General features: G+C 37.4%; 11 protein-coding genes across 26 annotated transcripts; 6 read left to right on the top strand and 5 right to left on the bottom strand.

Moving 5' to 3' along the window:
• Positions 1 to 25,874: 25,874 nt before the first annotated feature.
• Positions 25,875 to 54,467, top strand: LOC126366035 (gamma-tubulin complex component 2-like). 2 transcript variants are annotated; one of them, XM_050008920.1, is made up of 16 exons: positions 25,875 to 26,020; positions 26,103 to 26,270; positions 26,545 to 26,689; positions 26,851 to 27,037; positions 27,327 to 27,622; positions 28,298 to 28,426; positions 28,862 to 29,035; positions 30,737 to 30,914; positions 31,414 to 31,702; positions 32,459 to 32,574; positions 33,176 to 33,347; positions 33,762 to 33,930; positions 48,815 to 48,958; positions 50,734 to 50,811; positions 51,980 to 52,143; positions 52,443 to 54,467. In XM_050008920.1, the coding sequence occupies exons 1-16, from the start codon at positions 25,950 to 25,952 to the stop codon at positions 52,534 to 52,536; spliced, it is 2,574 nt and encodes an 857-aa protein (XP_049864877.1). In that variant the 5' UTR covers positions 25,875 to 25,949; the 3' UTR covers positions 52,537 to 54,467. The 2 variants fall into 2 exon arrangements, with proteins under 2 accessions (XP_049864877.1, XP_049864878.1); XM_050008921.1 differs by lacking the exon at positions 50,734 to 50,811.
• LOC126366033 (transient receptor potential cation channel protein painless) lies at positions 35,031 to 47,665 on the bottom strand. The gene is made up of 2 exons (XM_050008917.1): positions 47,506 to 47,665; positions 35,031 to 38,216 (listed from the first exon to the last, which is right to left on the bottom strand). The coding sequence occupies exon 2, from the start codon at positions 38,194 to 38,196 to the stop codon at positions 35,317 to 35,319; it is 2,880 nt and encodes a 959-aa protein (XP_049864874.1). The 5' UTR covers positions 38,197 to 38,216; positions 47,506 to 47,665; the 3' UTR covers positions 35,031 to 35,316.
• Positions 54,468 to 54,525: 58 nt separating the features above from the next.
• LOC126366038 (dynamin-1-like protein) lies at positions 54,526 to 70,221 on the bottom strand. Of its 9 annotated transcripts, none has more exons than XM_050008925.1 (16): positions 69,989 to 70,221; positions 69,423 to 69,567; positions 67,523 to 67,731; positions 66,618 to 66,828; positions 65,416 to 65,525; positions 64,322 to 64,459; positions 63,118 to 63,358; positions 61,856 to 62,001; positions 61,028 to 61,171; positions 60,561 to 60,725; positions 59,780 to 59,854; positions 58,948 to 59,028; positions 57,811 to 57,934; positions 57,325 to 57,414; positions 56,139 to 56,350; positions 54,526 to 55,772 (listed from the first exon to the last, which is right to left on the bottom strand). In XM_050008925.1, the coding sequence occupies exons 1-16, from the start codon at positions 70,088 to 70,090 to the stop codon at positions 55,716 to 55,718; spliced, it is 2,250 nt and encodes a 749-aa protein (XP_049864882.1). In that variant the 5' UTR covers positions 70,091 to 70,221; the 3' UTR covers positions 54,526 to 55,715. The 9 variants fall into 9 exon arrangements, with proteins under 9 accessions (XP_049864882.1, XP_049864881.1, XP_049864885.1 ...); XM_050008924.1 differs by having other exon boundaries at positions 60,543 to 60,725; XM_050008928.1 differs by lacking the exon at positions 59,780 to 59,854.
• Positions 70,222 to 70,552: 331 nt separating this feature from the next.
• On the top strand, positions 70,553 to 72,995 carry LOC126366080 (TIP41-like protein). Its single transcript, XM_050009005.1, has 6 exons — positions 70,553 to 70,691; positions 70,779 to 70,936; positions 71,045 to 71,224; positions 71,413 to 71,626; positions 71,966 to 72,124; positions 72,477 to 72,995. Exons 1-6 carry the CDS (start codon positions 70,674 to 70,676, stop codon positions 72,579 to 72,581), a joined length of 834 nt encoding a protein of 277 aa, XP_049864962.1. The 5' UTR covers positions 70,553 to 70,673; the 3' UTR covers positions 72,582 to 72,995.
• Positions 72,996 to 74,060: 1,065 nt separating this feature from the next.
• LOC126366044 (uncharacterized) lies at positions 74,061 to 83,181 on the top strand. 2 transcript variants are annotated; one of them, XM_050008940.1, is made up of 10 exons: positions 74,061 to 74,187; positions 74,305 to 74,533; positions 75,241 to 75,371; positions 77,016 to 77,270; positions 78,135 to 78,300; positions 79,553 to 79,719; positions 80,032 to 80,206; positions 80,664 to 80,969; positions 81,456 to 81,631; positions 82,737 to 83,181. In XM_050008940.1, exons 1-10 carry the CDS (start codon positions 74,154 to 74,156, stop codon positions 82,982 to 82,984), a joined length of 1,887 nt encoding a protein of 628 aa, XP_049864897.1. In that variant the 5' UTR covers positions 74,061 to 74,153; the 3' UTR covers positions 82,985 to 83,181. The 2 variants fall into 2 exon arrangements, with proteins under 2 accessions (XP_049864897.1, XP_049864898.1); XM_050008941.1 differs by lacking the exon at positions 74,061 to 74,187 and having other exon boundaries at positions 74,366 to 74,549.
• Positions 83,174 to 99,114, bottom strand: LOC126366081 (circadian clock-controlled protein daywake-like). The gene is made up of 5 exons (XM_050009007.1): positions 98,823 to 99,114; positions 90,866 to 91,100; positions 86,723 to 86,859; positions 84,307 to 84,456; positions 83,174 to 83,881 (listed from the first exon to the last, which is right to left on the bottom strand). The coding sequence occupies exons 1-5, from the start codon at positions 98,890 to 98,892 to the stop codon at positions 83,721 to 83,723; spliced, it is 753 nt and encodes a 250-aa protein (XP_049864964.1). The 5' UTR covers positions 98,893 to 99,114; the 3' UTR covers positions 83,174 to 83,720.
• Positions 99,115 to 103,559: 4,445 nt separating this feature from the next.
• LOC126366071 (TWiK family of potassium channels protein 7-like) lies at positions 103,560 to 135,116 on the top strand. Of its 6 annotated transcripts, XM_050008986.1 has the most exons (9): positions 103,566 to 103,806; positions 106,209 to 106,280; positions 106,367 to 106,641; positions 114,478 to 114,651; positions 115,307 to 115,430; positions 115,777 to 115,935; positions 121,612 to 121,812; positions 123,612 to 123,832; positions 134,091 to 135,116. In XM_050008986.1, the coding sequence occupies exons 3-9, from the start codon at positions 106,489 to 106,491 to the stop codon at positions 134,250 to 134,252; spliced, it is 1,194 nt and encodes a 397-aa protein (XP_049864943.1). In that variant the 5' UTR covers positions 103,566 to 103,806; positions 106,209 to 106,280; positions 106,367 to 106,488; the 3' UTR covers positions 134,253 to 135,116. The 6 variants fall into 6 exon arrangements, with proteins under 6 accessions (XP_049864942.1, XP_049864943.1, XP_049864940.1 ...); XM_050008985.1 differs by lacking the exon at positions 106,209 to 106,280 and having other exon boundaries at positions 103,560 to 103,661; XM_050008983.1 differs by lacking the exon at positions 106,209 to 106,280.
• LOC126366096 (cAMP-dependent protein kinase catalytic subunit alpha-like) lies at positions 107,062 to 108,101 on the bottom strand. Its single transcript, XM_050009030.1, has one exon. The coding sequence runs from the start codon at positions 107,977 to 107,979 to the stop codon at positions 107,062 to 107,064; it is 918 nt and encodes a 305-aa protein (XP_049864987.1). The 5' UTR covers positions 107,980 to 108,101.
• LOC126366074 (cAMP-dependent protein kinase catalytic subunit 1-like) lies at positions 109,199 to 110,251 on the top strand. Its single transcript, XM_050008992.1, has one exon. It carries the CDS (start codon positions 109,199 to 109,201, stop codon positions 110,249 to 110,251), a length of 1,053 nt encoding a protein of 350 aa, XP_049864949.1.
• On the top strand, positions 111,241 to 112,664 carry LOC126366072 (cAMP-dependent protein kinase catalytic subunit alpha-like). The gene is made up of 2 exons (XM_050008990.1): positions 111,241 to 111,897; positions 112,051 to 112,664. The coding sequence occupies exons 1-2, from the start codon at positions 111,531 to 111,533 to the stop codon at positions 112,611 to 112,613; spliced, it is 930 nt and encodes a 309-aa protein (XP_049864947.1). The 5' UTR covers positions 111,241 to 111,530; the 3' UTR covers positions 112,614 to 112,664.
• A 4,784-nt stretch (positions 135,117 to 139,900) lies between the features above and the next one.
• On the bottom strand, positions 139,901 to 143,710 carry LOC126366067 (uncharacterized). Its single transcript, XM_050008980.1, has 3 exons — positions 143,318 to 143,710; positions 141,768 to 142,809; positions 139,901 to 139,962 (listed from the first exon to the last, which is right to left on the bottom strand). Exons 1-2 carry the CDS (start codon positions 143,487 to 143,489, stop codon positions 141,773 to 141,775), a joined length of 1,209 nt encoding a protein of 402 aa, XP_049864937.1. The 5' UTR covers positions 143,490 to 143,710; the 3' UTR covers positions 139,901 to 139,962; positions 141,768 to 141,772.
• Positions 143,711 to 144,179: the final 469 nt, after the last annotated feature.

The raw sequence follows: 144,179 nt of genomic DNA on the forward strand, positions 1-144,179 counted from the left end.
CGATCCTACTGTCCGTAAAGTTTCTTTTTTTGACGTGACTTATTGTAGATATGCCGCAGATGGCATTAACTACTTGAAACAGGATTCTATTAAAACGCATAAATGTTTTTGTCATAATTTAAATTATCATAATCCTTTTTTTTATAATTTTTACAAGGCATAACAGTAGGTTAGGGTGCGGCGGGGGTGGCCCTTGGGCCACCCCTACGCCGCCAGTATGTTTATCTTACACACGAAAAGTATACTGAATGATGACCAATGGCATGAAATAGTGTTAAAAAATATGACGACGACTTCAAAGCGAGATGCAGTTACGGCGTATATGTCAACTACATCAACACTCCGTTAATCGAAAATGACTTTTTAATTTTTAATTGACTTTTAAACACTTTTGTACTTTGTACTAGAGTAATACATTATTTCCTACCTTATTTCGCGTTTTTATTACACCACTTATCATGGACACCCTACATTAATGATATGGCCAAACGTGGATGGAAATATCATTAAACGCTGACGTTTAAACGATATGGTCAGTTGAAGTTGGCCATTTCATGAAATACGACCATTTCATGAAATGGTCGATCATTTCATGAAATGGTCAATTCTATGATCTGGCCACGACATATATAAGACTGCTTTTGTACCTAGAAGGGTTAAAGAGGTTTTATACGGTTAAAGAACGTAGGGAAGCGTTCTGTAAAGCTTAAGGTTCTTCAAAGGATTTTTTTACGCCTGTTGTATGACTCGATGTGTTATATAGTTGTGTACCTCTTTAGTAGCGCCTTATAAGTGCTACAGATGAGAATCATTTGGCACCTGTAGGGTAGAAGGTTGTTTAAGCAACATTATTGTGTGTGTATTTAATACAGCCGTGGGGATTATCTTATATCATTGTACCACCTTAGGTGTTATCTGCGGCAAATCTACAATAAGTCACGTCAAAAAAAAAAAAAAAAAAGGTGTTTGAATGGTATTTAGCGCGTTGCCCGCTACAAGTGGGAGTAAACGCTCGTGCTGTACAATAGCTAGTGCTAGATGGCGTAAGTAGTTTCTTAACAAAAGCGGAAAGAAATATTCAAACGTTTTAACGGACCCCTAAAAGTTTTACAAAGGGATATTTTGAAAACTGTCATACAGCCTTGAGATTTTAATCATCATTAGCCCATTAACGTCTCCACTGCTTGGGCACGGGCCTTCCCTATGGATGGATGGATAGGGAGATCGGACCTTAAACCATCACGCGGGCCCAGTGCGAATTGATGGTTATTAACGACTGCTAATGCAGTCGGGACCAACGGCTTAACGTGCCTTCCAAAGCACGGAGGACCTCGAGATGAAAACTTTTTTTTGTGGTCACCCATCCTATGACCGGCCTTTGCGAAAGTTGCTTAACTTCAACAATCGCAGACCGAGCGCGTTTACCGCTGCGCCACCGAGCTCCTCGGCTCTATAACGGTCATTATAACTTGAATCTCCGGCTATTTCGAGTACATTGTAGCGCTATGAGCTGTATAATTTGTGGTCTTTTTGACGCTACAAGAGCTTTATATCCGGACATAGAACCACTATATTACTTACTAATGGAGCTAAAGCCGTTTTGAAAATCCTTTGTCCGGCGACTGTACAATTTGTTATAGCGCTTGTGTGCTAGTTAAGTACTACTAAGTAGCGCAGTTTAATCTCTACATTACCGAGTTCAAGGGTTCCCAAATTTTTAAGATAACGGAACTCTCACCAAACACTTTTATAAAAATATTATACGTATTTTATAGAACCTCATGTCAAATTATTACAAATAAAAGCTTAGGCCCCAGTGGTAGGTAGGCGTGATTTTATGTTTTTGTGTTTAAAAGTAAAAATATAAAAAATCACGTATGCCCAGTAACTTCGCCACGGAACCCCGCAGAAACCAATTTGGGAAACGATGCCTAGTTTATGACGAAAAGCATGGATATATCCTAATCCCACCTATGCATAGGCGCTGCTGGCTAATAGGTATTTAGTTGATGTAGGTAGGTATTATTTTTTATTCCATGTGACTATTGTGGTCGATGGAAAAATAACGTATTTTTCGATGGAGCCTTTATCATATACCTACGTGCGACAGATAGGTACAGATAGCAAATTATAAATATTGTTATATATAGAGATTGAAAGTCGCTTATAATTTTCCTTATGGTGCCGGAATAAAATATTAGCACTTTGGAGGTTTTTCGTAGGTATTATAAAACTGGTTTGATCCAGAAAACTTAAGATATAGTAATATCTACCTTAAGTAGATATTTTATTTTATTTTTCCCGCTTGAGATGAGGATAGCTGATCTAGGCAGCTATTTAGCACTTAACTTCATAAGACTTTATTATAATAATATGACATTATTACTTCCGATGGCATTTCCAAAAGAGAATAACCTATCGTGTCGTAATAATTACATATAGAGCTCTTAAGCCACAAAGTAGTCGTATACAAATTGGTTAATTTAAAACCAGGAGGGTAGGTAGAGCCGCACTAACGATCGTAATCCTTTTTAAAATATGCACCAATTAATCATCGTTCTTGCACTTTGCCTCACACAGATGTCATCGCGTATTATATTGTAACTAGGGGCACGTTTTGTTTGTTTTTTTTTTTCTACAGAAAAATCCGGCTCTGTTATCGAAATGATAAGGTATTTTACATGTCTACACATATCACCTTCAAAACATAAACCACTTACTAATTTAAGTAAATAAACATTGAACAATTAGTGATGTAATCGTGCAATTAATTGAATGGAAGTTTTATTTTAGATTTCAAAGTGCAAAGTACAAATTATAAAAGGAACTTCACCATTTGCGATAAGTTATTGTGAAACTTTCCTTAAGACCAGCCTGGGTAGTGCGTCGGTAGTGAGTCTAAAACCACCAAACAGATAATCGATTGAAAAAAGTTAAAAGCCTCGACAGGCTCTGATTGGAACCACATGACGTCGGTGAGCGACAAAATAAATTAAAAAACAATCACCAGATCATTTGAGTAAACAGAAAAAACTTTTAAGCCTCGCTGCAACCGAGACATTTGCTCCCGAAAACAATCCCGAGACTCTACAAGTAAACGAAACAGATTGAAAGTTAACGTTGACTTTGTAGGGAGAAATCTCATGGAGTGTAACGATAACGGCCACGTTTTTGTTTGAGAGACTCGATGATGCTCAGCGTGGGAAAGCTTATGAAAGGTCAGGTGGCAGCACATGTGGCGCACTCCTGTTTACGGCGTTTAAAAATAATATTCAAAATACAAACGTAGTCGGCGCAGAGATTGTAGCCGGCTTCGCGGGGGAGAGCTGCTACATGACACCACCTCGCCCGGCCTGGTGGTCCTAAACAATAACAAAACATTTATTTTATCTCGGTTATGATGAGCTTGGCTTACGAGTTACGACCGAGCATCGGATTATGCGCCGTGCTCCTAATGAAATAACCGCAGAATAAAACTATCTATTACGTTGCACTTTTCCTAGCAGAGTAGCCGGTATTGTGGCGGGAATTTTATTGCAACACTTTTATAGCCCCTTTACCGTTTATACTTTGGGAAACTCTTACATTTACTGTTCTAGGGAACATTCATCGTACGTAAATAAGTAGTTTTAAATTGTGTTTAATATGGTTTCTTTTTAAATATTACCTAACGTTTTGGTTTTATTTAGCAGATTGGAACTTGGTTGACATACTTACTTACTTATATCAGAAGATTGCATTCACTTGATTTGATGAGAAGAATGCATTTTTGCGCAAAAAGTAAATCTGTGCGAGGGTACCGCCCAGGGAAGGCTTCTGTTGGTCACATGAGCCCGTGGGATTGCTACGATAATGGGCTGGAATCCGCGACGTGGGTGTCCGACTCGCGCGCATTCTGCACACTTTTTATTCCCTCATACCTAGCTCGGTGTATCGGTGCGCGCACGCAGGCTTTGTGAATGGATTTCGCCGTAAACGGACCCAAAAGACTCAATGACGCGAACACTTATTCGCTATTGGTTATTGCGCGTTCTTCTACAGTTCCAATAGTTCCGACTATAATATGACCGGCCTTTTAATGGATCTACACAACATTACTAAATCCGAGGAGTGTGTTGTAAAAAATGATGGAAAATATAATGGCTAACACATGTGTAAGTAAGTCTCACAATAACATCACCGAGAAAAGTTTTTTTGTGTCCGCATGTTTACAAGTTCGATAAATAATTATTAAGTAAACTAGCATTACAGCGCTAATTTGTTTCCGAGATGAAAAAAGAGCGTGACTCGTAATACCTACCTACACGAAATTTAGACGGACGAAGTTGTTTGCATTCATTTGTCATCTCCATCAGTAATTAGCGAGTGGCGGTAGAGTGGGACAGACAGAATATCGTTATTGTATTCACCTGAGCGTAGAACCCTTCGACATGACACGGAAGCTACCCACAACCGCCTACAGATACTTGCGTCACGGACCACTCGAATCTCAGCCGTGGGTTATTGCTTCCTACAGCACACCCAGATAGATACTGTTACCGCACAAACAATACCTTACGCACTAAAACAATATTGCATATTTCGTAACAGATTACGAATCCTTTATAGTCCACACAATCCTTCCTTTTCCTGGTAAGTTCAGTATTCGAAAACAAGTTATAAATCTCAACAAATAGGTGTGTATGTAAATACGATGAGTATCCGTTCTTCCCTGTCTTGGTTTATTTTATCATATGCAAAAGTGAGTTTACCTCGAATGACGGCATATCATGTAATGTACAGTCGGGCTTTACGACGAAAGATAGGAACACTCGATTTGTCGCTTCCCGGTTCAACGTTCGACAATGAGATCGAACGTACGAAACGCCTAGCAACTGCGTACGGGCAAGGTCTTCAACTGGCTATCGCCTAAATTGAAGACATCTGACTGGAGGAACTAGGTAAATACTTACCAACACTTCAACGAATAACTTTTTAAAGGAGTTATCGGTGTTAAATACCGGTTCTTTTAAAAAACAAGATAATAAAAGCAAGTCAGAACTATGCACCCATAGAACATGTCGCTAGGTAGAATGACTTGTATAGAGGAAGTGACAGATACAGTCGCACACGAGTAGCTACCGATTAGTTCATTATTTTTTCCTTCGTTCGTAGAGTAAGTAAAGTGATTTGTGACGTCACAGCCTTGACTCTGACTGCAGCTTGGCTTCCGGAAAATTTCCATACGACAATACAACATTCATACAAAACTATCTGCTTTACAATAATTTACTTTCAAATGTAAATCGTTCCGTAGATACCTAAACACCTATTGTTTGACTTAAAACTTGTATGAAAAAATATATTAGGTTGGTTTCTAAGTTGTATCGTGTTTGTGTTATTTCTATCCACCTAGTATTTATTTTATTGAATCGATTTTCTATTAAGTAATTAACAAGAACTATTAAATGAACATTATGTAAATTGATTTGATCATCGTTATGCCACCCTGTATAACATGTGACCAAGGCCAAACAGCTTAGCAAAGACGTCAAAAGGAATTCCCAAGTGGTAACAGTTTACCATACTTGTTATTATCTACCTACTCGGAAAGCAGGTATGTTTCCTCAAACCAATAAGGCCTTATAACTTCTACCCATAAGATTATGTTGTGTAACTAACCAAGTTATTAACTTCTGTAGGGAATAGTACCCCAAATAGAGTACAGTAGTAGTAGTTCTCCAGTGTAGTGTAGTGAAGTGGTGTTTAGTAGTAGTATTAGTGTCCTATTTTTCCATAAAAAGAAGCGTGAAGTGGTATGCTATACCACGAGAAATAGTAATTAAGTACGTAAAATAAGTATAAAACCTATTTACCACTATGTAATTTACCTAAACTTAATTGGTCTTCTCCAACTGAAAATATTACTTACTGATACATACTTACTTCCCTATATTATATCGCATTGGAAAGAGCGAGACACAAAATTAGAATGGCAATCATTCCGCTCCTTTAAACGTTGTATTTTGGATTAAGTACTTATAGATATCAGGCCAACGTTGTGACGATGCGGAAGTACCTCAGCTGTGACATGATATCAGTTTTTATGGTTTAGGTCAAGACCGACCAGCAATCATCCTTCATTACCACGCCTGCCCACGGAAGGCGGCTGCATAATAGCGCCATAATACAACCATAAAGTAGTTTTTCTACTCCTCTACTTTAATCTGGCATTTAAATAACCAAAAAGTCTAATATAAGTACATACATAATTAAACTCTTTGAAAAAGTGTACGCTCTATGGCCTATAAAAGCATTGTTTACAAAGTGTAACTGTACTATAATGTCGCCAAAAAAGCATTGTTGTTGTTTTTTTTTTTGACCTGGAAACTGGCACCTTTACTTTGTTTGGTGCCATAGATATACTATAAAAAAAAAGTATACATTTGCCGCCATTTTCCCGCGCGTTGGAAAATAAATTGGAAAATTTTTGTGTTTCGTTTCAAAACACTAAAAAGTATAAAATAAAAAGGAAAAATGGATGAAGAACTATTGATTACCATATCACACAATACCATTCAAAATTTACATCTTCATTTTTATAAATAAAATTTTTCTTTGTATAATTTTTGTTTCATTTAAAATTACGTCGTCGTAGAAAAAGTATTGTATGCAACGTTGTATAACTAGGTCAAAAAATGCTCGTGGCGTCTCTTATTGCGATGTTCGCCAAGGCTCACATCGCAACTCACGCCACTCGCATTTTTTGACCCTTCTTATACAACTGTTGCATAATAGTATTTTATGCAACAGTTGTATAAGAAGGGTCAAAAAATGCGAGTGGCGTGAGTTGCGATGTGAGCCTTGGCGAACATCGCAATAAGAGACGCCACGAGCATTTTTTGACCTAGTTATACAACGTTGCATACAATACTTTTTCTACGACGACGTAATTTTAAATGAAACAAAAATTTTCCAATTTATTTTCCAACGCGCGGGAAAATGGCGGCAAATGTATACTTTTTTTTTATAGTATATCTATGGCACCAAACAAAGTAAAGGTGCCAGTTTCCAGGTCAAAAAAAAAAAAAAAACAACAACAATGCTTTTTTGGCGACATTATAGTACAGTTACACTTTGTAAACAATGCTTTTATAGGCCATAGAGCATACACTTTTTCAAAGAGTTTAATTATGTATGTACTTATATTAGACTTTTTGGTTATTTAAATGCCAGATTAAAGTAGAGGAGTAGAAAAAATACTATATATAATCAGAACAAAGTTCATGAACATTCGAGTCCTGAGTGCCGTCACGGACAATCGTAAACTCCATAAGATTTTGAGTCATCAAATCGTGGTAAGTACCCCAGGAAACGAAATGCGAAGTAGGCAACTGTGATCGGGTCGGGCTTTTAATAAATTCCAATTACATCAGATTAGTAATCGTTACCGGAGTGCCACGTAACAGCTCGTAGATCGTGGAGAAAGCACGCGGCCTTGGCAGTGAGGCGCGCGCGCAGCCGGGCGCGTCGTCGTGCAACAACCGCGCCCGCGCCGCCGCCGCCTCCGCCGCGCGCTCCACCGCGCGCTTCTAATTGGCGCGAGTTTTCACGCATGCGCAACACTTTCGTTGTCAATGAACTTGGAAAGCGGGGATGTTCTGTCATTGTCTGTCATTAGATAGCTGAGAATGCACTCTCGCTGTATAACATGCGCTTCGATGATCGCTAGTTGCACGCAAGTGACGCAATCCACGCAACCTGTGGAAGGAAACTGGCCGAGTTGATTTTCCAGTAAGACAACAAAAAATGTAACGAAATTCAACTCTAAGTATAACGCAATGCAACACTGGCAATAGGGTACAACGTGAAACTTTTTTGAATTAAACTGAAACGAAAGTTATTCCCAAGCGAATTCGTTAATGATGTGAATTGTATGATTCAGTAGGTACTGGCAGTCCTGAATCCAAACAGGGTTCAGCTGCCTCTGTCGGTACGCCCATGGATCTGCCCTATATTATCTTTCCTTATTAAGTATATTAGCTTCCAAGAAGGTATAAGCAGAGAGAAGGCAATGGGACATGAAAAGTAAGTACTTAATTGCTTGTAATCATTATGATGTACCTACATAATGTTAAAATCATCTTAGTAGAGTCTAAAAGTCTCTTATTAACTAATTTATCCTACACTTATGCTATGGAACACGATGAGATGAAAACTAATTAGTAAGTAATTTAAGTAATAAGCTTCGGGTGACAGAGTTCGGCTGGGTCGCGGTGGGAAAGCCAAGTGATCGCATTTGGACGCACTTGCCGCTCCACTGACTACGAAAACTGCCTGCTGAAGCCCAAGGAAATGCACGGAGTCGCTACCGGATACAAAACTTTGACAAAGAGAAAATTACATCGAAAATCTATGACGAACAGCGTTTGAGCCGAAATTTTAGTTCCTTTTTTGAGATTATTTGATAAGTTGTTGGTGTTGTCAAGTTCGATAATGATTTGGAACTTAGATGTTAGTTCACTTTGCTTATTAAATAGGATACTAATAATTAATAATAACAAGTTTTATATTACAGGATGTATACAGAAGGAAAATTGTGGGCTCGTTGATGTCTTTTATATGGAGGATACAAATGTATACGATTGGTATACGTAAGTACATTAATTAATATTTCCATATTATCTGACTATTTGGAAAACGTACAACGTGCTTATGTGTTTCATCTAAAAAGCATCATGGTCAAATCATATACACATAGACACGTACAAACAATGCCTTCAGATGTTGTGTATGGCTACAGACAAGAAGAAAATTAATAATAAGGGACTTTCCAGGCTACGTTCTTCAAAAACAATATAGATGGCGATGTTAAGATTTGATGTGATAATTACCTATTTTTTCATTGATCGGGATACATAATTACCTACTTATACAAAAACATAATTTAGTGGCAGAGGAATATCATCATCACCAGCCCATTAACGTCCCCACTGCTGGGGCACGGGCCTTCCCTATGGATGGATAGGGAGATCGGGCCTTAAACCACCACGCGGGCCCAGTGCGGATTGGTGGTTATTAACGACTGCTAATGCAGCCGGGACCAACGGCTTAACGTGCCTTCCGAATCACGGAGGAGCTCGAGATGAAAACTTTTTTTTTGTGGTCACCCATCCTATGACCGGCGTCTGCGAAAGTTGCTTTACTTCAACAATCGCAAACCGAGCGCGTTTACCGCTGCGCCACCGAGCAGAGGAATATATATATAAATAATTGTATTTGAATGAGATACGTATAGAATTATGTTGCTACCTATATTTCTTCTCTTTATTTTGATCAGAATAATAATGGTGGATGTGTTGTGCCTGGGTGTTATAACAAGGGTCATCATTTATACCTAAAACAAAGATAATAGATGCATATTGTCTGTTATCCATGAAATTAGAAGGCTAAAACAAAATTGTACGGCTACAGTTTTTTTGTGGAATGAAGCCTGGAAAGTCCCTCATTGAATCAGCATGAGAAAGGAACGTTATGTTTGATTTAACACGTTCACTGTGTATGAACCACATAATATGAGGCAATACATTTGAAAATCATACGCGAATATCCCATTTGTGGGACACATTTTTTCTTGTGACTATGTACTTTAATTCCAATGTGTTTATCGAAAAATAACCTTGCACGTGAGGGGTTGACACACAGTGAACGTGTTAAAAGGTGGGCCGTATCGATTGTACAATACCTCTCGTTGTGGTAATTTTAACCAGAATAGCAGTATAAACTGAGCTCGTTTCCGTAATGTTATCACTAGAGGTTCGTACAGAATATTTAAAACTTCCGAGTTCCTCATCTCAACGGAAGCGTTAGTAAATAAATAATAAATAAACTTAAATAGGTACAAAATCTTTTATCTACGTTATGAATGAAATTAAATACTTGATGACGTTATTTTGATATTTACTATGTAGGTAGGCATGCATAATTATGTTACTTAAAATAAATAAAGTATTATATTTATAAATACGTCGACCTTGAACATATTTTTAGTCTTCCGTAATGTTGGCTGTAAATATACAATAAATAGGCAAAAGATCTTTGCAGTAAACAAAAAGAATAGGTATGTGAGAATACTTACAATAGTTATTATTTTACATAATTGTAAATATATGAGATCAAACTATTTAATATTTTGATTAACGACTTATTTTTATCGAATAATCTTCGAGATAAAACTATTTTTGGTACTTATATAATATATGTATTTAAACCTATCTAGTTACCAACTTACCTGATAGTCTATCATATTTTTTGTTATTTACCTGAGGCCGCAAAAGGTCGTGAGGAGCGCAAAACTGTTGATCGAGATCTATATCTCAACTGGGAATATTAGGATTAGATGAAGAGAAGAGATGGTTATGCATGGTAACGTAAAAGGTACATAATCACATTTTTATAACAATGTTGTTTTCATTGTGGAAGCGACTCCATAGCATTCTTGTTCTGAAATCAGTGCTGGTAATAAGAAAGGGCCGCAGGAACCGCGCTCCATTGACGTCGTCTGCCACCCTCCGTCCGACTCCGGTCAACTGACGTGTCGCCCGGATTAGATAGTCATCTTGTCATGATAAGTTATAATTAGTTTATAATAGACTCATGGAGATGTCCTTAGAAAAGGTTCAGTACGATCTACCCTGAACCGACGTGCGTGTATGAAACGATTGATGAATGTGGAGGAAGCAAGAGAAGTTCAGGATCAAAGTAAATAGAATACCATAATCTCTGTAGTTTAGTTGTACGTGTAAACATTATCTTTCTTTCTTACTATTCTGTTTCTCAGTAGCGGAATGAACTCCTGAATGTGAAATTATTGAATGGCGTTTGTAAAAGAAGAGTAGTGAGTAAGTGTAGTGCCGTTGAAACCATATCATACGATATGCACCACAGAGTAGGTATATAACCTATGTACCTAGGTAGTTATTTGAAGTATTGTACACACCCTTCTGTGTGATGCTCTGTCGCGGAGCCACCACCTCCAATTCAGTTGAAAACGATATAGATTACTGTACGTACCATGTACATAGTGTACGTGAAAAGATTTTATGTGTACGTGCTATAATTAGAAAGAAAACAACAAATTAAAGTGGCTTCGCTGGAGAGCATACTCCCCAGCGGAGCCACTCAGTTTGCATACTTCGAGATGTTTTCTTCCTGTAAATTGAAGTATAGTTTGATGTACGTACTACGTACATAGTGTACGTGGAAAGATTTTATGTGTACGTGCTATAATTAGAAAGAAAACAACAAATTAAAGTGGCTTCGCTGGAGAGCATACTCCCCAGCGGAGCCACTCAGTTTGCATACTTCGAGATGTTTTCTTCCTGTAAATTGTAGTATAGTTTGATGTACGTACTACGTACACAGTGTACGTGAAAAGATTTTATGTGTACGTGCTATAATTAGAAAGAAAACAACAAATTAAAGTGTATATGACGGCATGAACAAAACGTGAAGCGCTGAAGATTTTAAGAAACAATCTCCTTGCGAGAACTTTTTATCTATGCACAAACTACTAAGAGAACCTATTTCAGACGAACGTCTCTCATACAAAACAAAGAGCCTCAGAATTTAGAGTATGACACTTGATTTGACATATAAAATTATATTGCCACACGCAAAAATAATTGTGGGGTTGCCATAGTAATCTTACACTCATACTGTATGGATATCACAGTTTCCTAGTTGAGAGGCTAACTACGGAATTTATTCAACGCAAATTTCACTCGATCACTTACATTTATAAAACTACAATGAAACAATGATTGATTTTGGTTTTTGTTTGGTTAGGACGCCGGGCGGGCAGCGCTTGCCCTTGTGTCTATGTTTATATCCTAACCTAAGATTGTCCCAAGATGGCGGAAGATCGCAGAGGGGTGAAATGAAGTAGGATAGGGGTGAAGTAGCTGTCATTTTCTAAACTCGGTACATTTGCGCTATGGTACAATTTTTTTGTATGAACATTTCCGGCCGTGTATCTATGACAGATTTGACATAGATTGTCAGTGCCGTACCGATCCGTCACCAAACCTTGTCATCAAAATTTAAAGTAATCTAAATAATTTAAAGCTATCACTACTGCCACGCCGTGCCATATCATTACTATGGCAACCCCACAATTATTTTTGCGTGTGGCAATATAATTTTATATGTCAAATCAAGTGTCATACTCTAAATTCTGAGGCTCTTTGTTTTGTATGAGAGACGTTCGTCTGAAATAGGTTCTCTTAGTAGTTTGTGCATAGATAAAAAGTTCTCGCAAGGAGATTGTTTCTTAAAATCTTCAGCGCTTCACGTTTTGTTCATGCCGTCATATACACTTTAATTTGTTGTTTTCTTTCTAATTATAGCACGTACACATAAACTCTTTCCACGTACACTATGTACGTAGTACATACATCAAACTATACTACAATTTACAGGAAGAAAACATCTCGAAGTATGCAAACTGAGTGGCTCCGCTGGGGAGTATGCTCTCCAGCGAAGCCACTTTAATTTGTTGTTTTCTTTCTAATTATAGCACGTACACATAAAATCTTTCCACGTACACTATGTACGTAGTACGTACATCAAACTATACTTCAATTTACAGGAAGAAAACATCTCGAAGTATGCAAACTGAGTGGCTCCGCTGGGGAGTATGCTCTCCAGCGAAGCCACTTTAATTTGTTGTTTTCTTTCTAATTATAGCACGTACACATAAAATCTTTTCACGTACACTATGTACATGGTACGTACAGTAATCTATATCGTTTTCAACTGAATTGGAGGTGGTGGCTCCGCGACAGAGCATCACACACCCTTCTGTTTCTTCTTCTTCTGCTTAACGTGTTGTACATAGGTGCACTGTATTGTGTTTACCTAAGTTATTGCTTAGGTAAAAACAAATGAGATCGATCTCTGTAAGAACAAGAAGATAAAAAATAATTGGGAAAACTTAGGTAAAAACCTAAAAGTATACCACTACCATTGAATTCGACTTGAATGACTTTTAATTCCTGTTTTTAGATTATAGATTGCAATCACGTGGTTTCCAGAATGTATGGAGGATACCCCCTTTGGGAATACAGATGCTATGTTACTATGTTGTTGTTATAATTTATAACCGGCGTAAGAGGTAATTATTACCGTTTACGGGGCGCGCGGTAATGAGCGGAGGCGGGCGGCAGGTAAAGGAAGTGAGCGGGTGTGACCTTGACATATCCGAGCTCAACCGACACTAGGAAATAGGAACACCGTGCGCTGACGCCGACGTTTAGGGCTACCACTCATATCAATCATATTTTTATAAACAACTTGTGTTTTCAACGTTTCGCAACCTACAGTATGATCTTTCTGCTTACTTATATGCTTGTTTTGTTCAGAGGTCCGCTTTCCTAAGCTGACGACATAGACAGTTTTTTTCCAGAAGCGACTACCTCTCTGACCTTTTAACCCACGAAGAGAAAACCAGCCCAATACACCTGTATTAGGCTGGTTCGCGGGAATGTTTCCGCGCGAAAGCTCATGATACTTACCTAATCATTTATGATCCAAAGGGTTGAAATCCAATGGTTGAAAGCTCAGACAAGTAAAAGAATAAGGAGTAAAAAAATTTCCTCACCTGTCAATGTCCTCAGCTTAGGTAAGCGGATCTCGGAACGAAAAGGCGTAGGTAGGTAAGTGTTAAGGAAGATCACATTGTAGTTGACGAAACGTTGAAAATTATTGGTTTAGGCCTGTGCGGGATTCGAACCTGCGACCTGATAATGAGAGTCAAGCATCCAAATAAGCTACCATGGATCTGCAAGTTTCCAAGAGTTGACTTTGTGTCACTCATAGAAATCAGTCATACTCCCGCTTTTCCACCTGCTACGCACCCATTATTGCTTCTGTGTGCAATCTGACTTGCCATTTACAATCTGTCTTGCCACTTGCAATCTGTCTTGCCACTTGCTCTGTGAAAACGGGATGACGCTAGAGAGATGATGATGACGTGTATACAAAGTCGAAAATTAGGAAAAATCCTGGCGATCGGCGACTTCTGAATTCTATCGTATAATAGTATCTTCCTACTGCATTGAGCTTTAAAGCTCGCTTATCCGTCCTTGGTAGCCCTACTCGCTCGCCTACAGCCTGCAAGCCAGTCTCACGTCGTGTCACTGCCTGATGCCATGCCATGTCCGCCTTCCCAAGGCCGACCATATAACCAACTAGTACACAATTCATTACAATTCCAATCTTATACACTTACATTTAACGCTCATTTAGTTACGGCTGCTTTGTGACGAGAATTCAAGAATATGTGTTCTTTAAAAGATGGTTTTTTTTGTAAAATAAATATTTAAAAGTAAAGAGTGCCTAGAAGTTGATGATCTATCCTCACTTTTAAGTCTATATTTTTTAAGATTACGTAGACAGGAGATTATTTCAAATCATAATTCGCTAGTGCAATACCTAACCTACCTAACTAAACCATGCAATATTCTACTCGTACATATAAATATATACTTAGCAATATGTATCCGGGCATTTATCAAACTATTTGGTGTTTTACGAACTACTTATTAACGGTATATGTAGTCCTATGGTTAAGTGTTGGTCTGGCTTCTGGGTTCGAATCCCAGTAGGGATACTAACAAAAAAAAACTTTATGAGACTATCCCTGGTGTGGTCAGGACATTACAGGCTGCCATTTTCATCGATGATTCCGTACGTCGGAGAGCACGTTATAAAAGCAGTTGGTCCCAGGTACCATGTAAGTAGTCGCCATTATTAAAACATGTCAAGGGTCTTTGTCAGCTCATAAAAACCCGTCAAGGTCGATGAGGTCGGTCATTGACCTCACACCCACACGAGAGAAGAAGACTGACTACTCGGTAAAACTGTCATCGTCGAAAGATTTCTTTATTACGTGCTATTGGCATAATGAATCAGTCGATTGAAACGTAATCCTCAACGATGTCTTAATAAACGAACAAAAAGCCAATAGGTTGTCTCCGCTGGCCCTAAGGAGAGCAATCGAGTGGAACGCAGACAATACGCCCGTAGATGCGCGGGCGCACAGTCCAATAGCACGAGTATCGACGAACCCTTTATGTTTGAACAAGAATTGAACAGATGCACCGTGCACGCCTATTATGGTCTTGGACAAGACTGTGACTGAATAATAATAAATATCTAATTAATGGAGGGATGTAATTTTTAAAACCTATCTCAAATTACTCTTACCTATGTAACCATGTAAACTTTAGCGAAACAAGTCAAGCAATACTAAAACACTACTACTAGAAAATACTTTTAAATAGAGATTTATGTAAGTATCAATGATTGTCATAGTATTCAAATAACAATAGTAAAGTAGGTAGGTATGGAGTTTTAATTTTATTATAGAAACCTGAATTAGGCTGGTATTCCCTTCGCGGGTTGGAAGGTCAGACAGGCAGTCGCTTCTGTAAAAAGCCGGACCTGTCAAATCTTTAGGTCAGATAAGCAGACCCTGTGAAGAACGGGATAACGCTAGGGAGATAAAAAACATAAAAGACGCGTTATTACTAGTAACAGATACTTACGATTATCCAGCTAGACATAAAGTCGGTCTACAGGTTTTATTACTAAGTAAGTAATTCTAGACCGAATTATTACTTACAAGACCAACTGAGCGTGTGAGGATAATAATAAGTAGTAGAGAAGTAAGTACCTAATAATTCAATGGAATATCTAAATTCGGAACTTGAAAGAATAAATGTCGCTGGATGCATATTAACAAGCACTGTGGCGACATTGAGTAGAATAAACAATTGGTGGGTATGGAGACCCTGCCCATGGCGTGGGAACGTCATATTTTCGTCACTAGGTATTGCTAAACATTCTTATAAAAACATAATATCTTTATTTATAATAATATCTTTATCTTTATTTTTTATTTTTTTATTTTGTACTATTAGAGCCTATCATCAATATCGTCATCATCTCCCTAGCGTTATTCCGTTTTCACGGGGTCCGCTAACCTAACCTGAAGATTTAACAGGGCAGGTTTTTTACAGAAGCGATAACCTGACCTTCCAACCCGTGAAGGGAAAATCAAATTAATACAGGTTAGGTCACATACCTCCAAAATGCATTTCTCGGCGATGTGGGTTCGCCGATGAACACGTGATAACTATTTATGATCCAAACATGGATTCAAAAACCACTGATTCCAATTATTGGAAATTGGAAAATCATTGGAATCAGTGAGAGTCAAGCGTTCTTCTAGGATACCATGGCACCTTGTTATAATATCATGACCTAAAACATACACTTCGTAAAATACATATTCGTAATCACGCCCGCCCCTAATATTGGAGTGGGCAGAACCACTTGACTTGATGCTGTGCCTACTTCATATTGGTCACCAATCATATATATATATGATTGGTGACCAAATGATCACAAGTGTTACTCATATTCCTGTAACTGGACTTTTCAGCCCGCATCATCATATAAGTAGGAGGTCGGTATAGGAGGTGGAGGTAAGTAATCAAAAGCCACCCTCAACACTAAAACGCTTAAATTCCAAAATATATTTTAATTATTTTTACGTTTGACACTTAAGCGTTCCTTTTAACAATTTGGTATAAAATCCTAAAAAAATCATCACGCCTTTTATAAACAAGCTTTATAACGACATATGTGTAGCGACATCTAGTGACTGGAGGAAGAACCAAAGAACTGAATTATTTATTATGCGAACCTTAATTAAGAAATTCCTTAAAGTTATTTTATACCATTATTACTAACTGTATTACGAATATATATTATAAAATATTTTTACACATACTGTATGGCGACATTGTGGAAAGACATGCTTAGTACAGTGATTTTAATATTGCCAGCGACTAGCGCCATCTAGAGTCGAGTAGTAAGAAGATAGTTTAAGCGCGGCGCGCGAAAGATAATAATACTTACTTTTTTTTCTTACCTATATGTATTGTATTATATTGAGTATTTATTATATTCGCTTTTGTTTCCTGGTAGTGGTTGCCTGGAAGTACATAATTGCTTTAGAGCAATAGTTCCCCCACCCACGATGTACTGTATTCATGTGTTATGTATGTTTGTTAAAATTAAGTTCTGTGCAATAAAGTGTATTTTATTTGATTGATTTCTTCTTTACAGGAACGTTTATTAGGAACTCTATCTGAATGCCAATTTTCCGTTTCAATATTATGTTATGGCTATGATGCGTGGCTGTGTTTCTTCATGGATGAATCGTTTGTTTCTTGAACCTAAAAGAAAAACGCGAGATTCAAAACAAATGCTACCTAAACACATTGCACATGTTTGTAAGAAAATAAAAGGAAGGAAAAACGAGTGTTTGAATCAAGTTGCTTTTCATACTTCATTTTCTGAGAAGCTATGTGACCGGAAGCAATTATGATAACATTCCAAGAAGAAATACCTATAAAGCGGTTTTCACATGCCATCCAGCGCGTGACGTACCTATTGACAACTGAATAAAGTAATAAATATTTACCACAATAACTGGCAACCGCTTTGACCGCCAAAATGTCGACATTAGTATTCAAACCATGTATGCAGTTACTCCATCGCACCGTAAGTTCCTATAACTTTCAAGTACAATTTTACATAGATGGGCGGTTTAAATACGTATTTTATTAGATAAGTAAGTATATAACATTAACAGCGCAGCATTATACTAGATACCTATATCCCTGTACTGGGCATAAGCCACCCTTCCAATAGGAGGGCATAAGGGATTTGATAAGTACTTCTAGGTAAGTATCTACTTACTTCACTCAGTATAAACACAATTTTTACGGATCTATATGAGTTACTTTCTGTCACCCATGCTAATAATTCAGTTATTTTTGTCATCCAGTTATAAATTAAGAACGCTTTTGTCTATACACCCACAATCATTTATTGAGATTGTTTATTGTATATTATCTGCTTCCATACCTAAATATATATAAGCGAAATGTGCACTTATTTCTTTTTACTCACTATTGTTCTCACTTGTTCAATTTTACGTTACTAGGTAGGTAGATATATCAATACTTAACTTGCAATTCAATTGTGATTATGATATGACTAATCATTGGATTATATCCTGCCCAGTGTCATAGTATGTAAATCAATACCATTAAGTCGATGCATTGTAATATTTTTGTCTTATGTATCATCAAATCTCATCTCTGCTAATTTGTGTTATATAAACATAAAATAAGTAGCTATAGACACTAATTATCCGAGGGGGGAGCCTGGGGTTCTGTACTACAAGCTAACGCTTCTCACAGACCCCAGTCTCTCTCACCAACCACTTTATCATAATCTTGTTTTATTGTTAATTACCAATTATCGTGTTGATGTGAGAGTAATAAACATATTTTTATTATTTATTTTTATTATTTTTTGTCTATCCATTATAACATAATCATATTCAAATAAGCGTTTATTAGGTGTCATTCTAAAACTATTCGCGGTGTCTTGAACTCTAGCTATTGTTTAGTCGGTACCTAAAACCAAACACGGACTGAAAATGTAATGTAAATATTCGGAACGAATTCATTTCAATATTTGAGTGATTTATTGTTTTTGAATACTACATTTTACAATCTAACTGCCTATTTGTGAATCACGTAGGTAGGCAACTAAGTAATAAAAAAAAATGTATTGGTATACATGAGTTTTTATTTATGAGGGTTCAAATGGCGCGGCTTAGCAGTTCGTAAGCTCATGTGAATTTTGAATACTTAGTGATTTTATAAGGTTTTTTTTTATTCTATACTAAAGTCGGTTTGTATATTTTTGGGAATGATCCTGGATAATAACAGTGTTATGGTCACTTCAAAGATGACATACCTTCTTACCTACATCTCGTATTTTAAACACCGCAAACAGCTTAAATCCTACAGCAGGTATCTTATACATATTCATCACACGACGTTTCATTTGGCAAAATAAGTTGTCATAGAGTATTCTGAAACCCTGTAAGGTACTTATTTAATTTACTTACTTTAATAAGTTGTGCTAACGTCAGTAATCTATATCGGTTATTTATCTCCCAAAGCAAGGAATTATTGCAGAATAACCATTTAATTTCCACATTTCGAGTAAACTGCCGTATTTGGCGTGACCACTTCACCAATGATGACGTTTTACATACATAATGCATTGTTTTACTCGGGCCATAAGTATTTTACAACGTTTTTACAAGGAATCACTACCGGATCTGAATACGATTTACTGCGGGTGGGACGATCCATACATAGTTATTATTCACATTTGGCACAGAACAACGCTTTGAATGTCGTGTCAACGTCCTTAAGTACACATCACTGTGAAGTACCTACCTGCTGGGGAAACCCAGCCTTAGGACTTGGCTGACGTTGTTTGACAACGCTATTTGACTAGAGAGCACAATGGTGAATATAAGGAAAAGATCCTAGAGATTATGGAAAAGAAATGATCTTATGATCTTATTGTTACTATGTTGTTTATGTAGGAAGCTTTTGGTACTTGATAGCTTTCTCGCTTGTGTGTTCTATGGGACTAAAAGGTAGATAAGTACTTGGTTACTTTGTCTTTTTAGCTGTCGTTCTTGCCTGGCCTCTCTGGTCCCTGGCCTAATAGGTAGAAAGTCCGAAGTGCGCACATTTTGATGACCTTGTCTATTCTCTCTACTTGTCTTATTTTATTTCTGTAATTAAGTAAGTAATTACATTACGTTAGCACGCGGTAACAGTTTATACTCTAGGCACATCCCTGACACTCAATACAAAAATCTCATTCTTACCGCGTGCTAACGCGTACGTGCGAGTGAGACAACCAGTCTGCGCGCTTCTACTTAGCGGCTTGCGGCCGGTAAGACTAAAGTAAGACCCAGTGGGGGTGAGATTGGCTCCCGGTACGACTTGGTGCGGGACGGAGAATTACCGTACTTCTAATCTAATCTAGCCTACAAGATCCCACTGCTGGGCAAAGGCCTCCCCTTCCTCTTTCCATTTTTCGCGGTCGTATGCGTACTCCGGCCAGTCCCTCAGGCAAGCGTCCAAGTCGTCACGTACTTATTGTTTCTTATTATAATATGTTCTAGGACAGATTAGAAGCAAACCACAAGTCTCCTTAACTAAATGACAATCAAACTTCCCCGGGTTTTTCAATACAAGTGAAACCCATAGAAGACAAGTGGTAAATCCTGTAGCAGAAATGTGGCAAAGGCTTATGTTAAGGGATTTCCCGTACCAACCACTGACGCTAAGTAGGTACTGGTAGGTACAGTAGACAATCCGGTTAGCTTATAAATGTAATTAGCATAGTGGATCCAACGGGGCTAGCAGGAAACTGACTTGCATCCCTGTCGCGTGCTGCCTAATGTACGTACCGTTCTATTAAGCACGCAATATTACCTAATAAGATGAAAGGTTCAGTCAACTTCGGTCTATCTAGTGTGAACCATACAGGTACCCAAATTCAAGTGCGTTTAATGACGTGATAGCGCATTAATAATAATTAATAGCCTATGTAACATATGTATGTTTATAGCTTGTGTAACAGTTAAAAAAAACATTTTTTTTTAATTTACATGGTACCAATTTAGTAAGTACTTAGGTTGGTACCCATTTAAGCCCATTTGTTTGCCAAAAGCTATCAAGATTTTTTATACTGAGCTTTTTATGGTGCTGCAGTGTTTATTTTGAGCGACGTTCCCTGTTACTATCAAGTTACTTACCTAGCAACTTTCATTATCTAGATACTTATGCAACAAGTAGGTTTCGTGGAACGCTAACAACTCATTAATATGGCAATTATTCAATGACAAAAAATACTAGGTATTGTTAACAGGTACTCGAGAGGTGTCAACATGAATAGTTTCGCATCATTCCCTTTTGTTGGGGCGACCAAGTCGGAATACAAAGACAGGCGGTTCCTTATGCAAGGCGACGCATGAGCGGTCAGCGACTCCCGGAGCCCTGCCCCCTCCCCTTACCCGCCGCGCGGCGTCCACGTGCGCCCGCGCACCCACGCATACTTACCGCGAAAATGGTCATTTCCATGAACCCACCGGAACTCCAGTGCGCAGGAGTAATATTTTAGTACGACAGTAATGATAGCACGAACGGCGCCTAAGGTTGACTTACAGGCTAGGTATATAAGTAGGTACGGAGTTTAATAATGCATGTTTAAAAATGTCCATCATTGGTAGACACAGTTAAACGTTACTTACGCAAATACCTAGGAAGCCGGTGGAAAACTTTCATGATGAGCTTTTCACAATTTACCTTCTGCCTCTTAATGGTCTCCTAAATACCTCCCACTACCTACTTACCAATTTCTTTCAGTTATTCGTGTCAGTTAAATGATAATAGATCATTTGAAGGCAAATCATTACTCAGGTCTCACAGAATACCAGCGTCGCGGCTCACGCCGCGGCATAAGCTGAGTGAGGACCTTTTATACGGGACACCATCCACTACACATGGGTAAGCCGACATGACGTCACTTTTTAATTTAGGTATAAGTTTCTGTGTTCGTTTTCCATGTTTCTATATAGAAAATATTTCGTGTGTGCGTTGATTTCTGATGTGATGTCATTATAATGTATACATATATTGTATATGTAATCCGTGTCTGTGGTGTCCTAAATAATAAATGTTTCTTTCTTTCTTTCTTTCTTTCATCTTATCTATCAGTTCGACAGATTTAAGTAGGAACTTAGTTAAAATGTTAACAAATATTACGTTATTCTTTGCCTGTTCGGTACGGTTACCGCATTACGTAGAGTACGCACGTCGCGGCGTCGAAGGGCCGGGGTCGCCGGCGACTGCATTGAGTAACTGCAGCGGGCAGCGACTCGGCTTGATGTAACCGCACCAACCTTTCCGCTGACGCAATATTTTAAGCAGAACACACACCAAACCCGCCGACCCGCTGACTTCTGTCGGCACGGCAACTGTATGTCGGCGAGCTAGTTGGCGGCTTCACTGATTACAAGTCGGAAAACTAAGTAAGTACCTATCACAATACAATACTACACTTACTATACTTACTACTTCTTACTTATTATATTATATATTTATTTTACTTATATATTTATTGCACATAAAAGAAAATAGTTACAAAAGAGACTCAACTAGGTACTGGTAAACGGCCGTCTCATCGTTTATAGCGATTTCTTCCAGACAACCATAAAGCGATAGGAAATATGGAAAAATTAAAAGATTGCGGGTGCAAACTTACGTAAGTACAACCTACCAATGAATATATGTACAATAATAAATAACTATATAATGTATAAATAGTAATAGTATCACCACTGGGCAACTGAGAGCGCGTAGCGATACTACCCTACGTTAGGTATGCCGCCAACATGTCAGGGCGCCTGTTGCCGAAATGATCTTTAACAGAAGGCGGCCGTCCAGTTGGACTAACCACAAAAGAAACAACGGATAATTATCTAATATTACAGAGCAAAGAAGCTACCTATGGAGATGATTACATTCGTAACTATATTTACCCAGCTTTTGCCGGCCTGAATGGCGTGATGTGTATGCGGGTCGGCAGCTCTAGTATGCGTTTCCCTTTATAGTAGTAGCTATCTGTAGGACAGACGTAAAATAATGTCAGTCGATCCAATGCGGAAATAATTACATTACGTCAGGATCAGGTCTAGCTTTGCATTTAACGCAACGCCTAGCTTAAGTAATAGGTATTTTCCCCGGGCGATTTAGTGCTTTTTATTTTGAAAATTACTTACTTAAGTACCTACTACATTTCTTGGACAATTAGTATCGTAAGCAAGAATTAAGTCAAAAAACCCAAACTATCCCACACCCACAGGACATACCGGACCTTACATCAAAACAAAGCAGTATTTAGAATGCTGAAAGCATTACAACGCGCAACGCCCTTTGCAATTCATGCAGCGCGCGCGTTGTTGGATCATTATTTAAAAACAAAACACACTCGTTGACATAATCGCACCTCCATATTGGGCAAAAATACATTGTTTAGTGTGTTCCCGAACAATGGAGTTAACAGTATAACTGCTTCTTATTCCGCTCGGATACGGACACGGAGGGATTGCCCGCCGGCGTATTCAGTGACCGACGAACATTCCTTCACATACACATTTTACCATATCCCATTCCAATTGTAGCTTTTTGTACTGGAAGCTTTCAGTAGTCGTAACGAATATTCGTTCGGCCATGTCTCGAATAGGTCTGTGAAGCCAGTAAATTCCGCGCATTGTAATTCTGATTGGATGTCGAAACGCACGAGTCGGCATGCGGCAATGCGGATGCTTCGATGTTAGGCTTTATTCAATTACCTACCTACTAAGAATCAAACAATGGCCGTACGGGGCCCATTATTTTTAACCTGTACGACTTCTTCCAAAAAAATACGTCGAATTCAAACATTGTGTTTAGAGTTATTTAATTTAAACGATTTACGTCCTTAAGATGAGCTCTATAAAACAGTTTAAAACTGCTTTAAAAGTTGGACTATAAAAAATAAACTGTTCTCCTTTCTTCGTCCGAATATGTCGTTTAGTCGATTCTAGGAAGAGGCGCCGTTAGCATCTTCCGCGTCCCCACCCACTTTATTAATCAGTAAACGTCTCGCAGCCAATAAAAGTGCGGCATTTATAGACTGGCCGTATAAAACACATAAATCTGGACCAAAAGAATGGCCGATCCTGTCCAACATCACACGAGCGGATTTCAAAGGCACACCGTTTTTCATTGGCACCATAAAGTCAGGTGTTTATGGGATATTGTCATTTCCCCGTATTTTACCAACAACCTTTCTTTAGCGCGTTAATTTATTATACCCGCCTATTACTTAATTTCGGAAGATAGGTAAATAAATTGTAAGCCGACCTTATACAAGACACTTGAGGCGAGCATAGAATTCGCATGTGTTTGTAATCGGAACCACGCAAAAAGTTTAAAAAGCGCATGTGATGACGACAACTTTTGTTTGCTAACATAACACATATCATCCTGTAATATTGTTCACAGACTTTTATATCCGTGATTCGACAATCCATACAAGTGCCACATCTTTAGTCTTCATATCAAACAATCAAAACAGAACTCGAGTTTCTTTGTAGCTATACACAAACGGTTGCCGAACTTTTGTCACAGAACTTTTGTGATCCGCCGACGGCAGAAAAAAGTTCACGCTTATGACACGACATGTACCGTGAGAGACCGCTCTTTTTACGCTATTTTGATCCACTTCATACGTAGCTGAACAACGTATTGTCTACTTGAAAATCGGATTACACTTAAAAAATGTCGTTGATCAATTTTATGCCGACTTTGTACACTTTCTACAAAAACGTTTTTGGCCGTTTTAAAGATTTCATTGGACTAGTGCTATGTCATATTGATGTTTTTTGTTATTGACATGTAATGGGGAGGGATGAAAAGCATATTACTTACCTACGAAGAAAGTGATGAGTATAGAGGAAGGAAACGACCCAAGAAAGTGTGGATGGATTTTGTGAAGAAGGATTTCTAGGAGAAAGGTGTGAGTAATGAGATGACGACTGACAGAGATGGATGGTAGTCGAGAAATAGGTACATGTTGTGCTGATCCGTGTAGAGTAAAAAAAAGTACCAATACGATCCCGACGAGCCGATTACTCTAGCCATAGAGGCAGTTCATCAGCCCGCGACATCAAACACTTCAGTACCCAGATACCGACCCCGCCGGCGTGGTCGATGATTTCCCTCAATCAGCGCTTATCGCTATCGACCCACTAGACTAGACGATTAATTAATTCAAATATTTTTGACGTCCTGAGCCGAGGTTCGCGTCCAACTGGGCACTCTCAGTCCTGTTACCTATCTTAAATGTTGTACCGGGTGAGAGACTTCAGCGCTCCCCATTTGTTCGGTCAAGTAGTTAATGCCATCTGCGGCAAATCTACAATAAATCACGCCAAAAAAAAGCGTAGAGTAAAGCCATTCCATCGTCTTTGATCTATAGGAGTGTATATACCCACCTATCGGATCGTCGGAGTAAGTATCCGATGATCAGGTAAGCAAACATCTGACCGTTCTGAAACGCACTCTTAATTTAAAAGAGGAACAATTGCTATCAGCTGACGAATTCTATCATCATAAGCTCACCAATCTTACTTTAGGCAACATGGGTCGATGTAGTATCACGTATTCTACAGCTAGCAACGGACTGCAGCCACGTGAAATAACTATGAATGCCACCTAAAAGGCTTCATAGTCGAACATAAGTACCAAAGATAAGTACCTATTCGGGGAAATTAAATTATTTAGGTATGTATACCTATAGGAAAATTAATTCGTTGAATAATGTAAAGCAAACGATATTATTGTTTTTAATTAATTTACCTATTAGGCTATACTTTTCAGCCTTCATAGGAGTTGTGCTACTCTTCCTTCCTTTCTGACTACTCTGGAAGGGTTAATAAAACGTGAAGACACAAACCTACCGACTTTATGTCTCTTACCAGTAATATTGAAGACTCAAAGCTCACGCTATATTTTATTTATTTTAAATATTTAATACGATCTAATAATATCTTAATACGATAAAAGCAATATTATATTTATTTATTATATTTTTATTTGTGGTTTGGATGTTTATTCAATGGTCCTTGTGTTTATTACAGAATGCAGAAATACAGTCATGTTAATCTTTTACATTGGGTATTGTCGTCTCTGTCTCTCAATAGTAAAATACAATTTATGCTTTCCCTGTCTACAGGCAGTGCTACCACAACAATGAAAATATAGACGTTTGCGTTTGTCGAGTGCATGTGAGCGAAACGGAACGCAATAGCAATATCTGACTAACTTTTTTGAAGAAAAAGCTGTCAACTGTCAAATTATACACAAATGAAGCTATTTCTGTATTTTTTTAACAATTTTTAGCAATAAATGTTTCACAATTGGATTTTACCGAAAGACAAAATGCAAAGCACCATCAAGGAGTTGCTTGACGCTCTAGGGTATGATTTATAACCATTATATACCGATACAAAGTTGATTGTTTTGTAATTGACTTTAATGTGTTTTTCATTGAATTTACAGATGTAATTTAGAGTCAGACACTGTTTTCGACTACATCCAGAACGACCCAAACTATGGGAACACTAATCTGACTCCAAAACAAGTGAATGATTATGCACAGAGGTTGGCGCTAAAAGCTTCAAATGGCAAGGCGTTTCTGAAGAAATATGAAGATCTGAAAAGCCGCAAGTAGGTTTTTAAAACGGTTCTAGTAAGATCACAATAATTCAACTAAAAATTGGTACACACTATTTATTCAAACTAAACAGTCAATACTACATGCATATTCCTATTTGAGTTGTTTCTATGACAAAAACAAACCAACTTGTTACCATGGATAGTAGTGCAGGACTCCACAATAATATTGATCTAGCTGTTTACTTGTCATGTTTATAACATTATTTTAATTTTCTATAAATCATTTATTAGTGTGATAAAAGGATATTTTTGTCATGTTTCTCAGTACGGACAACCTGTCAGATATCATAATTTTATTCTACAAATTGGTCTGCGATGAGAAGAAGTCTAAAACATATAGGCCTAAAGTTGCTCCAAAACCAGTCTTGGGAGACAACAAACACCAAATTACCAAAGAAGATCTTCCACAGGTAAGGGAGATGATGTATTTTAATTGTATATTTAGGGAACATAGATACTTATTGTGATGTTGATATCTACTATATGCCATTCTTTTTACTTTTTATATTGTTAAATTCTCTACCTGGTGCATGGGCAATAAAAGAGATTTTATTATTTCCCAACCCTTTAGATCAAAGATAAGTTATTAAAAGCAGTTGACGAAAGCAAAAAATTAGTCATGAAGTCATTTGAAGAGAAGGAAGCTAAGCTTCGTCCAAACTGGTACAGTAGTCTGGAGCTGCCCAACTGGCAGAAGGATCACCCTGCTATGTCCTGGGATTTTCCTAAAGAATCCTTGCCCATTGTTGCTTCTTTAGGTAAGTGTCTAATTGTCACATTATGTTATTCTTTTCTTAATTTAGTTCCTGCCATAATTTTTAATATATTTTGTTTTTTATTGCAAATACATCCTATCGAAAATTGGTCAGATTTCACTAATCATTAATATAGCTTTGTGCTTCTTATTGTTGCTAATTATTTATTATAATTCTGAATTTGTTTCTCTTTTTAAATTTAAATATCTTTTTTATGTGTGTATTGTTTTTAATTGTTGTGTGAATGAAGAGGCTAATATCACATATGTTTAATATTTATTTTCAATTACAGCTGGTGTGCCTCTAGTATCCCAAGAGAACATCATAATAGATGAGCTTCTTTATGTCTTCTCTGGTATTCCTGGCAATTACATCATTCACCAGCCAGTCAAGGAGATGTATGACCCTCGAACATTCACAGTATCCGATGATGTGGATGATGCTTTGAAGCAGATAGTTCAGCAGATGTTACCGTTAGCTTCAAATTACTCTATTGTGAGGAGGTTCATAGAAAACTGTAACATGTGGTCTGGACAAGTGATGCATGCATTGGTGGCCGCCATTGAGATATTACTCAAAGATTATTATGTAAGTATTAATGAAATATAAGATATATTGTAAGATACATAATGCATCTATATTAAACCTATTAATAAATGATAAATGATGGAATACAGAGTTATGTATTTTGTGTGGTGTATACTCTTTTAGACTTTCCATAGATTTACACTTTCTGCTACATAATGTTTATAGGCTATGTTCTGATTCCATGTATAATGTTATGAAGTTAATAAAATATTAAGAAAATATTAAAGACTAGCTACCAGATGATGATGTATGATGGCCGCCAGATTGTACTGTATCTATCATCATCTGTGTTAATTTGTTTTGTATGTTGTGTGCAATAAAGTATATTTGATTTGATTTGATAAAGATACTTTTGTTAAATAAAAGTTTGAACACTGAGAAAGGTAATATTTTGGAATTTTTCAATTTGATAATAAGTACACAAAACGGATCGGATTTTTGTTCTTATAAATGTCAACTGAACTTGAAATTATTTGTGCCGAAAATTCTTGTTCAATAATAAACCATAAAAGAGTTAATAATTTATTCCGGTGATTGTAGGTCATTATAAGAAATATGCTCCATTGAAATTGATGTTCCAGTTTAATGAACTGTGTAATGATCCGTGACACAATCTATTTTTAATGGCATTTGTAAGAGAAGTGATATGAATATGGTACTATTTCTGTATTTCAGACTATGCTGGCCCAGTTAGAGACAGAGCACACTACTGCCAACCTAACACTGCAAAAATTGTGGTATTTTGTGTTACCCACAATGCATACAATGCAAGTCTTAGCCGCTATCGTAACAAGTATTGGAAAGGTGAGTCAGAGCACTGTTTAGAAACTATAATATTTTTAAATTATGTTTTAATGTACTAAGTAAATCAATCTTTTTAAAGCCATTAAAGTGTAGGTAGGTACATAAACAAATAGGATTATGTGACCTTTGCATGAGGTTGGTGTATATTGTATGAATGAAGAATTTAATTGAATTGAACCTTTTATCATTATCTGGGGTTTGTTTTATTTTTATCTTTTTAAAACATCAATAAGCAATTACTTGCTTATTACTTCTTACTTGTTCTTGCCTGTCAAAAGAAACAACGATTTTGCCAGTAAGAAAGTTATTAATAAATGTACCTATAGTAATATCAACCTGAGGGCTCTCCATTTGATTGAGGGTAGGCCAGTACCCAGCAGTGAGATGTATATAACTTGTTTATTAGTTATAACAACCTGGTTGACATATTTTCAGAGCGAGCTCCGCGGCGGCGCGGTACTAACAGTACTACATGACAAGACAAACACCCTGATGGGCGATGCGCGCGCGCAAGAGATCTCGCTGTTCCTCACCGAGCGCGCCTGCAAGCCCTTCCTCGCCGTGCTCGACCAGTGGATACACAAGGGCAGTATCCTCGACCCCTTCCATGTACGTGGCCTGTTTGTTATATTATCATCTTTATAGAAGGATGTTGAAATTATTCTACTAATTCCGCATTTGTAGCGGCGCAATTTGAACGGAATTTGGACAGATGATTTTAATATAGAGAGAAGATGGGTTAATATCAAACGTCGTACCGAGAGTCTGCGCTAGGTGGTAGGGGTGTCAACTGTAGTAGTAGGGTTGTTACAAAAATGACCTTAAAGATCTAAAACAAAGTGATAATCAAAACCTATTTTGGCTCAAAAAGTACAATTATGTATTGGTCCCTTACCTGAAATTGATTGCGGTTTAGTATTTTTGGTTCTAGAAGTAGTTTCTTTTCGCAGATCATCAATGGAAATGCTTATCAGAACGAAGTTCAACCATTGCAAGTCAGTTACACAGTAATGTCACAGATTTTATTTGAATTGCGCATCAATTTAGTTAGAACTCTAATAATAATTATAAAATGCATTACATAACATGATAAAGTAAATACTTACATATTGTAAACTATATGTAACACACTAAGAATGAGTAATAAACTAAGCCAGCCGCTCATAGAAGCGACGGCGGCCGTCAACACCCGGGCTAACATGCGCATCATGATAAAATTATGTTACGATCATTCTATCGATTCTGACGATATCATTATATCATTTGGTCGATTGGTGCTAATATGTGAACCCCAATAAGTTATGCCATTGTCTAAATACGAACAAAATCACTTAGGCCTCAAACTGGATGACAGCGACAGCGGCGCGGCGGCGATAGCGGCGCGGGCCGCGCGGGGAACGGCGCGGCGGCCGCTGTTCCGTTCTCGATGCCAGCGGGCAGATCGCGCGGTGTTGAGGCGGTATATGTGTGTCAAACGAATGCGATGTTGAAACAGCGACAACGCATTTTCGATTATAGTTCTTTTGTTTCGTACGATTTATTATGGACAAAAGAAGATCTGAATCCTTATAATGAACAAAGGAAACAAAAAGGCGAGTTTCAAACGCAGAGACACCGCTCGACTAGAGCGCACCGCTCGTACCCCGCTCCCCGCGCCGCTGCCATCGAGAACACTTCAATATAAGTCTTAGCATTTGAACGCTCCGCTCCCCGCACCGCCGCCGCCGCCGCGCCGCTGCCGCTGTCATCCAGTTTGAGGCCTTATCGGTCTCGACAACATTAATTGAATCGATCGATAATTTTATCACATTGCGCATGCTGGATTTTGACACTATAGCAGAGCCTTTCCCAACCTTTTTCAAGGGCGGACCCTCAGCACCACTACCACTTTACTTAATATCGGCGAACCCTTAAGAAAATAATCATACTTCTTTTTGCACTACTTTGTTTTTGTCTGACGGCCTCAGGTAGAGCACCTTGCGATATTGATTGAGCAGGAGCTGTTCATAGTTTTCCTCTATTCGGGATTCAGATGCGAGCGCCGGCGTTTTATTTATAAAGTATATTATAAAAAAAGCCTGAACAGAATTAAAATAACCCTACTATGGAGATTTTTTTTGCATGTGTAAGTGAGAATACTGAACATTTTTCATTTGTCTAATCCATATAAGGGCTAAATTACCCCTTTTTATATTTACAATAAGACAAATAACAACAAATCTCCAGGATTTATTAACGGGTTTTATTTCCCTGTTCAGACTTTTCATAGGTACTTCCAATAGATAGATGTATGTAGCTTTCCCTTTTCAGGAGTTCATGATTGAAGACAATGAACTAATAAACAAAGAAGAATTGCCAGTGGACTACTCTGCGGACTACTGGGAGAAGCGATACAGTATCCAGAGGGATAGAGTTCCTAAGTTCCTAGACAAATATACTGATATCATACTCAGGACTGGGAAGTACTTGAATGTTATTAGTCAATGCGGTAAGTTCAGACATCTTATGAAGGCGTCAGAAGGTCTATTTTATTAATTAACATTAAGTTACTCAGGCGTTTGAATAGCTCTTCTCTAAAAACATATAACATAAGCTCACGATTATATCCCAATTGGGGTAGTCAGAGGTTACATCCATCGCGAGATGAACTAAGTACCCACACCTCACCGAGCCTTCTGTTAGACCAATGTGAAAGGTGTTAGTGAATTTATAACTTATTAGTGCAAGTCTGGTACCCCGGTTCGAACTGGCGCTCCCCGATTGAGAAGCAAGCCGGTGTGACACAGCACCAAAAAACAAATATAAACTTTGTATAAGCTGTTCTCGCTTATCAAGTTGACATTTTGCAGTGAATCGCAATAATTTTTATGCTACGTCTCCAGATGTAGTGACTTAGAGGTATTCTGATACCTCATGTCTTGATGATAGCGTCAAATATTCTTATCTATCAGTCATTTAGAATTGTAAGCATGTTTTTTTCATTCCAGGCAAGCCAATGTCAAAAACAACCACAGAAGAAATTAAGTACTCTCTCAGAGAACAAAATTACAGTGCCATAATACAGAAAGCTTATTCGTTTGCGAGCAAATCACTATTAGAGTTGTTGTTAAAGGAGTATGATCTAATGGGCCGTCTGAAGTCGGTGAAGAATTACTTCCTCATGAGTCAAGGGGACTTTATCGTGCAATTCATGGATGCTACAGAACAGGAATTGTCCAAGAAGATAGATGACATCATACCTTCGAAGTTGGAGTCACTCTTGGGACTTTGTTTGAGGTGAGGTTTCTGCTGTGTTTAGCGACAATGTAGCTAATTTAGCTTACAATATATGGTGGATTTTGTGAAAGCATTTATTAATAATAATTCCAGCTGAGTCTATAGATAAACACAATCCACACCAATAAGGCAATGTGACAATTATGAAAACTTGTATGTTTTTAATTATAGATACATAGATATAATTATAGATAGACAGATAAATTGAGGACAATGGACACTCTTGTAGAGATAAGGACAACAGATACAGAAAGGCATATCAGGCGGTCTTATTGCACATACAACAATTATAGTTGCAAAGAAGACATAAGTTTATAGCTAATTGTGACAGAATCGGAATTCTTTGAAAAATGAAATAGTTAACAACAATATAATATTTAGTTAGTCAACTATCCGAAATCAAGGAGTTAGAAAGAAATGGTATCTTATGTCGTGTGGGTTGTGAGCTGGATGACATTCACCTGGTCTCATCTGGTATCCTGGTCAAATCACAAGATGTAATCGACAAATCGATTACTTACCAGATCACCCATGTAGATAGTTTTGATGAACTTCTGTTCCAATTTCTGTTATGTGACACACGTTTTGATGATTGCATGTATAGACTTCCCAACATAGCACCCTCTCGCTTCCCGAGATTGGTCCAATACGCACAACTTCGCTTGATTCATTTCTTTTTCTCTAGATATAGACAATTTACAGCCAATACGATTATATGTTTAGTTGGGTAACATAATTTAAAATGTGGTATTTCAGACTGTCCGCCGCTAGTCACGACCCGTACAATGAAGACATGCGAGTGGAACTATTGCCGTACGACTTGCAGTTCCAGATGTTCAAGATACTCTCCATTGAAACGGAAGATGAGAAAGGTAATATTTTATTTTATTTACTCTTTCACTAACACAGCTGGCTCGACCATTAGTATAGACGGCGATACGGCTCACCACCTAAAACCTCGTTTAGCACAGACACAAAAAAATGACGTTATAGTACTCGCGCATCTGTGTGAGTGACGTCTGAAGAATAAAGTACTAGCGTGAGGGGTAGGGGGCCTCTAGCTCAGCCTCTGGTTGCGGAGAGTTGCCATTCTATATGTAGTGTTATTCTTTATTCCATGATGTCGGTCTAACAGAAACCTTAGTAATCAGTTCATCTTATGATGGATGTACCTCTGACTGGCCCAATCGCGATTACAATCGTGAGCTTTTATTATGTTGTTCCTTTTTAAAAGCAGCTTAACTCTGTCTCGCAAAAATACCTTTCAATCCTTTTTTCTACCATCGGGACCGGCTATTGACACAGTGTTAATAGTTTTTAATCTATGTCTGGAAAATGATTTGGATGTTAACTCAAACGCCACCACGATCCCGCAGTGAACCCCCTCCGGTTGATTAAGGCAAATCCTGCGCCCAGCGGCGCGATGTATATACGACTAAAAGCTTTTTATTTATTTATTGTCCATAATTGCAGATTACAAGCAGAACAAAGACTGTCCTCCGCTGACAGGCATCGAGACATTCTCGTTCGGCATGGAGGTGAAGTGGCCGGTATCACTGGTCCTCAACCACAAGGCCATCGCCTGCTACCAGATGATATTCCGACACCTCTTCTACTGCAAGCATGTGGAGCGGCTGTTGTGCAGGTTAGTACCTCAACGCTTTTTATGGCGGGTTTCCATAAGCAGACAGAGAAGGAGAAGACTGAACAGACGTGTCGATTCAACTAATGACAGCTGAAAGTGCGAGAGAGCTGACCCTCTGTCTTTCTCTCCCTCGCGGTGTTTGATCGATTCCTGCACATCTCCGCTCCGGCTTCTCATAATATTTGTATAAGTCATCGGTAACAAATACATAAAGTCACGCCTGTTTCCCACTGGGATAAGCAGAGACCAATTCCGTCATCTGTTTTATACACGCGCGCCGGTTCAGAGTAGACCGTACTAAATGTTCTGTTATGTACGTCTTTTACGAACTTCCTCTGCCAGCCCTACTAACCATTACCTTATACACCGTTTTCTGTAATAATTATGTGATATTAATGAATTGATTTTACACAGGGTATGGCTATACAACAAGGTTGTGAAGCGGTTTGCTGAGGGCCGCCTTTACGCCGACGCGTTCGCGCTGCGACAACGTATGCTGAGCTGTATTCAGCATCTGCAGTACTACATGTGCGTAGAAGTCATCGAGCCCAGCTGGTGCCAGCTCATACAGAGCCTTGATAAGGTATGTAGTGCATTCATACTAGATAAATGCAGCAACGCATGCTGTGTTGCGTCTATCATACATACATAGATACGTACGACAACGAGAACAGAACTGCATCAGACATCAGTGGTACACCCGACATGTGTGTAGAAGTCATCGAGGCCAGCTCGTGTCAACCCATACAGAGCCTTGAAAAGGTATGTGGTACATTCTTATTTACATACATTCACACACTAATGAAAGGCAGGACCACAATCTCAAATTCAAAAATATCTTTATTCAGTAGGTAACGTAGTTACACTTTGAATCGTCAATTTTTACATAACGAACGTCTCATCCGCCTAAAACTGCTGCAGCTTCTCACAACCTGTATAGCCGGGGGAAAAGAAGCTGCAAGAAAAACCTCGGCACAGGGCCCTTGACGTCCTTTTAAAAAAAATACAATTGAATAATTTAGCTGCCTAATATCAGTTCTCAGACAGTTAATCCCATGCATTCATATCTTCTAAATAATCACTAACTCTATAATGACCTTTTTTGTAAAGTTTTTATTTAACTACTCTCTTAAAACAGTTGAAAGCCAAATTCTGAATGTCAATGGGAATCTTATTGTAAAACGTATCCATTGCCCCTTAAAAGATTTAGTGATCTTATGTAATCGACTGACTTGTAAAGCAAGTTTATTTTTATTCCGGGTATTAACAATGTGCCGATCGCTATTTTTTGCAAATAATCCTATATGTTTTTTTACATATTAAGTTTTCAAAGATATATTGTGATGCCAAAGTTAAAAATGTAAGTAATTAGAGTACTTGCAACTGTTTTTGACGACTAAGGTAGATATAATGAACCCATTAAATGAACTGTAGTAGCCCATGCATCGAGAAACCACATCCACATTGATGTGGTCACAACACCTTTCGACTTTTAATACAAGCCCACAGAATTGTAAATAGTTGAACGCATTTTGTGTTTCGATTTTTACGTCGACAGAAAAGAATTACAAATAAATTTTATTTTCTCTCCCTCTAGAATATACGTACGACACAAACACAAATTAAATGTATTTGATTTATGTAGTTAATAGGGTTTAGATTAAATGAACCAATAATACACAGTTTTTCTTGGATCAATGTTATTTATGTCAATAAAATGTAACATTCTACAATATAATAAAATAATTATTCGTTTAATCTAGTGGAAGGCAGTTTTAAATATTAGCGACAAAACATCGAGGTTAATAAAAACATCTAATAAAAATTACATAATAATTATTTGCGAAGCTGTAACATAAATATGCGATCTCTATTGTACTTTACGTAAAATACTTTTAAAAATATAATGTAAAGCTTATAAAAAAAACATTGTAAATACAACGAAATCTATAAATGCGATTGTAAAGAATTAGTAGTTTCGAGAGGACTGAATAGCCTGCAGCACCTCTTTTAATGTTGTTTCCAAACTTTCGATTTTTGTTTCATACTGATTCAACTTGTCTTTAATTTCGTCAAATACCGTTACATTCGTCTTTTTGCTTATCACAACCTTTGCATTCTTCACAATCTTCCGATCAAGTCTGTAGTTCTGGCAGCGTTCGAAGCAACATCCACCTGTCTCAACATCCTCGTAATCATCACCATATTTTCCCAGCGGTTCCGCATGAGGTATATCGATTTTATTCTCTTGATTCGGCTTGACTATTATCCGGTATTTAGGCAAGAAGTGAGGAAACAAGCTTATGCGCTTGGCGAAAGGTTTTATACACAGCATCTTTGGTGTAATTATATGCATTTCTTGTAAGTACTGTGGTAGCCATGACCAGCACCTCGATGGTTTTGCGTATTCTTTCGCGTTACCAATCAGAACGCTCTCGAAATAAGATATGAGTTTGATTCGTGAAATATGGCCAACGAGTTCGGCGTCTGCCCTAATCTCCTGTGTATCGCTAACGGCCAAACCGTTCAGAAGGTTGAACAACACAATAGGAATCATAAAAACGAAAACAATAAATATAATATGACTGGTCACCGGGAATGTACTGAACTTAATAGATCCGGCATCAAATTCGCCTGTCAACATCACAATAGTCTTGAACAGGGACCGTCCTGGATCTTCGAAAAAGTCTTCTTCCTCATCTTCCTTTTCTTTGCCGGTGTTGTTAGGATTTGGAGGGGTTTGATCGCTGTCCTCTACAACGTTTCTGAAAAGAGTATAGAAACTCAAAGCGAAGGCAATGATCAGGATAAAGTACCAAAGCAAGAACTTGAAGAAATTCCATGATACGGTTTTCAACATCACGATGTATGTCGATAATGTTGGAAATTGACCAATAAGCAGAACGAGTTCCGCTGATGATAACAAAATGGCCACTGCTGATAGTTGTTGTTTTGTAGATTCTTGAGCCGAATCGTAGCAGACTATCCACGCAGTGACGACTATCAACGCGATCTCCATCCAGTTTTCAATACTTTGTAAGTATCTTGTGGGCGAGACCAGCAGTTGAAACAGTTCTCGGACAACAAGAAGAATCAGACCGATTACAGCCCCAATATGTGTTACCACGTTCAATACCTCTATAGCATCGGATTGTTTTTTCTCCACACCATATCCCCATATAATGTAGAGAATCAAACTCAACCATAACAGAGAGTAAAATGTAATGTTCGCATAGAATAAACAACTTAATCTTTGCCATTTTAAGTAGAGAAAACTGGTGATTACGGGATGTTTTAGAAGTGGCCTTAAATCCTCATTTCTTGTCATATATAATAATGCGTCTGTTTCTGGTGCCAAAATGGCATCATATTCCTTGACGTTATTGTTAGAATTATCCATTAGTGGCACTTTGCATACTTCGTTTTCGAGCGAATTGTTTGGATAAACTAGGAAACTATATTTCATGTGTATTTCGTAGTCGTCATCAGTGGGCCGCTCGCCGTTCGTCGTGATACATTCGTCTAGATATGTTTCCAATGTTTTGGCGTTAATATCTGCCAATGGTGGTTCGTTAAACTTGTTGCGTAATCCAATACAAGCTCCATTCCTTAACAATTCCAACACCGTGTCATTATCACCATTTCTAGCAGCGTAGTGCAGAGCTGTATTATCTTTCATGTCAGAATGATTGACATTAATATTGATTTTGGGATGTTTAACTAACATTTCTAAGCACTCTTTGAAGTTTGATTTCGGATTTTTAGCATAAGATCTCATTCCTTTAACAGTAATTTGTAATAATGACTCACTGTTAACGCAGTCGAATAGAGTAGAATCGTTGTCAATAAACATTTTAAGAATTTTAGAATATCCGTTTTGACAAGCATACGCAATCGGACGATTCGTGTTACCAGAGCATGTTGCATTAGGATCAGCTCCAGAGCTCAGTAAAGTTTTAACCACTTTTTCAAATCCTTTCTCTGTTGCTAACTGGAGCATAGTGTTCATCCCATTATTAGCTGCTAATGCAGGTTTGTGATTGTTTTTCTTAACTAGCTTGCCGAAATCACGGACAAAGCTCTCTTCGTCGTGTCTGCTGAGATAGGAGAACAACTTATCCACATCGATAACTTCAGCATTTTGTGTATCCGAGTCGAACTTAGCCTCTAAGTGTGGAAATGCTTCTTTCAAGAAGTGGCGTGCAGTTTTACCTCTTCTATCTTTGTATGTGTCTATATCAACGGGTTCCGTGGCGTAATCTATGATAAAAGTCACAACTCTTTCAAGACCTTGCTTACACGCAGAATACACTGGAGTGACACCTTTAGAATCGGGAGCGTTGGGGTTACAGCCGGCTTTTAGAAGAAGCTCTATAATGTCCTCGTACTTAGCCAAATCTTGTTCACGGTCTCCATCGTCATCTGAATCTTCGATTTTCTTAATTGCCAATAACAGTGCCGTGTTTCCCTTACTTTTGATGTTTACATCTATTCGATCGTCTTCTAACAAAGCCTTGAGGGCTTCAATATTACCGCTGTCGACAGCAAAATGTATTGGAGCGGCGGCATGAGTCTCATTAAGTTTATTGACTTGCACTTCGTGTTGTAGCAGTAACTTTACGAATTCCTGTTTATTCGGTTCGGAGACTGCCATTTCAAGGCACGTTTTGTAGTCGGGATACTGGTAGACGTATTCGAGGTCGACGGCGCCATAGCTGACGAGTTTCTTGAATGTGGGGTAGTCGTTGGTACGGAGCGCGGTTCGAAGCTGCACCTGGGGGTCGGCCCCGAACAGCGAGCTGCCGCGCGACAGCCTGTTGCCGCTCATTTCGTAAGTGTCCCGCGTCATGGCTCACAACACACTGGCATCTGAAAATGAGAACAAAGCTTTTGTTAAAACAGGACAAACAATTTTCTCATTTAGCCCAATTGTTTTTAAAACCATACGTAGTACTACAACTGATCATTGCACTATTATCCAATTGTATTTAATTAAATTTTAACCGACATCTGGAAAAGCTTCCCTTGATTAACGTAACGATGATAAAATACGTATGTTTACTCCTTATGCGATATAAAAGCGTATAACGTCGAAGTTTATACATGCTGCTGATTATGATGTTAATTAAAATTGCTAAACGATTGAATAAACATTCGTGAGAATCGGCCGTGATTGGCGTCTAGTGGGTGCCGTTAGATGCATATAAATCTCTCTATAAACGAGTTAGCGGTGGTGTGGTTGTGCGGAAGAAATATGTAGTTACTTTCAACATGTCACAACTTAGTTTGAAAAATTTGCTGTATAGTGACGTAATGGTACTTTACTCAGCCGGTCATGTCATTAAATGAGCTAGATCAACATTATTGTAAGGAAACGCGGGCATCAGCAACGGTAACGGTAATGAAAGGGCAATTATTCCGAATTTCTCCGGGTGCAATAAAGTTAATTCTACACACGTGCCGAACTCTCTCACCTACAACCAACACAAATTGGACCGATTTGCCTTCTCTATTATGTTATTCATAAGTGTTAAATTAGACCCTTCCACTACATCGAAAAATGTACCATAACCTTAAGTTTTAGCTACGAGATTCGCCTCTCTGTACACTCATTTTGTACACTTTATAGCTCCCAATTTGTGAAGGATTTTATTGCGCTATAATTGTTGTGTGAAGTCGATGAATCGATAAAAGACTGCGTAGTTTGTTTTTGGTTCTTTGTTATTGTACAATTTGCATTTAAATGTTATACCCGCATGAGCCTGCTGGTGCTATATCGATCCACTTTTCACAATAATCGATATAGTCGTCTAATATAAAACTTATCGAAACTAAAGCTTTATAACATTACAAAAGAAGAAACTTGAGGGGAATGCAATTCGATATGAAATTATTTTTATTGATAAGTATTCAAAAATACAGCTGTTTTACCAACTGTGAAACAGTTTTATATTTTTAAAGCAAAGACGTGAGTGTGGATTAGCGTATATGGTAGTTTAATTTGCCTCGCTTGTCGGACTACGTAAGAATATATTTGTCTTCGGATTTGTTCTTAATACATGCGATATGACTAAACTCGCCTTGGTTGGTATTAGTGTAATAGGATTACAAGCGTTTCGAGTTTAATTAATTATTTTGTCAGTAAAATCCACATTGATCTTTACAACTAAATTCTGATTTTGCTTTTGTGGACATTTAGTTGTACATTCATAAGAGACAATATTATCTGCCCCATAATGTTCACATTCAAAATCTTTATTCGCGAAGTAAGATTCTTGAAGGCTTCTCTACGATTTACGAACGGACTATTAGGTATATTTTTACAAAAGCTTACTTTACATCACGTATGCTAAAACTAGTTGGTAAAGTACAACTAAAATAAAGAGGGAATGTACAAAATGTTCAAAGAGGCGTAAAGAGCGGCAAAACAATGGTGCGCGCTCATCGGAACGTAGAGATACTCCACATGTTCAGTCCAGAATACACTCGCCCACAGCTGTGTTGGTTGGGCAGGCTACATTTACTATACAGTCATGAGCAATATAATGTACCCACTTTAGGACTCTGTCGCACTAACATATTTGACATTTAGTGAGACTTACAGTTCAATTTGTCAAAAAAGTTAATGTGACATGGTACCAAAGTGTATACATATTAATGCTCGTGACCGTACGCACAACTCATGTCTGACATGTCTGAGTGACACATCTTCAAGACTTGCAGCTACTTGATTGCGATTTCAGAGATGAATACGTAAACGATCTTCTTCTATCGTGTGGGTTGTGAGGTGGAGTACCAACCTCATCAACCCTGGTGTCAGGGTTACTATTGAGCCGCCAAAGGCCCTTGAAATGGCTCATGTAACGACTACTTACTTACATCAGTAAGTAGTAACCGGGACCAAAGGTTTAACGTGCCTTTTGAAGCACGGTCATCTTACTTTCAGACAATCTGGTGATCAGCCAGTAATGTCCTAACCAAACTAGGGACCACAAAGTAATTATTGTGATATGTCCCCACCGGGAATCGAACCCGGGGCCTCAGGATCGTTAGCCCAATGCTCAACCACTGGACCACGGAGGTCGGTGTAACCGTAAACGATGGAAGGATGACTCGTATCATGACAGGAAACTAGCCAATCGGCTGTACTTGTATCGCTTTTACAGCCATATATCTATTCCATAGTGTACGACATTTTTTTGTTAGAATTATCATTATCGTTGGTCTAACAGAATGCTCAGGTGAAACGTGGGTACTCCGTTCATCTTGCGATGGTACCTCTGACTAGTCCAATTGGGAATATAGTCGTGATTTAGTGAGCTTATATAATGTTGAAATTGTCAAAACATATAAATATATCGCTATCGTTATGATATTATCGCTTGTTGATAAAAAGCTCAATTTACGTCAAAATTAAAAAAAAAAAACTATTATCGATTGATGCAGACTTTTAGAAATTGTGCTTATTTTATTCGTCTGTACATGTCCTGTGTTTATGTTTTTGTGCAATATAGAATTATTGATTGAAGACTTTATATGGAAAAATATAAAAGAGAACTTTAGTGACTTTTTCTAAAACAGACTGTTAAAAATAAAAAACACATAATAACGAGTTCTTACCGCGTTTAAATCAGGGATATGAGACTCCCGATATTTCGACACTGTTGCAAGTGTTGTGTGTTTTCGGGACTGTTGAACTTTCCTACTTGCCTGTACACAAATACGCCTTTCAATCGACGCTTTAGAAAATTGCTATTATACTGGTACTTGTATCACCTGTTATGAAGTGTAGAGCCGAAGCTGAGCGTTTAGTACGCCATTGATTAATTGACGGTCTATTGTGGTCTTCATCTGGTCTAATAATGAAGCTGTTTTCATAATTAGGGACCAAGGTCCGGCAAAAGAAATAAAGTTAGAGCATGAACGCTACAATGTGGTTTATCGAAATAGATTTACGTGCTGATTTTCTTAGTAGAACGAGTCGATTTTCAATGTTACAAATAACTTCGTATTTCTACGCGAATATGTAAGTTGAAAATGATACGCCAATGTTAATGTACTACACTGTTGTGTCCATTGGGCTAATACTGGAATAATCAAATTGCAATGTATATTAACAGATTTAGGTAATCTGAATATTACAAAAACCTATAGACGGTCTAGTAACAACGATGACTTTTTCTATACATTTAAAATAGTGTTCATTTTCCCTTAAAGTGTTATCTCTTCTCTCTTCTATCGTGTGGGTTGTGAGGTGGAGTACCAACCTCATCAACCCTGGTGTCAGGGTTACTATTGTGCCGCCAACGTGTTACCTGTGAACGTGTTATGCGTAAAATAGATCTACTGAAGTATAATTTTGTGTTGGTTTTTGTTTACACCTCTACAAACGTCTTCAAGTATACAGGCATGAGGCAGGCAAGTATAATTTCAGATATAACAGTTTATACATCTTTTACAACAATAAGTACTTAGTGTGAAGTGAAAACACATACATGTTGGATTGCATTATCGCTTTATGATGTAAATATCGTGATTGTATGATAACCTGAAATGTAACTATGTCAATTGAATATTGAAATGACTTTAGCATAATGGAGCATGTTTAACCTATGTAAATCTCCATGGCGTGTGCAACCTTCGCTGAACATTCGCATTCACTCCTCCTTGACATTTTATCGAATTAAAACACCATGAAAATAGTATCAGGTTAGTCATGGGCGCGCCCCATGACTTGCAATGTTGACCCAATTGACCTTTCCAACTGATATCAATCTAAACAAAATAGTCATTTTCATATACGCTACCTTAAACTTCCTAGCCTTGAAACTAAATACTAAATATCTATGAGAATTCTAAGGCCGCATATTCGTATGGTGACACGAACCTTGACTCACAGCAATAATAACTTATTCACATTTATCTCTCAACAGACCCAATAGTATTTGCAAAGTGAGTGTGTTTATGTTAGATGTCAGCACATTTTGATTCATTGTTACCGCAAAGTGTAGCATTTCGAAACATAAACTGTTCTATTTAAAACGTATTATTACTCATTTTTCCTTATCAAACATTTCTCGTCCATTGCCTCTGGCGATACGACTGGGACCATACCATTTAGTTGTGTAAAAAAAGTAATCGTTTTAGCAATTAGCCACTTCCGTTGTTTCTCTGTACCTTTTGAAACTGGACGCACGTCTGGGTCCGGCTATGCACGCTACTGGTTTCTGTACAACGAACCAATGGACGTACCTCTCTCATCATAGCTTCTAAGTAATTTGAACTTTCAGTCCCTTCTATTATAGGCTTGATTATAATTTCGAAATACAGAACTTGTGACTAACTTGGTGGTGCTGTGTATGTCATGGTGAAATTGGTGTATTCCAAACTCGATTATAATTAATCGCTTAGGCGTTTGTGTGATTATTATAATTTGTCTATCACTTACTACTGAACGCTGTGAAAGTGGACTAAGCGTGAATAAGAAACATTCTCTCTCACGTACTCATGATTGCAGTCGTTACTTCAATTGAATCAAAGTCGTGACTCATTATTATTATACTTTGTGGTGTATTGATTCCTGTGGTTTTGTTTAGAAACTATTTCAGGGATATTGCGGAATATGTTATTTATTATTTACGAATTTGTCACTCTAAAACTAATACACATCTTGTAAAGCAACGCTTTTAACAAATACGGAAACATAAGCATGACGCATTAGTTTCGTTGTATTTTACTATGAATGGTGATGGTAATAAATCTATTTCGTCTACTATATGTAATGCTGAATGGAGCCCAACCGTGGCAGACGCTGCGTGGGCGTTCGGGTCAGGTGTGGGCAAATATTATGCAGGCTGAGTCAGATTGCAGTGGCGTCTCGATCACCTTGCACAAGTCATAAACCGGTTTCTTTACAACAGATATTTTTACAAATTAATTTCCTTTCAACGTACGTATTTTGGCTTCTGTTTGGTTTGTTTTGTATTCCTCAGCATCCCTTTTTTTTCTTCTATAAGTATAGGAATTATTCTAGTGTCAGGGTTATTACTGACCCGCCATAGGCTTCTGTTCTCGGTGCTCCGTTAGGAGCTCGGTGGCGCAGCGGTAAACGCGCTCGGTCTGCGATTGTTGAAGTTAAGCAACTTTCGCAAAGGCCGGTTTTAGGATGGGTGACCACAAAAAAAAAGTTTTCATCTCAAGCTCCTCCGTGCTTCGGAAGGCATGTTAAGCCGTTGGTCCCGGCTGCATTAGCAACCACCAATCCGCACTGGGCCCGCGTGGTATACCTAGCTATACCTAGCCGCTGGTGGGGAGCGGAGTTACCGTTCGATAAGTAGTATTATTCAGTATTCTATGTACATAGCTTGCCTAATTTTACCAGACATGGGTGAATATATTTTCCAGCTGGTCCAATTGGAGGTTACATTATAGTTCTAATATATAGACCATTTAAAGTATATTTAAATGCATAAAACCTGATGGCTTTATAAAGTATGAAAGTAAGATTATAAAAGCAAACGGGTTGTGAAATACCAGACTAGCGCACTAACGGTCACCGGCGCTTATGAATTTAAACTAGTTTCATCAGCAACTTGTTTAGGTAATTAAATCCATCATAAATATTATACACGCGCAGATTAAGACAGGAGTGTAAGCAAAGTATCTTCTCAATCGTAATACAAAATTAGAAATCTAAACTTACACTAAAGTACGGACGATAAGGTTCAAGCATCATCGTGATTGCTTATGGAGGGATCGTGACTGATCATAAAAGAGGGATATCTGTATCGTGTATCATAATGGCAATGCAGCTTACATACGGAGTACAGCTACGTGTCTACCATTGCCGAGGTTACCACACATCCGCCTCTTGACCAACTAAATAGTAAAAGCCTTCCGTTCCGCACACGAATCCAATTTCAACATGCGTCTTTCGGCGCTTTTTGTCAACTCTGTGCTTAATTTTCTTCGCCTCAAAATTCGTGACGCGTAGTATCTTCACCCACTTTCTTACTAGCGAGATGAGCTTGGATGGTCATGGAATTATCTACACAAAATCACCCGTTATTCCAAGACGCTCCATATAGTTTTTGATCCTTACTGTTATTCGAATCAAGTGCTTTGTTATACCAAATGCAAGCTCATGTAAGTTTAGATATGCTCGCCAATAAACTATCTAAAGGCAAATGAATCATGAAATCAAATGTTGATATTGAACATACGGGTACCATGAATTTGCTTAGCGATAACAGACGCTTATTTTGGATTTCAGCGTAAGTGCGATTGCGTTTGTATTAATGGGGTTAATTTTATGAACTTTGCATATCAAGTGCTTAATGGCCCATAAAAGCCTGAGCAATATGCCTGATCATTTACGACATCTTAAAGTACGGCTGAGAGCGTTGAAACTCTTTGCGATTCTATTTCGAGTCATTGGAGCGGCGCGGGCGCTGGGTTACGATTAACAGTTTTTACAAAGATCTTTGCTACATTTACAACAGTTTTACACCTTAAGAACTTTACGTTGTTTGTTGCCTCGGCTACTGCTCGGCGCCGTTTTGTATTATTTTCAGACGAGTTGGCTTGATACTCCATAATTTGTTTTGGTTACTTTTTTCTTCAAAAAAAAGATTTCTTCCGGTATTGAGATCACAGTCTCTGAGATTAGTTTGGCTTTTCTTATTATCTTGCATGTATCATTGACATAGTTTGTCAACGTAATAACTAAATAATGAGCTTTTTTTGTAGCATCACGTATTTATTTTCTTTATGCAGCAAGTCTTTATTTTCGTAACAACATGTATATGAACTTTTATATTCTATACAATTTGTCATATAAAAACGTACCTAGTAAGATACAGCAAGTGATATGAAGCACTCAATTTCCGTCACTTTACGAACTTCTAAAATATGTTACCGTAAAAACTTTTATATCTATACTATTTTGTAGCGAGTTCTTAAAATAATAGGTAGTACATTTAATTTGTTTGCTCTGACACAGTAAATTGTCATATGAAGCGCTCAGTTTACCGCACTTTACTAACTTCCAAATAAGGGTTACCGTTTATTGGTTTCTATTAAGGAAGTTGATAATACATTCGTAGGACCGTTCTGGAACGTGTTAGGTTCGACCTCCGAATTTGGTGTCCATTGGGACGAGTGGGCGAAATGTCGTCATTGTCACTCCTCGTCAATAGTTGCAGTAATGTTTGCATTGTGCGATGACCTGAGCTGTCTTAGCTATGTGTCATCGCATCGATGATTTAAATATGCCATTAATAAGGTGTGAGTGTTAATATCTTCTGTTTGTTACAAGACATTCTACATTAGTATTTCTTTCATTTTATATGTATTATTTAATCAAAATTTATTTTTGCAAAATTTATTTCACGAATTTGTAGTTTTAAAAGTAATTTGAAGTTGCCAAGACGAAATCTCATAACCATAACACTTAAAGAAACTATATATAAGCATATCTACTTGCTTGATGACCGAAACCATTTGTCACACATAACTAAATAACTAGCGTTCACACATAATTTTCGAATTAAACTTGACAAACATGGTGAGCGCTTGACCAATTTCCCAGTAAAAGAGTCGGGTAGCTAATCTTGTGAGAAATCTCCACTTGTTCGGACGATTGCACTGAGGCAAATTAATGGATTTCCGATGGAGGCAGAGGCTGCCTAATCGAGAGGTCTTCGTAGGTCATTACGTGTCTGTCAAAGTCATTACTCATCATTCCCATCGGCCTTTTACCACGGTTATTTGATTATGCATCCCAATTTTTTGAATCGTTCGATAGCGCACAAAAGATTTCATTATTCATCAAGATTATTGAATTGCACTCTATGGAATGTCTTGTCAGATGTTTCGCGCACAACATTATCAAATCTCGCTATCATAACTTATTTTTATTTATCAACCTCTCTTTAAAAGATACCAAACTCTTGCGCTATAAATACCAATGCCTGACCTCAGTATTTAACCGCAAAGCATAGAAATACCTTTCGCGTTGCTATACCTAAGTTAAACCTGTCTTGTCTAGACTAACCAGTCGCAAAACCTGAGCTGGCTTACATAAGAATTATGCATTTGCACTTAGATAGTTCATTGTCTGGTATCTTCGAACCTTCGCCGATATATTTGCCCACTTTAGCACTAGTTTTCTCCTTATACATGTGTGTGCTATGAAGTGTTCATTCATTCATGTGCCGGTGTTCGCTGGTATACAAATACGAATGCTCGTCGTATGCGTTGCCACTTTATCAATTACAGCTTCCCGCTACCAAACCAACCCACATGTCCTGCACCATAATACGGTGACGTCATCCTCGTCGGCCTTGTTCGAGGACCGTCACATGTGAAGTCTCTTCTCAATATTTAATGTTTACATCCACCCACATTGAGTGATTGCATCAAATAAAACTTTATTATGAAACTAAAACGCATCCTACTTGGTAAAAATCCGAAATTACCATTGCAATAATTGTCAGGGAAATATTTCGAGTTGTAATAATAGTCCTCTGAATATTTGCTATTGGCTCCAATAGGACAAGTTTCATCCACATTTGGTATTACAGCTAATTTGATGATAACATCGATAGAATAATATGTTTTTTCTTACTTAATATGACTACTGTTTTCGATAGATTCAGCAATAGTTAAGTGATAGAACATTCATAAGAACGCATATCGCCATAGCTGCAAATTTAAAATTGGTCGTTTTGCTATTTAGTAAACATTTCAATTTAAAGCTTAATAGAATACAACATTATAATGAAAATATGTTTGATATGAGTTTAAAGGAACAGCTTCGGTTGCTTGACAGAAACATGGAAATTTACATGAGAAGCAACATTTGGGTAAGCCTTGAACCGAAAACGACTCTAAAATTTTGTACATTGCCCAATGTCTTCCCTTCTTCAGCTATCAAGGATTCGCAATATTCGTATTTAATTGTAATACTATCAGCATTATATTGATCCACGAAACGAAACATCGCCATTAATATAAGTACATAACTAAGTACTTCTAAAAATCAGCAATGGTTTCAAATTGCGACTTACACGGCTGCGAAATTTAGCTCAGGTAACGCTATTCGGTATTTTTCTGGATAATTTTAAACTATTTATGTCTCATAAGGAATCTAACCCACCTGAATGAGGTAATATAGGATCACTTAAACTGCACTGTTCACAAGCACTTGTTCACTGAGTTTGTTCATTGGTTCGCATAGCGAGCGGCCGCGCCACTCGGCTCTGTGGTCAGAGTGAGGCGGCGCGCGCGCTGCCGTGTGGGAGGCGATGATCCTGCGCTACTGACCAAGCAATTACCAACCATACTGCTCCACTAACGATGTTAGATACAACGTTAACGTGAGTTGTCGTATCGAATCGACAACAAATAATGTTGTTTAGGAAAAATTTTGAATGTTTGTGTTTTGAAGTGATGACTAGGTTTGATTGATGATAATAAAATTAATTTTTAGTTTCGCATCGTATAAAATTTTGCAATAGTTTTAATTTGAAAATATGTCTTTGGATATTTTTGGTGCATACAGATAAGTAATTCGGTTTAATTAGATTAAAACTGACATTTGCCAGGTCAGCCATATTGTTGTTTTTGCGAAGCCTTTTTGTTGTGGGCGGAGCAGGTTCTCGATAATTTGTAGGCGGTCCTCTTAGCCAGATTTTACGTCACAAGGTTGCATTACTCATTGCTTTGGTTAGAATACTTTTGTTTGTTTCACTTCGGTATATACACCTGTGGTTACTCAGGGGATGACATTTACTCAGACGATGCTTGTGTATCTCATACATGCAGAACTTTACATATGTATAGATTTTACACCTGAGTATGCTAATATTGCTAATGTAATGTTTATGCTTACATAGTTAATTGTAAGCTTATGCCACTCATAAGTACATGCGGGAATGTCATGAGCATGACATTATGTCAATCCGATTAGCTTGTCTTTCTACTGTAACATTATCATTAGTCATTACATGAGACACGCGCGCAAACGCGATGTTCGTGCCTCACTCAGGTGGGTCCGCAAAATACCAGCAGAATTGTGGCTCGCATCGCGGCTTACGCTGAGAGCTGAGTATGTTTATTGAGGACGTCCACCACCATCAAATGATACATCGGCCAATATCTTTTAGTATTTTGCGTCGCTCTAGATTTTTGTGTACGACCTCGGGATGATAAGCAGCAAGAACAATTTAATCTTTCTCTTTTTAACACTAGAACTTGCGTTGAACAAAGAAATATTATTCTGTCGCGCGGGTTGAAGGGTTGCGGGTTGCGGGAGGGTTATTATAAAACACACATAAAAATAAGCTATACTATATTCCTATAGCTTACTATATGGGTTAGGCTGAAGTACATACATCGTAATCTACTACCCACGCTTCACGTTTCACCGTGCTATCGGGAAGAGTAAAATTTATGCTCTTGTGCAGGTGAACAACGTGGACGAGGTTCTGGAGCGGCACAACGACTTTCTGGAGGCGTGCCTGGGTGACTGCATGCTGACCAGCCCGCAGCTGCTCAAGGCCGTCACCGCGCTCTGCCTTGTCTGTGTCCAGTTCTGCACTTTCATACAGGTGACTATGACGAACTTGTATATTATCAACAAAACATTATAAAATAAACGCGAAAGTAACTCTATCTGTTGCCGTTTCACGCAGAAACCGGTGAACCGATTTAGATGAAATTTGGTATGGAGGTAGTTTGAGATCTAAGAAAGACTATAGGATTGTTTTTAGCCCGGAAATTGCCCCCTAAGGGGCAAATTTTTTCTCCGCTAGATATGACACCATTAGATACCTGTTTGAATACGGAGCCAATGGCTCGGAGCAAATGAAGTGGAATGTGAAAATGCTGATTTTTATTGTAAGAGCCTACATATAGAAGACCTTGTAGAGCAAGGATTTATTTTATATTTATTAATATATATTAAAGTAGTTGGTGAAAATTTAGTAACAACAAAAAGAAGCTAACGAAATTATTGCTGGATATATAGGTACTTATAATTTGTTTCATATTGCGAATTCGATTTAAAGGATTATTCTGTATATTTCGTACTCCTTCATTCCCTTTATCATTATTGTTTTTTACCCCTATACCTGCACTGTTTTGCTTGTTGCAAGGAATGTTTTCCGTGTGTTTATACTTTCATAATTAAATTAGTGTGTTACTCTTTCCATTATGATTACACTTTGCTTCAGAAGCGTGAAGGGCAAGTATTTTTGTAATGAATAAAGATTACTCTAGATGTTTCCAAATTAGAACTAAACACAAGGGACAATTTAGTAGTACAGAGGTAAACACCATCTAATTTTATTTTAAGGTATATCTGTCATTTTATTATCCGCCGAAAAGGAAAGGGACGGGTAATCGACACTCATATGGAACAAATCTCACAAATCATTTTAAGAACAAATCTAAAACAACCCTATTTTTTTGTTTTTAGCATTTGCTAATAACCCGACAGAATTAAGTTGACAGCACACGTCAAACTATTTGCATACCAGCGAGATACCTTTTTGATTCGCCCGGTTTATTCTTTAATTTACTCATTCTTCCTAAAATTAACAGCTGTCAATCACCCGTCCCTTTCCTTTTCGGCGGATAAGAAAATGACAGGTATAACTTAAAGTAAAATTAGGAGGTGTCTTCAGGAATCGGGGCCAGTAACGAAGTAAAAGTGAATCTCTTTATGTTACAAAAGACATAATGCAGAGATTGTAGTAGTTACATTCAATCCAGTAGTTTCTTTCTTGAGATTAGTTCCAAGTTATGTGTCATTTTTAAATTCAATGCAACAAAGCAACCGTTCCTCGATAACAACATCAATACAGTATTAAGAACGTAATCATGAACTGATATGCGTTTTTCCTATATCTAGTTATATGTTAACAACGACTTGTAGTATGGGGAAAGCTTATGTACTTCCTATATTTATTAATATTATTATATATATCGCTTTACAGCAGTAGAACACTAATATTATTTATACACCCCTAATCTAAAAAAATACTTTTTATTTTATTATTATAATATTACTTTATGCGAAGTCTTTCCTAATTTATGTATATTTTATCACTATATATATTGGTGTTGGTTCCCGCAGAGACAAACTTACATTTACATTTAGTTTGACAGTTCTAAAACTAGCGTTGTCTCTGTCTTGCACTCGTCGTAAGTGAGGGACGGCAGTATTTTTAGAGATGTCAGACTAAAATAAAATTCAGTTTTGTCTGCCACAACCGGCACCATTATAATAATACGCTTTATTACAGGATTTCTAATTTTCTATGAATATTAATTTATTTTGTATTTTCTTTTAACGCTACCAAAACTCGTTAATTGGCAAAAGGAGATGCACAAGTACTTCGTGGATGCAGAGCTTAACAGTATGCTTGGATCGACGTATGACAATACTGATTATAGCGAGGTATATACTAGCCACCAGATCAATCACTAGTGCACTAAACGATCAACGCACTAAAATATTTCACATCATTCTCTAATCTTGAACGCAGCCTTACCTGTGCAGTGAAAAGTGTTTGAAACAGTTTCCACCAATCACGAATCGAGCTCGAAGTAATTCCTTTCTTGATTGGTTAAGAATATTTTCCCTCGCTTTTTCTCTACATAGCGTTGCGTTCACATTGTATTGTGCCTGTAGGAAATATTAGAGCTACGTCACGTGTCTTGCTTCCATGTAGTATTTGTGTTAAACAAAATCATTAATGTATTTACTGTTATTTTTTCTTTCATGACTTATCTATTTTAGATTTCGTCGGTAAGTACCATTGATTTCAGTCACTAATTTCATTGTAAACTAAAAATACTGTGGTATATTGATTAAGTGACAGAAATGTTAAATAACCCATTGTAACTTTCATATTCATCTCATTATACAGTCCTAATGGGCTATCATCTAGAACATTTTCTTACCCAGTTTAAACAAAATGTGTCACAAATTTGTCTATATTCTGGATTGTGTAATTTAATAACGTTATTGCATATACAAAATATTTTTTGTTGAATATGGAAATCGTCTTCCATAAACCTATTTAAGAGTGTTCAGGCAAATGTTATCCTTCATTATTTTTATCTGTCATAATGTGGTGGGAATTTCTGTTAAAGGTTTATAAATGAGAATAATTACATTTAGCGTTGTCATATTGATGTGGATTATGGTTTTAAAAACTGTTTTATGATATTTTGTTGTTTTTACTCTGTTTGTAACACTTCGTATGTAATGTGTCACAATTTGTTGAATAAACATTTTCTCTCTCTCTCTCTCAGCATACACTTATTTAGTTTGAGAGTTGTAAAAGTGCAAAATTATTAAGGCAAATGTTCACTGAAGCGGACAAGCGGGGACTTGCGGAATAGACCAATCACAGCGCGCGAGAATAGAAGAGCGTGAGAGAATTCGCTCTGTCGCGCGCGGTGAGTGGTCGATTCTTGCACATCTCTGCTTCTCCCATTTTCTTCTTTCGATAAGCACTATTATTTTTAAAGCTGTCGGAAATAAAATAAAGTTTTGTGTGCTAGATAGAATCTGCACCGTTGTTATTTCTAAGTAATGAGGTTATGATCTGCGATGTCAGAGCACGGGGTGCGCTGGCGGCGCGACGAGCGGCTCGGCAGACTCGTTCGCGCGGTCGGTGTCGCGCTACGGGCTGCGGTTCACGGCCGCACTGCTGTCCGTGCTCGCCATCATCGACCGCATGCCGCGGGACAACAACAACAAGCTGCTCAATATCTCCGCCAGGTAACTAATACTTTAAAGATCATGTATGTCTGTTGTCACTGATGACAACTCAGAATCGTGGTCTAAAACATCCCCTTCAGTATTCGTTACAATGTCAGTAACACCCTGTATATATGCCTAGTTTATAATAAACAATTTCTAACGTTATATATTTTAGTTTTTTTACACTAAGGACGTACGGACCGCTTACTAGTAATCATCTAAAAAGTGTTTGACAGGCAATCTGGATTTTTCCAGTAGATTGCCTGTCAAACAGCTTTGTTGTCAAACAGCTGCTGAGATTCCATTTAAATCCGTAGATTGAAATTCAACACATACTACGAGAAGCAGCTGGAGAAGTTCTGCTCGGATGAGACGCTGCTGGACGCGGAGAGGAGGCCGCCTGCGTCCTAGCGGCGGGCCGCGCGCTCCTGCAGCCGCAGAGTCACCGCCGTGTGACCGCGCCCTAACACTACACGCACGCGCCGAGTGACATGAGGGGTTTGTTCCGCGTCCCGCTGCCACGACCAAAAGAAGGTTAACTCTAATTTTTAAAGCAATTTTTACTTTTAATCGGTCACCGTTTATTTTATTCAGCGGCTCTTCTGGTAACTGTTCATCGTAATTTTATAGGACCAATTATTACCAGTCATCAGTGGTAGCAAATTTAACATTTTTGTAAGCAACTGTTTATATGGTGTGTTACCCGCTGGCAGTGGGACGAATGCCTAAAACGCAATGATGTACCTACTTCTTGCAGCGAACTTAGGGTCTAATATATAATGATCAATTGTAAACGTTCTTTTACTGTAACAAGTACTAACCACGGGCCATATCCTTCATATTGAAGTTGACATCATTGTGCTTTAATATTAAATTGAAGTGAATCAAGTGGATTGGACGGTTAATTGAAATAAAATGAACTACAAAAAGCGTGTGAATACAAGCTCTTGTTAAAATAAGAAAGAACCATTATCATATTTAAAATTAAACGTGGCCCCTCGTTTTGGATGTAGTCGCAATAAGATATGAACGTCGAATAGGGGAAGTCACAAATTGAATTGTTTGCATTTATGTAGAATTTGTAAGTGAGAATTCTGTATCTCCCTCGCAGTGGCGGCCCTAGCAAAATATTTAGGTGGTGCGAGGCCTCAAAGTGGCACCCCTCAGCCCCTTAAAATACAAAATTTTTCGATTAGTTAACGGCCACCGAAATTTACCTATTTAAATGTTTTAAAAATGTTGTTTATGGCAACCCAGGGTGAACCAGTCTTGGTTGTTTTTGGCGACCCCCCCCCCCCATTTTGGCCCAAGGGCCGCCACTGCTCCCTCGAATAGCAATTAGATGTGTATGAAAGTAAGTACAGGTTTATAGCCTGTGTACTAACGTGGAAGACGTTTACGGTAAATTTGCACATGTAAATAATTGGATTTAATATTATTGTAAAAGTACATTTTCAAAAAGCCATTTTGCTATTGAAACCAACGATATTTTAAGACAATTATAAATGAATCAAGTAGGTATATTTGGAGACATAATATGTGAACCGACTGTGTTTATTTAGCAAGTAAATTAAAAAGGTTAACTACAGAATAGAATAATAATCATAGCATCCATCCACAGCTTTAGGTATAGCTAAGTAATCTCACTAAGTACAAATAAATTCCTAACAAATCTGTACTCATATTGATATTACAGTACATATTTACTAAAATATTATATTGGCACAATGTTTTATCTCATTTGGATGTAACAAAGTAAGCACATTACTAAATAAATGCAAGGTATTTTTGATACCAAACATTCAGTGAGTATTAATTAAGTAAAGTAGATCACAAGATTTCTCATTCCTTGCCATAATTTTAGAATTTAAAGCCATGACATTAGTGTAGTATTATTGTTGTGAATGCATTAGGGGTGTTGTGAAATTGAACTTCCATATGTGCTTGATGTAGATCTGATGTCAGTACTAGTTATCACGCTCGAATCTAGTTGAAATTTTACATTTGTTATTATTGGCTGTGTTAATTATTGCCTAAGTTTAGGTACTTTCCTGATTCATTGTCATTTTATACAATTTGTTGTTATGAGAGTGCCATTGTTCTTGTTTACTACTTACTTTGTCAATTAGGATTTTTTTTGATTCATTTCTTATGTAAACCCCGTTTGGGATATTCAAGTTTGTTAAACAGTATCGGTCAATCGTTGATTAGGGAGGTTGTCACGTAAACGGTATATAATACATACTTTTAATTGACTTATAGCGATACTAAAATCTCGGCCACCCGAGATGTAAATACCATCGATAATATTTTTATGCGAATAAACACGATTACTAAACTAACCTCTCTTTTAATTTAATCCTTTACATCTTATTAGGAATTGATGAAATAAAAAACATGTTGACGATGACATAATCTATTTTAATATAACAGACTTTTAAATACGATCTTACTTTTGTGTAACATTAAATTATTGGTTTCGTTCGATACGTAAAGCAAATCACACCTTGAATTGTAACAATAAATACATTGTGTAACATTGGAATACTCGCTACGCTAGATCGATGTTACAAATAAATAAATCACTGCCGCCTGGACATGACACAACATGACTAAACGCAAATGAAGATAACACAGCATGCGGAATTATATCTATCAAAGAACGAGGAACTTATCAATACTTTAAAACAATGCAAAGCCTACAAAGCACTAATGTCTTGAGGAATCACGGACACAAACGTAACTATTATCAATTTAATAAAATATAACCAACCCTGTGTTTAAAAAGTAACAAGTTCAATGTAAGCAAATTTATTCAGTCTAAAGAATTAAATTTTATAGTGAATAAACAGATTGTAAAACTACAGTTCATAAAATGTAATAAAATCTGCCAGCAGTCCATCGTTTGGATAATAACACCAATATAGCAGACGTTACAAGTAATATCACTGAATAACCTCTACGATGAGTACATTTCAAAGTTAACTTACGTTATGTGCATACATTTAAATACATCACTATCAATGAAATGGTAACTGAGAATAACAGCAATACATTTGTGCAATGATAACGTGAATAATTTTGACCAGATTTTCAAAAACAAATTCATTGGCACAAGTCGTACATTCCATTAGTAAGTACCTACTACTTCTTTCATAAAACGATAAACAATGCAAACGGTTTTACCTGCACCATAATAACTTTATAGCATGATGAATGCATGATAAAAATAATAACACTTTTTGCATATTTTCAAGAATGCTTTGATAATAAGTGCCAATACAACATCCCTATTGCTGCTATCATGCATTTGCTTCTACATTTTCTGCTTTGACTCAGATTTTTGGTACCTTCTATAAACAATTTAGACTAAAATCTGACCAAATCAGATTGTCATGAGCAAATTATCTAATTCATATCAACAAGAGAGCAGAAAATTATAAAATCATGGTAAAAGCAAATGTATGTGAACATATTCATAAGTAAAAAAGCCTAATGCACATAATTTACCTACGCTAAAGGAGTATGTACAGAGCTCTGGGCCCAAATTCACTAATTCACAGACTAGAGTCCTCCCAGCCGGGCAGCCATCACCACATGTGCGTTTCCCTGATCTCACTTATTATCTGGCCGGCGCGCTGCAAGGCCTGCAATAAAACGATGAAATTGGTTATAAATACATTAATAATTGGATACGCAGTTGCTTATATACACTTCATGGATAACACATTCGCATCCCTGCCTTGAATTTCGTAGGAACGTACTTCTTCGGTAAATATACCTCGTCATAACGTAGCATGATTAGAGTGACATATCTCTCGTATCTTTCCTACTAGGTTATATACCGTCGTCGAAAAAAAAATACATCGTTTGCGTATTGCAAAGACAACACGAGATTTAAGATAAACGCCGCACGCTCTTGAAGAAACCACTCGAATAGATGTTGCGCGGTTGCATCAAACTTCATACAAAGAATTGTTATCTGGTGTTTAAAATTAATAGCGTTTTGTTACCTTGAGCATGTCAGCGGCCTCCTTTCTGCGCTGCGCGATGTGCTCGGACTCGTTGAGCAGCGTCTCCGCATGGTCGGACTTATACAAATGGGTGACCAGCTCCGACTGCAGGTTGTCCTTGACATAGTTCACCAGGAAATGCATCACCGCCTTCGGAACAGAGTCCTGTATCGACTTGCGCACGATGTAGAAGTATGACTTGATCAGCCGCTCTGTAATTTAAGAAATGTTAATTACAACAAATAGTAATGTAAATTGAACTTGTCGAGGTTGAGCTCCCACCAAAACGGAGAGGAGAGGAGACTAGCGGACCAATCACCGCTAAGAAGAGAGAGAGAGACAGAGAATTTTCTCTCTAGCTCCTCTCCTCTCCACATTGATGGAAACCCACCCTAATGTCCCCTTTACAGTTAAGCGTGGATAGCTGCATTTGTGCTAAACTTTTACCATACCTAAACTTGTATGATTTAGTGCATTAACTTTCCATTACATGTATGATTCATTTACGAAATCACAAAAGTGTCTATCGTAACATTTCGACTCAATAGTCTACACAGAGAAAAGTTAACACTTAAAAATTATTGAGTATATTGTTCTAATAATATGTGAAAATGAAGTGGATTAGTTATCTATAAAGAAGTAAGCGTTACATGCGAGTGCTACGATAGTAATACATCCAGTGCTAAAATGACGTAGTATTTCACACACGTCGTTTCAACATTTTCTCAACAGATTTAGTGACAAGACGACATTCAAAATGTGAACGAAACCGCGAGCCAACGAGCCCGGTGCTTACTCACCCAACATTATCCCTTTCATTTCTACATCCATTATGGCAAGACATGATGAGTGTTTTATATCACGTGATTGTTAATTAGAAAGGAAACTTTATAATACATTGTTAGAAGCTGTACACATCTAAGATACATGGGTAAGTAAAGCGACAAGCATACAGCGAGTACCGTCGTGGAAATTGACTGCTGACCGACTCTAGAACTTTACCTCACTCACGATGAACCCTTGTTGCGCTAGTTGCTCTTACTTATAATCAAAATGGTTACGAGTTATGTTTTCAGCGACAGGGTTCTAGGCGGCCAGGAATAAACTTCCGCGGCTAAACGATGATAGGTGGTCGGAAAGAGACTGTGAATGAGTAAGCTTTGCACGCCGCTAGTAGTATCCTCACCAACTAGGTCACCCATTTGGTTCAATTGCATCATGCTGATGCCTTCAAACTGTGTGTTACTATATTTGGTTGTGTGGTCGCTCCGTCCACCTAACACCATAGAGAACAAAAACGTTTGTTTACTGTGAAGTCACAACCAAACGAATGCCACCACGAATACAATTGGAATACAAAACGGATATTTTAGTACGGACATGGACAGTACAAGCAATTCTCAGTCATAGTAGATATGCCGGTATAAATACCGAGAGTTTCGACCTAAAGACGTAATGATGTTTATCTAAACAAAGGCTGCGTTTATTGGTCGAAGCCCGCGATATGTATCGCGCCGCGCCTACCTACTACGGCTGTTAGGTTAATAAACAAATATAGACAAATGGTATGTAGAAATATGTATAGATGTAATTATATTCGTAGTGATGTTTAGTATTGGCACTTAAGAAATAAAATCTTAGGTATATGTTTAGTGAGGTAAGGTATACACACCGATGACGTCACAGTCGTGTTGTTCGCGTTCAGAGAGCTTGCGTGACGTGTGGCTCGGCACTTCTGGCAGAAGGTTCACTGGCTTCTGTGGAGTCAGCACTTTGTTCTCGGGAGAGCCGTTCATCTGAAATGGGATGATTATCATAAGGTTTAATTTGCGTATGGCTGACGGTAGCCAATCACCATAGTAAATTCTGAAAGCGCCTACTGTTTTCTTATAGCCTGTTGAAATAAATGCAACCACAGTCCTTAAGCATACATAAAATATTGGGTCGCTAAGAAGTCCTAACGTGTTATTTTTCTAATAATGTGTATGTGTGAAAATGATAGGCGAGATAATCTAAACCACGAACTACTTATGTTTCTTACGGTTAATTTATTTATCCATTTAAATATTTCTAATATGAGTGTTTTGTACCCAAAAGTAGTTTGAAAGAAACTGCTGCTACCTTTGAAATAAGTCCGCTTGTTTTTTTTTTTATAAAGTGTTTTGTATGATAATTTGTAAATATATTTTTTGGGGGTTTACGCGGTTATGATCATAATTAAAACGCATAATACCGGGTTCTTACCGCGTTTAAATCAGGGATATGAGCTCCTGATATTTCAACACTGTTGCCAATGATCACGGGATGACTGATGAACTTGGAGTGCAGTAGGTGGATCCATCTATCGCGAGTCTCATATCCCTTATTTTAACGCGGTAAGTAGGTCTAACATGCGCAAAGTGATAAAATTTTGTCACGATCATTTTAACGTTTCGGACGGTTTCATTGTAATTTTGTCGATTGGTGCAAATATGTGAACCCAAATAAGTCATGTCGCTATCAAAATGTTAGGGAAAAAAAAACGAACTTATCGATTTCGATAAACTGTATTGAATCGATCGATAATTTTATCATCATCATCATTGGCCTTATACGTCTGTTTCAGACGATTTATTACGTCATTGCCTCGAAGAAATGCACTTTCTTTCATGGCTGTGCAAGCCCATCCTAGAGCGGCAAACTCGACCGCACACTCTGCAGGAGAAGTCTCCTTAATAATAAGTAATTTTATCACGGCACGCATATTAGCCCTGCTGAACTCGGTCACGGGTTCAGGGACTTGGGATAACAATATTGTCGAAATGTTCACCTGAGGTGTGGATGGAGATTCACTGTTGGCAGAATGGGGCGGAGTTTTGTTCTCGTGGCCGTCTGTGATAGCTGGCACATGCTGGAATACACAATACGTGGTTTAGTACTCTATACTAACGCGGTTTGGGACAAGCTTGATGAAAGTAACGCGAAATAGCCAACATTGCACGCAGTAATTACATGCATTCATAAAAAAATGCTACAAAATTATTTTAAAACAAAACTCCAGTTTTAGGGTGGGTTTACACCAAGAGCAAAGATGTTTCTACTTCCGGCCACGTAGTTGACGCTTATTCAGGCGGGCACAAACTTAACCTCATTTTGGTTAGACAGTTCTTAAATTAGTGCTGTCCTTCGCTTACAATAGGTACAAGAAAGAGATGGAGCTAGTTTTAGATCTGTCAAATTAAGTTTAATTTTGTTGGGAGTTGCCCAAATCCTACAATAAGTCACGTCAAAAAAGGAGAAGACATGAGACGAGCGTGCGAGAGAAAACGCTCTGTTGCTCTCTCTCTCTCTCTCTCGCGATGATTGGTCGATCCCTACCCGCTCCGCTCGTCTCCTCTCCGCTTTAGTGGAAACCCAACCTAATCCATTCACTATCTAGAAAACCACACTGCAAAAACAAGCCGCTGAATCTAACTATAATGATGCTGCTCAACATTAAAATTAGCAAATAATGGATTGAAAGAGAGCCCACGTAGCACTATATTAGAAGCTATGACAATGATTCCCTTTCCTGTGGCTTATTATTATGTGACTAAAATGAATTGTAAGTAGTACAGGACATACAGCACTAGCCCACAATACATCCGCATTGTACAGTTTACCTGGGTATAAGAATCCAATGCATTTGCCAAGAATACTAGGGTGGACCCTCTTTCACCCATTTTCCGTAGAAAGAGCTACAAAAAATCGTCACGAGTTACTCATTCGTTGGTAATATTTACACGTAAAAGATATTAAAAAAGAAAAAATATTTACGTAATTACAATGGGTGTTAGATAATTAGGTAATGAATGTTATTTTATTATGGTGCATGTGATAATGGTTACATAGGAAACATTAAAGCCATCCAAAGAATAATATAGAACTACTATCTCTACTATATACAAGATACCGACAACACAAATCATGCAATAGACGACACAACTAATTAATTAAGTGCTATAACCCAGCACTAATTGTAATGTTGTAGGTAAATGGCCACATTTTCGTGAAATGTTACTATACATCCTACATTTTCTCGCATATCGCCTGTTAACTTACGTCGGCGTGTGAAGCGGACCAAAACATTTCTGGCTGGACCGCTACTTCGATTTACCTACCATCCATTGCGTAGTAACACAAGCGCTAATTGAGGTAGCGTGGTACAAAAGCAGCAATGAATGATGTTGAAAGTTTTATAATACAATCGTTGCCTCACATAAATATGTTCGTTTTGTGCATATTTCGGTCCCACCGGATATGCTCCCGCGGCATCTCTCTATAATAAGATATCTATCTGTGCATGCGACTTTACCTTTACCCTCAGAACCTCCGGTTAGTAACTCGTTAGTCCATGCGAAATACAAAACAGCAAAGCGTATATACTTTGAACATGTTGGATACCGGTGAGGGCGCGGCGCGAGGCGTCTTCTGGCGGTACATGGGGCTGTGCTCCTCCACCAGCCCGTCCGTGCTCTTGAGCAGCCCGGACACCAGAGCTGCCTCGCGGTGGAAGTCAGGGTGCTTCGTGTTGATGTACGCCAGCTCGATCGCCACTAGGTTCTCCACCTGAGAGATAATATTGAATAGATAAATTCACTGCAATGAGGTTTTAAATTAACAGAGGTAACAATGATTAGGTAATTTTCCGAAGCTTACAAATCAATCCAAATATAGGATTTGTCATCTAAAAAAATAGGATCACTTTTGGAATATCGTCGTAGTCAATGTTCTAACGAGAGAAGATTGTTGCTGAAGAAATACGGCATGGTATTTCTGCTGCGCGCTGTGTGAACGCTGTAAAAACTCCGCATCTGATGATGTAAACGCTTGAGATGTAATGTGTACTAGACATAATATCCGTGTGGTACCATGGAGTTGGTGGCGGGCAGGCGCGTGCGCAGAAGCTGCGTGACAACGTCCACGATGCGCTGGTGCAGGCGCGGGAAGCGCAACATCTCCTGCTGCACCTCCGTGCCGCAGTGCTGCACGATGCGCTGCATCTCCTCGTGCACCTGTACATGAACACCCGTTTAATTTCTTGTTACTTGCGGACAAGATGGCGGTTTTGCTTGCATTTTATCAATATCACGTGCTCTGGTATCCGTAAAGTAGTTCGGAACTTGAGTCAGATTTATCGTTCGCTCGTTTGTTAATAATTAAGACTGATGTAGTGTTGAGTTGAGAGAGATGTATACCTTACGGGTTTGCGGGTCGCCAGGGTTATAATTTTTTATAACCCTGGCGAGACAGAAGAGACTTCTGAGTGTTGATCTATATCTGGCCGCACCACATTGCACTTTCATATTCTTCTATCCTTTTTCGCCACTTAGAACCCTCGTTAATTCAGCTGCACGGTCAGATATAGTTCAACCCTTATCATCCCGGGCATGTTGTACCATGCAACCAAGAGACTGTATCCACTTTAACATGATGGATCGTTATTGTGGCCAGCGATGGGAACATCCATCCAAGGATATCGTATCAAAACTGGCTGAACGTTGTCCTATAATCTGTGGCTCTGCCTGTTTTTAATACAACTAGAGACATCTAGTATGCTTAAAAATAACAATTTAGTTATTAACGAGTTACGCTCTCTACTATGGCGATGGATAGCGCTAATGTATATGGGAATATACCCGTTTTAATGCAGCTTGTGGCATGGTTTAGTATTATATTTCGTCAATGGCTATACTAACCAATTCAACACAACGAAGTGAAGGGTCTTCGAGTCTTCTAATCTGACGCTTGACTAGTAGCTCGAAGGACACTTCGGGCACGAAGAGCGCGGGGCGCGGACCCGTCGCGTTGCGGATCGCCGTCAGGATATCCATGCGCGTTAGTCCTGGACATAATAGCATACACATTTAACATAATTGGGTAGTTTCTAGTTATTGTCGAATGCTTATGCGGCCGCTCGAATTGGGTCCTGTACTAGGTCAAAGATAAATGATGAAATTCTGATTACTAAATAATAAAAATAATAATCTAAAGGTGACGAAAAATATTTTCTTTTTTCTATTCAACTTATTTATGAATTTTAATAAAGTAATATGTAATAAGAGCAACATTTTGTCACGTTTTTTATGAAGTGGCAGTGTGTTTTTTTATATAAATTACATAGGTAGTAATTTCGTGTTTTAGCGTTTAGTAAAAAGTAACTGATTTGACTAGTTGGTATTTAGTCCATTCTCAAAGATCAAAATATGTTTCCCAGGTGTCATCAAGGGAATATATCAAGTGAGATTATGGTCAAATGCGTACTCTTCGAATTGAAAACATCCTCCTTTTTTGAAGTCGGTTAGAAAGAGTTTTTGATACATTTCATTTCAGTTTGTTTTATATAACAGCAGTGATATATTACTTCTACGTCCATTCGCTTAATATGCACGACCTTGGTTGATTGAAAATGACATATATATTATATTGTATTGTCGCATGCTTATGCAAACGCTCGAATTAAAATTGCAATGTGCTTATACAAGCATACGACTATACAGTCGTGTGTAGTAGTTACCCTGCAACTTCGACAAAGTTGGTTTCAGTTACAACGGAAAGTACTTTCAAGCCCATCTCTGAAAAGTCCGTCCCTGTGTTTCGCTCTATCATTATGCACTAAATCGGAAGCATGCTTAGAGTGACTTCTCTCGCCTCTGTCGTACTAAGCTGTATACCGTTAGTGCGAAATGTTGTAAAAACTCTTTATTACTAAGGACACTGGCTGTTTTTTGATACGACATATATCTACTTATTTTTTTAAATTGTTCCATTTTTCACTCTTATACTATCTGCCTAATGGCTAGGTAAGAAAGCTCTCTTTATCATAACGTTTTCGTCTTTTTACTGCACCAAAGAGACACATTTCTTACGTCTCTTTCGCTTTAGGCGATCTACTGTATCTCTGTCCTGCTGTCATTTTAATCGTTTTAAGAGGTGTGTTACTTTTGATATGGTGACTTACCAACTAAAGGATGTATAGAATCGAGAGTGCGTCCGAAGGTCTCGTGGAATATATAGCATATCCTAGCGCCACCACACAGCTCAGTGGTCTCGATATTCCTCGCCGTGCCCTCGATGGTCGAACAATACGCGCTGGCGAACTTAGTAATGATTTGTAGTAGAGTCTGAGACTTGTCCGAGACATCCTCGCCGTACGAGTTGAGTAACGATTGGAACTGAGATATCATCACGTTAACGCGCACCTGAAAGGGTAGAGATGATTAGTTTTAGGTCATTGTGCTAACATTAGCCACTTACCCTAACATTGCACTAATAAGACTGTTTACTGACTGGTTGTCTGATATACAGGTTGTGAGAAGCTGCAGTAGTTTTAGGCGGATGAGACGTTCGTTATGTAAAAATTGACGATTCAAAGTGTAACTATGTTACCTACTGAATAAAGATATTTTTGAATTTGAATTTGAATTGAATATTCCAAATCGCCAACAGAAAACCCAAAATAGGTTACTAAAACGTATTTCTCGGGTACGTGGGTTTCTTCACGCTGTTCACGTTTGTTTGAGATATCAAAATATAATTAGATAAAGTTATACGTTATTTTTAATAATTCATATTGCAGTAGATATCATTACATTGCACACCTACAAACAGACAATAACCAGGAAAATCGAAGTAATCGTCATCGATATCAATTGATCAAGTATTGGAGACAATTATCAAGTGTTCACCTTGAGTTCCGGAAGGTTGTCCCATATATGGTGTATGACCAGCCGCAATCTTTCATATTTATGTTTTATGTCGTGTGCCCTCGGTAATCATCGTATTTCATAAACGAATGCTTTTTTCCACATTCATCAAAAGGCTAGTTTCCAACTGGTCAAATCAGTTACTTTATTAAACGTCAAAACATGAAACTACTACAAATTCGTCAGTGTTCTTTTTTTATAAAAAAACACACTTTGACGTCATAAAAAATTCGGATAAAATGTCGGACTTAAATTTCGTAAATAAGTTAAATAGAAAAATAAAGTTTTTCGACAGTTTTAGATCTGTCTTTATTTAGTAAACAGTATTTATAATTTATCTTTGACCTGGGACACTAACCAATTATTTAATTCATAACTTAGTAAGGAAATGCGATGTTTGCCGAGAGACAGAAAGTAGAAGCACTGTATATATTTTGTATGTAATTATCGGGTGTTTACCTTGAGTTCCGGAAGGCAGTCCCGTATATGGTGCATGAGCAGTCTGTTAAGAGTCTTTGCTAAGTACGGCGTGCCATTGCGCGTCGCAATTGTAGGGTACTTCCGTTGCAGGTACGTCGCCTCGTCTTTTAACGCGTCCTGAATAAAGAAAATATTTTAAAGCTCTATTACACTACACGATTTCTCCGGGTGATTTCAGGGTACAGGGCGATATGATGAGAAAGGAGGCAGGGACCCGATCTCCTTATACTGTAATAACGCCGCGCCATGATCCCCCTGTACGTCGCATTTCGGGTCCGAGAAATCATGTAGTGTGATGGTGCTTTTACGCACAGATCGTATAATACTAACGTAAGTAATGGAGGTTTGAAATATAAACGTAAACAGAGATTTTGAATGTGTGTTAATTTACGTAGGTCTGTACTTGTAGAAATACATACATGCATGAATTTACGCCCAGTCTCTAAGGAGGTGGGCAGAGCCACAAGTAATCGGAAGACAACTTGCTGTCACTTTCGAAAATTCAGATGAATCTTATGGGTCATCAGCCCATTGCCCATATAATGGCCCATCATATTAGAGAGGACACATTAATATAGGTAATATCGTTGGAAAGTCTTGCATCTATAGAAAATCCGTTACAAAACAGTGAAATATCGCGCGGGTAATAACTTGTATTTTATAATAGTCTTGAAGATTTTCACTGGCTTTGTGAAAATGCAGGAATATATTTTCTCTTTTGTAATACATTGCACACGAAACGCGACTTTCTCTAACAGTGTTTATATGCATTTATAATTCTCAGTTAGTATCTAAAGGTCCCAATAACTTGCGTTTTCTAGTATTCTTGCAGTTCGTCACCTAAAAGGGTTATTGTGAAACAGTAGGAATATAGTTTCACTTTTGCAATGCATTACATATGAATCTTGACTTTCTGTACGACATGACTATACTTTGCCTAATATGGCTTTAGATTGTTAATAATTATAATAACTGTTATTAGATGTTCATATTAATCAAATTAGGGAGCACAAAAATGTCTAACATTTGTGTATAGTAGTCTAAGAATAATAGTAATGCGTTGGCAAGCTCACCGTAATTGTCTTCTTATCTATAATATCTTGTTGCGATCTGTTGACCACACCAATGATCCCCAGTTTGACGGGAATCACCCGCCCGCACAGGATGTCTATAGCGTCAGTTCCTGGAATAAAACAGTTATTGTAGCCAAGAAATTAGCTCATCACAACATATAAACAGATTATTAGTATTGTTTTATGACAGTGAATCTAAAGATTAATGACTATCTATTCATTGCACAACATACTCCTTATGCACCGCGCGCTGCGACCAATTTACATACGACGGTTATATACGAAGACAGTAATGGTGCATCTTGATCGAAGCCTCTCGTTATTAGGCAGCGTAACTTATGCAGCTTGAGATGAAGGGATTTTAGATGGTACTACTACTTCTATGAAGTTACTATCTGCACCTATTAGTGTATTATATATTCAATAACATTAGTGCATTGTTGACAAAAATACACAATAGTACAGTCACTATTATTATTTTTCAAGGACTATTAATAATAGGCTGTTCCAACCAGTCCTTTTAATATGATAAGTGGTAGTTGTGGCGACGAAAATTTACCATTATAATCATTTGTGTGATGAAAACAATATTATAATACTACAGTTTGAGTGTTGTTATAATAGGATGACGGGGACAATGATAAATATCAATAATGGTAATCTAGAAGTAGAAGCCAGTGTAAGATGATTAAAAATCAATGTAGCTATTTCTTCTTTTTGACTGATTTACGAAATAGAATTAAAAATTACATAACAAAAAGTACCCATGTGTAATTGTTTATGTCTATACGAATTCCCATAATGCCATAGAAAAGTATCTCATTTAGTCAAAAGGTTGTCCTCTAAACTCCGTTTTAAATTCGTAAGCTAATAAAAACAACCCAGTGAAATTTTGTTATATCTTGTGCAAAATAAACTTTGCATCTGACAATATACCTATCGAGTATAAAGTGTTTCCCTTATCAGGAAATTTGATTTAACAGATTATAATACCAATTGGTACTTATAGATAACTGTTTTATTTAAAATGATTGAAATTTTGATTATTTTTATGTAATACTGTTGCCTGTGACTTTTGTCTTAAATACCCTAAATTCCTGGAATTAGACCTACTCATTAGATAGTTTTCATTGAAATGGTTTTGAAGAAATGATTGTTACCTATATATTACAGTTTCACAAAGAAAAATAATGTTCACTTACCGGCATCCATGAGATCAAGTTTGGTGACCACAGCAAGAGTCCTCCTGCCATCGGGGTCTACTTCTTTGGCCATTTTGATAGCCTCACTGGTAGCCATGTCAGTATTTGCAGCTGTTACTGCCAGGATTATAGAGTTCGGGTTGGCAATATGCTTGATTATCAAGTTCCTTATTTGGTTCTCTATGTCTTCTGGCTGGTCACCTATTGGTATCTGATTGACAGAGAATGATGTTCATTAATCTATTTGTTTGTAAATATTTTGAGACAGGTATTCATAATCATAATAATGATCTGAGTCAATGAGAAATAAGCTGTTTCAGATGAGTTTACTCATGTGTTTGTAACAGCCTCCATGGTCTAGTGGTTTGAGCGTTAGGCTCACGATCTGGAGGTCCGGGTTCGACTTCAGATTGGGATATTGTCAAAATCACTGTGAGACTGTCCTTTGTTTGGTAAGGACTGTGCTGGCTTGAATGGTTACCTGAAAAAGTATAATGATTCCTTGTTTCGGAAGGCACGTTAAGCCGTTGGTCCCGAACAGCGTGGTGGAGTATGCCCCATACCCCATCCGGTTGATTGAGGGGCCTGTGCCCAGCAGTGGGATGTATATATGCTGTTTATGTTATGTATATTTTTGTAGTAACACATTTTTAATGTTCTCCAGCCTGTGGTTTAGGATTGACGCACATCAAGCTTTGGCCGTCGTTTTGCATCGAATACTAATACATTTACAAAGTGGTGTATAAATAAAAGATTTTACATAGACTATTTGAATCTGTGAATAATAAACTCGTTCCCTCCCTTCCCTCAGCTCAGTGGAACATGATAAGTATTTGTAAATTATCAACCTACAAACAAACAAAAGGAATTTCTTGCCAGTGACAGTTTACATTTTAATTACTCACCTTGGTGATACCGGGCAGATCTACGAGGGTGAGGTTGACGACCCTGGTGGAGTATATCTTGAGGTTGATGGGCTCGGGGCAGATGCCCTTGTTGTTCCCGGCCATGCGGTCCGTCTCGCGCTCGATCTCGCGCCGGACCTCGTCGAAGTCCGTATAGATCTTGTCCTTCGTATGTAGGAACTTGCCCCATTCTTCTAGGTTTACTGTACCTGTGACAATGCAAAGAGTATTTCAAGTGACGTTTATATTATTATTATTTGAAAAAGGAAAGGGCTCGTACTGATGCGGCCCGAATAGCCACTGGGACCTTTATTGGGACCAAATCCCTAAATTTAAAAACCCTCTTCCAGACTGATCCAATCCATGCGATGTAGAGTCTTTTTGGGAGGCACCATGACGTGACATGACATTCAAATGACGTTACTATTATCTGTGTTGTAAAAGATACAGGAAGTAGTCATTGTAATGTAATGATTCGGAATAGATACAAGGAGTCATGCAAAGTACACTGTGACAGAAAAGTTCTGGATTGTTTTGATACAGTGACGCAACTGTTAGTGATACAGTAAAGTTGCCAAACAATGTCCATTGACCAGGGGGGTTATAAAGGCTACCTGAAGCATTTCACCTCAAGAAAAAGCAATAGTGCTATTTAACATTTGTTTACATTACGCACTTACATGCGCAAATGTTGTTTTTAGATGAATTGCTTTGATGTGGCCTTTTAGACCCTCAGGATGGATGCTGAAATAACTTATGGTTTCATTTATTTCAGAAATTATATTATATAAAGCTACTTTATAATTATATATCTGAAGTGACAAAGTAAAAAACTATAGGAATAGTTTTTAGGCATATTGTTTTGTATTGATATTTGAATATCAAAGTACTGTATTAAAATCCTCCAGTTTAAAAAAAATAAAAATATAAGCTGATACAATAGGTATAAAACTGGGAAACATAATAAATACAGACAGACACAATAACTTAGTAATAAGTACAAACCTGCTGCAAATATTGATTGGGAAAGTTGTGCTATTGGATTCCATGATGCTGACTTAGTGCTCTGGTGGCTTACAACTAATGTAGCAAAGTAAAACAAACTTATTACTATATAAAGTAAGAACATCTACAGGGTAGGTAATTAAAGATATATATATTTACTGAACAATAAACATAGTACATAATAATGTATTAAAATAATGACATCCTCTATAGTGACAGTTCCTAACAATAGAATTGACCGGGACAGGAAAACACCTATTTATCTATATGCAATCTAACTAATACTATCAGACCATATAGTGTGATAGAGAATAGATGAATAGTTGATTGATCTTATACACAATAGCGCGAGACGATCGCATTTTTATTCTACTACATTCAGAATGCATGCGCGCGCAACAAAGGCTTGCGTGTTATTGCGAAAAAATGTAAACATTAGTGTCTGTAAGCACAAATGAACTGGCAAAGAAACTTAATAACCAGGTCGAGTTATGGCAATGAACATGAACTTTATTCATATAAAGGAAACCAATGTTGATAGCAATGTTACTGCAACCTTGACCTACAGGTTAATATTAATAGAAATAATAATTGGATTTTCTTATCTTATCAAACGCATTACAAAGTCCTAGATTTCTTTGTTCTTATTAGAAAATGAAACACAAAAGAACTACTACCAATATGTAGATAATTAATGTTCAATGGACTGATGACTTATCTACATCAGCAAGTTCTTACTGAAATATTTTCGTTAGGAACTGATAAAAATATAGACAATATTTTATTATCTACATAGTGTATGTATTATGTGAACAAAATGTAGAATGACAAATAAATAATAATAATTAATACACATACAATGGGTTAAAGTTACCAACAAACAATGAATACAAACCTTCTTCTGCCGAGCGATGCTCTTTGCTGTCCTTAGGGCTGTATACCAGTTGCAGGATGAGAGGCCGTCGAGTCACAATCCCTGGCCCCCTGGGTAGAAATGAGCGCCCTACTAAACTCTCGATCACTGAACTCTTACCGGAACTCTGTTACAACAAAATAAATGTAAATTATTTTCTAACACGATTATTATATACCACACTAATAGTACTTATACTGACTTTACAATAAGACTGCTACTGAAAATAAGCGGTTATTGCAAGTTTATGGTACACAAATCTGCTATCTAATTTAAATTCTAATAAGATGAAAAGGCAGGTTTGAGTTTACATATGAAGGCAAAAAATACATAGGAAAAAATAGACATGCAATTGAAATAATTAGGACATTAGAACGGTCAATGACAGAGTAGTCCATTTACCTCACTGAAATGGGGACAAAGAACCCTATCTTGACATCTTTACATAACCATTTTATGGGAATAGGAAACGTGTATGGACATTAAACAATATGTCAATGACTGAAACACTAATCAAAATATTATATAATAACAAGAAACACATGTACCTGAGTTCCTAAAACGACTATTTGAGGTAATTGAATGGCATCAGCTCCCACTGTATTAAAAACGTCTTGCAATTTATTGATAACTGGTATAAGAGCTTCCATAATTAGTAATAATATCTAACGAACACCGAAAATAATATCAGAATGATTCACAGCTTCTATAAGTTTAAGAAAGTACTCTTTTTCGTTAATTTTTTATCAAATTATCAAAACAGACAAACCAACCGGTAAAAGTCGGCCATATTGATTTGTTCCCTCATTAGTGGTGTATGATTACAAGAAAATTCTGATTCTAAATCGATCGATTATAATACGTATATTGACTCGAAACTTCTAAAGCAAAGAAAAATAATACAAAAACGCATTCATTTATTTTTCATTCACAAGTATAATGACGATGTTACATACAGACTATAGATGATGAAAAATAGAGAATTGTTTTTTTAATATATACGAAATCTGAAACTTGTACTGTAAAGAACTTACAGTGCAGTGTTGCCAGCTAATTCAGTAGGTAGAATTTGGTAGATTTTTGCCAGCATCAGCTAATCAACAACAATCAGTGTCAACTGTCAATTTCGTTTCAGGTCAATCAAATCGAAGGAAATTGTAACAAATATTTTGTTGCGGTATTCCTCCTATTTTTCCAATCAAAATATATCTGTCAATTTCAAAATAAATTCCAATGATGTATATGGCCGAGGTAATTTTCTTACAGTTTTGATTTTTATGAGAACCCGCTTGAATTATTGATTTACCATCGTTACACTTCCATCAAAACATTTTGCAGGAAAGCCGGGTGGATTCGGGGCGTTACACCACAAATTCGCAGTCTATACAGTTCGGACCATGGTTCATTTCGTACGACGTGAGTTGTATCCTTCCCAGCGTCTGTTCTACAAAGCTTGTTTGTGAAAGAGACGATGATCAATTTTGTCAGTTCTGTATGTAAGTAGATTTAGTTTTGTACCTAAACAACTCAACCTCATTTTTCCCGCCGGGCCTCCCTCGCATTTCGTATGAATAATAATTAATAATAATAAACAAATGTTTCAGATACTCGAAAGAGCTAAAAATACCGCACTTTCCTGACATGGTGTTTCCTAAGAATGTCCTGTCGCTATCTCACAATAGTGGTGCTAAGATAGTATTTAACCCACTAGATGCCTTGAGGCATGTTGCAAGTACTGTGGAAAACATAGAGGTGTCTTGTGCAGAGGCCTGGCAAGAATCCAGGTAAGGTAAATTCAATGTAATATGAACTCAAATAAATGCCTACCTATAGGTTAATTTCATAATTTATTGATTAAAATGTTTTTCATAGATTTATGTAGCAGAAAAATAATAATGTATAATGTACATAATTGGCTGTTAACTAAATTGCTAAATATTTCAAAAACATAATCATGACCTTTATGTTTAAGACCAGATGCAACTAAATTGAAGAAAGCCTTTGATTGGACATTCTCAACGGATTACAAAGGGACCCTTACTGACAATATTGTTATTGAAGCAACAAATGAAAGTATTGACTTTGAAATATTGAAGAAAAAAGATCAGATTTTGTTTTATCATGATCTCACCTTATTTGAAGACGAACTTCATGATCATGGTGTGTCCAAACTGTCTGTAAAAATAGTAAGTACATAGTTATCTATACTACTACATTTCAACCATGAGACTAGCATAACCACCAAGAGTGGCTCAAGCCTCTATAGAAATTTGAATAAAAGCAAAAGAGCTCATCATCATTTTAATATCTTTTGAAACTACACAAAAATTTCTTCACACACAAAATATTCCCAAAATTGCTTTCACATTACATTACATTGAAATTTCATGAACAGCATATTCCTGAAAATACACTCTAGAAAATTATATTTTGTTTCATACCATTTTATATGACATTTTTTTCTTGATTTTTGACTTGAGATTTGTAAATATATTTCTTAAAATAGCTATTTTTCTTTATTTCAGAGAGTGATGCCATCATATTGGTATGTTCTGCTCAGGTATTTCTTGAGGGTCGACGATGTTTTGGTGCGGTCTTTCGAGACCAGAATGTTCCATATGCTCAACACAAACTATGTACTCAGAGAGTTTACTGCAAAGGAATCAAAAGCTTCAGACCTGAAGGTAAGCAAATAAAGCTCAAACTGCACTTACGTGGCGCCTTGCGGCAAAATATTCTCTAGAGGCTTACTCTGTCACGTCGCGCTGCGCCGCGCTGCTTCGTTTAGTTTGTGTCTGTGTTAATTCATAGAAAAAATCAGAAAGAATATTTTACCGCTTTGCGCCGAGCCACATACTACAGTGTGGTTAATGTAAGATTGTATGTAACATATTTCATTGTCTAGTTAACAAAGAGTGTTGAGTGTTGAAAGTACTTTTTGATTTGCGTTTGTTGATACAAACAGTAAAAGCGAAGCTTGACTAAAGTGTATTTATTATACACAGCCATATTTAAAATTCAAATTGTATTTTCCAGATACCAACAGCACACATGAAAGAAGCAGATGACGTCATTCCCTTGCTACCAGTGAAAGAGAAAACGACGCAGAAATTGGTTGTGAATATCGATCAAACTTCCTAGTACTTACTGATCTCTACAATTATGAATTTAAGCTCGTGGTGTAGGATAAGCAATAAACTTTGATTAGGCCAAAGTCAAGTTTTTTTATTTATTTTGATACTTGTTGGCACTACGAAAAATAATTTAAGTTTTCCATCGCCTTCTATTTAGTCAGTCTTCCTGATAATATCAATTTAATTTTGCGACTTACACGTCTCTAATACAATAAATAAGATTGCCTGAAAACCCAGATTAAGCAATATTGTACTATTTTTGATAATTAGTAATTATAAATTAAATATTGCTGTCGTCAAGCCAAAAATATGTTATATCAACCATCGTTTGATAAGTGGAAATATCATTAATTATTCCTAAGTAGGTACCTACTATAAATAGGTTTTATACCAGTTTGTAGATCTGCTTACTGCCATTAGGCTCTGTTTCATGTCTAAATAAAAAAAATAGTTGATTACATTTTTGATTTTTTTCTATCACAGACTCTTTAGTCATGTCATTGCTTTCCATGACATCTGTTAGGTCCTGAGTGTATTATGTCGATTCGGGCAACCACCAATTTCACCTTAATTTGATAGGACTAAAACTAGCTCCATCTCTTTTTTGCACGTATAGTGAGTGAAGGACGGCACTAATTTAAGGGCTGTCAACTAGGTTTTTTTCACTATTTTTAATTTCTAAACGCAAATGTCATATTACAACTTACATCTTTTTACAAGTAGCAAAACAAATCCTACAGCTAAAATAACAAAAAAGCAGCACTATTAAAAAATAAAGAGAACAGTAAACAAAAAAACTATTCAAACAACCCTCCTCACAAAAGTATCCCCAGTACAAAAGTGTCCATTATGCTGGCCGCATTACCTCGCTGGACGGTCAGTTAGATTCTTTGAATTAAGTACCTAAAAAGGACTCGAACTGGGGATCTCTTTTCTCCCTTATCCTCCGTCCAATATCACATGCGAAACTAATTGCTTCAGAGCCCCACGATTCAGTACCTACTTTGGACAGTAAAAGGAACGAAGTCATACATCGATTCTAGGCCGGAGTATCTCATGTGTTTCTTCTGGGCAGCGGCTTCCACAGCTGCACCGGCAGTCAATGTATGTCAGGCCTATTGCTATCAGATCTGGACAGACCTGGGGACTCTAGCACATATGGTACCTCGGCTGAAATTAAAGCCCGCCTGATGAATTAATTTACCGCGTGATGTCGTGGCCGTCGACTGGCACACCACGTGCAGCTCAGTCCACGGTAACCGTTAGCGTCCCCCAGAATAGGTACCTACCATTGTTACTGGTGTTCCTATGTTTTGTCTACAAAAGTTCCAGACATAAAATGCTATTTGTAAATAATGTAAATATCGGTAATAAGAACTGCTGTCGCTTCTTAATTAGATTATATCTTAGATTAATTAATTCTCGTATTGTGTTTATCTTTGGCTTTATCATTAGCACCGGAACCTTTATAAGTTATTGTTCTCGAGACTCTCCGCATTTTTCACTTTCGCTTAGACTAATAAACAGATGTCTATTTTACCTACAGATTTTTTTAAAATCCTAATAACTATTTGACAAAATGATCTCCAATCAGTTATTTGTTCTCCTTTTCCGTAAGTACCTACGAAAAAAATATTATAAATTAAATACCTACCTATACTATTATCGTTTGCAGGTATAGGAAATGAGCATGAAACTAAAATATCTACAAATTGTTATTTTTTTTATAGTAATGGTAACATGTCATCAAACTTGGGCTCAGCAAATGCCGCTAGTGCATCTCGAAGTCCAAAATCTTATAAAACTGCAGAAAGGTGCGGGTTGGCCTCATGTTCTGGAGGTCACGGAAGGCCACGAGGCACTCTTGAAGCTTCAATCACAGATGGAGAACGTTGCCAGCTGTGTCATCACTACGCCTACCGGATTGCAATTTGATGTTCATTCTCCTCCAAGCAATAGGTAGGAAACCAGGAAGGTAGGACATAAATAACAGTAACATATTGAGTACGGGGGCCGGAATATCCTAATGTTTATTGTCCTAAAGTCTATTGTCCTAACACAACATTGATTGTCGTAATATCCCATAGTCCTAATTACCTACCTATTTATCGTCCTACATTATTCATTGTCACAATGGTGCTTGGTCATAGTGTTGATATTCTTAATATTTTATTGTCTTATAGTGAAAAAACTCAATAATCGATACTTAGGATTAAAAACGTCAGGATAGTGAAAAATAGAATGATACATACATAATCTCCCGACTATTTCCCACCGGGGTAAGCAGAGACTATGGAATTCCATAAATTAAAATAAAAAGTAAAATAATAATAGGACGATAACTTTAGGAATTGCAATAGAAAAGCACAGTGCCTGTAACATATTCATAGGCATTTTGATAATAAATACTTATGCGAAATGAAAGGATTCGTAATTTCGAATAATAATATTGTTTCTGTCGACTTACAAACGCTTACGTTAACAATTTTTTTCTTGCACAAAAACAATATGCGATATAAGTACGTATAGCAAGGCGTCTTGACCCGTAGCGAATATAGAAATAGGAACATTTAAACTTCTCTGATTGTTTAGTGTGACCATGGGATGGGTGTAAATTTATTTTATTTTTATTTGTTTTTATTTTATGTTTTTAAGTGTTGTCATAGGTATGCGAGTTGGGGTGAGGGATGCGGCGTAAGAGTGCAGAATGTGGTGGCGACTGATGAGGGTCGGTGGCGGCTCAACGCCACTAATGGCGACGCGGTCGCAGCGGGCTGGACAGAGGTGCTTGTCACTAGTAAGTTATTTTACCATTTCTATATTTTGAAGTAAGTAGCATAGTGACAAAATTGTTAAACAACATGAAACAAAAAACACGACACATGCAACATTATCGTTTTAACCCGTTTGACCGATGTAATCGTGTATTCATATCGTGTTTTGCGACGGTAAATGTGAAGATTTTCAGTGTGAATGTTAAATTGGTATTATACTAGAACAACGCAATTTCGATAAACATCTCAGTGACTATAAGTCATCGACCGCGTGCGTGTCGTCGTTTCAACGTATGGAAAAAAATATGTTATCGTAATCTTTTAATTAGCAATTCGATTATACCTACTTTGATCTTTATTTTATGTCTGCGTGTCGGCTAGACGACTGACATAATAAACCTTATTTTCTGACTATTAAGTAGGTATTTGGGGGGTTCAAATGGCCACATCGAAGCAATTGTTTGTTTGTTTGAGATCAAAATCTAAGAAAGCAATATTGCAATTTGACATTTGCGCATATAAAAGTAAGTGCGCAATGCAAACAAATGTCAAATAGCAATATTGCTTTCTTAGATGAATTGCTGCGATGTGGCAATTTTAACCCCCCTGATACTATTTGCGTTATTAAACAAGAATACTACGGTTATAAGGCCCTATTACATTACGTGATCTATTAGGTACACAGAATAAAAGAAAGAGGTTGGAAGGGACGAGTCGTGAGCGCTAAAGTGCACTACAAGTATGAGCAAATAGTACATAAGTACTTCAACTTTGCACTTCACTCGTCTGAAATCTTTACAACTCACGGAACTCCACGATAATATATTTAATACTCGTAAAAGGTCTTCTTGGGCATTTTAATCTGCAAAAAAACAAATATCGACAAACACGCAAGGATATCCCCTCCTTATTTTGAAAGCTAAAAACCCTAGTATGATCGGCTATTTATCCAAAAAATACTTTTGTATGCAGTATCTTAATTTAACATACGGATAATGTTATCTACAAACGATTTTGTTGATAAAAACTTATTTATCACGGAAGTGCAACATTGTACCTAATTAATTAAATATGATTTCACAATCGTGTCACGTGAAGACAGCTTTATTAACCTACCTCCTCTACCTATCTCCCTAATAAATCGAATTACCTAACTACTTTTTATCCAATATCATATCCGTTTTAGAACTACGTATCAAAAGTAGCTGCAAGTTGATTACTAATTAGGTAGATTACTTGTGGCTCTGCGCACCCCATTAAGGATTACGGGTGTGAGTTTATGTATGTAGTTAATACCCAATGATCGCATTCGCAGATTGTTCTATATATTACGGGAAATGGATTTTGTACAATGAACATCTCGATGAAATAACTATAATTTCCACGCTATTATTTCTTCTTTGACCCTGGTGGTAATAGGCGTCACTTTATGTTCCTATGTAGTGCAATTTGCACTAACACAATGGCTCAACCATTATAGACGGCGACCACTTATCACAATGGTCTAAAAGAAAGCTCGGTGAGGTGTGGGTAGGCACTCAGTTCATCTTGCGATGGGTATACCTCTAATTCTAGCTCAACTGGGCATATACTCGTCAACTTATGTAAGTACCTATTCAATACCCTAGTTTCCACGCATACAATACCTGAATTTACCTTATCCACAGAAGCGACTCCAACATATTCTGCACCGCAGATATCTTTACTGGATGGACAGACCAACACTGAAGTGGAACTAACTTCCCTGGACAACTCGTACTGCGTGGTCGCGCAGCCCTTTTCCGAGAGTTCGCTGGTCCCAGGGCATTGTCGTGTGACCCTGGACAGGACATCAAGGGCAGTCCAGGGCAACTGGGATGTGCTGCTCGGCTTGCCAGGGAGAGTGTCCGAACTCCATGTCCAGAGACAAGTTGCTGTAGAAGGTACGTCGAATTTTGTACTAATATTTACTTAACTATTTATCAGACAATTCAGTCGGCCTTCGTGGTTGAGCGTTGGGCTCAAGATCCGGAGGTCCCGGATTTGAATTCCGGTGGGGCATGCCACAAAAATCTCTTTGTGATCCCTAGTTTGGTAAAGACATTACAGGCTGATCACCCGAATGTCCGAAAGTAAAATGATCCGTGCTTCAGAAGGCACGTTAAGCCGTTGGTTGGTTATTATTTACTCATGTAAGTACGTAGTCGTTACATGAGCCATGTCAGGAGCCTTAACAACCCTGACACCAGAATTGACGAAATTGGTCATCCACCTCACAACCCACACTATAGAAGAGGACAATTCAGACAGGCAGACGATTCTGTAAAAAAACCGGAGCTATAATTTTTTCGGGTTAGGTAAAGCTGACTGCGATAAATGGGATAACGCTAGCAAACTATTTTAAGCCTAAGGGAATCATGTAGCTAGGCAGCTATGTAGCTACATGATTCTATTAGCTTTATCATCATCATCAACCCATTAACGTCCCCACTGCTGGGGCACGGGCCTTCCCTATGGATGGATAGGGAGATCGGGCCTTAAACCATCACGCGGGTCCAGTGCAGATTGATGGCTATTAACGACTGCTAATGCAGCCGGGACCAACGGCTTAACGTGCCTTCCAAAGCACGGAGGAGCTCGTGATGAAAACTTTTTTTTTGTGGTCACCCTTTAGCTTTAAGTCAATCATTTTTGTTCGCCGAAGCAATGTTTTACCCAAAGCAAATGAATTTTGTCGAGGCCCTTAGGTCCTTATTGATTGATATAATTCTAAGAAAGAAGAATCTAAAAAATATATCAATTTCCAGTGGAACGCCTGGACATGGGCTACATTCGGGACACGAACACCAACAAACTCCACTTGTATTGCAACATACTGCATACGACGAAGAACATCACTTTCTGCCGGTTCCAAAAGACTTCAAGTTCTTCTGGCTACAACGTCGTGGACGGACTTAGTGATGGAACTCACAGGTAGACATAGCATAGAAAAAAATGTTCCTGAAGGGTGACAGAGCCAGAACAGGAAGAGCTAGTGATGTGTGCCTTGAAAAGATGATGATTAAGAGCCTGTGGGAACAGGATAACGCTAGGGAGACTAGTTTTTTCGAAGATTTGTACAGTCCTCAAGATTCGGCAGGACAGGTCCGGTTTTTACAGAGGTGACTGCCTGACCTCCCAACCCGCGAAGGGAAAGCCAGCCCGATAGGTCACAACCTCTGAAACCCGCCGCCGAACTCATTTATGATTCGAAAACGAATTAGAAAATCATTGGTTTAGGCCCGTGCTGAGATTCAAACCTGCGATCTGACAGTAAGAATCAAGCGTTCCTCCAACTGGGTCATTGCTCACCAACTCATTCACGACTCATAATGAAGTTCTTGATCTAATTCTGGATATCTCATAGTGGTCGCAAGGCTCGATTAAATTCTTAATTACATAAACTGCAGCCTTAAGCAGAGTCACAAAATAATGATTTTTCAATTTTCCTGAATATGTACTAAAATTGAGTTATGCTTGTTTGTATTGCAAAAGTGAGCGATGATGTCTAGGATAGCAGTATTGTAACAGATTACCATCGCCTTTGGGCATTTCTCTTTGTTATCGCGTAAAGGTGAAAGTAAAGTTGAATTCGGTAATGAATATTTCTGATAATATTGTAATCGATTGATCTGTATCAGTTTTTGTTTTGTTACAAACGAATGTGCAATGTGGATGATAATTAAAATGTTGTCGTAGGTTGAGTGCAGGTTAAAGATAAATTACTTACGTATTAATGACGAAATAAAATCTTAAAATGAGGAGCGGCGACGCGAGTACTTTCTAATACGAAAAGTTTGCTTTATTGGATATATCTACTATTTTCATCAAGTGCAATCATCTCCTGCTGTCATAACAATGATACAGACCTACCTACGCGAATTGTAATAAAGTAAATTTGTCTGTGTTATCAGAAACTGTTCGCCTTGCCACTCTTGATCTTTGCTGATCCAAGCATCGTCCCGTTTACATACCTGACGGTGTTAGAAAGTGGAACGGCCGAAGACGGGACGTGGTTCAGTTACATGTGCCATGTTTCTGTCCCGCCCGTGCATCCGTACGTTTGATTTTTAGTATAGCTTTTTTATGGAATAATATTTTCGAAATTTCCTGTCTCGTTCCATCCGGATAAAAATACTGCATATGTACCAATTTTTGTTAAGTAAGTATGTTTTATTTCCCAAAGTTACTATGGCAACGGGTTCCTGTACCGCGAGTGCGGCATGACGATCGAGAACCCGTCAGCGCAAGATGAAGGCACGTGGCGGTGTTCTGTGGGCGTCCAACAGTGGGTCGGCACTCAGGTACAGACGCAGACGCCGCTGCAGGCGCTTATAAGTGTTTCTCCCACTGGTGAGTAATGATTTAGGTACGGGTATTTTTTATATCGAGCGGTGTGGAACTAAAATATTTTAAGGTTCATAAATAGTTTACATTTGTATCGAACATTTATGCAACAAATTAAAAGAGACTGTTTGCTTTATTCGTTTTATATTTTATGACTATTGCTAATAACTGTCAGATCGTACCCAGAACGTACGTCAGATACTTAGATGTTTAATGCATGCATTCCGTCGATCTATCCAGCTCCGAACCTCCTTCTTGTACCCCTTTCCATTCAGTACATAACACTTCAAAAACATAATGGTACTTCTCATTTACCAGGGCGAAGTACGACCAATATTCAGTCAGAAGAAATTTCCACGGTGTTCGTGCAAGAACACGATTCGTTCAGGGTGATGTGTCGAGCTGATGTGTCTCTGTCGTACTGCTGGTTCCAGCACCCTAATGGCACTCAGTTCACGCCAGTGCCCTTAGTTCATCAGGAGCAAGCTTTTTGGTGAGTTATGAAGACACACGTGTCCGATCTCCTTGCGTTTTCAGAGCGAAATTTATTGTAGAGTTCTCTTAACAATCTTGGCGTGACGCAATTTTACTAATCTGCCTGATCCGGAGTACCGTTTCTGTTTGTCGAGACCTTAATTAATTGGTATATTTCTACTGTACCTTTTTGTTAATCCTTATTTTAACATCGGAAGGTCCAAATTTCCAGACACTTAAATGAACTTTTGCCTTACGAATTTTATTACATAGCTCGGTAAGGTGTGGGAACTTAGTTCATCTTGCGATGGATGTATCTTTGCCTACCCCAATGGGATATAGGTAGTCGTGAGAGTGTATTGTTATGTTATGTTCAGATTACCTCGCTTTCCCGACTCTGTGCCACAAGCATTACAAATGAAAAAGAGTATGTATTTCTAGACGTATTACAAATAAAATAAGTATTATAATTACAGGTATACAGGCGAGAGTCTCAAAACTGGCGATTGTGGTATAATATTTTCGCATGCGACGAAAGAAGAAGCGGGTATATGGACTTGTCACATGGGCCCAAATGATGCCAGCCTTGAAATAACTGATAAAGTAGAAGTCAGAGTAACTGGGCCTCTTGCTGCGAATAAAAAACAAATCGTCACGACCATTGGTAGTACGATTACCCTATACTGCCACAGTTCCAATGGAAACAGACCGTTGAATTATTGTAGATTTTTGACACCGTATGATTTGGGTTTCCGATTAGATTCCACTGTTACTGAAGAGAAGTAAGTTGGCTTTTCTTAATATTTTGTAGTCAAATCGCTACTCAGTAGATAATAGGATGGGGTCTTCTTCTTTGAAGGAGAAGGAAGAAATACGGCGAAACTGGTAATTAAATTTTAAAGCAGTGCAATTTTGATAAAGATTTTTTTTGAAATGACGACAAAATGTCTGGCTATTATATGGTAAAAAATAATAATTTAAAAGCCATAAAAAAATAAAACAAAAATAATATATTTTTAATTGTCGCTAAAGGCTTCCGAAAATATTTTTTGAGGTATTTCTGCCAGTATTTTTTAGCTTTTAGAGTTTAGTTTAATCTCTTTGGGTTGTAAACTCTTTGGTTATTCCGATGAAAAATGTTCAAATATTGTTCTTCGAATAGACCTTTTGACTTTCGAATCCTGCCGGACGAGTCCTTCGGCGGGAAAATAGAAATATTAATGCTTTTTTCAGTTCACATTTTTGAAGGGTGTTTTTTTATATTACAGTGCGCTTTTCGATCGCTATTATTTCACGCCTGGTAGAGATTTGGACTATGGAGATTGTTCTTTGACTATAAAAACCGTGCAGGACGAAGATATTGGCGAGTGGACGTGCGCTGCATTAATCGATCAGGATTCAGAGGAAGCTCGGGATGTTGTTACTGTTTTACTGAACATAGATGGTAAGTGTCTCAGTAGTACCGCTTAGTACAATAGGTTGACCAGTAAGGGACTCCAACAAAGTGCCTATCTGGCTCCAGCCAAACCTTTATTTTATTTTAGTTTGACAGCAATATTTTTGGCCGACACATACAATAAATAAATGAAAGAGACTTCTTTCTCACTTCTCTAGTAGTAGTATAGAAGCCTCTCTCCATCCACATCCCAGACACTCAATAAGTACAAATATCTATCCTTTGGTCGTAAGTGCGAGCGAGACAGACAGTCCGTGTGTTGCCTGCCCCTTACTCCTAGAGGAGGTGAGTTCGGCGCCCGATACGAATATGGTGTGGGGCGAAGAGTTGTCGCTGTTTCGTATTTTTACCCGACTGTTTATTCTAAAAACTTGAGTCCATAGTAACTTGTTTCCGCACTTATAACTCCGTATTTCTTCGCATTATGTATTATGGTTATATGTATACATTAAGATTGAGTATGACCATCCTTGACCATGATCATGTGAATAAGTAATGTAATAATGATTACTGACAATTAGACAATGTAATGTAGAGAGATCACTCAGGTTAAAGATTCTATAAAAGGTGTAACACGTGATTATTTCATAGTCGACATTTTCATAATGATCGGTTTTATGATCTATCATTGAACATATATTTACGTGTTTCATAATAGACCATTATTGTTTTTCTGATCAATTTAATAAAGTTGCTAGTTGTATGTATAGATTGTATAGTTGTATAGTAAATGATCACATGTGTGTATGAAACTTTATTGAAATTTAAATATGGTCTATAAACATTTGGTAAATAACGGTAGGTACACAAACACATAACATGAAAAGCTTTTATACACCCCACTGCTGGGCATAGGCCTCCCCTCAATCAACCGCAGAGGGTATGGGGCAAACTCCACCACGCTGCTCCACTGCGGATTGGTGGTACACATATAATCCCCATTAACGTGGAGTAACTAATAGAAACGTTAAGTGTACCTATCAATTTAATGATATATCAATTCGATAAAATCTTTCGTAAGCGCCATACGGAAAATATGATGTCGTGTGAACGTGACCTTAGTCGTTACTAACGTTCTGATTTTCATTTCCAGAGTCACGAGCCCCTCTTTCTCAAGCCGGTATCGTGGGTATGGCGGTGGGTCTGTCTACCCTAGTGGTACTATTGGCAGGAGTAGCAGCATACAAGACGGGATGGCCAGCAAAACTGTGGCGCAGGAATATTCCACCTCCTAGTCATACAGATGCATTCTCTCTAGATACCGTGTCTGCTAATTCTAGAAACAGTCAGAGTAGCGCAGATAGTGACTATCACGTAACCGTTAATACTCAAAGGAATTAGATAAGTACGTTGTAGTTTGAAAAAATATTATGTATAGGTATGGCATATTTGTAGAATATTTTATTATTCTCTACCCATGCGCATTTCAGTTGTGTGTATGATAGTTGACTTGAAGAATGGATAAAGCGGGATATGAACGGACTGTGATGTGTAAATATTATCTCTATATTTGAAATAAAACGATTATAATTTGTTTATCAATTTCTTTTATTACATAATATATAAATAGTCCCTAATCCTTATACATTGAAGAGCTAATATTTACAAAAAAATATTCATATATTGAACGTTTTATAAGAACTTCCTTGTAGAAGCATTTTTATTTAGGAGTATATTTTGTTTTAAAATAAGACAAAATAACAAATTCGAAGTTTAAATTGAGTTACAAATAAGGAACACTGTTTTTTTAACTAAGTACCTACCTACTTAAAACATCAGTGCGTCTGTTATTTTAGTATTTACTTGATTGACCTTATTGGCACTGTTATCATTTCAAGTTCACTGTACAATTTATGTTGTGGTTGTTATGAATTAACTATATTTGAACTCACTGGCAATTTGGTGCTGTCTTTCCGGCCTAGAAGCAGCTTGATCTATTCTGAGTGAGGTGATCTGTTTTGGACGCACACCTACTTATGAAATTCGATTCGTTGCCATCTAATAACACAGAAGATTTATCTAAAGCTGTACCTACTCTAAAAGGTAATTGGTTCTTAAAGGTAATTGGTATCACAGTTTAGTTATTGTATCCTTTGACTATTTGTGGAATGGTGACATTGGAGAAGAACTTGTTGATAGCTTTCACGCAGGTCTTGACAATCTGCTTGATGACAGGCGGCGAGAGATCGTCCATAAGTTGTTTCCAGTTCTCGTTTGCAAACTGGTGGGTGGCGTCCGCTGAAATATTAAAAAAATAAGTTGTAAGTAAGTGAGCAGCCTTGGGGCGGCTTGAAAACTTTCGCGAAAGGAACGTGGTGGCTCCACAACCCCTCCGGTTGATTGAGATCTGCACCCAACATTGAAACGTCTAGGTATAAACTATATAATATATGTTATGTAGAAAAGTAAACATTGTTGACCTTACAAATTATGTAGTAAAATTTTATCTGTATCCTATATTTCAATTTAAAAAATGATTATAGATGTAAAACCGGTCCTATTAGTATTTTTAATATGGTCTGGTTTGCAAATTGTATGCGTGTGTTTATAAGGTCGAAACCACATACCGTAAAATAAAAAGACCGGATTAAAATTGATCAGATTAATCAGTTTTTTTATTCAGAGCCGGTCTTATCCTTTGCCAGTTCTAAAAAAAAACTTACACAGCTGCTTGTTGCCATTGAACAAGTTTTGGAACTCGAATTTGGTGCTCTGGATGTTGTACTTGTAACTCGGGGTAACCAGCTTGAAGTGGATGCCTTTAGCGTCCTTCACGTGGGTCAGTTTGCTGTCAATTTGCACCTCGATGTTATCTGCGTACAAATGAGAAATTACGTTTATTTTTTGAACCTTTACTTAGTACTTATTTAAAAACAAGTTTTTGACTTAAGTTGGCTTGGGAGTTGACAAAAGGTGATTAGCAGATAAAAAAGGATTTAACAGTCTGGTTCGCAATTTGCTACGTTACCTTGTTTTTATTCAATTATAATTTTGAATGTATGAAATGATTAAAATAAGTTAGACTGATGTTGTAATTATCGAGCTGTATTTCTATTAGAATCTAGTGCTTCTAAGGTTATAGCTAAGGTTAGCAGACTTTTATCATTAAGTATACGGAAAGAATAATTTTCAGTTCATAATTTTTGTATAAAATAACAAGTACACATTTAATGAGATTTAGTCCATAGGTGTCAAATATCAATCTAAAATCAAGAGCAGCGCTTACTGGTATTAGGCATAAGAAAGCGGGATAGATAACGGATAATCATACATCTCAGATTGTTATCAAATGTAATGGTACAAATGCTAATATATTGGTGCTATTTTAATAATGATTAGGTACATAGATATGTACCAATTCTGTACCTATAAATATTATGAAATGCACCACGGAGTTCTTAACATCCTCGAATCTTTGGGACTAAGACTCAAAACTCCATCTTCACTGCACTTCATGAGGCTGCACCTCAAGGGGGTATAAGGCTGAGTGTATTCACTGTCAGTGATTCGTACTATTGCTACTCTAGCACACCTATCTTGGCCAATTGGCCTAACTCCTAAAAGCCACGCTTAGTGTCAGTTTCCACCACGTTTCCACCAATACAACATCGCTTACTTACCTTTAAATCTCAGTCCCTTCCCTTGTCCTTCTGTATGAGCATCCCCAAGTACTCATTCCTTAAACGTTCCCGCCCCCCTCAGCTTATACAGGATGTTATATCTTCTGTTCTATACTCATATACATATAGGTAAATAGAATATATAAGTATTTTCGTTAAAATATGGCTTGCGGATATTGCATACCTAAAAATATTATTTAAAGCACTTATTTCAAACCAAGTTCAAGAAGCCTCAGAGGTCAGGTTCGGCACAAACTCGTGTGTTTGCGTTATTGACTTCCTATTTAATCTGTTATTAGCATTTTTCCCTTTTCAAGGTTTAAATTCGAAGACGTTCAAGAAACCGGAATTCGCATGGAACTTGTTTAGAAAAGGGTAAATATTAGGTATCTACCTGTTTAGTATTTACTCAATTAATTTAGGTAAATAAGTTATTCTAAACTGCTTTTCAAATAATATAGTTATTGACGTCAATCATTAGGTATTCAGTTAGAAAATATTTTATGAGCGCTTCTAATTTTGAAGACCATACAGTTTTCTTGATGGATAAGGATATATTTTTTGTTTAAGTAAACAATTAAAATAGACTCACGATTATTTTAGCTTCCGTCATATTATTGTGTCATGTATTGTGTTAAAGCAAACAATGACATAGGTACCTAACTTTAGGAAGCATATTATAATGATTTTATACAGACGTATTGCTAATTATGTTTTTCCTCGTATAATATGGTGTGATGATCTCAATGCCTATCAGAGTCATTGGCCGGGGAAAAATGAAACTGGGGAGTATCAAAGAGAAGCTTTTTGCCACTGACCTCACGATCAGTTTGGCCAAATAAGATAAGAAATCTAGTCTTCACTTATATTATAAATGGGAAAGTGTGTGCATGTTTGTCTGTTTGTTGGTCCGTCTTTCATAGGAAAACGGAGCGACGATTAAAACTAAAATGGGGGGTGGAAGTTTATGGAGCATTCCGCAATTTTCAAGGTAGAAAGATAAAAAATGGTATACGGGGCTATTTGTGACTAACAAAAAAATTTATCATGTTTTTTTGGAATTTTGCCCCCAACCCCTTCGAAGAGAGGGTGAAATTTTATTTGTGACTTTTCGCAGTTCTCAATGTAGGAAGCTAAAAATTGGCACATTAGGAGAGGGGAACCATATTACCCCGAATTTAAAGCGAGCGGAGCCGCGGGCAAAAGCTTGTATTTCATAATTGGGTACCTACACTTATACAAAGAAAGAAAAACTTATTATAGTCAGCAGTCCTGGGGGGGTTAAAAAGGCCACATTGAAGCAAATCATCTAAAAAAGCAATATTGCTGTTTGACATTTGTTCACATTGCGCCCTTATTTTTATATGCTCAAATGTCAAATAGCTGCTTGCTAATGATTTTTAGATGAAATGGCCTTAGGGGTGGGGAGTAATGAATTAAATAAAGAAGAATTACTCACGGCAGTTGACCTTGGCGTCGCCCTTGCCCTGGATAGGCAGGATCAAGATGCGACCGTCCACCACGTATTTGGCCGACACGCTCATATTGCCCTTGAACGACAGGGAAAACGTCTCGACGTCCTTGCCGATGTCCAATCTAAAACCAATGTTAGAAGGCATGATGACTTGCACATTTCATGGAGAATATTACATCCTAGAGGAAGTTCATTTACGAGAAGATTATTCATAAAATAAGAGTATTTTTGGAAATTTTTCCGTATTATAATTATATTTTATATTATTGAATGAATATGCAATTTATTAAATCTGTTAGGTATATTATTTTTATTTATGTCCCTATACTATCCCGCCTGGTAGGGTACGCCTTGCTTGTCCTATCTAACCTAATTGCTTGATGATGAAAAAAATAAATAGATAAATTTTTAGTAAGTAGGTAAGTAAATAAGCGAATTATTACGTGGTGATAATAATCATATATGCTAATGAGGGACTTTCCAGGCTATTGTGGACGGTGGTCGGGACCGCCGTCTACAACATAGGTCCCGCGCTGTCCAAGTGTTCCGGGCAGCCCTCGGCGGAGGGGGAGGCGCTTGACGCACTCCCATGGGCGCTTGGCCCCAAAGGGCATCCGCCGGCGGGGTCGCGGTTGTGTGCAATTGCGTTCCCGTATCCCCGCTACACGGCGACAAGGAGGAACACCGTTGGGTTTTAGTGGGTATACCGGGTGGCGACACCCGGGGAGTCCCACATAACCATGTCGACCCCTGGGGGCGTGGTATGCGTAACGCATTTCCCAACGTAAAAAAAAGGCTATGTTCTCCAAAAAAAAAAAATATAGTAATTCTATTTGTCGTAGTAGTACGTTAGTTTAACAACCTATTTACATCACGCTACATTTTTACCTGCCTAGATAGTAATCAGGACTAAAGTCTGACAAATAAAAAAGTACTTACGTTTTTATACTACCTATTCTGCATTAATTAATTACCTAGCTAGGGCTGGTATCTACTTGATATAAATTAAAGGCTACTCTATTCTTATTTACATCGCATTTGTTCTTAATGCTCGATATTGCAAAATGAATGATTGACCATCATTAACACACAATGTTAAACGTTTTTATAGATCTTAATTTCTGAAGTGTTATTATTGCTTCAGTCGCTGTAAAGTATTATTAATATAAGGATTGATTCTCCTTAAGTACAGTGTTCTTGAACTCGTTTGACCTCGCCTTGACAGGTACCGAAATTCACGGTTAAATTATTATTGCAAAATACAAAGCCCAATTCCAATTATATTTAAGTTTGCGAATTTGTTAAATAAAACTATTTTGAATTAGTAGAAGTGTGAAGGATTTTTGCTTTTATAGCACCCACGCTGGGAAACACATAAAGAGAAAATTAAATCGAAAAAGTCTGATTGATTGTCTAACGGATTTTATACAGGTAATTGTGGATAATATGAGTAGGTAGAAGATACTTAATATGCTATGTAGGTGTAAGTACGTAAATAAAAATGAATTAAGTACTGCAAAACTAAGCATCACTTGCGGACGGACGAACAGATTTGGCATTTTTATAAAGAATTGTCGTCATGTTTGTTAGGTTTTAGAAAAAGGGGTAAGGGTAAAAACATGGAAATTTTTCATGAAAAATTACAAAGATCGGGAATAACGAAAAGTACTTTTTTTCTGAATTGAATAGGTATTTGAAACAATGTTTTATCCACATATTATGTAAGGATTTATTGTATCGACCAATTACATAATCTAATTAAGGAAATGAGGTTTTCGCACCATTTTTATCGTCAGAGATGGAATTTACATAGACAATTTAATCGGAACAAACGTTACTTAATAACTACATCACGATTCATTGCAAACGTGTAGAGTTTTACTATTTTTCCTCACGAGATGCAATTGATTCTTTAAATGAAGTTTGTTGTAGGTACTTACTTAAAGGAAAAAAAAACAATGAAGTCAAGGCTATGAGATAGAGGTTTACGAATAAAAAAGGTCAATATACAACAAATATACAACCTAAGCTTTGAATTGTATTATGTTTGAATAATTATTTAAATTAAATAATATAAAAATGAAAAACTTCGCGATTATTCGCGATTAAAATCGACCTCTATATCCATTTTATTCTGATTACCTACTTACACTTACATCGTTGCCATGACATTTGCAATGATTTTGCTGCTAAGCCAGTTTATTATCAAGGTAAACCAATATTTTATTTTTATTTTTGTATAATTACAATCTGGTTGTTAAATATTCGTAAATATTTTTATTTATTATGGTTACTCTATTATGGTATAATGAGTCTTTGCTGATTTTGAAAGTAGAGGGGCAAATAATCACGTTTTGATAGATTAAAACCATTTTGAAACACGTATGAAAACGTGTAGGAAAAGTGGCTGCAAGTTGTTCTGTTCCACCCCATCGTAAGCTAATTTATTATATTTATGTTAATACGGTCAGTATCTGACTATCTCTACTTAATCAGCTGGTCACGTCCTCAAACGACGCGACGACGTTCAATGACGATACAGTCATACGTCACTGATTGAATACTGTTTAGTTTAGTGCGACCAAGGAACGTGAGGTCATGTAAATATTAACTAGCTACCCGCCCGCGATTTCGTCCGCATAAATGTATATGTAGGGAATGTAATCCCGATCTCGCGGGATTCCGATCTAGCGAGATCTCGTCTAATTTTTGGGATCAATCCCAAAGCATAATATGACGAGATTTCATTCGAGGTTGACGGGATTGGGCGAATCTCCTTGAGTTATACTTTTGCTTTTGATTATGCTGATTTCCAAAGAAAACTTAATTATTTAGTTAATAGTAATATTGAAGAATAAAGGCTTTTGTTTTCTTTCAAAAAATATTTTGTTTTACTTAATTAACCTCACTATCGCAAACAAGCAGTTTTGATCGTTTTCAGCCATCCTAACTTTCTCGAGATTTCGAGATCTTGATATTTCCAATCCCGCGGGATCTCGAATTTGCAATCTCGAGTCGGGATTGCATTCCTTATGTATATGATACTAAGCACTCTAATTCCATTCTTGGAAACTACCTGTGTCCATCCTTTAGTCCGTCTCTGTTTTAATCTATCTAGTGCTTTATCCAAATAGATGTATAGATCCAGTGGTTTGTTCGTGAAGTGAAGAGGTGATAGACAACCATATTGAACACTTTCGTATTTGTAGTATAATATTAGTGATTATTAGTATTGACTGAACATTCTGACTGACGACAGTGCGGTGTTGCTAATAAGGTGGCTTCGAAATGTTCTCTAATATAAGTTATGTGTTTATTTATTGAAATGCCGTATGATGTGAATACGTGTACATAATGTAGATACCTTATGCACATCGCATGTTAGTGTGGTTTTAAAAACTAATTCACATGTAGCTAATCTTAAGGAAAATGACGTTTAATTTTACTAGTCGTACAATTAAGGGTCGTAAAATTAACAATATGTGATGAAATTACAATACAATTTATGTAACAATGGACCTATTAATAGGAATCAAAAGAGTACCTATAGTTTAGAAATTATTCTTGTTTAGAAATTACCTAGTTGACCTATTTCCTAGTTGTTTTTTTTAAATAACGTAAGTATGCGAGGAGGGCCGAACATTTGGTCAGTGAAATATATGTGACCAGTAAGTAGTATGTGCTGTATTAGTACTTGATAGAATCATCCTGATATATGATATGTTATAGTGTTCTGGGTGTTGGTCATACGAGCTTAACGCACTGCACTATAAAGCTTTTCGATATTAAACAAAACTCGTCCATACTACTTATCAACTGCAACTTTAATGTGGTTTGACATTTTGCGACGACGGCTTGTTGAGTTTAATATCAGTACAAAGTTTCATATAAGCTTTTTGCTGACTGACATTATGGCAAAGTTTTACACGAACGTTCTTGCGAGCAAAGGAGAATGTTGACTTTTGATATTACTCGGCCTAAACTTTGGGGTAGGTATCTGTTAAAACTGATCGATGAACCTTTCGGGAAAACGGGATAAGCAGACCGGGGTGCAAATTTTGCATGATGCAAGTCAGCTCGCTTGTCTCGCTTTCTCGGCTCTGTGTGTATCAAGATTAAAGCGCTTACTTGAGCTGAGAGAGTTTGCTGTCGCTAAGTCCATGCATGGCAGCGTGGGTGAAGGTGAGCTTCAGGCCATTTCCATCGATGTGTATATCATCCAACGCCACGGGGTCTAGAGAGGGCACTCCAAGCTCCTCAATACCCTTTGTGAAGTGGGGTAACGTGGCTTCGATCTGCTCCTTCACGCAGTCCACGAACTCTGTCGATGGCTTGGCCAGGTCACATGGATTGATATATGATGCTGAAACAATGGAAATAAATGTGAAAACATATACTTATTATTATTCAACTTATTTGTTCCGTTTGTTACGTTGTTCGGGCACAGATTACTAAATAGTGTTTTGATCTCTACTGAGCACTGTCTAGATACTCTATATGCACTAGAGTCGTCCCGGAAATGGAATAAATTATGCTCCATACATGGTCAGCGACGAATTAAAAATTAATATTATGAGCAGTGCCAGATTTTATGAAAGGCACCTAGGTGTTTTATTCCACACATAAAACACGTATACCTTGCCTAGATACCTAGAGTACCTAATTCATAAAACGTCACTATGCAATATAAGCGACATAAAACGTTTACGCGAAGGAATAAAATGTGAAGTGACAGTCATCTTGTTATAAATTTATGAAGATTGTACTTTTCGCCAGTTTCTGACATCATTAGCACTTGTAAAATTTTAAGACCCCAACGAAATTATTTGGAATTTCGGACACTGACATTCAAAGACGAGTCAGTACGAATTAGTAGGTTTGCGTTATTATGATGATCGACTGCGATATTCATCTAAGTAGGTTAGATTTAATCTTAATTTTCTAATTAAAATACTTAGTCATGACACTTAATTAGTAGATAGTTAGTTTGCCTTATGCCTGTGCAGGGTCGGGTTTTTTTAACAAACACTTATTCTAAAAATATAAAGAGCCGTGGTAGCCCAGTTGGTAGAACGCTTGACACTCACTTTGAGGTCGCAGGTTCGAATCCCAGCATAGACCTAAACGAATGATTTTAGAATTTGTTTTCGAATTCATATTTGAATCATTAAATGATTATCACGTGATGAGCGATGAAATAAATCATCGTGAGGAAACCTACATTCCCGAGAAATGCATTTCAAAGGTATGTGACCTAACCTGTATTGGGTTTTCCCTTCGTGGGTTGAAAGGTCAATTTTCAGGTCAGGTCAGCGGATTTTGTGAAAAACGGGATAGCGCTAGATGACGATGACTTTTTAAAAAAATATGGAACACACAGAAAAATACGTGGTTTGTGTAGAACTATAGGTCGAGTAGCAGAAGAGTTTTACTCCTCTGCAATCTCGACACCTCTGAATTTGTTTTTGGATTTATTGACTGTTGTTATATTATCTCTTTCCAGTGAGAAAATGATTAGTATTTAAGTAGTCTAGCAACATCTTTAACCTCGTAAGCATGTGGCGACTAATTTAACAAAGGTAACAAACACTTCCTTTTTTATTTTATCACTCAATCTTAACCGGTGGACATTATTACAGGTAATTTGTGAAAATTACTGACACAGGCAAGCGATTATAAATACAAGGAAATTAAAGAGCTAAGTATGATACGTTTCTTGTTTTGTACTAAAGAAGTATATCCTGGATGATTTTCTTTGCAATTAATCATTTATTGCTTTTTGAGATAATAAAATAAATTATAGAATTAAAGATAATTTTATATAAAATACTACTGCCTTTTTGTACTTATATATTTTTATAGGCTATTTGACACCTTGGACAAATGAGATACTTCTTACTAATATTCAAAATGAAAATTTTCTATGTAATTTGCATGGAAATACTGGTACCTACATGACGTCATCAGTGAAAACAGTCAAACGTCGTACTTATTGTTAAGTACTTAATTTACAATTAAATTTCGAAAAGAAGTCAAAAAGAAAAATGGGATTATTTTTTGATCATGTTAGACTGGCTTTTAATTCTGGATTAGCATTTTATAATTTATCTTGACCCAGTCAAATACCCTTATGAGTACTAATTGTCACACTGGTCTATAGACATAATTTCCTATTTCTATGCACTGGTCTAACAGAAAACTCGGAGAGACGTGGCGTGGGTATTCAGTTCATCATGCGATGAATGTACTTCGGGAATATTGTCTTCAACTTATATTAGTTAAATAAATAAGTTGTTAAATGGGGATATGAGACTCCCAGGGAGTCCCCATTTAAACGCGGTAAGAACCCGTTATTATGTGTTTTAATTATGATAATGGCCCCGATTCCTGCAGACATCTCTTAATTTTACTTTAAGTTATACCTGTCATTTTCTTATCCGCCGAAAAGGAAAGGGACGGATGATTGACAGCTCTTAATTTTAGGAAGAATGAGTAAATAAATGAATAACCCGGGCGAATTTTTAGACGGTTGTTTTAGATTTGTGCTTAAAATTGACGTGTGTTCCATAAATTTTATGCTTGTCGATTACCCGTCCCTTGCCTTTTCGGCGGATAAGAAAATGACAGATATAACTTAAAATAAAATTAGATGGTGTTTACAGGAATTAGCACCATTAACCGCGTAAACTTAAAACAATGTATAAATAAGTTGTGTTTATATGTGCAATAAAGCGTTTTTGTATTGTATTGTAATAAATAACTCATTATTTTTATGTTTACCTTCATCTAAATAAATAAGTTATGTTTATTAATTTCAATAATACCAGTTATTTATAATTAGACAAACAATAAAAAAATATAATAAAGTTGTGGGAAAAATATTTATATACTGAAATTATAATTACTTATTTCCGTAAAATATATTCAGATATACTTAAGTAAATAAAGGATCAATGTAGATAAGTTGCGTAAGCAGTACACGTAACATACTTTGTACCAGTGCGGTTCAATGGTACATAATTACACAATAGTTGATTGACAATCTTACCACGCGTGGTGATGGTACCAATGCCAAAGACGTACTAGGCATATCGAAAACAATCAGTAATAAATCTATGCAAATGCTAGCTAAGAAATAATAGATTACAGTCTCAATTATTTCCAGTTTCATTGAGTTTTTCTGTTCGAACCAGTTCCGTACGGTGTTATTAAATTTTCTAGTTTATTACAAAATAGCACAAAGGTGACTTCAGGTTCAAACACGTGTAAGTTTTCCTTTTAGAGTGACATAGTTGTGGACATTATTTTATTAAATATACTTAGGTACATTTTTAGCTCGATTGTTAGTTATGAAATAAATTAAAACATGCCTACTTAATACAAGTACCACGCTCACGCTATAAATATCACCATATTTTATTCTTATTTTATTTGAAAATAATCCAATACTTCGCTCAAATGCTCTATAATCTTTTTAATTTTAGGGTTACAGTGAAAGCTATAATTTTGATTTATTAATTATCATTGCCATTCTATTTTACTGTTTTTTGTTTTTATACAAGCTACTTCTATTTACTTATTGTTCTATTTACGTCGTGTTCTTCCTTTGCTCTAAGCCACTGAATGTTAAGTTAGAATTCCTTCAATTAATTATATATATTAATAATATTATTATATCTGATATTCGTATAGTCACTGGAAAACCCGTATTTACTATTGGCACATGATCAATAGAGTATTCCTAAAACGTACGGATATCATTAGTAAATAATAGAGGTAGATTGATTTATACCAGTCCTATTAGTACGCTGTGCGTTACTAGGAAGGCGGTCGATTTAGATCTTGGAAGGGCCAGTACATAAATTAAGTATAGTACTTACAAGAAAAAGTTTAAATTTAAAAGAAAATAGGAGTGAGGAGTTTTAATTTTCAATACACACTTCCTCTCTTTCCTTCAACTTTGCTGTGCCCTACAGAGTCCATGTTATAGTTTCTATGCCTATGTAACACCCCATTGTACTACATGGAATGCAATAAATAATTGAGAATTGAGAAAAATCACAAAAACTTTACAACTATTATTTAAAAAAATAAATAAAAAATAAACAAACAAAGTTTGGGAGGTGCGTGTAATTTGTTACCGGATGCATTTTCGAGTCAAAGTTCAGATGATAAATGTTTAATTTCCTGTGTGGATCGGTTAATCGGTGTGACAATTAGTTTCCAAAATGTTTACAGAAGCTAGGTTGGTGTGTTACCCATATTTAAGTACCATCACATAAACAGCCTACTTATACGTCCCACTGCTGGACAAAAGCCTTCTCTCAATCTACCGGAGGGGAATACCAATAGTAAGCTCCATAGAGCATAATCCACCACCCTGTTCCACTGCGGCTTGATGGATATACTTTATTTTGTCAAATAATAACTAATACAATGTACTAATTTAAAAAATAGATAGATATATATTTAGTCTTAAAATGTGCGAGGGCTAATTAAACGTAGAGCCACGTCAACAAACACTTTACTCAGTACAAAAGGTATACTTATTCGGTCTATATTTTATTTGAAGTCTAAGTTTTTTTCTGACATACTTATTAGGTACAGATTTGCCGCAAATGGCATTAAAATGGCCAGAATTGAAGTCTAAGGTGTATTTTGTCTCTTATAGGTACCATATAAAGCAGTATATAGCCAGATTTTATGATACTAAATAAATATTGTAATGTCTCCATGGTCTCAAATATTGGAGATACTAATTTAATGGAAACACTCATGTAACATTCTGAAGGACGTAATATACGATCCCGACTACCCGATTACTCTAGCCATAGAGACAGCCAATTAGCTCGCGACACCAAACACTTCAGGACCCCGATACCGACCCCGCCGGCGTGGTCGACGAGTTCCCTCAATCAGCGCTTATGCCCACTAGGGTCGATTAATTCTTTCAAATATTTTCCTCTCAAACGACGACTTGAGCCGAGGTTCGCGCCCAGATGGGCACCCTCAGGCCTGTCGTGTTAAACGTTGTACCGGGTGAGAGCCTTCAGCGCTCCCCATTTATGCGGCCAAGTAGTTAATGCCATCTGCGGCAAATCTACGTAACGTAATCTAAGTCACGTCAAAAAAAAACCTCATGTAACACTTACGTCATCAAACGGCTAGCACTGGTGGCTTTTCATAGGATTGAGCGTACCTTGTTTTGTTGTACCATGGTCATACATATAGATAAGTACCATACGAGACAAAAAGCCACGTCATAAAGAGAACAGTTTCCCAAAACCGTGTTTATCATACTGATGATCTTGATCGGAAATATTTAACCAGTTTTAGGTTTTTAATTGGTACGTTGAATACCGTAGGTAAGAAAATAGAAGATGATTTGATTTTAACAAGGATGTGAATGTTCATTTATATGCGAATTTCCATTTTGTAGTGCGTATTATAATTAGGGTTACCCTAAGGGTTAGGCAGAGGTTATAGTATAGTACATCATCATCATCAACCGTACGACGCCCACTGCGAGCATAGGCCTCCCCCAAGGATCTCCACGACGATCCAGTATAGTATATACATCAATACATTTGTTTATGTCCCATTTGATATGGGGCGAACCTATTTTCGTTTAACGGCCACAAATTCGAAACCACGTGAAATCAATTATCTAAATATGAATTCAAACTCATAAAGTCGAATTCAGTGGTTTAGTCCCGAGCCGGGATTCAAACCCGTGACATCAATGACGGATTTATGGATTATAATTAACACACAATTGCTAATATAGCTGATAACAGAAGAACAGAATCAGAATCATTTATTCAACGTAATTATCATAGATAAACTTGTTGAAGGTCAATTTAAAAATTTTGAATCTACGTCATTTCGCAAGGTGTTATGGCAACACACCTTTTAAATCAATGTAGTATACATTACAAGTTATTTAATAACTAGAGAAACATAATTAATACCAGGCATTTTTATCATTCAGGTAATCATTAATCTTATAATAAGCTTTTTTACATAAAGTAAGCTTCACATGAGCTTTAAATTTATTTTCTGACAAATTCAAAATACTGTCTGGTAGTTTATTGTAAAAATGTATACATACATAACCCCAAAAAATATTTAATTAATTTAATTTACTTAGCCTAGAATTTTGGATAGCACAACATGTATAATAATGTGGGCGGGGTTGTATAATGTGGTTTGAAATAAATTATATTTATAGTAGGGGTACGGCAGTGGCCTCACCAAGTTCAAGTTTGTAGTTGTAATTACCGCAATAGTTGCCCAGTGACAATAATAATTACACACTAGAAACCTTTATGTAGCCTTGTTGGGTGTTAAGTTTACTATACACACAGCAAAACAACGTTAAGTGCGGTTAGTTTGTGGATTGGTGACCGTTTTACCTTATTATTGTGCATCCACACCGAAGTTACTTTTTGTTGAGTAACTTTACAAAACATGATATAAGTGTAGGTAACATTTTGATTTTTTTGTGATAAATGGTTGCTGTTTGTTGTATTTTATATTTGTCTAACATGATAAAATCTATAACATTCAATAACTTTTGGTTATTGGGTGAAGCACATCAACATTTGGACATTGCTCAACAAGTTACAAAGCAGCCTTTTTTTGGCATAAGGTTGCCCAGTTGGGAGCGAACCTCGGCTCAGGGCGCTGTCTGAGAAGATTTTATTTGACAGAATTACTTAATAGACCCTAGTGGGTCGATAGCGATAGGCGAATGAAGTAATTCGTCGACTACGTCGGCGGATCGGTATCGGGTGCCTAAAGTTACACTGGTGCAGTGAGGATGTACCAGTGTGATTTCCCTATTGCTTACAGAAAACTCAGGATACTTTAAGAAGAAAATGGGTACTTATTCAAAATTGCTTATTTATACAATGGATCATTAGATACCATTAGGTATAATTTGCGATGGATGTCACGATAGGTAGAGTACGTTATTATAATATTATCCATCTTGGGACTTTGTATCAAACTGACTGCAAATTCTCTTCTGATTACTTGTGGTTCAGCTCACCCCATTAGGTATCACTTATAATACCTATTATAAAAAAATATTATAAAATTTTATAAAGTAAGAATAAAAATAAAATAAATAAGTATTTAAGTAGTTATTTAAATTAATTAATTGTTAAGTAATTTAAATATGGTTTTATTCTTTTGTTTTTATAGATAGGATTTTATGTCTTTGTGTTATTGAGTGTAAATTTTGTTGAGTTTTGTTTGTATGCTTTCGAACATGTAAAAGTATGCCGCTGAGCTGGCTATCAAGCTAGCGTATCAACCACCCACATGTCGTTTTTAATTTGACGTATGGTGGAGCATACTTAGGTTACAACCCCTATGTCATCATCATCTCCCTAGCATTATTCCATTTTCACAGGGCCCGCTTACCTAACCTGATGATTTGAACAGATCCGGCTTTTTACAGAAGCGACTGCCTGTGTGACCTTCCAACCCGCGAAGCAACCCAAACAAAATTAATATCTCAATCGTGGGACCTCTCAGGATGTTTGTTTTTTTGTTATCTGTTCTCCATTGTTTCCCATTATCCTCATTACGTTACAATGATTCAACATTATAATGATAATCGGAAATAAGTATACCTGTCGTTTAATTGTTGTCTTACATTAATCGAGTATTATAAACGTATTAAGATGGTCACGGATTTCACGGTATACAATAGAATTTGTACTTATATCTTGATTATCCCAGAGAGTGAAATTTTTTCCCATAACTTTTTTAATCAATGGCCCTGAATGTAACAAGAACTAGAAATACTACGTAGCAATTGATCTTTAACAAACATATTTCTAGAACTGAAGGCTACCTATACTATGACTTGTTTAGAAACTTGAGATTATTAAAAAAGGAAGAAGAAGAATGTTTTTTTTATATCGAACATTTTCGTTATTAATTTATTTCAAATGTAACGACTAAATGTATAAGCCAAATTCTATAATAATTGATTTAGCAAATTGGAATGAAATCATAAAAATTCAAACTTTGTGGAGCTTAAAGCTAAATAAAGCAGATAAAGTTTACTTACGCAGGTATCCTTCTTTGATTCCATTGCTGACGCTGATTAGGGCGAAAATAACAGCGATCGCGGACAGCATTGTGCTGTGCTCTTTAAATTAATTTTGAATGAAAATAATAATTTTATTTATTTTCGAAATGAAATAAGTACTTAGTAATTTTATTTATTTTCGAAATAAAATAGTAACTTTATTTATTTTTGAAATACAATTGTAATTTTATATATTTTCGAAATAAAACTTTTATTTTTTATTATTTTAGATTAGCCAATGGACGTTCGCCCAGAGCTCAGCACCTACTGTGTCGCGGTGTCGGGCGAGGGACTTATTTATGTAGTTGCGCATCGCGAGCACGTGGGTTCACGGCGATGAGGATTTTTGACCGCCGCAGGCGCCGCCGCCACCTTCCTTCCGCGCAGAAAAAGTACCTTTTTTAAGGAAGTTTTTTTATTAGTAAGTTTAAAAATAAAAACTGATTTATTGTTTTTATAAGAACATTCGAGAAGCAAAGTGTTTGCCCGATAAACACATGTGAATACCTACGATTAGCTTGTGTTACAATGTCTTCTTTAATGGTTTCTGGTTATTCTTAATACAAAGTCTCTTGGGAAATCTTTTATTCTATAATTAAAACTTGATTGGGAACACGTGAGAGTTTTATTTTAAGCTGTTGTCATGACGCTCTGTTTCATGCAAGGTCTAGACCGGAAAGAAAATAATAGTAAGTATCAAGCTGCTTATCATCCAGGGCAGGTCAAACAGTGATTACTTATACATATACGTAGGTATGAGGCCTAAATTTAACCAAAACTTACATATTTTAATTGTCAGTGAGATTTAACTAAAATAATCTGAAACACAAAAATTATATTGACCAAATTGGGAATGTCCTTAAAAAGGTTTAGTACGATCTTCTGTGAACCAACGTGCTTATATGAAACGATTGATGACTTTGGAGGAAGCACAAGAATATGCCTACCTCGGTGGGAAATAGGCGTTGGTTTATGTATATATGCACCAAAAATAGATTAATTTCATGAATTATACCTAAATATTTAAAGAGAGTCATATAAGTAGCACCTAAGTATTGGAGAAGCTTATTATAATCTCCCTAGCGTTTTTCCCAGGGTCCGCTTACCTAACCTATTCGAAAACAAATTCGACAATCATTGGTTTAGGCCTGTGCTGGATTCGAACCTGTGACCTCAAAGTGAGGGTCAAGCGTTCTACCAACTGGGCTACCACGGCTAAAAATGCACAGATAAGAAATAGACATACAAGCTCATTGATGTTACTATTGGACAAGTTTGATACAACCAAATATTGTACCGCGCTCAATCCCCATAAATCCCGACTTGTCGGCAATAAAAGGGCGTATTGAATGCTTAAATGGCAAGGCTAGGCTACCGATTAAATATACAGTTCAAGTGAATTGCTTTCTTTTTCCGCCTTATTGCACTTACAGATGACCTTTATCACTCATCGAATTAACATCCTCGCGTATTTCCTCTTGTACGAAATTCCTTCCTCTCATTTTGCTTTTATCTGTCTTCAACTTTTTTGTTCATGTTTATCCTTAATATTTTTCCACAAAAGGAACAAAGGCGTGATGCAAATAAGCAAATTATTAACTTATGGAAATATCTGATACTCACGTCCGTATAAATTTCTTATATGGTAATATAGATAATAATTACATAACATAAACAGGCCACAGGCCTCCCCTCAATCAACTGGAGGGGTATGGAGCATACTCCACCACGCTGCTCCAAAGCGGGTTGGAGATAATAATTATATAGTCCATACCCATATGGATATTTTGTACATAAATAGGCCTACTTGGGCAAGTTGGAATCAATCACTTTTGGCTTTTGTCACAGTTTACTTACTAGAAGGTTATTTACCGACACAGACAATTCAGAACCCCGATACTGACCCCGCCGGCGTGGTCTACGATTTCCTTCATTCAGCGCTTATCGCTATCGACCCATTAGGGTTGATTAATTCTTTCAAATATTATCCTCTCAGACGACGCCCTGAGTGGAGGTTCGCTCCCAACTGAGCAACCTTAGGCCTGTTGTTTTAAATGTTGTACCGGGTCCATGTTATAGTTCCTATGCCTATGTAACACCCCATTATACTACATGGAATGCAATAAATAATTGAGAATTGGGTGAGAGCCCTCAGCGCTCCCCATTTGTCCGGCCAAGTAGTTGATGCCATTTGCGGCAAATCTACAATAAGTCACGTAAAAAAAAAACATAACGCAAAAACATACCTACTCATTGATGAACCTCTATATATGTTACTATAGTAACCTACTCAACTTCTATCATGAGAAGAATCATCCCCCTCAGTATTCGGTACGGTTTCACTAATACTCTTTATATCCGTGACGATAAACAGCCTGGCGCTATCCGCCTTAGTTGAAAGTGCGTATGTATTATTGATTATATTTACTTATTTATGTGTATAAAACAAAATTCATCCTTATATTTTTTCTTTCAAGGACAATTTGTGGCTGAGAAGTATTCATTTATTTTCGTTGTTAATTTTTTTTGAGTATTAAATTTGTTGATCGCCCAGCGACTGTTGATACCTTGAAACATTGGATGGCTGAACTCTTGCTGATTTATTACTATACTAGTTTTTGCCTGCGATTTTGTCCGCGTGGACTTCGGTTATCGTTGTAATTAAATACACTAAGTTTATCGGTGGAAAGTGGTCTATATCCTTCTCTGGTTTTCGATCTAACTATGCGCCAATTTTTATCCAAAACGATCGAGTGGTTAATATACGACAAAACAACATAATATAAAAAGTTACTTTTGACTTTTTTTATTAACTTCACTCGCATTGTGAGATCAATGACCAACATTAATTAATACGTATAGTGCGAAAATAAAAACCGTTTAAGTTGAGCAGGTATTATTGTTTTTATTACAAACCTGTTACGAATTAAAAGGAAACAAGCATATTTAATTTGTCACAAATAGTCTTTTCTAGTTCTGTGAATTGGATTTGAAAAATAAATTGAACGCAAATAGGTCAGTAGTATAAAAACAAAACATACATACATAAGATCACGCCTATTTCCCGTTGGGGTAAGCAGAGTCCAAGGAATTACACAATAAAAAAAAGTTTATTAACGACTGCTAATGCAGCCGGGACCAACGGCTTAACGTGCCTTCCGAGCAGCACAATTACTTATATGAAACTAAAATCAGACGTCGTCGATACCATCGTCCATGGTTTGTATGCGCCCTTACTTAGATTGAGTTGTTATCCGTCACCGAAAGGTTTCCTAAAAGTTATTTTGTCTGTGTTCTCTTGGGTAAAACCGAAAAGTTGTATTTTTTCGTAATGGCGATCGAATATAAATCTTATAAATCGAACCTCCACGTGTTTATACTTTAAAACGATCCAATATTTTTTTCTTGATTTCCTTTTTTCTTTTTTAATTGACATGCTTCGCGTTAAAATAAATTAACGCATCTATTTTTATTTTTCATTTGAGTTTTCCTTGTTGATTATTGCATAATATATTAGGTAGGTATTTAACATAATATTCGTTTAATAAGCTTATATAATTATTTAGGGGCAGAACAGGTTATGGATATTCTATATCCGCATTTCTGTAGTTACGTAATTACTATTTGATGGTGTCTTGTCTTGAGGGATAAGTTATGGTATTTCATGAAAGAGCGCATCAGGTTAAAGTTAAAAAGGGCTTTGGAAATAGCGTGACGGCGATACCGCTTCTCCACGTTGGTTCAACAGAAAGCTCAGTGAGGTGTGGATACTTGGGAATATAATATAATTATAATAGTCGTGAGTTGATGTTATGAAAATAACGTGTAAAACAACTTCTGTGCCTGAAAATGGGAATAAATTCTAAAAAGTTATATAGACCAGCAATAACAGTTCCTACTGAGAGATTTGTACAAAGTTTCAATAAATTATGGTAATCTGGATTTTTTCTCAGTGTAATTTTTTTGGTGCATAGAATGACAGTCGGAAAAATGTATTTTATCATATACTAAGTGAATATTTTCAATAAAGATTGTTGTAATACTTTTGTATTTGCGAATCTAAATTAAAATAATGTTGAAGGCTGTAAAGGGAAAATTAGTTTGACTAAGTGCCTATTGGTTAGCTCTGAGCAAAGTTTTAATAAGCTTCACATTTATTTTAATCAAAGGAAACGATCAGGCGCGTGCGTGTACTTAATAGCACTCTTTTAGACGTAGGTCTTTACTAGCCTTTGATTTAGAGATATTTTTGTTCAGGGTATCCCCTTCACTATTTTATATTTTAAAGAATTTCTTTAACGTCAGCTGATAGTCTGATCAATTAAGTCGACATTTAAGTAATGAAATTTATAAAAATAGTAGGAATATAGAAAAGGAAATAAGTATGTCCTATGTATTTTTGGGCTAATCTCGAGAACCAGAGAAAGGATCTGCATGTTTTTTTATATATGTATTATGATCTGCAATACTCCAAGAGGTTATAAATAGGTTAAAAATTGTACTCAGGGAAAACCGAATCGAGTAAGTGAGGCACTTCACAGCTTTTCATTTCACCATTTTACTTTCTGTAGGTAAAACCTAGAAAACGCACTCAACTTTACTCCTTTGTGAGTAGTTTTACATAAGAAGCTTGGCTTTCACCAAGTTACTATAAAGCGGGTAAAAGCTGTCTTGTGAGTAGCAATTTGCTCGGCTTTGAAAGCGCGCGGCGAGCAATGCTGAAATCTTTTCAGTCGATCTCGGACCTCCGTACGGCATGGTCGTCCGACGCCGCGTGCCCACCCGCCCATCGAACGAAACTTCGTAACTTTGTTTCATGTCCGTAAATCCGCGGTTATTGGAATTATAAATGAGTTTCTTCTCGTCTTGAACTGTGAATACTGAATTATCCTGTTGATTGCGATGTTGATCGTGTTCAGTCTTCCGAGTTTATAGTTATCTGGCAGATTACTGATGAGTTTAGGTAAAAGTTTATAGTCTACTTTTTGAAATCATACAACAGTTCTGTTTGCTGGCCTACAAAAACTTTTTTTTAACATCAAAATTGCTAAATTATCTATTGAATTTGGTTATCTTCGTAAGGCTCCCCCAATTTTTTATATGTAATCATCTCTCTGACTTACATATATACATTATCTATACATAAACTCACGAGTATTTCCCACCGGAGTATGGAATTCCATTTGCATCAATCCTGACAAACTTCTCTTGCTTCTTCTACATTCATCAATCGTTTCACACATGCAGGCATGCCGTAAGTACTAGCATACCAAACCTTTTCTAAGGACATACCCAATTTCATCTACCTGACTTAATTGATCTTATTCAATTTGTCAAAAGGTGATACGAACGTCAAGAACGGAGTCGAAAAAGGGATTAAATGGATACCGCCCAAACGTCTAGCCTAAATCCAGATCCTAAACATCGTTCAGCGTTCCTTGTTTGCTTATGTAACTCTACGCCATTGCAGACACCATATTTATTTTGATCAATTTCATTCAACAACATTAATTTTGATTGAGTACTTTGTACCTAGATATATTGCATATTGCTTATAGGGTAACAGTTGTAGTACTTCGTATCAACAGTGGCTGGAAGTTGTATTTGATTACTTGTGACTCTGCCTACCCCATTTGGGATTACGGCCGTGAGTTTATGTATACTTTTCATATAATATTTTGTCATGATAGGTATAAACCTATTTTGGTATGGAAAAGAAAGTAGGAATTGCCCATTATTGCATATTTCAATTTTCATTGTGTTGTTGTCTGTAAGTACTTAAAGTGTTTTAAATATCGAACCCAACACTGCACTATTTTCTTAATTATTTTTAAAATATCCAGAATATAATTAGGCTTCATTGGATTGGCCAAAAGCGCCAGCATAGTAAAATACTGCAAAGTTTATAATTGGCTGCGGCAAAACTCTAAAAATTCTGTATTACCTAAGTATTTTATGATTAAAGAATTGTGTTTTAAAATGTCAATTCTGTATCTGTAATATTAAAGTAAAAAGGAAAATGGTGAGGTAAAACAGTAGATATAGTGACTTTAAATATTAGATATCCCTTTCCGTAACCCTTGGTTTCATGTAACTAATGACTTGGTTAGTAACAAGAGTACAAAACTCGGAACTCCGGTTTATACTTTCTTCTTCAGTGAAGAAAGGCGGTATAGGCAATGTTTACACCAAAGACGTTTAATCCAGAGTGAACCCGGTTAATATTACGAAACGGAAAGAAAATACACTATCTATTGTAGTGTATTTAATGTACTTTGGCAATTTCTAGGTCATATATTTCATGGACTTACAATTAAAAACTACATCTTAGGGGATTTAATCATGCCTCAAGCTCTATATTAACCCTGTCACCTGGGTTGATGAGGTCAGTCATTGATCTCACAGCTCATAGGAGAGATGAAGCTTTATCTTCATATTTTTGTTCAATCTTAGTGGAGTCAATGAAGGGTTTCACTTGTAACTTGCCAGGGACAGATCCGATTTTGATGATTTTTTCTTTTGTAGGTGTAGTTTTTTATATCATTTAAAATAAAACAATCTGACCCGTCCCTGGCAAATTAGAAGTTAGTTAGGAAGCTCCGGCTTTATTGACTCCACTATTTTTGTTGGTTTATCGATGGTTTTATTTTTATTAGTAAAATATTTTTTTCACACCGAATTTTAGCTTCTCGTATAGTATATTTCAAATTTTGCCAAGTTGTAATTATAATAGTACAACCACAACATGGATAAAATCAATCAACAAATTTATTTGCTGTTGATTGAACCATAAGCCATCAAATCCATGAGTAACAATAGTCTTCTGTTAATAGACAGATCATCATCATCAATTTAAGAGCCACGCTCTTGTCGGTGCAGCATTTTCCATGCTACTTTTTTTAGGGAAAAATAGTATATTAACTACACATTTATTTATTTATACTTTAGCAAATGGTATCTGAAGTGTTGTATGCAATGAAATCAGCCATCAGTTCACTTTTTAACACGGCTTTTTATTTCTGAAATCTTTTTATATCTAGACCGGCTGGAAAGTACGTGGAGTTTGATATATCTGTTGTTGATAGCGATGTATCGTGGCGTTGAGCAGCTATCGGTCAGATGTCAGCTTGTCGCCACTGTTGGTAGTGATCGAATACTGGCTTATCGCCTATCATAACTTCATCATGTTCGTTGGCTTAGTCAACTTCGATGATAACCTGTATAGAACTTTGTGAATATTATGTTTCCGTTCTTCGGATGCATAGAATAGATAATGTAGCAAGCAAGCAGCAAGTATATACTTAGCTATTATTGGGAGTAAAGACTTTTAAAGTGATTCTTGATGCATATGCCATGTTAAACCAGGTGATAGTAAGTAGCAACTAGCAACAGAAAATCAAACATAATATGAAGTTAACTTATTTGTTACCTAAGTAGGTAGGTATAGCAAATGTATAATAAGATCGCCTTTCGTACAAACATAATTTTACTTACCGTTACTTACTTTACTACTTGTCTTTCAGCGAAAAAGTAAATAAAATCGGACAATAATGAAGTAGTTTAACAGGTTTAACATATCAAAGACAATAAAAGAGACAGTGTAAAATGTGGTTTTACATGAAAGTGGAAAGGACCGCGTGACAAGATGTGCAAGAACGTGAAGACGGTGACATGGGAGTCAGAGGCGCTGATGGGCACCCCTAAGGAGTCGCGCTGGGCCCAGCTGTGCCCTAGGGCTGCGCTGTCGCACGTCGGGTTGTTCGTCGCTCTCATGCTGTACACAGGTGGCGGTGGATTGGTAAGTTTATCTAATTCTATTGTAGCACCTACCTGATTATATTGAGCTACCTGTACCCAAAATCATGAAAATAATAAACATAACATATTGCATAAGAACCAACCGTATATTTAAATTAAGAGGGAATTTATGTCCAATAATTAGAAAACAAAAACTTAAATAAAACCCTTATTATTAGAAATAAACTTTAACTATATATTTTAAGGAGAATAACATCGCTGAACTTAATTAGTATATGTTGTATTTTACTGAAAACCAACCACGAAATAATTAATCAATGTTATTTTCCGGGTAGAAATTAAGTACCAATAATTCTTAAAAAATAAACTTAATATTACATAACTTAATGTCATTATATCCTTACTTTTGGTAGGCAAATAACGAATTACCCATATATTCATAGTAAATGCATATTTTTTGTTAAAAATCTGTGAATTCTTCTTCATACAAGCAGACCGGGCTTTCTTTAACTTTTTCGTCGTCAAACACGTCAAAGTTGGCCGTGTCTCCGGCAGAGCGTACTTTGGGGGTGAAAGGCGGATGTACTCGACTGTTCAGAAGACTATCCCAGTCGATCTCTTTAAACCACTTGTGATTTTTAAAGTCCAAAATTCCATCTTTAAGGTTTCCATACCGTCTCGTCACGTCTACTTGCAAAATATGACCGACCAAGTCCTTAAGTTCATTGGAAAAGTGTCCAGGGCACCTGTATTTTCCGGCCACAATTTTTTCGTAAATTCTCATCGGATCTGAGGCAAAAAATGGAGGATGACCAGCGCTCATTTCAAAAAGCAGCACACCCATAGACCACCAGTCAACTGACATTCCGTAACCTTTGCTGAGTATGATCTCAGGGGCTAGATACTCCGGGGTGCCGCACAAAGTCCAAGTTCTACCCCGAATTAGTTTGCAGAATCCAAAGTCAGTTATTTTTATATAACCAGTTCTATCTATAAGAATATTCTCTGGCTTCAAGTCTCGGTATACTAATTCACAAGCATGCAGATATTCTAGTGCTAAAATAACTTGTGCTCCATAGAATTTGGCAGAGCTTTCTTCGAACTTTCCCATTTTGCGCAAGTGAGAGAACATTTCACCCCCTACGATGAATGGTAATACGTAGTACAAGTAAACATTGTCTTTAAAAAAATATTTCATGTACACAACAAAGGGGAAATTGAGACCACAGAGGATTTTCTTTTCATAGTAACTGTGTTCAATTTGCTTCAGTTTGACAATCTTTTCCTTCTCCAGCATCTTCATTGCGTAATATTTCCCGGTGTCAGCATGTTTCACAAGGTACACGATGCCGAAGGCGCCGGTCCCCAGAACTCTCATACGCTCGAAGTCTTGCAGCTTGGCGTTACTTTCAGATTTCTCGTTCCAGATTTCAATAAAGTCTTGGCGCAACTTCTTCAAGTATTGCGAATATTGGTCTTGCTTCTGCGGGGAGTAACCGCCTTCATCCGCCATGTTACCATGCAAAGTTCTCAAATCACTTAATGAAATATATTTTTGTAATTGAAATGTAAATTAACTAAATTTTCAGTGCTCCAGCAGCTTTAGGACAACAAGATATATAATATGTGATTTGTAAAAGTATGACTTTTCATTTGAATCTTTTTTTTGATATTGAATACTGTTGAATACAAAGAGAATATAAATCCCTACGTTTTAGTTTTTTTACGAATAATAGAAAAAAATATCTACACCACTTATTTTTGAAATATCAGACCAAATAGTTTGGAATACCTCACCTTTCATTATTATCACAGACATTTAGTCAACATTTAGTACTAAGAAGCAGCAGACCAAACGTAATTATATCACACACACATGGATATGTTGTAACAATTGTTGCATCCTCACGATACAGGCTGTAACATAATTATGTTCTTTTCTCCCCCCATATTGCATCCGACAATAACATTTTTATTTAATAATTTAAGTTGTATTATTTAACATTTCTTTCCCTGTTTTATTGTAAAGTATGCAGCTCGGACATTGTAGCTCTCATCAAAAAATATCGACCTTGAGTTCAGTCCATGCTGATGCTATGTCCTGATGTATCTGTATGACGTCTTTGCTGCATGTCTTTTGCCATGATAAGTCCATAATGTATGTTAAGTTTGCTCCTCCTAACCGTATAGTATTAAATGTCTGTGCATATTATACATCAATGCAAGGATGATACAAGTACTAATAGAGGTCAATGTGCAATATATAAAAATATCAGAATGAATTAAAAATCTTCGGTAGGTACTACGTTCTCCTTGCTTAGTTGAGGTCAAATATATAAGGAAAAAAAAATAATTGTATGTAAGTAAATAAGTATGCAATAGAATCTGAAATATTGCGCCTCGTTGGTAAGCGTTGTTTACCTACGTTTGACATTATGATTAGACATAGGGATGACATCAATGTCACAGTTGTCATTTATAACTTGATTTACACGGTAATCGAGATAATGACTATCTAAACAATGATTTTTATACTTTTATTTATATTTCTCAGGTGATTTTATTGTTTGATCACACTTTTTAAATGGGATATTTGAATGGCTAAGAATTCTAACTACACTCAGCAGAATCATCAAGATCACACACGATACTTGGATATGCTAAAAGCAGAATTTCAACAAAAATACAATTGTCCACCAACTTTTGAGAAAAAAGTTGAAGACTACGATCAAATTAAAGGCATTGGGAGCGGAGCCTACGGAGAGGTATTCTTAGTAAGAGATAAAGCGGCGTTCACTTACCACGCTATGAAAGCAGTTGAGAAAGCCGTTGTCGTAGAAAGGAAACACGTTAAACATCTGTTGTTAGAAAAGAAAATTCTTCAGTGTATCCAATTTCCATTCGTTATTACGTTAGATGCAGCCTTTAAAGACAACGTTTACTTATATTTTATATTACCTTTTGTTGCTGGAGGGGAGATGTTTACCTACATACAGAAATATGGAAGTTTTTCAGATTCACTGTCGAAATTTTATGCATCGCAAATATGTTTAGCCTTAGAATATTTGCATCACTGTGAGGTTATTCATAGAGATCTTAAACCAGAAAATATTTTAATAGATAACAAAGGCTATATAAAGTTGGTTGATTACGGTTTTTGTAAGGTAGTAAAAAAGAAAACATGGACATTATGTGGCACTCCCGAGTATTTGGCACCAGAGATCATACTTTCCAAAGGTTATTCGTTTCCTGTGGACTGGTGGGCTTTCGGAGTCTTGATTTACGAAATGCTCGCTGGAACACCCCCATTTTTTGCTTCGGATCCAAATAAATTATATGAAAAGATTTTGTCTGGTCATTATAAATGTCCTGATGGGATTGATAACGATTGTAAGAATCTTATACGAAGTTTATTGCAAGTGGAACCAGCGAAACGGTTAGGCACACGAAAGACTGGCGATTACGACATCAAAAGTCACGCGTGGTTCAATGACGTGCCGTGGCAGGTGATCCTGCACCAGCGGGCCGAGCCCCCCATGAAGCCCGTGGTTCCCTCCCCGGGCGACACGAGCAACTTCCCGGAGGTGGATCAAATTAAGCTAAAAAGAGCTTCGACATGCCTCTATGAGAGCGAGTTTCTTGAATTTTGAATTTATTTTTATTATACTTTTACTTTTAGTATAATTTTATGATTTAAGTCATTGAACACATTAATTGCACCGCGTTTCTGTGCCTAACTTGTAAAGAGGGATAAACTTTATGTTGTATAATGTTTGTTTTCCTTTTTTGTTGCAATAAACGATGATTGTAATAAGTGAATATCGTAAAGTGTACCTAATAAAAGTTTATTTTAATTTATTGTGCTTATGAATCTTAATACAATTATTATTGGGTGAATTTACGCCCCAAGTTTCGGTAACGCAACTACGTTTTTGAGCAGTAATTATATACTGCGCATTATAATTACCTGTTTATAGTTTGTGTCATATTGTCTGTGAGGTCCTTATATATTTACAGCCAACACTTCAACAGCGTAAAGACAACCAATTAAGTAACGTCAATGTTTTCACATTTAACTCAGGCTTAATGCCAGAAATACAAATAAGAAAGCTACAAAACACTATTTTTGTGCTAAAGTGAAATTCACTTAGTAAATTGTTTCATTTCACAACATTAGTCTAAGAACCAGCGGTTGCCAGACCTTCGTCATTTTTTAAAAGCTACTTTGTGTGTGCATTGTTCCCAATTCAGGCAATTTTAGTATGACACCAAAAAATTCTACAACGTATACCAAAGTGAGATTTTAAAATCTAAATAGGTTAATAGTAATAGTAATAGTAATAACATAGCAATGGTTATAGAGTTTTGGTGTCATAGTTAAAAATGTTCAGAGGCATCACCCGATAGTCTCAATTTTTTTCCCGCTGGGTGACTTTTTCACAAATTGTCGTACCTGTTAACTGCCAACACGATAATTTAAATTTCATGCTAAGTAGCTATTGCTCATCTTTGCTGCCTAGGTTGGGGACTATGCGCAGATAATGCTTCACCCAAGTTTCAGCTTTTATAAAATAACTAAGGTCTGGCGACCGCGGAGTTGAAAATGCCATGAATGGCTTCAAGAAGGGTAGGGTGTTTTTGCTCGATTGGTCGGGGGCAGTGCCGTGCCCCCAGATTATATTGTGAAAACTGCAATGAAAACTATTTATAAGAGCAAGAATGTGAATTGGTTGTATGGCCTATGTTTCGTTGCCTGTTTTGTACCGACAAAATAAACAAAAAAAAAACTTTTCTGCACGGATTGTCACGAAAATGACAGACTCAACACAACAGACGTTTTATTTTAATGTTTACTTATTACTATTTTAATGTGCCATTTTTTTATGTATATGATATATTTTAGCGATATGGATTTGATGGAATTTGATTATGACACTTGAAAGTGGAGACGATCATCACAATCGGAAGAAATATAGCCACCAAGCACAACAAACTCATAAGCGCCTGTTAGACTCTTATAAATTCGAATTCTATGAAAAGTATTCTAATGAAGAAGCTTTTAGCACTAGGAAGCAAGTCACAGATTACGATAGAATAAAAACGGTAGGGTTGGGCGCATTCGCTGCCGTGTTTCTAGTTCGGGATAAAGATACGCTGCAGGTGCACGCCATGAAAGCAGTGGACAAGGGAGAAGTTGTGAAAAAAAAGGCCGTTAAACATTTACATAATGAAAAGAAAATACTACAATGTGTCAATTTTCCATTTGTAATGAATTGTGACTCTGTTTGCAAAGATAATGTTTACTTATATTTTATATTACCGTTTATACCAGGCGGGGAGCTTTACACTTTAATAAAAAAATTCGGAGGCTTCTCTGAATATCTGGCACAGTTTTATGCAGCCCAGGTGGTTCTGGGGCTAGAATACCTCCATCACTGTTGTATCATACACAGAGACATCAAACCTGAAAATATATTTATTGATAAAAACGGGTATGTAAAAATCGGTGACTACGGTTTCGCCAAAGTGATCAAGAGCAGGACGTGGACTTTATGCGGGACGCCGCAATATTTGGCTCCGGAGATAATCATGTCGAAAGGATACTCTTATTCTGTGGACTGGTGGTCGTTCGGAGTACTCATCTTCGAGATGGTCTCTGGTTACGCTCCGTTTTGTCACCACGAGCCTGCAAAGCTTTATGATAAGATTTTATTAGGTCGTTTTAAGGCACCTGATACTATGTCCGGTATATGCAAGCAGTTGGTAAAGCGCTTGCTGAATGTGGATCCAACCAAACGGTATGGGTCCTTAAAGTCGGGCGTATATGATATCAAAAGCCATGAATGGTTCGGAGACATCGACTGGGGTAGCATATTTCATCAGAAAATTGAAGCTCCACACGTACCAATAGTGAAAGACCTCGGGGTGGGAGAAGGATTCACTGAACGCGGTGACGTCATGCTTAAAACCTCCCCAGTTTGTGAATATGAAGAGGAATTTAGAAATTTCTAAAGTGTTCATAGAAAATATGTATAATGAGTAATTGTAATTGTATACTTTGAATCAAAGAATGGACGTATATTATTATTAACATTCTTTCAACTTTGTAGTTTCATAAGCAATAAAACATAGATATTTAATTTAACATTATTTTGGGACCATAGAGCAACACGGGCTGTTACCTATATTACAACTGCGGTAAAAGAAGATAAATATTATTTTGTAAATATGTTGTGTTACTTTTATTGTTACACGTATAACGAATAATGCATCGGAATATTTCTAATCTTTTTCCGAAAGTCGTCTTCTATCGCTATGTATAATAAACCACTATTATAACCTGAAACTTAACCTTACATTCTAGTGGGTTATTAAACATCCCTATGCAATGCTTATACATCTATTGTAACGTTAGCCTATGATGTCCTTTTGCTCGGTTTGCCACCATAAGTATTGATTTTTAGGTACCTAAAAATTCTAGTAAAAATCTCATGTCTTCCAAACAGAATTCTTTCAAAATACTATAAATATCTTTACGATTAGTTGGGTACTTAAATGTTTTATGACAGTCCATAACTATTCTTTAATAATAAGAACACGAAACATTAGCAAGGTTATAAAGTAATTTACATTACATGCAGTGAAGAGAAAATGTTAGATCTTCCATGTTTTGGAAAATGCGCGATGTGAGCAGTCTTCTTGATGTCGCTGGTGTATTGTACTTATTTACTGTAGTATAATAGTACAGAAATTAAAATGCTTGGTGTGGTGAAACTTGTTCATAATGTTGAGAATATTTGGAAAAGTTACAGAAAAAAGTTGTCGAGAAAAGACGCGTTAGTGTTTATATATTCTTTGGGCACGTGCAGAAATATGATATGTTTGACATTCGTTCAATAATGAACCAACGCAGGAAAAAAAGAAATATATAAGTACTTACAAAAAAAATATTTATAAACATAACAAAATACGCGTGGGCATGAAACTACGTACCTATACATATAAAGTTTTACAATAAGTGCATGAGCTTAGATAAAAATGACCGTGTGATAAAACGTATAGAATAGGTTCTGGATAATCCGGAAGAGCAGGAGAAGAAAGAGTCAGTGAAACAGTGGTTGTGGATGTCGGTTGAGATGCAAGCACATCTGCTCAACGGTAGGTGCAGGACGGTGTGTACGGTCACGAGCACTAATATGTTTACACTTTGGTACCATGTCACATTAACTTTTTTGACAAATTGAACTGTAAGTCTCACTAAATGTCAAATATGTTAGTGCGACAGAGTGCTAAAGTGGGTACATTATATTGCTCATGGCTGTACGTACAGCAGGCGCTTGCACGACTGAAACTGAATCGCGGCAAGCATCGGAAGATATAAAAGCAGACTTAACCTAAACTGAAAAAACCTAAAATGATATTTTATATAGCATCACGCTTGTAGGCAGAGTTGAATAGTAAGTAATATTAAATTTATTCCTCGCCAGCTATGTTTAACTCCCATGTAATATGGGGCGAGATTAACCGGGCGCAAATCCTGGAAAACACGTCATTATCAATTATTTATCTACTCATAAAGTCGAATTTAGCTCGGTTTTGAGCCCAAACCGGGATTCGAACGCTACGATTAAGTCACGCGTTCTCCGAACAGGGCTATCACGGAGTTATGATAATGTTAATAAAGTTATACTTAATTATTCAATGTTTTCAGAAAGTGTTCGCCTCTTCGATGCTCTTAGTCTGCGCTAACCCTTACGTTTACTCAGAAATTCGTACCTCATACAAACTCTCAAGCAACCAGTGTCTATAGTGTGTAACCTACTTACAACATTATTTCCCTCTTCTACGTGAATTCATGTTGGTTTATTCCATGCAGGTCTTCCAAGCGTTGGAGTACCCTGCAGAGTTGGCGAAGCAAGAGTTTCATCGAGATCGGCTCCTCACCGAGAGATGGAACCTTATCCGCTTCGTCTCCGAGCAAAACGCTAACATCACTGATGAACAAACATTGCAAAAATCACTCAGCGATCACTTAGCTGTTTATGAAAGGGTACGTAGTCTAAACTTTTTTCTTTTATAAGTACTTAAGTAGATATTATTTTCGCCGTCACCAACTCGTTAACTCGCAGTGGAACAGCGTGGTGGAGTATGATACATACACCATGATACATGCTCCGGTTGATTGAGGGGAGGCCTGTGTAGTAGTGGGACGCAAGTTCCTGTTAATGTTATGTTATGTTTGGTATTATTTTCTTAACAGTCAGTATGATAATTATGATCTTTAAAAATAGCTTGTATATTTTCGACGTCGGTTCGTTCCCGAGTATTGGACTTGCACCAATGGAATATTAAGTAATTTATCTTAACTGAAATGTTCACTGACATAGATGACTCAACCATTATAGACGGCGTTACGACTCCGCACCGATCACGTTCGTCTGAATGGAAGCTCGGTGAAATGTGGGAAATAAGTTCATCTTGCTATGTATGTACCTTTAAATGGCCCAATTATGAATATACTCATGAGCTTATGATGTTTATTTTCAACAATGTTGTCGTCTGGTGTCTTGTGGTTTTGCCAATGAATTACAAACGTGTTTTGTATCTGTACCTATCTGTCTGTCTATCTCTTATCTAGCCTTTTCGTGTATTGCAGCATTACTACAGATTTTGATTTGTTATCCTCTATCTTCTTTTTATGACAGGTCCTAGAACAGGCGTCTTCAAGTGGTCTCTCCTTAGAAATAGATTTGAACTTCCCAGCAGCCGAAGAGAAGTGGAGCATACTGCAAGCTGTGTTCTTCTCCTCGACAGTGCTCACCACTATAGGTGTGTAAGGCCATGTAAGCATACTTAGTGCATATTCCACTTGGTCGAAGACAAATCGTTTAGAAACGCATAGTCATGCATATTAATGACGAGTGTTTTAAGTTAAGTGTTAAGGATAGCTGAATAAAAGCAACATCAGCGTTTCAACGATTGAATTATAACTGCGGTTTTATATCTTACAGACATTCTTCCTATTTGCCTCAAATTTCAAGAAAATATACTGAGCGCTCTCCCAGTATTATTATAAATATTACCGCCGGCAATAATGAAAGTTTTTATATTTTTAGAACATCAAGAAAACGCAACAAGAAGTTATGTAAATATTTAACAATAATCTTGTTTTCAGGTTACGGGAACATCGTTCCGGAGACGTTTTGGGGCAGGTTGTTCTGCATCGCCTACGCCTTAGTTGGAATACCCTTAACGCTCACAGTCATAGCAGACCTGGGCAGGGTCTTCGCGACTGTCGTCTCTGTTATTGCCAAGCATTTGCCTGAAATGCCCAGTAAGTTTATATTTTGTGGATTACTTATATAAAATCTAATGACGTAAATAAAAGAAGAAAATGAATTACTGATTAAAAATTGTGATTATCAGTGTCAAGACCGAAGGCGTTAGAACAACATTTTAATGTTGTCATTTTTGAACACAGTTTACTTTTGTAATATAAGCAAGCACTAAGAAGACATGCTAAAATACCAGCCATTTAGATAAACAGGCTGCTCCGGGGAAAAGCTTGAATGTATTTCAGCAAGAAATTAGTCATGTTCATTTTCATAATAAATTACTCTACCAGCTCCTACGGCAAAGGTTTACGCAACGCGCGTAATATGCAGGTTTCGACTAAATTTGTGTACGACGTTCCTTTTATACTTAACTAGCTTTTGCCCGCGACTTCGTCCGCGTGGAATAGTGACTTCCGGCAGATTTTTGGTTTTTCCCACATAGTTCCCGTTCTTGCGGGATTTTCGGAATGGTCGAGTTTCCGCAGAATTTTCAGGATAAAACCTATGTTTTTTTTTCGAGTTCCAAACTATTTATATCTGTACAATTTTTTAAGTAAATTAAATTATTATAGAACTTCTGCATATACTACATTTTTTGTTTTATTGTCTTGTGGCAGAAGAATATATTGATTTTCGCCACAACCTGATCTTGATAAGGCGACGTATAACTGGCCGTGCGAAAAACAGTCTTGGCGTAAATCGATCCCCACGTGTTTGAATGTCTGCCCCTGTGATTTATTTATTGTGACTGCGAAGGATAATTTAATCGGAAATCGTATTCTTTTAAAATTGAAAGGTAAGTCGTTGGGTATCATTGGGATGCGGGGTATGAGGACTGTTTGACCAACTGCTGGACCAGTCAAAACTATTGCAACGATGACGTTATTGCGCAGAAATTTTACTTGAAGTCGGGTCCCGTTGCATAAATTTGGTGGTTTGAGATTTCTTAGTAAAATGATTGGGGCACCTATTTTTAAATTAAGAGAATGTGGGGGAAGGCCGCTTGGGTTCAAGGAATTGAGGAACTCCTGTGGGTAATTAACTACATCTTCTTGATCCATCACGGTATCAATGGATGTGTAGGTTACAATATCTCCTGGGAGTTTACTTAAAATTATATCATTTATTTCGTCAACGTTACTATTTCTTGCCGCCAATATTGCTCTTTGACACATCCATTGGTGGTCCTTGTTTTCTATTTGGCTGATGTCAGGGTATACCTTAGTTATTAATTCCTCGATGTTACCCACTTTTACTCCTAAATCGCAATCAATTTCAATTTTATTATTAGAATGAGGTATTTTCCCGCCTCCTACAGAAAGTAATTTTGACGGGAAAGTTATACTACCTCCCCCCAAATGTGCTCTCATATTTGTAGATAATTTTAAAATATTTACAAATTTCCATAATGGAGAACTTTTAAGGCAAGCCTTCACAATGTCTGCTCTGGTTCCCCTTACTATTACCGGTAAGGTTTGGCGAAAGTCCCCAGCAAACATAACCGTAATCCCACCCATGATTTTATCACAGTTTCTAATATCTCGGAGAGTTCTGTCTAGAGCTTCTACGTGAGCTCTATGTATCATGGTACATTCGTCCCAGATTATTAGACTGACGTCTTGTAAAACTTTTCTCAAAGGTCCACGGAAATTTTGTGACGCTAAACGCTGCGAACGTTCAACGCTTGATTCCCTTGCAAGGTTTTGTTCAGTAATTGCTCGTTGTGTAGCCAACCTGTGCATATTTTCATCCTCAGTTTCATTGCTGCGCAAAACTCGCAGCCGCTCTGCAGTAGCAGTCTGCCGAGAAAGCTGAGTTCTTTTTCTCGGCATTATAGTGATGAAGAAAGAACGTAGAAAATGAAAACTTAACTAAAGCGTAACTCGTAAAAAAAAGAAACGTAAGATTAATAATTAGGAACCTAATTGTTTTTATTTTTAACGATTATGTCAAAAGAAAATCCGTAAAATGAAAATAAGTTAACAAACTTTATACTTAAACTTAGCCCTAATCTAATGAGAATAAATAGGTAGACCACACCTATTTACAGGTTTTACCTAAAGCGAAAAAAAAAATAGAAACTAAATACGTTAAACTAAACCCTAATCTAATAAGAATAATTAAGTAGGCGATACCTATTTAGGTACCTACAGGTATTATGTACCACAAAAAAATATTAGAAACTGAATACTATTTTTAAAACAAACGATACTATACTTTTAAAAAACACATACTTATTAATTAATAATCTACATGAAAACAAAAAAGTGTTATTATTGTGTCACTAAATACTATCCTAAAACAAATAAAGTACCTACTATATAGAAAACAACCTCAAAATGAAACTGTGTTTAAAAAGTAATATTACGATGATAATTATATCGCATAAACAAATTAGCGCTGTATTCAACCGTTCAGTAGGGAGCCGACCGCGCGAGTGAGCCGCGCGGCATGGTATCTCGTAGAGCTGCACCCCCCTCCCGGCTTGCCCGCAAGCACCGCCTCTCTCCCGGCCAGCCACCAGCCGCCATTCGCATTTAGCCGATACGGCACACTGATCGCTTGTCCAACCGCACGCGCACGGAGACCTTAAATTTCTACGTCTACCGACACACTGCTGCCTGACGCAAAGAAGCTGGGGGGGGTGTTTTTATCTCAAAATACCCTCCAGAATCCGCAGGTCCAATAGGTAACACCGTTGTCACTCCTATCCACCCCCGGCCTCCCACCAGCGGGTCTCACCGGGGAGGGAGTGATAGCGTGTGCGCTGCCTAGCGGACCGCTCGGTCTCGCGCAAGTGGACAACGCAACACCACCATCGCGCCCAAACAAACGGGGTGAGCAGGCAAGGATGGCTCCCCCGTCAGCCGGAGTAACGAAGCGCAGGGCGCGCACATTTGTGCGCACTCGCGCCGTCACGACGCCCATCGCCGCCCACGCACCACCGCCTCCACCGCGCCTCACCGGCGCAGACCTACGGCAGTCCCCCTTCCCGCTGCCCCTGCCTCGACTTCCGGGAACAGGAGCCGCGGAAAAGAAGAGGGCAACGACGCCGCCAGAGCGGCCTCCACCGAAACCCAGCGCGAGGACCACGCCGCCCGTCGCACTCTCCATGCCCTCACTGGACATGGAGACATCGCCGCCGCGCACTTTCTCTTTCGCGCCCACCAACCCCCTTTCGCCGCCCTCTATGTCCAGGCCGGACACGGAGACAACACCGCCGCGCTCATACGCGGCGGTGCTAAACACGAATCCGGACTCGCCGCCGCACGCGCCTCCGCGCCCGTCCCTCCGGACGACGCCCACACCGTCGCCGAAGCCCGTCCGCCTTCAGCCGCCGCTCGCCCCAGCGAGCAAGAAGATACCACCCATCGTGGTGGACCAGCTGCCCGACTGGCCGCACCACTTCCGCAAGCTGCGGGAGGTGCTCGGCCATGTCCCGAACGCGCGCCCATACGGGAAGGGCGTCCGTTTTATGGCGAAGACCCACGAAGAGTTCCGGCTTTACCAGCGCTACCTTGCCGGCCTGGAGAAAGCGACGGGACTCTCGTGGTTCGCCTACGCCCCCCCGGCGGAGCGCGCCTTGAAGCTGGCCATCAAGGGCCTGCCTGCTGACACCAACGTCGCCGAACTGGAGGAGGAGCTGCGCAACCGCGGCTTCGACCCCCAGTATATCCGTCCCATCCAAGGCAGGGTGGGCGGTATCTTCTTTGTGGAGATCAGGCGGACACTCGGCTTCCAAGCCATATATGACACCACCGAGCTTCTCTGCATGCCCGGAGTTAAAATTGAAGCATGGAGGGGACGTAAAGGAGCTCCTCAATGTCATCGCTGCCAGCAGTTTCGGCACAGTAGCCACAACTGCCACCGCCCGGCGGCCTGCGTTCGCTGTGGCGAAAGCCACGCAGCGAAGGACTGCCAGCGACCCCGGGAGGTTCCGGCCACGTGCTGCAACTGCGGAGGTGCACACCCTGCCAACAGCCCTTCTTGCCCTGTGAAGTCGCGCGAGTTGCGCAACACAAGGGCAGGCACCGCGCCCTTGACCAGTGCAAGAAGAGCTGCACCTGCGACCTCCATTGTGGACCCGAGCAGCGAACCGACAGCGAGGAGCTCGCTCATGGCCGCGGCGAACGGCCCAAACGGGCCCAAACCGCAAAGGCAGAGGCGCGCCCGTAAAAGGGCTACCCCTGCCCCTACTGCCACCACCACCGCCGAGCCCATCGCCGTGGAACCCGTCCCGCCGCAGCCCTCTATGTCAGAAACAGCAGCCGCCGCCCCTCCCAAGGGGAAGAAGGCGAGGCCCCGAGCGGAGGCACCCCCAGCTCCCTCCAGCGAGAAGCTGGAAGTGCTGGAGCAGACTATACAGCTGCTCCACAACATCCTAGCCGCCATCCGCTCTAGGACTGACCCAGTGCCCATCATCGTGGGAGGCCTGGCTTCACTGCTGGGCCAAATCACCGGTGGGCACTGACCACAACTACCGGACTGGACAGGGGCTGCCCACATCCACTACTCCCCGTCGAGTAGTTAGGATCGTGGCCACCCCCCGGGGGATGAGTTGACGCAGTCCTCTCCCCCCCTCCAGCCGACTCGACACCAGCTGCCCCGGCAACGGAGCAGCTCACCGGACCTGACACCACCGCTAGCTGACGGGCGCTCACTGGGCCTCCCCCAACGGGGAATCACCCGGTGGGCTCGACCTCGCTAGCGGCTCCACGGACTGACACACCATCGGGCTCACGGAGGGGCGATCTCGCCCGCCGTGTCCCACCCCCGTGCCACGCCCGCCTTCGCGGGCGGCGAGTGCGACCACGCCAAGGGGGCATAGCCCCGAGGGCGTCTCCCCGTCGCGGGCTTCGCCCGCGACGTGAAGAAGCAACCAGCCTCTCTCCCGCCGCGCCGGCCAGCGCAGTGAGCGCAGAGAGCGAGTTGGTTTTGTTTCGGAGTTATTTATCATTGTAATCTTTAAAGTTTTTTGTTGAAATTAAGCTATGTCAAAGACAATTTTATTCACAATGAAGTACTCTTAACCAACAACATATTTATATTTATATTTGAATAAAGATTAATATTATTATGTTGATACAACTTAAACAAATTATTTCGACCAAATTTGGTACCATAAAAACGGTCATTGTGACTAAACCTTAAAAGATAGACATATGCCGTCGCGGACTTTTTTTTAGATCATGTATAGAGGAATAATTCTTTCATACATATTTTTTGTGTATCTTGAACCGTTTTCGCAGCGCACGCAAAGAAAGCCTTCAAAAATGAATAATTTTCCCCGTTTTTTACACATTTACCGCTCTGTCTTTCCTCCTATTGGTCATAGCGTAATGTTATTTAGCCTATAGCCTTCCTCGATAAATGGACTATCCAACAAAAAAAGAATTATTCAAATCGCACCAGTAGTTTCGGAGATTAGCGCGTTCAAACAAACAAACAAACAAACAAACTCTTCAGCTTTATAATATTAGTATAGATAACATATTGCATTTATCTACGTAGACAACATTCACTGTGTCTATTGGTTGACTCTGAAGTAGGTTGTCGCAACGCGCGATATTGCATAAACCACGCTGCACGAGCTGATGTCTTTTTTCCAACATTTTGTAAAAAATCTTTTTATTTATCTAAAGAACAAATATATTTATTTTCATGTATTGTTTTAGGGTGCTGTAGTAAAGTAACAGACGCGAATCCCGCCGGGCAGCGATCATTGTATGCCCTTTGGGCTGTGGGGTTCCTATTCCTGTACCTGTCAGCTGGTGCCGGTCTGTTCAAAATGTGGGAAGACGACTGGACCTTCTACGATGGCTTCTACTTCTGCTTCATCACTATGACCACCATTGGGTTCGGTGATCTTGTACCAAGTATGTTATTGAAGTGCGTTAAAGAACTATATATATAATCTTGTAATAATAATAAAACGAAACAATGAGATTTATTCATGACATAAAGTTAAGTCAAAAAATATACCTAGGTACACAGATTTTCGTTCACCAATATATTGTTTAAGGGCACTGTGTCGAAGTTTTTCTTGCAGCTTCTTTTCCTCGGCTATACAGGTAGTGAGAAACTGTAGTAGTTTCAGGCGGATGAGATGTTCGTTATGTAAAAATGACGATTCTGAATACTGAACAAAGATATTTTTGAATTTGAATGTTGATACTTACACAGATTAAAATAAACATAACTTAACCTAAAAAAGTTAAAAAAAGCATACATAAACTGCCTATATACGTCCCACTGCTGGGCACAGGCCTCCCCTCAATCAACCAGAGGGGGTATGGAGCATACTCCACCACGCTGCTCCATTGCGGGTTGGTGGAGGTCTTTTACGGCTAATAGCCGGGACCAACGGCTTAACGTGCCCTCCGAAGCACGGAATCATCTTACTTTTTCGGACAATTAGGTGATTCAAGCCTGAAAAGTCCTTACCAAACAAAGGACAGTCTCACAAAGTGATTTCGACAATGTTCCCATCGGGAATCGAACCCGGACCTCCAGATCGTGAGCCTAACGCTCTAACCACTAGACCACGGAGGCTGTGCTTGTAAAAAAAGCATAATAAAGAAAAACAAAAACATTACTAGTAAAAATATAAACAAATGATTATTTTAAAGATCATAATGATTATACTTTAGAAACAATGAGGGACTTTCCAGGACACGTTTCTCAAGAAAAATATTGTACAATATAATAATGTACAACGTGACCTTCGTTTAATCTTCTAATTTCATGAATAACAGACGTATGCATCTTTTATCGTCGTTGTTGTTATTACACCCAGCTATAACTCCCGGCAAACTTCTTGAGCATCGAGTGTCGTAGTGGGGGAAAGTTCGCGCACGTACACTTCCGTGCAAAAAAAAATGAACTTTTGATTATTTTCTTAACTTATTAAAAAAAACAATTATTATATTATTTAATTATATAAATAAAACTAAACTTATATTAAAACTTATATTAATTATTATTATTATTATTATAAGTTTATTAAAACTTATATTATATTGTTATATTTAATAAAAAAATAATCGTCAGGTAAGTATAATATTCCTTCCATGAGGTTGAAACCAGCAATACCAGAGCTAGTGCTAGGTTTTGGATCTGTAGACATAGACCTCGTGCTAGTAACTAATTCTTAAACTTAAACAAATGAGCAATAACAGAAAAAACTAACAAAAGACCAATAACAAAAACGTGACAGTTTCACTGCACGCAAGTGTATTCGGGAGTCAAAGGGACGAGGACAAGAGTGCGCGGGGGAAGTATCGACTGATCTACCAATAGCCGGTCGATGTGGGACTCACTCGCCCCCGCGCCTCGTACCGCACCACCAAAGAGATCTAAAATTCGGTTGTGCGCAGTCAAGGTCGATGCTCAAGAAGTTTGCCGGGACCTATACAGTGTGGAACGTCCCTCATTACTATGGTGTGAGTCTACTAATATGTAGGGCGTAGTTATTTGGGGATATTTTGGGATAACGTAGCGTAATATCCTTTCGTGCTTATTCAGTTTCTCAGAATGACTAATACTTACAAAAAAATAAATCCGAAACAACATCCATAATTTCTTTACCATTGCAGCATTACAATATTGAAATACTTATGACGTGCACTGCTGATATGCTATTTAAAGTTAATTGCAACAAGCCTTCTCTTTTCAGAAAGACCAAAGTACATGTTGTTGTGTACGTTATACATATTGATCGGGTTAGCTCTGACTTCCACTATCATCGAGCTGGTGCGGCGTCAGTACGCCAGGTCTTGGCAGCAGCTTCGAGCGTTGTCAGGCCCTTTGGCAGACACCTTGAGAAGACTTGGAGACGCCGGTCGAGGGGTTGACGTGTCTGCGCTACACAACGACCTGAGAAAAGTGCTCACTGTGGTAAGTGATTATCATCATTTCTCCTAGCTATCGATGAGCTGGTGTGGCGTTAGTATGCTAGGTTTAGCAGCACCTTCGAGCGTTGTGTGGACTGTTTATTTTTTTCTGGACACTTTGAAAAGACTTGGAGCCATCGTTCGAGGGGTTGACGTGTCTGAGCTACACAGTGACCTGAGAAAAGTGTTCCCAGTGGCAAGTAAAATGCGCACTCTATCTTAGTACTATAGAATGTTCGAGGAGGCACCAGATACCTGCCAACTGAAATGATAATAGGCTCAGAATAGAGATGCCTGAAAAAAAGCGTGTGCCCTGGGGCACAAAATTGGCTATGAAAACAAAAAAAATAATTGTAAAATGTGGTGGAAGCGTAGGTCCAGTCCACGAAGGTTTCAAATTCCTTTTAAAATCTTTGCAAGTGTTAACATTAGAATAGTACTTTAGAAATTATATGTAGTTCCCTAAATGTTGTTCCCCGAATGCATGGAAACGGGGTTGACAATGAATTTTATTAGCAGATTAACCTTAGCTTCATTTTACAACTCCAGACTAAGCGGCGGCATCGTATATCTCCTCTATAGTATAGATAAAATATTTGTTTCTCTAGAAGATGTTGTTGTGTCAGTGTAGTCTCGCATGTTTGTTGTTGCTCTATATACATTAAAAAATAAACTTCAGAATTGTTGATGTGATATTAGTACTTAATCTATAAGAGTGAGTCAGTAATGGTTCCGAGAATACTCCTTGATATCGCTAACGACCTGCATAGGTTCAAAGCGTTTGCACAATCCAAATGCTTCGGCAAGGAAGCATCAGCGTTGCTTGTTGACAGACTTCCGCAGCTGCCATAAACACAAGTCTTGAAGACTGACGTCCGTAAGAGCAGCAGCCATGATTGATGCGTTGTTTATAAACGACGTCTTGGAGATGCGGCAAATGTGTTATAAAATAAGGAGTAATATAAAATATACCCATTCATACATTCATGCGGGTAATCCCGAGAGGGACGGACAAAGCTGCACATTATCATATGACAACTTGCAACCGCTTTGAAGTGAAATCCTAAGATGCATATACTGAACCGTTTTGTAGAGAAGTTCAATACCTGGGATGGTTCATCATGGTTTTGAAAAGGACGCAATGTTGCGGTTTTTACGACAGATTTGGGAAATGTCCCAATTCAACACAAATACAGGCAAATATTTCTTATAAAAAAAGAAGTGCTTGGAATAATTCATGCTGAGTTTATTTACATTGTGGTGTAGTATGTAGATATCACAATCAGTTTAAGATAACCACAGACGATTTTCGTTTTGTGAAGATAGGGGAAGGGAGATGAATTTATTAGAGACGGCGTTCCATTTGCTACCATGCAAATAGTAAGAGAAAGATTTATTTCTCGACATGTCCCAAAAGAACTAGAACTTTACTGCAGACCTAAGCTGCAACAGACGTCTTTTGGATAGGGATGGTTTATGTGTTGAAATGGAATTGCTTTTATGCACAATGGGTTTTTTTCCTCTGGTGTTCACTGTTCTACTCGTAGACTAGAAATTCGCTAATGTTTTCTTATAGATCAAATCGAAATCTAAAATAAATCAAAGGATTAGCATGCTGTGGTTGCAATGAGTAGTTGAGTAGGTCACGTTTGGCGCAACATCTTGGAGAAACGATAAGGAGAAAACGTGTTCTTAGTGGCCACGATAGCACAAACGTCGTGTACCTAAACCGTTTTCTCGTTACGAAAAATAAAATAGCAAAACAGCTAAGAGACGAACAGTTGTAGTGTAACTTACGTTCAGCAGAGATAGGATTGAACACATGCTGATTGTAATGATCAAAACTCTTTACAACAGCTCTATTTCACTCAAAATACACATTCATAATTTACATAAACATGCTGTTCTGTAAGTTTAGCAAGTTGTTAATTAATAAATAAATGAATAAAGAGAGTTTAAGGCTCGTCTGTCCCTGTTTGATATGCCTTTCCTAATAAATTATGTAAGTCAACACTTTCGTACGGAACACGTACGTATCTTTTTGTGGACTCTGTTTATTTGTTCACGAATAATATTGTCAAGGGTTTGTTGGGTTTATTTTGTGCGAAATGAACAATAGCGTAGACAGACACGGAACTGGGGAACACTGATTTAATTAGGAAACACGCCCATTAATGGATTTGGATTCCAAGTTCTTTTTAATGTAAACTTATTTATTTCTGCCCGCATTGGAACAGAAAGGGGTAAGGAATACGGTCTTCGAATTACTTTTCCAAGTCGCTGTAACTCGTTTCCGTTCGCAGTAGTTATTAGTTGATTGCTTCCACCTAATAGTTAGTTTTAAATGGCTTTTCTTGATAAAGTAAGCTTAGAATAAGCGTAGCAATTATGCAAGTTAATCAAAGGTTTTACGAGAATCAAAGATTCATTACGAAGTTGGAAATATGGCTCTATACAAAGAGCACGACGATAAATCTTTGCCTGAAACGTCGGAAATGGTTCTCAGAACCGAGCTACATTGATTTCTCATTCATACTCTCGCGTTACCCTTGAACGTCTAGACAAAGTTTTGTTCCCATAATTGTTGACTAAAAAAATCTGAGATCAAAATGACAAATATTACTTGAGTAAGTAAATGCTGGAATATTCAGCAGGAGCAATAATTAATACAACACTCGTTTACTGAAAGCATCGAACTCTCGATCTGCCGACTTGATGTATTGTTGTTTGCTAACCTCGGGCCTTAGTAAATATTTGCCGCCTCATCAATAATCCTTCATTGAAGATACCCATTGTGATTAGTAATAGATATTCGCTTTTAAATATAAAATTGACGTGAATTGGAAGAATATTAACTTTACATTTTGGTCTTCCGGTCTGGCCATGAAATTTTGATTGGATTTTATGGTTATGAGGATAGGTATATTGGTGAAGTTTCTAGAAGCACTCGCTGCTAAGTGGTTTGAAGTGGAACCCGGCATCCTAATACGATATTAACGATAAGCTCCCGCACCTTTTCTAGGTATATGGACGAGCATATGTCTCTATTTAGGGCTTGGATCGATTCTACGAACCATGGGTTCGGCGTGGTAACGTAAATGGCTATTCGCTTGCATAAGTCCATCGAGGTCAACGCATGATCAATGTCGTAACAGCCACCCTTTTAGTTTTAGTGCTCAATAAAATTCGCCGAATGACTTATACTTAGTGTTTGCTTTATTTCTTAATGCTTAAGCGTATTGCGTAAAAATTGTTCGCGGCTTATAAGTAATAGGACATCTCAGTTATTCCTCGAGTTTGGATACAAGAAAATATCTATACTATCTAATATATATATCGTTGACTTCATAAAAATAACCTTTCGTTTTACGATATGTTACATCATATTCTAAGAGGATTCTGAGTAATAGAAAACACACGAGTTTTACAGTCTATAAGACGAATATTATACTCTATTTTTATAAGTTTCCAATAACATCTATTGGTCATAAACCTTCGGGTTGTTTTAAAAGTGCGTCATAGGATTAACGGCCTTCGTGGAAGAGATGTTTCAGTATTACGTGCAATGTATGGGATCATTGCGGCTGAAAAAACAATTTGCATGTTACCACATCGATTCGGTGTTTGCGGTATAAAATAAAAAGAACCGCATTGAGACGTTATGCGGTTGTGCTGTAGGCTTATTAGGCTATAAAGTATGATATACCCCGAGAACAAGTTATTTTACTTTCTGTTGGCATCTTGTAATAATACATATATAATGTCTTCTTAAAGACAATGAAATATTCTTGTGAATAAAAACTACGTTGCGTTTCTCTGAAATAAAGTATTTTTATTAATACACTTGTTTTGTAAGTAAGTAATTACATTATTCTATACTAAATAACTAAATTCACCTGAAATAAAGAAACAACATTCGAAGCAAATAATTCACATTTTTACATAACCTCTTCTTCAGAAAATAAAATTATATTTTTGACATTTTATAAGACAAAGATTATTAATACCATAGAGAACGTAATGAGTCCATGGATCTCATTTACATCTCCCCCCCCTGTTAACAATCAGCAAAATTCACGACTATTCTTCTTAATGGGGTATTCAGAGGAATATCCACCGCATACTGAATTAAGTGTTCTAATAAGTACATACCACTGGTATAAGTTTTGTTATGTGGAAAAGATTTGATTCGATTTTCTTATGTCCTGTGTTTATTCTATATATTGAGTTTGACAACTTTTCTAAGATTATATATGGACCAATTCTTAATTCATCTAATTTTTTTCTATTTAATCGATTCCCGTTTTCAACATATACTAAGTCCCCTACTTTTAGTTCACATTTTATTCTGTTCTTGTCAAAGTATTGTTTATTATAGTTGTGTGATTTTATAGTATTTTCCAATGCTTCTTTTCTATCTTGTAATAAATTATTAAATGATATTGTTAGTTTCAATTCTTCGGGTAAAACATCAACATTTTTTCCTTCTAATAAATATTTTGGGGCAAAACCTGTTACAGTGTGTTCTGTTTCGTTATACTTTTTTGTACATTCATGTGCTATAGTCGTCCAAGCAAGTTTTTCCTTTCTCTCATTTATTTTACATCGAATTTTGTTAACTAGCGTTTGATTTAGTCTCTCGTTTAAACCATTGGAGAACGGTGCATTTACAGCAGTGAAGATAATTGGTATATTCTCTTTATTTAAAAATTCTTTAAAATCTCTCGAATTTATACCTGGATATTGATCGGACAGAATCAAGCCAATTTTATTTTCACAAGTTACATTTTGAACAAGTTTTATAAAATCATTTGAGTTTTGAGTTTTTGAAGTTAAAATATAAGCGTACCTGGTGAAGTGATCGACCAAGAGGTGCAAATAAGTCTTAGTAGAACGTGAACCACCAAATCCACCAATGGTATCTATAGATACTATTTCAAATGGATATGTAGCCGGACCTAACTGAGACAACAATCCAAATTTGTATTTTCCTCTAGATTTGTTTTTTATGCAGACTTCACATGTTTCACAAATTCTTTTTATATTATATATTAAATTTTTAACTTCATAGAATGGTTTAATTTTTCTTTTTAATTGTTGTGTCCCTATATGACAGTAAGCATAATGTACTTTCTCTATAAATTGTTTACTAAATTCTTCCGTTAATAGCATTTTCTTTTTCTCTCACCTTCTTATAGTATATCATATCTTTCATTTTTAGTTTATTTTTATTCTGTTTTATCTGCTCATTTCTTTCTTGATCATTTTTTATGTCTTCTAGTTTAATTAGGTTTACAATTTTTAAGCATTCCTCCTCATTGTGACATGGTTCCAATACAGGATTTCTACTCAAACAATCTGCTTCTAAATTGTCCCTTCCTGGGGAATAAATTACTTCAAAATCATACTGTGATATATAATATGTTAGATCTCCCAGCTCTTCATCCGTTCTTGCTTTTATATTCATTTTCTCCAAAGGTTTATGGTCGGTGAAAACTTTAAATCTTTTTCCCATGAGCCAATGTTGCCAATACTTGATTGCTTCTTTTATTGCTAAACACTCTATATATATAGCTTTCTTCTTTTTTTGGATGTCGTTTAGTTTGCGCGAAAAATATGCACAAGGTTTTTCTTCTCCATTGAGACAGCTGTGGTTGCTTCAAGACTGCGCCTATACCTTGTATACTTGCGTCTGTATAAATATGTATAGGTAAATCCGGATCAAAGATTTCTAAAATAGGCTTTGAACATAGAAGTTTTTTTATGGTCTCAAAGGAATCTTGACATCCCTCTGACCAAATAAATGCTTGTCCTTTTCTCAACAAATTATGTAAAGGATCTAATATGATTGATATATTAGGTATATATTTTCCATAAAAATTTATTTTACCTAGAAATTGACGTACGTTCTTTTGCGTCTTAGGAATAGGAAACTCTTTTATAGCAATTAGATTGTCCTTCAGTGGAGTGATTGTGTTATTTTGTATTATATGACCTAAATATTTAACTGAGTCTTGTGCAAAATTACATTTTGAAAATTTTAATCTGAACCCTTCTTTCAATATTGCTTCCAACAACAATGTTAAATGTTTAATATGATCTGCAAATGTTTCTGAAAATACTAAAATATCATGAATATAATTTACTGCGAAATCTGATAGGTTATGTTTTCTTATAATACTACTTAATACTCTCTGAAAGATTGCTGGAGACGACTTCAATCCAAATGGTAAACATGTCCATTGAAAGTGTCCTTCTTGGGTAACAAAAGCAGTTTTGTGCCTATCTTCAATTCGCAATGGTATTGACCAAAATGCTGAATTTATGTCTAATGTTGAGAAGACTTTGCATTTTTTTGTTTTGATCATTAAATCTTCATTAAATCTGGAAAAGGTTGCGATTGTGGTATCACAATTTTATTTAAGTCACGGAAATCTATACATAGCCGTGACCTCTTTCCTTCTTCTTTTTTAAAAGCCATCGTTACTGGAGCAGCAAACGGACTATAAGATTCTTCAATTAAATTTCTTTCTAACAATTTCGATATTTGTCGTTCTATTTCTTTTTTATCTTCAATACTGCATCTGTATGGCCTTTTACTACAGTATTTATCAATTAATAAATCAATACGCGCTTCATATTCTCTTACTGTGCCGATATCATATTTGTCTTTAGCGAAAAGAGATTTATACTTGCATAATAAATCTTCTATTTCTGAGCATTTTTGTGTATCTAGATGATTTACAGTAATATCAAAGTTTGATTCTTCCACGTATTCATTAAAGTTTACTTCATACTCAGTATTAGTACGTTGACCAATCTTTTCCAGAAAATCCTGTTTGTATTGTTATTATTTAAGTTATCTTCTTTCTCAATACTACCTGTATAGCCAGGAATTATCATTGTATTGTTTTTTTCTGTATTTTTTCCTTTCTTCAAATTACATATATTTTGTGATATTTCCAGTTTGTCATTTTGTACAAGATGGTATTTTTCTATACAGTCCAATCCAATTAGAAAGTCGGAATCAAAATTTTCTTCATCTATCACAAACACATTTATGTTTTCCTCAATGTCAAATATCTTTATCTTCAATTTTACTATTCCTTTAGTACTCTTAACACCATTAATCGTTTTTAAGCCTGTATTTTCAATGTTGTCACATCCTTTGTCATTTAGATTACCTTTTATGGACAATAATTTGGAATTTATTAAAGACACATTTGATCCCGAATCATAAATTCCCATAATATTCATGGTATCATTTATTAATAATTTTATTTTGATTAATGGTGGAATGGCTAGTTTTTTGGATTTATTTTGTGTAATTCTGTTTCTATCTCCGAGTTATTAACATATCTGATTTGTTCCCGTCCATATCTGTCATTATTTTTATTTTTGAACCAACACAATGATTCTGGATGATAACGTATTCCTTTGTTTTCTTTTTCGCATATTTTGCACGGCTGTTCTTTTCCATCCTTTTCTTTATTTTTAGTTTCAAGACCTCCTGTTTTCTTTTCGTAATAATTTTTTTTATTAAATGTTCCAATCCTCTTATATTACCAAATAAATCTTTTGTCTCTTTCAGGTTATTTCTATCAATTTTATCAGCTATATAGTTTGGGAGTCCTGTAACGATCAGATCTATCAGAGTTTGTATGTCCATTGATTTGTTAATTTCCAACAAAAGTCTCTCTTTCTTTAAGGCATATTCCAATAATAATCCTTGTCTGTACTTGAACAACATTGCATACCTGATCGGAGACCATCCCTTATTTGCATAGGTTTCACAGAAGTTCTCTTTCCATAACGACCACTTTGAATTTATTTTATATTTTATGAGCATAGAACTGTACCAATCTAGACACGAATCCTCCAAGAACAATCTAAGGGCCTCAATTTTCTTAATATCCTCATCTATTCCCAAACGGGTACATTCTGTTTCGAAAATACTCATCCATTGATCCACATTTGATGTTTTCTTGGTAAATTTTTCTATTGTAAATGTTTCTGTTAATTTCCCAATATTGTATGGTCTATGTGTATCCTTTCTTGTTTCTGAAAAATTCTCTAAAATCCGTGTTAAAGTGTCTTCCGTAATACCGGTAGTAACAGTATGTTGTCGCGTTTCTGGTGTTATCTCTTCTAATAAATATCCTTTAAATTGCATATTTCCATCTTCATCTCGGTAAACATTATTTATTTCCGGTGTCACGGTAATCCAAACTTGTCTTTTATCATGCCTTCTTTGTAGTGTATTTTTTACCTTTTGAAAAGTTGGTGTTGTTATCAGTTTATCATGCAGTTTTACCGGTTGGTATTGTTCCGGAATAAAAAACATCGATTCCTTCGCATCTGTGATTGAGGTTAAGCAGATTACATTTGTTTTGGGATCTTCACACGCTTTTACAATAAATTCAAATTTAAATTTCTCCATTTTTTGCTAAATGTTGTTTTATAATGTCTTCTTAAAGACAATGAAATATTCTTGTGAATAAAAACTACGTTGCGTTTCTCTGAAATAAAGTATTTTTATTAATACACTTGTTTTGTAAGTAAGTAATTACATTATTCTATACTAAATAACTAAATTCACCTGAAATAAAGAAACAACATTCGAAGCAAATAATTCACATTTTTACATAACCTCTTCTTCAGAAAATAAAATTATATTTTTGACATTTTATAAGACAAAGATTATTAATACCATAGAGAACGTAATGAGTCCATGGATCTCATTTACACATATACAAAGCTTTTTTGCACCAAGAATATGAGACGTAAAATTGGGTTACCAGACAACCCCTTTGACTTTAATGTATCCAGCTTTAAAATGACTGCATCGTGATATTGATATAACGTGAAATGGTCATGGGATATGAAATTGTTGGGTGTCATAAAGTTTATTTTTAATTGGCTTTAGTCACGGAAAGGAAATTATAAAGAGAACTACCCGTGAAAGTTTAGAAACAAAAATGCCTTTACAAATTACTTGTAGCAATTAAACGACTAGCTCATACGTTTTCCGGAAATAACTATTTGTAACGAGGAACGCGTTATTTTTTGTGTCTAGCCTGGCACGTAACTCAGACAAAGATTGATAGTTCGGCTAGCTTCAGTAGACAGAATATCCATGTACTGTATCGATTCGTATGTAAATCAAATGTCCACTTTACTTTTAGTTATTGCTTTACTTTTTGGTGCTGAAGTAAATTATGAAGAATAAGATTTCTTTTTATGTGATCCTTTTGAGTTAAAATATTATGATTACGCTAAGGCTACGCTTCAGGGTAACACTTAAAAAAAATGCGGTAAAAATTTTGTCGTTATAATATCGGCAATCTCACTTTACATAATAAGTCCATTTTCCTGGATTTTCCTTGACTACAGTCTATTTGAGTGGTAATGCTTTTTACTTGTACTTTACCTATATGTAATTCTTAATAGAGTATTTATCATTCACAGCGAATTTGTCTTCGCTTAATATTTGCAATGTAGAACTCTAGCTTCATTTGAACATTTCTGCACAACTGCTATATCTAAATGAAGAGACCAACCTCGTCCGTTTGTCATAAGGATCAGTCACTTGCAGATAAAATTGGCTTGAGTCCAGCAAACCTAGTTGGGCGGCGACCAACCCCTACTTATAGTCCAAAATTGAATTCATTATCTACAATATTGCAGTACACGCATATACTTGGCACCTTGACAGATTACATGGTACTCAACAATTTTAAAGTCATATAACAACAGCTAAAGAGGTTGCTTTAATCCATTTTTGAAGCAAATATTTATGCACATTCTTTTAACATTTAAGTAAGCGACCGTCTCACTGCTTGGATTTAACACATTTTCATTGTCTTTGCAGAACTCAAAACAATATGGTACCTAGTTAGGGTAGTTGACAACCTAGTTATAAGACAATAAAATAATACATTTTGCCACGTTTGAGTATTTCACGATAAGAATATTGTAATTAAAGCATATAATAACGGGTTCTTACCGCGTTTAAATGGGGATATGAGACTCCCGATATTTCGACACTGTTGCAAGTGCCATGATCACGGGATGACTGATGAGATCTCAATCTCAATCTCTCAGTAAGAACCCGTTATTATGTGCTTTAATTATGATAATAGCCGCGTAAACTTAAAACAAAGAATATTGTAATTAATTTATGACGTTAGAAACTACCCTATGTGTACATAGATCAGCTGTTGAACCATTTCATCAATAATAACCCAATATGTTTGTTGCAGGTAACAATGCCCCGTCTTAGCGGAGGACGGGACGCTCTTTCAGACAAGCGCCAGTTGGAATGGGAGGCTGCCGTGGAAGCAGTCATCAGGGACATCACAGCACCAGTCAATCAAAAGAAGCCGCCTATAGTACAGATCGTCATATATGAATCTTCCGTTTAGTAGAATTCTAGAAACATAACAGACGCCACGTGCAAATGTCACTTATTCGGAACGAATAGATTACCTGAATGAATCATTTTTATTTGTTCAAATATAAAGCTAGTCAGTTGTCACGTTTAAAAAAAGGATATTTCTTAAACACTAATGGAAAAATTGGCAGCGATTCAATTGCCGGGGTCGATCGACGGCGTTTCCCGCGTGACATTCGACAATAACTATTTATGCCAGAAAGTTCAAGGTCGGTCTCCCTTTTTCGCTTTACTTCCGCCGTACATCGATGCTACGCCACTGCCTAACTTTCAGTATTAGTATTAGAAGCATCATTGGAATAAAAATGTTGTTGGTCGGTCAATTCATCGTGGTATGTGGAGTGTTCGCGTGCCAACTTCCGAAAAATGTATGTGAACGTGATGTGAAAACTGCGAATAATGGCCGACGCGACGGCGAAGTGTTTAGCTTTAGACAAAGCATGTGATAAAACTATAAAGTTCAGTAGGTTATTTTCGCTGGTAGTTCAAGGTGAATCGCGAACTGTGTCAGTTGAATTCTAAATGCATGTAGTGTTTGTATGTGTGTAAAATAACGAATGATTTTCAAGTCTGTTGCAAGCGATACCTAACTGCACCTATCTATATTTATAAAACACTGAAATGTAAAATTAAGAATTCAAAAAATAAAAGCATTTGATCTATTATACCTTCATAGTTTATCTAAGTATGTATAAAACAAATATTCCCACTTTTCAGATTTGTAAAAGACATGTGAAGTTTATGTTTTATTTGATTACTTTAGCATGTAGATGTTACAATTATTTGGTTTCATGTTTAAAGAGTCTTTATTAATAATAAATGCAATTTCTAATAATTTCTTAGTTTAATTACAATTCCCTGCGTAGTTTTGTGAGTCATTAAAGTAGATACGTTATAGCAAGCGGTTATCCGCTTGCTAGCGATTAATATAAACGATCCATTAATTTGAAATGGCCACCAAAATTCCCGATTTGGTAGGGTAAGGTGGTGCAAGAGTGCGCAGGCGATAAGAGTGCGCATATGGCTCTGTGCAAAAACTGAAAGATATTTGCTGCTAATTTCAATCATGTTTTAAACACCTACTATGCCGGTTTACGCTCCCCAAAAATAATCGCGATTGAGTGAAAACTGTATCTCTCAGGTAAGCCCGAAGTTTTTTAATGCTTTTTATGTTAAATATCAACTATTTCAATGTGTGATTGTTTCAAAAAACAACCCACTACAAGTATTTGATTACAATTATTAAACAACCTAACCTGTCAACTTGCAGCTCGAAAGAAATAATTATAATCGCTGCGCAGAGATGGTGCTAGTAAAGTCATTACTGCGATTTGAGAAAAAATGTAAGAGTGCGCACTACGAGGATGTGTAAGATGGCGCGTGCGTACTCTTACACTACGGTGGATATTTTCAGCATTACCAGAAGATAAAGGAAAACTGACCGACAAAATTTACCACTTTCGTTATTAGAAAGAAGAAGCTCGTAAACGCGTCAATGGAGGTGAAGTAAGAAATCGGTTGCTAAATCTCTTGGAATTGCGGTATCTACTTTAAGAAAGAGGTTGCTCAGAACTTCAATTGCAACCAAATCAGGAAGATATGATCTTACGTTTCCGATAAAAGTAGAACAAAAAACCAAAAAAGCCTCGATTAGATTTTAAGAAGCCTAAAAAGCCTAAGAATGCTCCCAAAATAAAAAAGTGGAAATCTGGAGGGTGCGACGTAATATATAAAAAACCTATTGATGAAGACTGGATTGAGTGCTCCGGATGCAAAAACTGGTGGCATGAAAAATGTACAGCGTATACAGGCGTAGGAGCTTACATATGTGACTTTTGTGTGGACAAATAAACTGCGCACTCTTATCCGTCTCATAGCGCACTCTTACACACACCTGAGTGTAAGAGTGCGCAAATCTCATTTTGTGATTTAATTGAAATACGTCCAAAGATAATTATTATAGATGAAAATAATATATTCCAAATAATAGTCTATTAGTTACTGTATAATATTTAATAGAGTTGATTTTCCTAATTGCTTTTGTTTTATTTTTAGAACTAATTGAACTTTAAGTGCGCACTCCTGCACCACCTTACCCTACATCATCGACATTAGTCGTAATCTAGAGAACGGCTTGATTGAAAAGCATCACAGAAATATCAAGCACACTACACTCGACTGATTATATTGCACTAGCTTTCCGCCCGCGATTTTTTTACGTGGACGTCAGTTATCGCGTGCGACAAATTTTTCCATCCTTTTCTTTCATCACTTCAAAAATCGAGTTCCAGGATAAAAACTATACTACATCTAAATCGAGAGTGGCTTCCACATTTATATTGAGAGTGGATTTATGAGCTTACAAAATACGTGATAAAGCTACCACTTCTGGTATGCGGGTGAGCATTAAAGTTATAGAAAATCTTTGAACACGTTGTTCCTAAAAAACTGTCTTAGTATTAGACTATCTTGGTCCATTTCAATAGTTCCTATATCGTACAAACGTTTAGCGGTACGTTCGTATCATGTGGTACACCACTCTTGTGTTCCGTCTACCGATTTTATAGTGCAATAAAATATATCCCAATGTTTGTGTAATATCATAATTTATTGTGTAAACATGCTGCATGGTTTCATTGCGCACCAAATGGTTAGTAATCATAATACATTGTACGAAGAACAAATGACGCCGATAATGATTTTGTTATGCATACTTCAAAGTATGTCAATAATGGTCGTCATAAAATAAACAACGTTAAATTGACAGGCTGGAAATAAACTGGAGATAGAAGTTACGACTGTTATGACTATGATTGCAAAACTGGTGGCCGAGCTTCGTTGGATAGAGGCATATTAGCAGATAAATAAGTAGATAGACAAGGCACCTAATAGGGCGCAAGTAACAAGTCTCCTCGTATAAACTTTAATGTGTTAAAATTGGCACATCCTGGGTAATCTACATTAACTTTCATAACATAACATAACACATGACATAAGCTTACGACTGACAGATGTACACCCATCGCAAGATGAAGACAGACCGGCGATCTGGCCGCGTACTATCATAGGTCGATGAAGCGTGTGTACATTGACTTTCATTTATAAAATTTATGCCTGTATCACTTCAACCAGATCTGACATTTATTCACACATTGTTTGACTGTTTGTAAATTTTACTAAAACTGTACTAACCAGGCATCCATTTAATATATATTTAGAACGTTTAGAACAGATATCATTCATGTTTGTTCTATTTCGGTTGAATGTGACTGTTGTGTGATGCGTTTATGTTCTGACTGACTCACTTCCCTGTCGGATCCCATGAAACAGTTTTCCAATAAGATGCTCTTCTGTTATCACTGACGCATAGTATGTATTCAGAAATACTTATCATCATCAGCCGTATGACGCCCACTGCTGGGCATAGGCCTCCCCCGAAATACTTATATTCGCCAATATTACACCGTGAGTCGTACCATGCATAGCCGAGTTATCCACAAGTATCCGCATGTTATCGAAAAAAATCCCCATTATGTGGTTTTTGGGTCGTTTGTTAGTGCTAAGTTATTCGATAATAAAAATGTCTTACATTTCAAGAAATCGTTTCGATATCACACGACTATTATTAATCAAAGAAAACAAAGAAAGTCTGAGTTGATTTATTAATTTCGAGACTCACGCACAGTGCGTTCCATCCATACTATAAAAGCCAAATTCCAACATTAAATGTCTATTAGAATTTGACAAAAAATATCATACCGCTGGGGAAGCTTAATGGTTATACATATTAAAAATTTTCAGCAGTAATTCTAAAGATTACTGCTGAAAATTTTTGAATATATTAAAACTTGATAACATACAATATTACAAAGAACAAAACGATGATACGAGTATAAATTAACTTGTGCAATGATAAGCTTAATATTCTGGACTATTAAAATAAAATGAGGGACTAAACTCCCACAAATTACACCCTGCCGGGAAATAAAGTTAGGTGTCAACCTGATTTAGGGATTTATTAGTGATTAAACGAACTTACCTATGTGAAGTTCTATCATAATTATACGAAGCGCTTCGTCCGAAGAGATTAGTATTAGTAGATATATAAACACATGTAGTTTCGCCTAAGTGATACCACTCTTGCACTAATTGTTGAGAGAAAGAAAAGGGTAGTAAATAAAAAAGGTTGAATAATAGCAGAGAATCGTGGGTAGATGTTACTTACCACACTATTTTATCGACTGTTTCTCGTCATTTAGTTTAGAGCCATATAAGATACTTACATCTTCATTATCATTGACGTACTTCTTTGTTTGTTGCGTCCCGGGTAGCGTCAGCCTTAAGGGTGGGCGGGAGTACATACTAATCTCTTCGGACGAAGCGCTTCGTATAATTATGATAGAACTTCACATAGGTAAGTTCGTTTAATCACTAATTATACTTCGCGCTTCGTCCTCTAGATTAGTATTAGTAGATATATAAACACATGTAGATTTTGAGAGCCCCTAGAGAGAAGTAGGGTCAATGATACTAGGTGCAATTATCAAGAGTTTATTTTATGATTAATTATAGGTACAAAAATAAGCAATTTGACAATCGTATCTTACACTGAGTGTAATTACTATTATAGTAGCTACAACAGTAGTAGTACAGTAATTTGATATTATTTAATTAACATTAAGGAGAATGGTTATCAATGATTGTTCGAGCTAAGGCTAGGTCAGCGTCACCAACAACCCTATTATAAAATCGAGCGAAGGTGGAGGAGTTGTGGCTCCAGCCCGCGGTGCTACGGATGGTATCCACGCTGACACCGAGCGAGTGCGCGGCGCTGGTGGCTGCGTGTCGCGTGCTGTGAGCTGTGAACACGGCTGTGTCCACCCCGCACTCGCCCAGTGTGCGTTTGATCCATCGGCTGAGTGTCTGTGTACCTACCGCGTTGTGAGCTTTTTCAGACCAATGAATAACATTTCCGATGTTCTTAGGGACTCCGTTTTACTTATATAAATCTGAAGCGTTTTCGCTGGACAGATCGACGGTTTGTCATTGAAAAAGGGCAAAAAAAGAACAGGTTGCTTACAGCCGGGCCGAGAAGTTTTTAAAATATCCGGAATTTTGATACTAATGCGATCATCAGACGTTTCTATATTTTTGACATTAATTTTGGAAATAGTTTGCAATCTATGCGCTGTTGTAAGAGCTAACAATGTAATGGTCTTTTTGGATAGCTTGCATAAATCAAGTTCTTCATTTGGGTACCAAATACTTAGATGATTAAGTACACAACTAGTATCCCAGGTGGCATTGTACTTAGGTACAGGAGGTCTAAGCCGAAATACTCCTTTAAAAAATCTATGTAAGTATTCGTCTTTTGCTAATGTAGGTCCTAAGATTAACGACAGGGCCGATCTATACGAATTTAGAGACCCATATTGGTAGCCATCAGTGAATAAATTAGTCAAAAAGGAAATTACTGTAGGAATTGTAGCTTCATACGGTTCTACGGAATGAGCTTGACAAAAAGACCACCACTTTTTGAGGCATACATCATATTGTTTGATAGAGCTTTCTGAGAGCGAGGCCATCATGATGTCTAGTGATGCTGCAGGGAGGCTTCGTCTTGATAATGCCGCCCTGATAACACTCCTGCAGCCAGGGTAAGGGACGGCAGTATCCGAGAGCTGTAATGGGATAATAAAACATTGTCTTTAGGTGTGAAAGTCACGATGTCCGATACAAGGAGAGCTTTGAACAAAGGAAACCATGCCTGTGTTTGCCACATCGGTACCACAACGATACCATAAGCTTTGTCCGAAATTATTTTTCTAAGCATTTTGAGAACCATTGAAAATGGTGGGAAGGCATAGAAAAATAAATTTGACCAACAGATGGTAAACGAATTAATAGCAACAGCGTCCGGATCCCTATGCCAGGAGATGTATTTGGCGCATTTTTTATTTATTCGACTAGCGAATAGGTCTATGTCAGGCTGACCGAATAAAGTTATTAAGTGACGAAATGCTTGATCAGATAACTCCCATTCTATATCTGGGTGCGTTTTACGTGACTCTGCATCAGCAGTGACATTGTCGCAAGACCTGATGTATGACGCGAAAATAAACAATTTACGAGCCTCGCACCACTGCCAAATCTCTTTAGTTATGTGGTTAAGATGGGGAAACTGTATACCTCCCATACGATTAATATAAGCGATGGCAGTTGTATTATCGATTCGTAGTAATATTTGGCAATTGTAAAGATTTTTCGCGAAGATCTTTAGACCGATAAAAGCAGCCAACAGTTCCAGATAATTTATATGCTGTCTCTGTTCACTACTTGACCATTGGCCACTTGCCGTTTCGTTATTGCAACACACACCCCACCCCGTTGTTGAGGCGTCAGAATATATATGTATAACATAGTTGTCGTTTCTAATGGGATGCATCGAGTGGTCAATAGAATGCAGCCACCATTGAATATCAGGTAAAAGGGTATCTGGGATATTCATGTACCTATCATAATCGTTGTGGTGTTTTAAGTTGAGAAACTTGCACCTTTCTAGGTCCTTGGTATACAGCCACCCGTATTCGATAGCTGGGCAGCTCGACACTAGTAAACCAACGAGATGGGCGAACTTCCTGATTTTGCAACGGCGTAGATGGGTAAATGTTTCTAATTCGGATTTTATGCGTAACCTTTTGTCCGAGGGTAAGCTTAAATGCATGTTGTTGGTATCTATGATCATACCTAAAAATTTACATGACATTGACGGTGTCAATACACTCTTTTCTTCATTTACAATGAATCCTAAAGAGGTAAGTAAGTTTCTAGTCGTGTCGATATTTGTCAAGCATTGTTGAAAGGACTGACCTATTAGAAGCCAGTCGTCTAAGTAAAGCGTGGAAATAAAACCTGCCTCGCGTAGGATTTTGGCTATAGGTTTCATAATCTTGGTGAAAACAAATGGTGCGGTGCTTAAACCGAACGGCATTACATTGAATTCGTACATTTTGTTATCAAAATTAAAACGAAGGTATTTTTTAGACTCATCGTGAATCTTTATTAAAAAATATGCGTCTTTAAGGTCAAGAGTAGCCATAAAACAATTTTGAGATACTAGTTTGAGAGCGGTGCGTAAGTCTTCAAGTTTAAAATGATTGGTGCTTATGAATTTATTCAATTTCTTAAGATTCAATATGAACCTCATTTTGCCGTTCGGTTTGGGTGTGAGAAAAATACTTGACAGAAATTGACCTTCACAAGGTTTACACTCAGAGATAGCTCCTATATGCAAAAGATTATCAATAGCCTCGTGGAAATGTTGTAGTTCGGACTCCGTGTATACAGGTAACATAGGAATAGAATCTTGAACAACTGGTGATGAGAATACTATTTTGTAGCCAGTGATCCAGGAAAGGATTATCTGGTCATCTGTAATATTAGCCCACTGTCTATAATAATTTGCCAGACGGCCTGCGTACTTAACTGTGTCTAGTAGCGGCGTCGTTGTGGCGCTGGTGGAGCTGCCGGCGCTGGGTGCGGCGGCGGGGGCGGCGGCGGCGGCGCGTGCGGCGGGACCGGAGGCTGCCACGGCATGCGGTAGTAGGTAGCCGGGTGCGCTCGCGGAGCTGCAGGCTCGCGGCTCCGGTAATTCGCGCCTGGTGGCCTGCGTGCCGACGCCGGAGCCTTGCGGTTTAAAGATTTTGGAGCAGATGTGTTCGTCCTTTTTGCTGTATTTTTAGCGCCTGCTACATCAAGTTTTAGTTCGACACCCGATTTTGTCACAGCCTTAGCAGACTTAATAGTTTCCAACAGATTTTCGCCAAATAAAAAGGTGTCAATTTTCGTATTGGAGAGATGCTCCTTCATATCTTTTTTAAGTACTGATAGTATGAAATTCCTCCTTGTCGCTGAATCGCCGTGTTGAATATCGCAGAGTATGCGGCTTAGGTCCATAAGTTTTTGGAGCATTTCATTATTTTTGTCCTTTGAGTTAATTTGTGTGTTGATCACATCACTGAGGCATGAAATGGCACATGCCATTTGTTTTTGTTTAGCTTCAATGCCCTTGTCACGTTTTTGTGCGGATTCTGGGATAGCGGCCTTAATCTCGGGGTTAACCTGAGGGGCGCTGATATGTAAACAATTGGCAGGAACCGGGTACTTTGCGAGTAACGATTTTCTATCGTCTTTTTTCAGGCCTTCTTGAGCTGTATGTTTGAGGCGACTAGCTAGTTCTGTACGAATGTCGCTCGCGTACTTAATCTCGGTAAATGGGTCTTCTCCTAAGATTTCCAAAATGTCCTCGTCCAATGCTGTAGGTTCTGCCGGGGGTACATTTTCAGCCACAGTGACCGTCTTCTTCGACGTCGACGGGTCATTAACTGCCGCCGTGACCAGGGATGGGGGCGCATTTGCCGTGATGTTCTCATCATCGGATTCGACAACACTGACGTCGTCTACAAATCCCTGACATGAAGAAGTTTCCGGTAACCAGTCGTCTGGACCCAGAATTGGTTGTGGGGACTCTGAAATGAGTGCCACCAGGTTAGAAAAAGGTAAGTATATTTAGGTCATTAAAATATCTACGGCATAAAAACTTAGTGTGTGTCGAGACATTCCCAGCGAATGCTCTGATTACACACTTATTACATAACGTGAATACGTTGTATGCCTTGTTTATGTAAAATTAATTTCACATAAGTAGTCCAGAATTAAATAAAGTGCACATTTATTCTTTAGAAAAGTAGGTAAGAAAGAAAAAAGTTGTTAAAATATAATTAAACTGAGAACATAATTAATATTTTCGGAATATAAATCTAAATTGAGTTTTTGATATTATTTGGGTTTTAAAATATAAAAAGCAAGTTAGTTATAGTCACTATTACACATAATGTGTGCACTGTAAAGACAAAGTGTAATATCAGTTCGACCCGATATTAATATTTTGAATGCGGTGAAATAACCCCAACGGTTATCTCGGTTGCATTCGTCTGGACATTAGGTACATAAGTAATAAATCGTATAACTACGTACCTGGTCGATGTATGGTACTGCGTACCGTTGTTTCACAAGCTGGAGAAATTTCCGAATCACTATCCGAAACACTGGTTTTTCGATGACGTATTTTTCGTTCTAATTTTTTAACTTTCCGTAGTAAAGTCTCTAAATCGTCGTCAACTTCTTTAGAACGCTTTCTTTTAGGCATTTTTAAAGTAAAAACGAACTTTTTAGCGAATTTAAATGAGCTAGTATTAAGTGTCTAGAGCGGTTGAGCACTAAATTGCGAATGACGAGAAACAGTCGATAAAATAGTGTGGTAAGTAACATCTACCCACGATTCTCTGCTATTATTCAACCTTTTTTATTTACTACCCTTTTCTTTCTCTCAACAATTAGTGCAAGAGTGGTATCACTTAGGCGAAACTACATGTGTTTATATATCTACTAATACTAATCTAGAGGACGAAGCGCGAAGTATAATAGCTTGTTCACGGTCGAGCATATTGTTTTGAAATGGGGTTGTGCTGGAAAGCCCCTTTTATGTTAAAGCTTAGTTCATTCATTATTCGAAGCTAATTTCAGTCCTTGATTATTATACGTTGCCTTACAGCGTTGTTGCATTTCATATTCACTGAGAGGATTGTTCAGATAAATTCCGACATAACTACCATAAGCTTGGCTAAGCGCGACAAGGTAAATGAAACCGTATGTATAGTGACGCCAGGCATCCTGAATTATGTATAGTCTCGGCATCGTCATCTGCAGCAGATGTCGCTGTTCTGAAACCAGATATGCTTTGGATTGCGAGTATCTTTAGATAATGTCGGAAATATTAATTTTCTTTTTTTAACGTTACAATCGCGCCAAAAACTCCATGTTTCTCGTTTCTTTGTCT

Source organism: Pectinophora gossypiella, chromosome 4, assembly GCF_024362695.1.
Source record: "Pectinophora gossypiella chromosome 4, ilPecGoss1.1, whole genome shotgun sequence".
In the NCBI taxonomy this organism is placed as follows: Eukaryota; Metazoa; Arthropoda; class Insecta; order Lepidoptera; family Gelechiidae; genus Pectinophora; species Pectinophora gossypiella.

Bases quoted from the DNA above. Each gene is read 5' to 3' on its own strand.
- LOC126366033 (XM_050008917.1), bottom strand. From the start codon at position 38,196: ATGACGCGGGACACTTACGAAATGAGCGGCAACAGGCTGTCGCGCGGC.
- LOC126366035 (XM_050008920.1), top strand. From the start codon at position 25,950: ATGTTTCACAATTGGATTTTACCGAAAGACAAAATGCAAAGCACCATC. The intron at 26,271-26,544 runs GTAGGTTTTTAA...CATGTTTCTCAG, and splicing joins GAAGATCTGAAAAGCCGCAA to TACGGACAACCTGTCAGATA. The intron at 28,427-28,861 runs GTGAGTCAGAGC...ACATATTTTCAG, and splicing joins TCGTAACAAGTATTGGAAAG to AGCGAGCTCCGCGGCGGCGC.
- LOC126366072 (XM_050008990.1), top strand. From the start codon at position 111,531: ATGACACTTGAAAGTGGAGACGATCATCACAATCGGAAGAAATATAGC. The intron at 111,898-112,050 runs ATGTTTACTTAT...GTTGTATCATAC, and splicing joins TGACTCTGTTTGCAAAGATA to ACAGAGACATCAAACCTGAA.
- LOC126366096 (XM_050009030.1), bottom strand. From the start codon at position 107,979: ATGAGAGTTCTGGGGACCGGCGCCTTCGGCATCGTGTACCTTGTGAAA.
- LOC126366080 (XM_050009005.1), top strand. The intron at 71,225-71,412 runs GTAAGGTAAATT...TTTATGTTTAAG, and splicing joins GAGGCCTGGCAAGAATCCAG to ACCAGATGCAACTAAATTGA. The intron at 72,125-72,476 runs GTAAGCAAATAA...TGTATTTTCCAG, and splicing joins CAAAAGCTTCAGACCTGAAG to ATACCAACAGCACACATGAA.
- LOC126366074 (XM_050008992.1), top strand. From the start codon at position 109,199: ATGGCTAAGAATTCTAACTACACTCAGCAGAATCATCAAGATCACACA.
- LOC126366038 (XM_050008924.1), bottom strand. From the start codon at position 70,090: ATGGAAGCTCTTATACCAGTTATCAATAAATTGCAAGACGTTTTTAAT. The intron at 65,526-66,617 runs GTAAGTGAACAT...GTTTTATTCCAG, and splicing joins ACTTGATCTCATGGATGCCG to GAACTGACGCTATAGACATC. The intron at 59,029-59,779 runs GTAAACTGTACA...TGTGTATTCCAG, and splicing joins CATTGGATTCTTATACCCAG to CATGTGCCAGCTATCACAGA.
- LOC126366071 (XM_050008985.1), top strand. From the start codon at position 106,489: ATGTGCAAGAACGTGAAGACGGTGACATGGGAGTCAGAGGCGCTGATG. The intron at 106,642-114,477 runs GTAAGTTTATCT...TATTCCATGCAG, and splicing joins ACACAGGTGGCGGTGGATTG to GTCTTCCAAGCGTTGGAGTA. The intron at 115,431-115,776 runs GTGTGTAAGGCC...TCTTGTTTTCAG, and splicing joins GACAGTGCTCACCACTATAG to GTTACGGGAACATCGTTCCG.
- LOC126366081 (XM_050009007.1), bottom strand. From the start codon at position 98,892: ATGCTGTCCGCGATCGCTGTTATTTTCGCCCTAATCAGCGTCAGCAAT. The intron at 86,860-90,865 runs GTAAGCGCTTTA...CATTGGTTTTAG, and splicing joins AGCAAACTCTCTCAGCTCAA to ATTGGACATCGGCAAGGACG. The intron at 83,882-84,306 runs GTAAGTTTTTTT...TTAATATTTCAG, and splicing joins CAATGGCAACAAGCAGCTGT to CGGACGCCACCCACCAGTTT.
- LOC126366067 (XM_050008980.1), bottom strand. From the start codon at position 143,489: ATGCCTAAAAGAAAGCGTTCTAAAGAAGTTGACGACGATTTAGAGACT. The intron at 142,810-143,317 runs GTACGTAGTTAT...CACTCATTTCAG, and splicing joins CAGTACCATACATCGACCAG to AGTCCCCACAACCAATTCTG.
- LOC126366044 (XM_050008940.1), top strand. From the start codon at position 74,154: ATGATCTCCAATCAGTTATTTGTTCTCCTTTTCC. The intron at 77,271-78,134 runs GTACGTCGAATT...ATCAATTTCCAG, and splicing joins GAGACAAGTTGCTGTAGAAG to TGGAACGCCTGGACATGGGC. The intron at 79,720-80,031 runs GTGAGTAATGAT...CTCATTTACCAG, and splicing joins TATAAGTGTTTCTCCCACTG to GGCGAAGTACGACCAATATT.